The sequence below is a fragment of the Chelon labrosus genome (assembly GCF_963514085.1).
Source record: "Chelon labrosus genome assembly, chromosome: 9".
NCBI classification, from domain to species: Eukaryota; Metazoa; Chordata; class Actinopteri; order Mugiliformes; family Mugilidae; genus Chelon; species Chelon labrosus.
Genome location: NC_140359.1, coordinates 8521341 through 8624555, shown reverse-complemented (window position 1 = coordinate 8624555; position 103215 = coordinate 8521341). Strand labels below are relative to the sequence as shown.

Genomic DNA, 103215 nt, shown 5'->3' with positions numbered 1-103215 from the left:
CAAAAGTCTTACACGCGACCAAGTACACCCACTGACATGGCACGACAGGGCAGATTGAATTTAGCTGTCTTTCAACTTAATACACAGGTGTGGCTGTGTGCCCTGCGGAGTGTGGGGGGGATTTATGGCTGGGAAGACTGTAGCTGTCATGTCCCTGCAGCACCACCACCACTGCTCAGCATCTCTGCCAAAGCGCAGTTTACTCAGCCAGCACTAGCCTTGCATCCCAATGAGATGCATGCAGGAAATGGCTAATGTTACAGCCTCTCATCATGTATCCTGGGATATGAGCTCAATTAACTCAACATAAGCACTGTCAATGGGGATCAAAACAGATACGGGCCTCACATTCAGCTGGGGCCATAATTACAGTTTATGCAACAAACCGGTAGCCAAAGAAAGCAGTATAGGATCAATGTGATTGATAGCTTTGATGTTGAATTTCTTTGTTTCACACCTCTCCTTTTTTCCGGTAATCCATCTTTTAGTGTCTGTATGTGCCGCCTGGGCCATTCAGGGTGATCTCAGGAGCCAGGACTAAAACCTGAGGATGCTCCATCAATTTTAGCTTGCTACACTGATTTACATCTCACCGGCAGGAGGCAATTCATGACTTGCGGATATCCTGCATTTTCCCTCTATTTTTCCACATGAGTTGAAATCTATCACGGCAGATCTAATCGAGAACTTCAAGAACGGCTATGGAGGGATCTCTTTTGATCTTGTTTAATCAGAAATAAATTAGAAGCTGAACCTAGCTAAGTACAGAGAAGATATGTTGCTGTTAGAGCTTGTATTGATGATATGAGTCCAGAGGAGCTCCAGCACCAAAAGCCCTTTGTAACTGGCAGGATTTCACTCACGAGTTATCTCTTGCGGCTACACACAAACACCTGGCAGGAGGGAAATCCATTAGAGAGTCTCTGTGATCAGCATCATTTTAAGCTGGGCTATGTAACACTTTTGTCCCTTTGAAACCAGATCCATTTTTAAATTCTTTGTGTATACATAGCGTGTCAATGACACATTTAGGAATGAATAATACATTTTCTGCTGCTGGATATTTTCTTACTTTTGTTGTAAGTGATCATTATAATAATCATTCATGCAACTTATTTGATGACATATAGTGAGAAACAGTACCTCTCCTGTAAAGTGTAACAAAGCTGTTACGTATATGGCATTTATTTTTTGTTATAAATGTCATTAGCCAAAATTAACATGTTAAATATTATATGTGTAGCTAGACTATTACATTTATTAATTTCAGGACATATGAATCTGTTTTTTCCCTCTATCCTTATTACATTTAGTCATTAAATTCATTTACAGCTAATCTCCTGTTACCCTGTTATGTTGACAAGAGTTGCACAATTAATTTAGAATTGCTTAGATATATAAAAAGGATTGTAAACGAGCAAATGTGGCTCACAGTTATTATTTTAATTGCCATTTCTTCAACACCATCTTAGGAATACAAATGTTGCCATGTACTGTGAAATAGAAATTAGCCTCCCTTAAAGAGACTGTTTAATAGTTGTTTTCTCATCTGTCTTGCTGGAGTCTTCAGATGCTGGTGCATGTTGTTTGCTTGTAAAGCCCAGGGGCATCGCGTGTACCGCAATGAACTGATTTATTAAATTGTTTGCCTCACAGCAGCCACAAATATCCCCCATATTACAGCGGAGCCGGAGACTGTTGACTGGTGCATCGGTGCCACAAAATGATGAATTACATCAAGAGCAGCCAAGTAAGATCCCGCGCACATACACACTCCTCTGACACAGGAAGCCAGACACTTTGATTCTTCACACCCGTACGTACGGAGCTAAAAGAGTTTCTTGTCAGTAGAAAGAGAAACGAATGATAAAAGGACAAAAGTGTTGTGTGAATGGTGCTTCTCGCTGGTGTCAGATGTGCTTATTATAAATCTTTTCACCACCTTTCTGTTCAAGATGTAAATTGATACCCTCCAGATGTCCGCCAAGACTTACTTCTGCATTTTCACACTTGAGCGCATATGAGATATATTGCTTTTGGTATTCCATTGTTTGGTTGCGGTATTATATGGTACATAGTGTAGAAAATGAGCAGCCCACTATAACAATAGCAAAACGCCATTGTCACATTAATGCATTAGTAGTAATAAAATAACTACAGAGCAATTTTTCATAATGATTACTTTTGAGTTTTACTGATTTACACTTTTTCTTGAGCTTTATTTTTGTTGCAGAATTTCTAATACAGTATTTATATTGCTGCATTGATGTTGTTACTAAGACTTTTCCAATGAATTGCTCATCTCTATTTAACAACACTATCAGTGACTGAAAGAAAAAAAAAAAAGAAGTGGCCTCATAGAAGTGAGCAGAAAAATCACGGTAGAGCCATATGTTGGTCTTCTGTAGTGAAAATGAAAACAGACACCTCATCTGTTTTACCTCACAGGTTTGTGTTCTGCTGTATGTAAAATACAGAATATACTGACACTGTCACAGTCTCCCCACTCCAGATTGCACAATAACTCTATGCAATGTACTGTTCACGACGCATTAATTATCTTAGTGTTACTTTAATTAGTATACAAAAAAACATACTGTTTCATATAAACAGGAAATGCTATGTTACTGTGTTGCTGATGCATGTCAATCTGCAACTTTAGAAGACCATCACAAATTTAAGTCCAAGGACTATTAATCGCCTGCAGTGGAGGTTGTGAGCTCCTGGTTACGACACCGGAGCACGTGAGAACACAGTTGCAAGGCAAGTGTTGGGATCTGCACACCACCGAGGTCAACACTTTGGCACGCTAATGAGCAGGGCGCTAAGCTCCCGCCTGGATTATTGCCACTTGTTTCTCACTGGTCTCCCCCTCAAGTCCAAATGTAAATTACAACTCGTTCAAAACTCGCCTGCATTCTCACCAGGACCCCTTCTTCTCATCACATCACCCCTGTTCTCCAGCAGCTGGCTCCCTGTCACATAATCCATAACATTGACACATCTCAAAACCCACCTTCCTACAAGCCTGTCACTCTCTCCAGATTTTTTATCCTTTTTAACCAAATCTTTTATCTTTTTATCTTATCTTTTCAGTGTCTTATACTTGCAGTTTTTTAATGCTTTTGATGTCTGTTATGTATTTTAAACCCTGTCTTACATTGTACGGTGCCCTTGGGTGTTTTGAAAGGTGCCTATAAATAAAATGTATTATTATTATTAATATTATTAAACACAACCTCATAGACAGCAGCGCTACCTTGTTTTTAGGATGTACACAAAACTGCTTTACCAGAATCAATATTTAGTTGTTATTTTTTCCAGCTGTGTGTGGGAGCTCCTCCACTGGTTTTGTTCATCTTACATGTGGGATATTAATGTCCATCCATAGGCTTTATTTAAAATCCATCTTGACTGCTTTTAGGGAAACTTAATGTAGTCAGTTTTTGTTTGTTTGTTTGTGTGTGTGCGTGTGTGTGTGTGTGAACACGCCATATTCAAAACCCGTTTAGATTTTGGGAACAGCTTGTGACTGAGTTTTGGCATCACTGCTGGGACCAATTCACAGTGATGAGAAATTAAGTTAAATGCTACATTAGTTAAGTTAAAACTGGGATTTGGGCTCTCATGGAGCATTAGCATGTGATATTTACTTACATTTCTCTGCATATGTTTTTATAGATACACACATATACACTATAATATACACACAATAATTAAATATCTGTGTGTTAATAATAAAGATAGTGTGCATGTCATGTTGTAGCAAATGAACTTGCGCCCACATGAAGACCTGTATTGTTAGCATGAGCAGCAGTAGGCTGAACAGGCGGAGGAACTGTGAATGTGCAGTCTATAAACTCCACAGGAATCAGCTTCAAAGATGTCGCTGCTTCTCAAGGATCACCACTGTGTCCATAACGAACCCACTAACTGAGAAAAGCTTTGATGTTTGTGTTCAGGTGTTTGTTAAAAACAATGCGCTCCTCTCACACTGGTTGTTATTCCATGTAAAGCAGTCAAAAAGTTTAATTTTGCACTAAACTTCAGAAATATTACGCACATTTTAATATTTACAAGATGTTGAATCATAAAAAGAAGCTAGTGAAGATTACAAGGATGGCATCCAGCACAGGAGCGTAATGAAATTTCACAGCTCTTAGGTGCATGTCTACACTTGTAAGAAAATGCGTTCTTCCGTGTCAGAAGAACAAGATCAAAACTGTCAGTTCTTCTTGAGTGCTGTTACATTGTAATATTTATTAAAAATGTTCCTACACAAGCAGCACCTGTCAGCTCCAGAGATCACCCACACAATCCCTGTGTTTGTCTGTCTGCTCTGAGTAACAGCTCATCAGCTACCGGGCTCCATGGACAACTAGTACACCTCAAACTGCACACAGATTCACCGCCTCCACTGCCACCCAGACCTATGCACATCCATCATAATTATACACAGCAGGAATTCAAATAGCTCTCCTTACTTCAGAGCAGAGGAACATTGCACCAAATTTCCTTCGCATTATGCAGCACAAACAAAACAAGGAATATAAAAATCTATTTTTGTTTGCTATGACATTAGAAATGTTTCAGTTAATTGAGCGGAAAGCTGAAAAAAAATCTATTGTGTTTTACACACCTTAGAAGCATCTCATTAAAAAGCTGCTGGATGTAAATTTTGGAATACCTGGAGGCTATATTGAGTTACTATGCAAGGCCATCTCCCCATGTTTCTATCATAATCTGTGCAGGATAAGTCTCTTTCTCTGTGACATTTTTCACTTTTTTCATCTAAAGAACGGCTTCAAGCCGTGCTTCCCTGAAATCAACGTATCCGCTTTCTCAATTGGATCTGAGACTGAGTTGACCTATGGATAGTATACACAAGTCTTCACTGCCGCCACTTCAGGCTTGGGTAGCCTCCCCCAGGGCGTATGTTATAAGGGTTAAAGGTAATGACAAAAGAAAGACAAAAGTAGAGATTGAGTAAATGAAGAAACAGCAGAAAATAGGATGTGCTCTCTGTGCAAGTCTGTTTTTGTTGAACAATTTAATTTCTTTCAGAATCCTTTTACCTAATTACATCCTTTTGCAGTATCATGTGGATTGGAAATGAACAAATGATTTGATTCAGAGGCTTCACAGACTGCCATTTCCAGTTGTTTAAGGACCCCTCAGGTTTATCGAGTTGGTTGTGTTTTGCACAGGGCCTTGAATATACAGCTCTGTTTAGTGCAGAGGATAACAGGATCAGTCTGGTGAAGACTAAATGCAGCTCTCTTAAATTCAATCAGCTTGGATTGTGCTGTTTATGTGCAGAGTTCAACCACTGTGATTACAGTTCTGTCTTCAGGTCCTAGGGTGACATATTTGGTCAGAGGGCATCACACAAACCACACAGTAATGAAAAAGATAGGATTATCTTTCTTGAAGATTGGATTATTCTTCCTCTAATTTACTGCTAATCCTTTTTAATATTCCTAATAGGACTGAAGTGTAGCGCATGATTCAAAATTCAATAATCATGAATGTATTTATTTCCATTTAGATCGGGTCATTTGTGCCTATGCTGCGGTAAGTCTATACAAAATAAAATGAAAATGCAGAATTGACGCCACCTTAGGGACTGGGAAGATACAGAGAAGGAAGGAAAGATGAGAATCGTAAACGCAAATCACAAATCATAAAGTTTAACTCCTTGAAAGTGGAAGGTTGGATGGAACTCAGGGGAGATTAAGTGAGATTAAAAATGCTTAATACCTGGCAGCTCATCACTGGGCAGCTTTCCATGAAGCTGTGACATGAAAGGTGACTTTGACACAAAGAGAAGAGCATTGGATGACACTCATGTTAGAGCAGAGTTGTTGTTTTTTTTTGTTTTTTCACAACTTCTGCGTAACACTATGCAATAAGATGCAAATGTTGTGTCCATTAAGCAGTTTTTGTGCCTAAACATGGATCCTAAAATCTATGTTAACATATTATTCGGATTATGCAAAGTGTTTCTGATTTTAAAGAACACTGCATGGCCAATGCATTATGTTATTCTTTTAAGCTGCTATTATAAGCACAGTTGGAGTTTTCACACTAAAAATGTCATCCTTTATTTTTAGTTCTTTTATAAACGGTCATTGAAGCCTATAATACCAGCTATACTTTAAAGATGTCACTGATCTCTGTGGGTTGCACGGGTACCACCACACAGGCTGTAAATGCCGTCTCTACGTCTTGAGGTTTCATTGACTTGCGCGCAGTCAGACCATGTTCAATTTCCCCCCAACAGTAATGTTCCTCTGAATTAAATGGGTTTGTGAAATTGCGAATATAGGAGACCATTTTGGAGAGATAAAATTATTTTGGTACAGTGAGTGCAAAGTGTATATCCTCTCCTAAGTGATTTCAGGGGTACAAAAATCAATAGCTCTCTAGTTGCATTTCTGCCAAGTTGATGGAGGTGGTTGAGTACAGGTGCAAAGATAGATCAAGTTGGAAATCAATCAAATCCGAAACATTCCATTTGAAAGGCGAGAAATGTAGGGCACTGAGGTGAGCAGGAGTCAATTTTGGAACTCTAAAGGTTCAGTCATGTTGGAAAGGCACACGCCACCTTGTGCAGCAGGATAAGAAGTGTTACAGGTTAAATTACTTACCCGTTGTGTTACCCAGAGCAAGAAAACTAAATAAACTCTTTTCTATCTATGCTTCTTGAAATAAATAGGACATTCATTTTTAAGACAATAATGCATTTGGGGTAGGTGTTACAGTGCTTAAACAGTATATAAATTATTCTCTTCCCCATCTAAACTGTCTGACTTTTTTCAGCCTTGTCTGAGAAGACAGATGGTTTTTCTCTTGTTTTTTCCCCTTTGTTTTGATGTATCTCAGCCAAGAATAATGCCTTATACTGGTGATTTCCTTTATCAGTGGATGTGACCTTTTGGTGTGTTGAGAAAAACACCAGTACTTACCTGTGAAATGTCATAATACTATCCTCAAAGTCTTTGCAATTGTGTTTCGGAGAAAAAAACAAACAGGAAAAAAACAACACAAGTACTGGCAAGCACAGAACTTAACTTTAACTGTTGTTAAAATACTGGAATTAAAGCACGAAGATGGCATTCAGATGTATGTTTTAATAACAAAGATTAGTAAAAAAAAAAAAATAGACTCTTTTAGCCAGAGATTGCAGCTACATACAAGTTTTATATTATAAGTTATGAAGAACAATTTGCCATTCACTGATATAAACTAAACCATGAACAAATACGTGAATAAGTGCTGATTAAATGTATTTCAATCTGTTTAAAGGAAATTATTTTACACTATAGGGCCAGTCACGTGTAGACATAACCTATGGCATAAATACAGTACATAAGACATAAGACATGTTTATTTATCCCACGTATGGTAAATTACCTTGTCACCGTAGCGCGGAATTTGGCAAAAATATATACAAAAAACAATAACGACTTTGACAGGAGAATTACCCAAAACACAAAACAAATTTGAAAAATATATAGGGAAAAATAGAAATATAAAGACATTCTCTATATACAGTGTGGTGGTGGAATATACTTTACAAATAAATAATTGCTAAAACTTTAAAAACTATAAGATGGTGAGGTAGTGGTTCGTGCAAAATAAGGCAGTGCAAAAAGCAGATTTATTTGTGCAAAAATGACTGTTAAAAGCCAAAAACTAAGCCAAGTCTAACATGTGGGTTATTGTTGACTCAGGCTGGTGTTGTGCAGCCTGATTGCAGTTGGGATGAAGGACATGCGGTAGCGTTCCTTCTTGCAGTGTGGATGCAGCAGTCTGCTGCTGAAGGAGCTGCTTAGGTCTCCTACAGTCTGATGCAGTGGGTGAGGGGGGTTGTCCATGATTGATGTCAGCTTGGCCAACAGCCTCCTCTCACCCACCTCCTTGATGGAGTTCAGAGAGCAGTCCAGGACAGAGCCAGCCCGTCTGACCAGCTTGTTGAGTCTCTTCCTGTCCCTCTCTGAGCTCTCAGTGTCCTGCACAACCCGAAGGAACTCAGTCGTCTCAGCAGGTGGAGACTACTTTGGCCCTTCTTGTACAGGGTGTTTGTGTTGTGTGTCCAGTCCAGTTTATTGTTGAGGTGAACACCCAGGTACTTGTATTTCTCCACAACCTCCATGTCCAAGCCCTGGATGTGAGAAGTGGTTTCCTGCTGAAGTCGATCACTACCTCCTTTGTCTTGTTGGCATTGATGTGCAGGTGGTTCAGAGCACACCAGTCTACAAAGTTGGTGATGACCTCCTGGTACTCCAGATCGTTTCCCTGAAATACACACCCGACAATGGCTGTATCGTCAGAGAATTTCTGGAGGTGGCAGCTGTCACTGTTCTGTCTGAAGTCCGATGTGTACAAGGTGAAAAGAAAGGGAGAGAGCACAGTACCCTGCGGCGTCCCTGTGCTGCAGACTACCACATCAGACACACAGTCGCGAAGCCTCACATACTGCGGCCTTTTGGAGAGGTAGTCGGTGGTCCATGCAGCCAGGCTACTGTCAACTCCAGCTCTTTCCAGCTTCCCCTTGAGCAGTGATGGTTGAATTGTGTTGAACGCACTGGAAAAGTCATGACTCTCACAGTGCTACTGGTGTTCTCTAGGTGAGAAAGACATCTGTGCAGAAGGTAGATGACAACGTCTTCCACACCTATGCCTGCTCGATAGGCAAACTGCAGTGGGTCCATCTTGTTGTGTACCAGATGACGGAGGTGGCCCAGGATGATCCTCTCCGTGGTCTTCATCAGGTGAGAAGTTAAGACTACTGGCCTGATTCAGCTCACCGGGAAGCACAATCTTGGGAACCGGAACCACACAAGATGTTTTCCACGGGAGCAGAGCTCTCTCCAGACTGATGCTCAAGCTGAAGATGTGCAGAAAAATCCCACAGAGTTGATCTGCACAGGCCTTGAGAAATCTGGAGCTGATGCCATCAGGGCCAGTAGCCTTCCTTGTTTTTATCCTCCTTCGTTTCCTCTCATGACATTACATACAGAAATGTTTAAGTTCCTCTTGGGAATTCTTTAAACAGACTTAACAAAATAAACGATTTATAAAAATGAAATGGTTGTTGGTGTCCGGTGTGGAATGTTTCCTCATCGGTTGTTTTTCAGACCAGAGCTCAACAAAGACTTAGCAGAATCTAATGGATGGCTATTACGGCAACGGTGCTTTCCAGTGCATTTTCTTATTTACAAGATGCTTTAAGTCAGTGCAAGCAGCCTTTTACAAATAGTACAGCTGCATTTTCCAATTGCAATCACACGACAAGCCACTTAAGTTCAATCATTTTCAACATTCTCTACACGAATAAATGGCAAAATACGAGAAAGATCATTCTCAATTAGTTTCACACTGAATTATCGATAGATTCATTGAAAAATAACCGATAAATGAATTGACTGACAGAAGTATCGTCAGACACCACCACTTAGCTCGTGAGGTCAGAGAAATTAAGCAGGTATGTACATGACAAGTATGAATAGCTGTTTGTGAGAGCAGCCATAATTGAGTGGATAGGAACCATTACCTGTCCATCCCAGGTGAGATTATCAAGTCAATGGTCTTGAACTAATGACCAGAACATTTAGCCCAGACCTCTGCGAGCTGCTCAGTTCCTGAGCGGCTCAGAGAGTATCTGTCTGAGGTGCAGCAACAATGAGCCTTTTTTATAGATTCGGGTTGGAAACTTATGAACAAATTAATTGGATTTATAACAGCAGCGGGAAGTGAAAAGTTAGTTTCTACTCAAAAGAATAATGACTTAAATATTGCTGGGGAGAGACTCTCCCCAAGGATCCTCGCATGTGCTAATTGATAGAAATGTTTCCGCTTCATAAGCTATGCATTTTGGAGAAATTGAATCTCTACAGAAAGAAAGATGTTTCCTTCACCAGAATAATCCACTCTGCAAAACACCTTAGAATCATAACCGTTATGATTTACAGCTTAAGTTGTTTCCAGACTGCTAGCAGCTGTTCCCAGCAAAAACACTCCAAAAACCAAGTATACACTACCTGTCCTGCACTAAACAACAAAAAGACAAAGTCAGCAAAACAGCTGATGAACGTATGAAGGATTAGCTATGTGCTCAGGAGACAGATATTGACCTTAGGGGTTAGTGGAGATCAAAATAGAGGTGAAAATAAAGTGATCTGAGGGGTGACCTGAAGCATAATTTCACATGAAGGCCTCAAACCTACTAGATTGGAAGTGGACAGCTGAGGGCCAACACATTAGTCACGTTTATGAGGTGAAAATATGTCCGTGCTGTGGTTTTCAGCCTACAGCACTTCACTTTAGTGATTATTTATATAGTCAGTGGCTGTAACTGATAATGAAATAATCAATTAGATTCATAAATGTATGTCTGTAGTCCTGTCTAAATACTAAAAGAACACTGCACAACTTTATAAGCAACGTAAACTAGAAAGTTACAGAGGGTGCTGCATTAGCTAAAAAGCAGGAGGTAAAACTTGTAGAATGACTTAATGCTTTTAAGCACATTTCACCAGCACACAGAACACGACTTAGCTACTAATGGCCTGTTAGTCAAACTAGAGACAGAAATATCTTTGACACCCTTATAAGAATTTTATTTAATATCATAGTGCGCGTGTGAGCAGATCCGTCTCTATAAAGGCGTCATCCGAGATTCCCGGTTGGACTCCTATGTGCAATTAGATGGACGATGAGAATGATATATAAGAGCAGCTTTTGTATCTGCTAAGGCTTTAATAGCTCCACATCTGCTCATCTCAAAATAACAGCTAACCATAATCTCACACCTGCTGTTTGCTTTCGCTCAACTGCACCAACACACAAACGTGCGCACACGGACATTCGCACACACACCCAAATTGTCAGTGTGAATCCAGACGTTTCAGACCAAACATCTGGAACTAATGCTCAAAGAGGGTTTCTCAGATTTTTTTATTTTTTTTATTGAATTATTCTTCTTCCAAGAAGGACTCTATTTGGTAGATGCTTAAAAGAGGGGGAGAGTCAGCTCGGCATCTGCAGTGCATCACCCTGGAGCAGCAGTACATGAAGTGTAGCTGTCCTGTTTTTGAGGGCTAAAATTAATATTGTGTTTCCAAGGCAATCCTGTTAGCACTGTCTAATCCGACTCAGATTGGCAGACATGAAGACTGGTCTCTGAAGCAGTCTGAGGATTACCCATCTTGAGTCTTATAGCTTAAGACACCATATTTGCTGGTTGCTATGTCCTGGCCAGGGTGAAGGATTTCACATCGGAGAGGAGAAAACATGTCAATCTGCACGAAAAAGAAAAACAACTGTGGTCTGTGACATTCTCATACTAAAATTCTTGTAGCTCTCACCACACACATTAGGAGCTGATATGATGAAAGAATGAAGAATAGCAGCGACTGAGAGCTCAGTGCAGTGCGAGCAGCATGTGCCATCCAATTGTAGTCAACACTCTAGGGGCCCGCAGTCTCACATGGCGTCTGAAGGCTGTCAGTATTTGATATTTACCAGTATGTTTACATCTGTTCCTCTTGTCTGTGTGGGTATTAGAAGTTTTTCTGTGTAGCAGCTTGAGTTCCACTTTTCATTTAACCAGCTTTGCCAACATGTCTTTCTGTCTAGCTTTGTGTTGTCCCTTCCACTGCCCAGAGGGGGAACAGTAAGTCTTTCAGACAATAGTCGATATCATGTCCGAGGCTTAGGTTGATACAAAATGGAAAAAAAGAAAAAACAACTTCGAGCACTGCTGAACATTGCAACTTTAAGGTAAGTCGTTATAGGTGAAAAGCAGCTGACAAATTATTTCCCCTTATCCATTTACACGGCATTCATCAGAAAGTAGAACACATTAAAGCTAATTGAGCATTTTTGCCATTTGGGCTGTATTAATTGAAAAGCCATCACTGCCAGCCATGCACCAAATGACCACATTAACTGTCAGCATTACGTGCTACGTCTTTCTAGATGAAGTAGTGCTCGGGGAGCTCTCAGTGGGCTCTTAGGAACACCAGACAGGAGAGAGGAGCCTCGCTAAGCTTTTGTGTGGGTGGCCAGGTCTAAAGTCAAAGAACAAACTGTCGCCTCTTTGCGTCACTGCTTCTAATCAACGATGGATGGATTTTCCACGTCACCCCAGGATTTGAAATAACTCAAACTTTCATGGAGTGTTGTTTACTCAAATGGCAAAAAAAAAAAAAAAAAAGTCCCTCAGTCTATTTAGAGACGAGCACTTACAAGCTGTTTTCCTCTATTTGCACCTCATTTCTGTTTGCAGCGCATCTATCATGTCATAGCTTCCACCTGCAAGATATTTTCACCCTCATTGTTCCTCGGGTCTCAGCCTGTTTGAGTTTCTGAGCTTGTGTCTTAGAACAGGTAGCCTGGGGAATAAAATGCAGATCCCTGTCTCCTTTGGTACTCTGTGCACTCAGTCATGCACAGCTCTGTGTAGTATGTTGCTTATAAGATGACAGCAGTGCTTAATTTTAACATAAAGGTATAAACCAGATCCCTGCAGACGCTCTTTGACTTGTGTATTTGCTCAAGGTTTATTTGGCATTATGCTATTTAGTGTGCACTGGAGGCAAAAATAGCTGAAACATTATATTAAACAAATCAAGATGAATAAGACCCCAGACAAGATTTTACTGACAAAGACTGAAGTGCAAGTAAGGCTTTGAGAATTAAATGCAATTATTAATATCAGCCATAGGTGGTTAGCCCTGATGCCTCACAGCGAGAAGGTCCCGGGTTCGAATCCATGGGCCGACTGGGCCTTTCTGTGTGGAGTTTGCATATTCTCCCTGTGTCTGCGTGGGTTCTCTCTGGGTACTCCGGCTTCCTCCCACCATCCAAAGACACGCTCATTAGGTTAATTGGTGATTCTAAATTGGCTGTAGGTGTGTGTGTGCGTGTGAGTGGTTGTCTGTCCCTCTATGTTGGCCCTGCGATAGACTGGCGACCTGTTCAGGGTGTACCCCGCCTCTCGCCCAATGACAGCAGGGATAGGCTCCAGCAGACCGCCGTGACCCTTAACAGGAATAAGTGAAATACAGGGGAATCAGGGCACACACATCATCTCCCTTTTTATACTGACAACAATGTACTTAATTAAAATACAGTGTTTGAAAAGGTTAAATACACTGCCTGGCCAAAAAAAAGTCGCCAACAAAAAGAAATAGTCACACTCTAATATTTCGCCTTTAGCTTTGATTACAGCACACGTTCACTGTGGCATTGTTTGGATAAGCTTCTGCAGTGTCACTAGATTTATTTCCATCCAAGGTCGCATTCATTTTACACTAAAATCTTGTACTGATGATGGGAGAGTTTGACCACTGACCAAAGCCTTCTCCAGCATATCCCAAAGATTCTCAATGGGGTTAAGGTCTGGACTCTGTGGTGGCCAATCCATGTGTGAAAATGATGTCTCATGCTCCCTGAACCACTCTTTCACAATTTAAGCCTGATGAATCCTGGCATTGTCATCTTGGAATATGCCCGTGCCATCAGGGAAGAAAAAAATCCATTGATGGAATAACCTGGTCATTTAGTATATTCAGGTAGTCAGCTGACCTCATTCTTTGACCACATAATGTTGCTGAACCTAGACCTGAGCAACTGCAGCAACCCCAGATCATAGCACTGCCCCCACAGGCTTGTACAGTAGACACTAGGCATGATGGGTGCATCACTTCATCTGCCTCTCTTCTTACCCTGATGCCCCCATCACTCTGGAACAGGGTAAATCTGGACTCATCAGACCACATGACCTTCTTCCATTGCTCCAGAGTCCAATCTTTATGCTCCCTAGCAAATTGAAGTCTTTTTTTCTAGTTAGCCTCACTGATTAGTGGTTTTCTTAAGGCTTCACAGCTGTTCAGTCCCAATCCCTTGAGTTCCCTTCACATTGTACGTGTGGAAATGCTCTTACTTTCACTATTAAACATAGCCCTGAGTTCTACTGTTGTTTTTCTTCGATTTGATTTCACAAAATGTACCTATTTGCTTAGTTAAATCCAGGTGGTGACTTTTTTTTTGGCCAGGCAGTGTACATTAGTCTAATATTCATATTGCCTCATGTGGTTCCCCATGTGTATGTGTCCCAGGTGTAACACAAAGTTTGACTTCACTCTACCTCAAGGACTCTCCCGAAGCTCCCTAATGTCTCCAGGGAACCCTTCATCTGAATGTGCCTTGGGGACTGGAGTTGGTGCCTCTGATTACACTTTCTCTGCTCAACCTAATTTCCATGTTGGCTGGTGATGGTGAAGGGAAACAGGTAGAGAGACAGACGGTGCTAATATGGTAAATCAAGGAGCAGGGTTGGCAGTGCACTGTTCAGTGGTGATGCCTTTTTTGGTCTTTTTCTTGTGAGAGGAGAACTGGGTGCACATGGGAACAGGTGAGGATTTGGAAGAATTCATTATCATGGATTACCGGTGGGTGAGTGTGAGGTTGGACAAAATCATGCAGAATTCTTTCAGCCAATTTAAAAGAAGGGAGGGATTTTTTTTTTTTTTTTTTTTCAGTTTAATAATGGGATAGAGAGGAAGATCTCTCACAAGGAAACATGGTTGAAGTTAGGATGTTTCTGTTATGATGTCTCACCTGGGAAAATGTGTTTCTTTTCATCACTGCAAAGCAAAAAATATGAAGTGCTGTGAAGCCACAAATTTTCAGAGTTTTCATTTATCAGCTGACCAGTGTGAAGAACGTTTCTTCTGTTCTGGTCTCCCTGGCCTTATTATTGTCCATTAACAGCAAGCAATTTTTTACAGGAGTATCTCAAAAATACACCAATTATAAGCATATTTAGGCACTATTTAACAAATATATTGTAGAGTATTTAGCTGCTAGAATGCGTGTGTGAAGTGGCTTCTCAACTTCAGACATAAATGTTTTCTGTGCAAATAACTGAAACCAACAGCTGATTATCTCTTACCCTGGAAGTAAACATCACATGCATACTAATATGTTAACCTACACGACATATTACGTACTTTAATGCCAGATAAAGCTCAAGAATAAAAACACACACAGATGCCTTCGCTGGCTAATAGACCTGCTCAAGCCTTCAGAAACACAGAGGTCCACAGACAATTTTCCACCAGCCAGATTGTAATCCCATTATATCAAGCACTCTGCTCAGACAAATGAAATCATCTGCTGCAACTGGAGAGAGGCCAAGTTTACATAAATAAATTAAGAAACAGATTCACTTCCACCCCCTTCAGTGATTGCACCTGGATTCCCTAAACTGAAAAACGGCCTAATTTACCTGATAAGGGCCTCTAAATAAATTGCAGCCGAATGTTATTTGATTGAGAGAGGTCATCATGTTTTTGTTCCTTTAAACATCATACTGGTCATTGTACGCTGACTTAAATGTGCAGACGCAAGTTTAAATGTGTAATTTGTGAGCTGCGATTACTCCCAGCTGCCTAAGTTTTTAGATCTAAGACCTTTGCTGCAACATTAGTTTCACATATAGACAGACCTAGTCCTTCACTGTTTAAACCTGGGATACCACTGGGATACCTGTACACCTGCAGCTGCTCAAAATATGCATAAAATACATCCACTTAATTCAGCTATCTCACCTGATCATTGCATGTTGTACATAACTACTTGGTATTAGCTAAATTTAATAGATATATTTTTCAAATTAACACCTACATGAATGGGATCAAAATAGTTATTTAAATGGTCACCGGGACAAACTTGGAGTTCAGTGAAACAAAGGTCAACAGAACTGGAGCGGAGTTACAAAAGACACAAGGAGTCTGTAAAAGATGGTTGGCGAAGACTGGAGCCAGAGCTGCACATCCAGCAGAGAAGAAAAGGCAGGCAAATCAGGAACTGCACTTACGAGCTAGACAAAAGGTTAGTGGCTGGTGATGAGTGTGAGAGTTGAAAGTTCTTAAGTGGTGTTCCACACTTGACTGGATGATGAGAAGCAGGTGAGTTAGCAGCCCAGCCCCAGCGGACGCCTAGCAGCAGCTCCAATACACACACCTGAGGCAGAAAGGAGACACAGACAGACAGACAGCAATGCAGACCCCCAGAAGGCGACAAGACGCTGTCTGTGACACAATATGCTTATAGTAAAAGATTAATGGTCATAGTTTGTTAATTAATGGTTAAAGTAGAAATTAAGATTAAGAATAGATAAATGTTGCAACACATGGATAAAACTAACAGATAGCTAAAAGTAACATATTAAAAAAAAAAATTGTAACTGTAGATCCGTTTTATTGGCCTAGTACATATACACGTACAAGAAATGAATACTGTGCTCAAGAGCACTACAGCCATGCATGTAGAAGGGACATGTCCTTGGCTGAATATGTTGTTAAAAAGATCCCACTCTGAATGTTCCCAAGGGACACTGACGGTTAAACTACATAGAAAATGCATAGTAACAGTATTTTAATGTAATCAATAGTAATAACTAGCATCACTTCGACATAACATGCTGTGTCAATGAAGGTGTTTTTGGCAAGCTTGAGAACCACTGAAATAATTTAAAATATATACATATTGATAGCAAGGTGTTAATATACGCACACACACTTGTCAAAGGGGGAGTGCATACCAATGTCTAAAGAGTTAATGAGCTTGAGCTTCAAGGTAGCTGGCTGTTTCAACAAGGAGCAGCAGGAGCGGAGACTCTTTAAGAGTAGATGTATGGATGGATGGATGGATGGATGGATGTCGCTGTTTGATCACTCGCTATGGAGGTGTGCTGCTCCAAGGTCGCTGTGTTATTGCATCTCGCCTAATTATGTAAAGTCAAAAGCAAAGTCTTTTCACATCTGAATTCATTAGGCTCAGCAAGGACCCTTCCCGCTGCTACACTTGCAAAAGCTACACTATATAAAAAAAAAATAAAAATCTGGGACTTCATTACAACTCCAGTCCCTGCAGCGTGGCTGAGCTGTGTTCATAGACCAATCGTCGGTGAACGTCTCTGAATGGCAGGGTATCTGCATAGCTTTTAATCTGAAGTTACACAAAACCAAAGCGCCAAATTATCACTTGATCACTATCATCATTTTTATTTGTTCCTATCAATGCACACCTTTGCGTTTAGTTAATAAACTCAGATGGGTGGGTGTAAATTTAATACAAAATCCCCAAAAAAGGAAGAGTATTGCTGTAAACATTTCATTATCCCGAAATTAGATGATGAATTGAAAACAAGAATCAAAATGATGGCTTCACTGACACTGAGAGAATTCCCATTAGTGGCCAAGAAAATGAAAGATCTTTCATCAAAGGCTGGGATGACAGCACTGTATCGTTTACTCCTTTCAGCTGGATGGCTATTTTTTTCTGCACAAACCTCAGATTAATGCTTATCTGTAATTCTGCAGTTAAATACTTGAGTTTTCTCCTTCTATTTAATGTGATTATTTAGAGCCCCTGTGGAGAACAATTCTCAACAATGAAGAGGAAACACACACCTCCCTTTATAGTCACTTACTCCACAGAGAGAGATAGGTTTCCTGATTTGCAAAGTGGATTTCATCATGAGAGTAAACACTTTTGTAACTGAAGCACTTGTTTTCTTTCTTTGTCCTGCAACACGCATCTATATCAAATGTGAAGTAATGGTCCCAAGTGTATTACATTTTAATGGTGTTATTACAGCGTACGAGTACAATTAGTTCATCAGCAGAAAGAGGAGATCATTTTCCAGCGGCTCAGCTCCATTTAATGGCAGTCCCAGGAATGCTGGCGCAGCAAAATGAGAGCGTGCACCAGAGGACTGCAACAGTGGATGACATTTAGAACCATAAACGGCTACATATAAGTTGTGTCTGTGTAGGCAAACTACCTGAAAGCCCCCGTAAAAACTGGAGCGAGAATATGCTTCAATAATCTGCGTTTAGACAAAGATTATCAAAATGCACTGCTTCTTTAGTTATCAAATAAACTTTGGTAATATATCACACCAAATCACTTTTTAATTTAATATATATTTAAGCATAGTTATAATTACAGCAAGGATTTCTGGGGACAGTCTTAATTCGGACCCTGCTGCTTCATTACGTCCTGCGTTACACAAAAACACAGTGAGTTGGCTGAGATCAGATGATGTATAGCTACAGCAGCACCCATTCCATGACAATCAATTATTCTTTGACACTTTCATGGTTGTCGGGCCACCTGTAATGATATCTGATGGGTCAACTTGAAATTGGACAGGTGAGACGGTATGTCATTTTGACGTAAGAACAATGGAAACAGCGTGAACATTGATAGCTAGAAAATAATGATTTAGGGGTATTTTTCACCAGTGTTTTTTTTTGTGTGTGTCTGTGTGGAGGTCATTCTTTGCTGGTAAAAATGCATTTGTACAGTACAATCAATGGAAGTGGCAGTGTGTTTAACAGAAAGTCTTATGATTTATGAAATATGAATGTAAAAAGAATTTTCCAATGTGACTCTTACTAACAAAATAGTTTCGATCACGAAATGATTGATTCACAAGCCCCGACCTTATTCTTAAAAGTAAGGCTGTTGTTTTTTTTAGATTACAGAATATAATTCAAAATGAAGGGCAGAAAAACATAAAACAGATACTGCCTACATACTTACAATTGTAAAAAACAAAAAAACACAGGATCAATGTAAAATGATTACTGTATGTAAATGTATGTTTTTACAGTGTACGCTTTGTCTCTAAGGGGATCTTTCTGAAACATATATATTTTAAATCACCGCTGGTAACTCTTCCAGTAGTTTTGTTGGCTAAATGCATAGCGTAGTAGGAGAGACTTTTGCATGTGTTATTAATGTGAATGTCGGTTCAGTATGAAATAAAGACTCCAGCTGTGAGAAGCTTGACAAAGCCTTGGTTGCTTTGAAAACAGTCGTGCACGCTCCCAAAAGAGAGTGCCATCAGTGCCTGATCTGCCATGGATGTATCACAAGACTCCCTGATGTTTATTTTCCCCTACTGCTTTTAAAACTGCAAGACAGGAGATACTAATCAGACTCAAAGTTCTTTTATTACCGCGAAGAATCATGTCGCCTTCGCTGCTACTGCCTTGTTCTTGTCGCTCCTTAAAAATGATAAACGATTTTGCAATGTATTAAATATATTACCTTGAGTGTTTTATGACGAGGAGAGCACAGACCTGCGTGGGAGCTCAGATAAAGGTGTCCTTGATGTATCTCAAGCAAGGAAAATTCACACTGGATTAAAACAGAGTAGACTACTGCAAATGGTGTTTTCTTTTGATGACTTTCCTGGAGCATCTCTTATAGCTCAGTCTCGGTAAATTCAACAGACACTTTAAAGCTAGAGCTTTTCCATATAAATTAATGTACATCCAAGGTCTTGCCACATTTGTTCACACTAAGCTGATTAAACCAACAAGAACAACCTGGTAAATTTCTCAGAATTTCACAGTTTTAAATCTGTTTTCTGCGGTGACAATTCCATGCTGGCGTGCCAGTATTAATGCTTTTTACAGAGCTGAAGAAGGAAGCAGCCGTATTAACAGAGTAGGCTGCTGCAATGAGTGTGACGGAGCTGCTCAGAGTTATACTGATGTACCTAAGGCTCTATGAACTGCAGTCAAGGAAGATAGAGGAAGGTAAAGACAGTGGTGGACAGCGAGGACAAATAAAAATGATTAGTGGTTTGGCTTTCAACTATACGTCGACAGTGTTTGATTAATTGCAAATGAACACCCCCGCACCAAACTCATCAGAACTCAACAGTAAGTCCAAGGCGCAGGTCTCTCAGGTGCAGAAGGGCTCGCGTTGGCAAAAGGCTGGTACCTGCAGCCATAGCAGGATTTTACATTGTGAGCCGCTGATGAACCATGTCTTTTATTTGTGTTGTGTTCATGAATGTTACGTTGCACCTCATGTGTCTCTGTTTGTCATTTCCAGGTGGGGACCTTTAGAGGTTGTGCCTGTCATATCGGTGCACCGCCATATAACCATGTTACTGACATGCACAGTCAATGTACAGTAGGGGGAAAATAATTTCCTCTCGGGGTCATAAAGGCTCTTTATATAGTACTTGATGGATTTTGACATTTGTTAGTTTTTCACTTGTTGATGTTGGTGTTTGATACTGTGAATTGAATATGCATGATCTTGAATAAACCTTTTTTATTAACGCGTTTTAAGTTTCCTTATTTTGACTAAAAAGTAGACTTAAAGCCGAAGTGTTAATACTTTACAAGAACTGTCATTATGCTGTGAAGGAGCTGACATAACATTGTCATTTTAAACAAAGTACCTTAGAAAAGACATTTGTTTTTCTTTCTATGAGCTGCCTTTAATTAAATCCAATTACCTGCTGGTGTACTGCAGCATACAGCTAATCAATTCTGAATAACACCTTCTTAACAAATACTTTTATAGTTTGAATTTTCCAGTGATTGAAGCTCATGAAAAGTTACTTTCTCTCAGCTTCTACCAGTTACAGGAACCTATATGCTGTAAACTCTGCGTTTTGGCCAAATTTGGGTTATTACATAAGAGATTGTTTTTCTGCTTTCTTCTCACAGGTGTGAAGTGGGTGATGCTCAGTTGGGAAAAAGTGATGTTGCTTCCGTTTGTCAACTGTCAATCAAATCTGAACAAACCCCAGCCATCCACATGGTCCTGATGAGTATTTAAGGGTGTGCGACTGTTTCTCATTTAGCTACGATATGACAGACTTTGGAAAAGAATTATCAGCGACTAGACAGTATAACCTCTGCAAATACTGCCACAGTTTCATCGTTTTGTCTTGTATTGCATTAGGTTTTTTGTTAATATTTGATGTATTATAAATGACCTGTGAACGTAAAATAAGTGACTCAGATATTTAATAATAGATAATAAATAATGGCAGTTTTTGATCTTAGTGCATCCAGAAAGCCTTCACAGCGCTTCATTTTTTCCACATTTTGATATGTTACAGCCTTATTCCAAAATGGAAATTTTTGTGAATTTATTAAAAATAAAAAAGCTAAGAAATCACATGTACATAAGTATTCACAGCCTTTGCTCAATACTTTGTTGATGCACCTTTGCCAGCAATTACAGCTTCAATTCTTTTTGAATATGATGCCACAAGCTTGGCACACCTATCTTTGGGCAGTTTTACCCATTCCTCTTTGCAGTACCTCTCAAGCTCCTTCAGGTTGGATGGGAAGAATCGGTGCACAGCCATTTTCAGATCTCTCCAGAGATGTTCAATTGGATTGAAGTCTGGGCTCTGGCAGGGCAACTCAAGGACATTCACAGAGTTGTCCTGAAGCCACTCCTTTGATATCTTGGCTGTGTGCTTAGGGTCGTTGTCCTGTCGAAAGATGAACCGTCGAGAATTTTGTTTCTCTTGGTTTGAGAGTCCTTCAGGTGCCTTTTGGCAAACTCCAGGCGGGCTGCCATACACCTTTTACTAAGAAGTGGCTTCTGTCTGGCCACTCTACCATACGCCTGATTGGTGGATTGTTGCAGAGATGGTTGTCCTTCTGGAAGGTTCTCCTCTCTCCACAGAGGAAAGCTGGAGCTCTGACAGAGTGACCATTGGGTTCTTGGTCACCTCCCTGACTAGGGCCCTTCTCCCCTGATCGCTCAATTTAGATAGCCGGCCAGCTCTAGGAAGAGTCCTGGTGGTTCCAAATTTCTTCCTTTTACAGATTATGGAGGCCACAGTGCTCATTGGGACCTTTAAAGCAGCAGAAATCTTTCTGTACCCTTCCCAAGACAATTCCATTGACTTCATGCTTGGTTTGTGCTCTGACATGCACTGTCAACTGTGGGACCTCATATAGACAGGTGTGTGCTTTTCCAAAACATGTCCAATCAACTGAATTTACTCCACTTAAGCTGTAGAAACATCTCAAGGATGGTCAGTGGAAACAAGATGCATCGGAGCTCAATTTTGAGCTTCATGGCAAAGGCTGTGAATACCAATGTACATGATTTCTTAGTTGTTGTTTTTTTAATAAATCTGCAAAAATCTAAAAAAAAAATCAAAAAAAAAATCACATTGTCATTAAGAGGTGTGTGTATAATTTTGGGGAAAAAGTAATTTAATCCATTTTGGGATAAGGATGTTACATAACGTGAGTGTGAAGCTCTGTGAATACTTTCTGGATGCACTGTATGTCTTGGTTTTATTCATTCGCAACTTGTTTTCTTGTGTTATTGATTACTTCTGTTCAATGAATATTTCATTAATTGTCACAAATTACTTGAGATATTCTGTTCTTTTTTCTTTTGCGAATAAAATGAATATGATTAATATATTTGTATGCTGCCATATGTGAAAAGATTTGTTTGTTTGTTTCCCCTTATGTTGGGTTACTGTTTAAGTACCATTTTTGCACTAAAAAAACACTCAGTGGAATAAAATTATTATATTTAAAAACATCCTCTTTGCACTTTGTAGCAAACTACATAGTTCCTTCAAGGAAATTGTGAGAAAATTTCAGGAAGTTTAAAGCTTCAGAAAACTGCAGTACTCAACCCAAATCATTTCATTTTAAAGACCATCCAGTGCTGTCCCTGTAAAAATGCAATTGTTCCAGCATAAAGTAAGAGTGATGAATATGGTTTAGGGATATCTGCTTAAAATCAAAAACGAAACTATTTGGAAGCCCAAAACTTTTTATAGTATATTTCTTTTAGGCTTTTTTGGTTTATGGGTCTGTCACGACAGCGGCAACTGTTGCAAGATATTTTTGTGATATAAAAGCATCCATTCACACCCACACACCCACAAACACTCACAGATACACAAACAAGCACAAACAAAACTGGCTCAACAAACCAAACACGTTTGCCCGGAGAAGGAAATCCACGTATACACACAAACAACTGACAAGTTTCTCTTCATGGATACCTGACGTGAGGAAACATGGCCAAATGCACTGTCACAAGCTTCACTGCTGTTTGAATTTTCAGCACTGCGGACAGTACTTCAGCATCATGGCCATAGGAAGTCAAGGAAGTGTTCAAGGTCCATTCAAAGAGATTGAATTCCTGCCAAGAGGCTGAGGTGGGCGGTTATTGCATATATGGAAAGGTGGGTGTCACTTGCAGTCCAGTGAGTTGTGTGTCCTCTCACTAAAGGTCAATAAGCTTCTGGTCATTTTCAGTTTCTTCCCAAATCCATTAAGCCTCCACATTCTCTCAAGGTTTGTTGCATTTTCTTTATTTTTTGACTATAAAAACATGGTTTAAACTAGCCAATGTGTAAAACTGGGCCAAGAAACTAAGAAATGTACCAGTGATTTGAACTTATCTACCTCGCGTATGCAATAAGTCGGAGTTATAAAATGAAATATTCACTCTGGAGTTCGTAGAATATATTTTTATTCATTCTCCTCAATGTGTTATTAATGTACAAGTCAAACACCCTCAAGGAGCCACAGAGGGCATGACCATATCTCAGATGAAATAAGGGAGAGGGAGAAAGTTGCAATAAAACCGAAGTAAATCCCTTTGATAGCATTTGGCAGACGGTTGCTTGATATACCTCAGGCTGGATATTAAAAATCTCAGATGGGCTGTCCAACTGACAACTTAATCCATTTAGAGACACTGAGTAAGCAGCAGGAAGCTGAGTCAGGGTCAGTGTACACAGAGGTCTGTCATTTCTCACACGAGGCACAATATGTTTTTCCCCGGTAATCTATCCACACACAAAAACAGTAGAGAGGCAAGTGAAAAATGGGTTTCATTTTGATATGATAATGATTAAAAGGTGTAACAACATGCAAGCCTATTCAGAAGCGATCATTACATGTGTACTTGAAAAGAAGGAACTCAAGAGTCTATGGTCTGCCATAAAACAAAAAGACTGTGAGAACATCAGTAACTTGATATGTGACTGTGTTATACATAATCCTTGAATTGTGAAGGGTAGACAAAATGACCTTTTGAAAATGGAGCAGTTCAATATGTTAATTAAGGCCATGTTACAAGGTGGCGTAAGACTGGCTGGGGGCACAGCAGTCTCAGTGACTTTATTTGCAGCTTCCTCCATCTTTCAGTGGATGCTAAAATGGAATACAGTGCAGTGTCTGTATTTTAGATGGGATAAAAAAAAACTAGAACCAAACTTATCTGATGAGGGAAATGGAAGACAGTTATGCAAATATGCTCATAATAGCTTCTTCAATAGCGCTTACTTTAAAATGCAATGTGCAGCACTGTTAGAGTGTAAATAGTTTAATATTAACCGGAACTTAATTGATAACATTAGCTAGATAATAGCAACATCGACCTCACGTCTCACACAAACTACGTCCATTAGCACCCTTTCATGTGTACACCATGTTAATAGTGTTCACAAGAAAGTCAATTCGAACGGCCCCCTCTGGTGGAATTTACAATCCCACAACTTCTGATAGGTCAGACTCCCCGAGTTGTCATGTGTTTGTGGACGTTTAGAGAAATAGAGACGATAGATTTAGTTGTATAAATGCTTCTATGTAATTTTTAAAACGTGTACAAGGATATTCTCAACAGCCACATCCTTCCATTCCCACAGTACGTTACCTGGTCGTTTGCATGCTAACCTGTTTGCCTCTCTGGCCTGTAGACGCCAACAGTTGCTTAGCAGCAGTTTTCTCACAACTTACAGCTGATGTTACTACCGCAATCCCAAGAATTTGTGCTGTCTTCAAATAGAACTTTTGAGTTTGTGGTTACTCATAAGGTATGAGAACGCTGTTTAGCTAGCTAACGACATGGTAACTTAATGTTGGAAATGCCAAGACATAGTGAAAGGATGAGGCCGTTGGGATTATCAGCCTTTTCCTTAGGCATGTTGTAAAATTCTGAAGAAATATGACTAAATTACAATATAGTAACTTAACATTTACTTTCGGCCATTTCAGCAAATAAGTCACAACTCGTGAACTCTGACCTCTCTGAAAACTTCCAGTTAATTAATTAGCAAGAGTTTGAAAATTGGTTGGTGGTACCTCCCCTTCGCTACTCATCTGTGATGGCAACCACTGAAGGTGAGAAGTGTCCATCGTTTCAAGTGCACCTTTTTGACCTTTACAGTACACCATTGAAAATTTGACATAAACTGCAACTGTAAATAGCGAAATGTGTCTTTATGCCATAGTTTGTTGTTGTGTGAAGTGCCTGGAATACAATTTCAGAAGCAATATTATGAGCCCAGATCAAGGAAACTGATGGGAGGAGTGTACTGCTCCAGTTAACTGCTCTAATTGTATTGTTCCTTTAGTATGACCCATTCAAACAGTCATAGATAGATAGATAGATAGATAGATAGATGGATAGATATGGATCAAAGCCATTCTAAGTCAAACTCTTTCATTATGCATTGCTCTTGAAGTTATTGTAATGAGTTTCTCTGGTCCATGAGAAACAAGACACGACGCAAGTTTGTTTGTGCTTTCCCTGAATATAAAATCTGAGAAACAGTGCAATCATACAGTTGGTAATGTTAGCTGACGATGACTCATGTATTGACAGGCGCCTTTACAGCCAATTTATTTAAGCCTTCCAAAAAGATGAGCTCTGGCAGGTGTTATTGTCTGTCTACTGACTTCTCCTCAACAGGAACGTGACACAGTCACCAGGTGGATAAAGGAGGGCGCACTCAACATACCATCTCTTGTCCTTCTCAGACCAGCTAATGATGAGATGAAATTTTGAACCAACCTATATGGACAGATAGTTCAATAGTGCCATCCTCTGGATAGTGTGGGCTTCATTTTGTTTCTTAGGTTTTCACATTCTGAGCATCCTCTCCCATTTTATTTTTATCATACAGACTATTCACTGTGCTAGCCTACCCAATAACCATGATTATTTCCCCAAAACTAAAACTAGTAACATATCTATGATGCAAAATTCATATTTATGCTGTAGGAGTGAAAACAACTTGTGATACTTGTTTTTGCCTTTATGAATTACAAAGTGTAAATGTTTAAGGTATAAAAAATAAATACATATATTTTAAGTATGAGCAACAGCTTGATACTTAATACTAAATATGCAACAGAGACCATAATTATCAGTAGCATATGTGGCTGTGGAAAATGTACGTGTATGAATGTGTTGAGACCTTACAGTGTTAGCTATAAAAATATAATGTTTTTATTTTGTTTTTAGCTCAAACTGCAGGGCATCCCATAATTTCACACGAGATGTTTAAAAATGGTTGGACACTTTTGGATTTACAAATAACTTTGGGACCGTAACAATATCAATATATTTAATTATTTTTTACCAGACAATGATAACAAAACTTTTATTCTATTTAATTCTAAAACTAGAAAGTGTGTCAGTAACTTCTCCTGCACAGCTCTGGGACCAAGGGCATGCTCCACTGTCACCAGGGCTGTCATAGCCATCTGTCAAATGAAACATCAGAAATATGTGGTGTACAGCATTTTCCATGCATATTACAGCTACTTGTTTAAACTATCACAAAACCCAGAAAGGTTTTTTTTTTTTTTTTTTTTTAATATAGGCTGCTATGCTTTGAAAATAATATTGTACAGGGCAATAATTTGACATCACATTCAGTCTTAATTATTAATTAAATAATTTTCTCTTACCATATCTTCTCTATGTGCTATTTTATAACAAATCAAGAATGGAAAATATTACATGAACCCGTAAATATTCAGATTTGATTTGCAACATTAAACCAGTAGGCTTAATTTTCTTACAGGAGTCCTCTGATAGTGAGAGAGTTATCCTGGGCTACTTCTAACCAGCAAACTATGAATGAATGTACAGCATTTTCCATAAATGTATAAACAGTTATCAAGAGTTATTCATTTTTAAACCTAATATTATATCGCATTGTTTTGAAAGTGTAAAGCAGAAGCTTGATAAAATCGGTACTTGCCTTTTTGGAACACATTTAACTCTTGCTTACACTGAACTCCAGTGACCATTATGTGTAACTACATATTGGTTTTAAATCAACGCACGGACGTAAAGATGCGTTTACACAGTGTGGTCCCTAATTAAATAGTAGCACTAACCTGGGGACCAAGAACTGATAAATATAACGATACTGGTAAAAACAAAATAAAATACACATTTCAAAATAAACAGAGGCGTACTTAGGCATGCGGCCACTGGAGGGCAGTACAATATGTAGCCTATGCTCCATAGACTGTAGCTCGTAGCGGTCATTAACTCCACTTCCGGTGGTGACCTTCAAAATAAAGGTGTACTTACTGTATCGACAGGAATAAGTGCTCAAATCTAACCCCTTTTACAAACTGCCCTACAATGTCGACTCGTGAAAGCAAACAGAAGCCCATTCCCCGCGATAATAACTATTATTTTCCATCATTTGCTGCTGTTGTTCCGGTTTCGCTTAAATAACGGTTAATACCGGGTAAACGCGTGCACTGTCTCTTTATGACGTATTTTTAAGGTGACAGAAGGAGGGCGGTTTGAAAGCAAAGAAACAATTCGTGTCAACATGTATAAATTCAGCCAAATTAGCTGATTAGACCGACGTTCCCGCACACAGTCAGTAAAATACCTCATCTGCTCGTTAGCCGATGCTAAACGCTAATCTCTTATCGCCTTCTTCAAAGGATTTAGCTAACGTTAAATGCAAGTTGTTAAGCTAGCATGCTAGCTAGGTAGCTAGCCTCTTGTCCATCTGTCTTTAACTTTTCTCAGTGTGCCGCAACATCTGTGTAAACCCCCTAAAGATGGCGAGTGTGCATGAAAGTTTGTATTTCAACCCTATGATGACGAACGGAGTGGTCCATGCTAACGTGTTTGGTATCAAAGACTGGGTGACTCCGTATAAAATATCAGTCCTGGCGCTGCTGTATGAGATGACCGCTTCCAAGATCACACTGCCAGAAAGAAGGCGACTTAATAAGCTGATCCTGCCCCTGCAGCAGGTATGGTTTTGTCATTAAAGTTACATCTATATCGTTGAAGCAGGGAGCATTGTTTACCTTGTTTCATTCTGGTTCATCAGGGTCCAGACCTGACGCTTGGCCAGTTCCTCAAGACTGTGGAGGACTGTTGTCCTCAGACCGCGTATGCTGTCAAACTCAGGTGTGCTGCCTCCGTTTGAATAACATCGACTGCATTTAACTGCTTAGTAGAGTACATTCAGCTTGTTGTCATGATGTGAAGCAACACTGGTGCATTCACAATCTCCATAAATTCGGGAAATTGCAACACTTAATTGCATTGCAGACTTGCAGGAAAAAGCTGCTCCTTACGGTCAAAATGTTGACAGTGCAATATCACAGTCATGTTAAAGTCGAGATATTCGCAGCTGATGAAATGTGGAGACATGTAGTGGATGAGGCCGTTTTTTTTTTTTCTTCAAAGGTTGCACGAAATGGCAGATGGGGAGCTGAAAGACATGGAGTTCTTCTTTTTCACTCTTCCCACTCCATTCACTGCTTTTGATTCGGAAGCTTATAAAACCAGTGTTGTGGGTGAGTAGTTCATCTCTGATGGCTGTTATTAATGGAAGTCCTGAGATGTCTGCTTAAGTCCCATTAATAAGAAGGTTTCCATTAAGCTGTATCCCCTCCTTTTTAGGTCTTTTCATGAGACATATGCTTCTGGCCTACAACAAGCTGTCTTTCAGTCAAGTCTACAAGCTGTACAAGTCACTGCGCCACTACTATCACAGTCACTATGCCAAGCCTACGGATGGGCACGTGAGTTTGCCGGCGCTGGTTGCAGACGACTCGGACATGGACCTCACCAGCACTGAGGACACTGTAGGGGACAGAGTAGACAAAGAGGAGCTGGACATCCCGCTGCATGAGTCAGAACTACGGTTAGTAATGCTGTTCTTGGATGAACTCCTCCACCGATCTTACCCTTTTACTTTGTGAAATGTCTAAACCATAACCTTCACATGTTGGTAACAGGGAGAATTTTTATTTATTGAAAGCTGGGCACTTTTTCAAGGGCAGATTCTCATGAGTGTATTTTTCTGCTATGCTTTCTGACAGAAGTGACAATACTCCAAGCAAAGGTCCCCTGTCACAAAAACAAGCAGAGTACTTTCTTGCGAGACAGGTGAGTGTTGACCAAAATAAAATGAAATAGTTCAAATCTGGGCCATCGACCGCTCTTTTTCCTGTTTGTTTCTCTCTCTCTCTTCTGGCCGTCCTGGCTTCCCCTCCATTAGCTAGAGATTGAGGTTTAAAAACATATATTAAGGCCTGATATGATTTTAAGATGTTTTAGGTCAACTTTTATTGGGAAACTTTAACTTAACAAGTTGCTGCCTCTTCTGCTCCATTTCAGCACGAAATGAAGAAGAGATACTTGTGCACACACAGTAAAGACTCTGAATGAAACAAGTGCACATAAATGAACCAAATAACATAAATAAAAAATATACATTATATATTTTTTTATGTTTTCTTCCCCTTTTGTTTCTTGAAGGGGCTTTTGGTCCCATTTGGGAACGGTCCAATGTAGTGGTATGGGACACACTGCAGTAGACCAAAACAATCCACCACCCATGTACTGTATCAAACCTAGATGTTATGTTGTAACCCTTAGGGGCTCTTACAGTTGTTGAAAAAATCATGTCTGTGCAGGCCTACCTTCTGAAGAATGATGAGAACAAAGCGCTAAAGCCTGCGGCACTGCAGGAAGAGCTCAACAACATGCTGAAGTTCAACCCAGATTTTGCTGAAGCGGTGAGATCCAGCTGCCTAACTCTTCCTTCCTTCAGAAGGTGGATACATCCTTTAACAGCTCTGTGTTTTTTTTTTTTTTCTTTTCCCTCAGCATTACCTGAACTACTTGAACAGCATGAGAGTCCAGGACATCTTCCTCTCGGCTCACAGCCTCTTACATTATTTTGACCGCCTCATCTTGTCCGGCAATGAGGGAAAGAGCAACGGTGATGAGGGCTATGGCCGAAGTCTCCGCTACGCTGCTCTTAATTTGGCGAGCCTGCACTGTCGCTTCGGTCACTAGTGAGTAAAACAGTTGGTGGAGTCCGAGATGGATAAGTTCTTAAGAGAAGTACACTGCCTGGCCAAAAAAAAAGAAGAAGGTCACATTCTAATATTTTGCTTTTAGTTTTGATTACAGCGCACATTTGCTGGGGCATTGCTTCAATAAGCTTCTGCAATGTCACAAGATTTATTTCCATCCAGTGTTGCATTCATTTTTGACCAAGATCTTGTATTGATGATGGGAGAGTCTGACCACTGTGCAAAGCCTTCTCCAGCACATCCCAAATATTCTCAATGGGGTTAAGGTCTGGACTCTGTGGTGGCCAATCCATGTGTGAAAATGATGTCTCATGCTCCCTGAACCACTCTTACACAGTTTGAGCCCCATGAATCCTGGTATTGTCCTCTTGGAATATGCCCGTGCCATCAGGGAAGAAAAAAATCCATTGATGGAATAACCTGGTCATTCAGTATATTCAGGTAGTCAGCTGACCTCATTCTTTGGCCACATAATGTTGCTGAACCTAGACCTGAGCAACTGCAGCAACCCCAGATCATAGCACTGCCCCCACAGGCTTGTACAGTAGACACTAGGCATGATGGGTGCATCACTTCATCTGCCTCTCTTCTTACCCTGATGCCCCCATCACTCTGGAACAGGGTAAATCTGGACTCATCAGACCACATGACCTTCTTCCATTGCTCCAGAGTCCAATCTTTATGCTCCCTAGCAAACTGAAGCCTTTTTTTCTAGTTAGCCTCACTGATTAGTGGTTTTCTTAAGGCTACACAGCTGTTCAGTCCCAATCCCTTGAGTTCCCTTCACATTGTACGTGTGGAAATGCTCTTACTTTCACCATTAAACATAGTCCTGAGTTCTACTGTTGTTTTTCTTCAAATTGATTTCACCAAATGTTTAAGTGATCGCCGACCATGATCAGTCAGGATTTTTTTCTGACCAAATTTCTTCCTTGAAGACGATGGTTCCCCACTATCCTTCCAGTTTCTAATAATGAGTTGGACAGTTCTTAACCGAATTTTAGTAGTTTCTTCAATCTCCTTAGATGTTTTATCTGCTTGATGCGTGCCAATGATTTGACCCTTCTCAAACAGACTAACATCTTTTTAACGACCACAGGATGTGTCTTTAGACATGGTTGTTTTAGAAATGAGAAGCTACTCATTGCATCAGTTAGAGTTAAATAACTTGTTGCCAGCTGAAAGATAATCACCCATGCAGTAATTATCCAAAAGGAGGCTCGTAACTATTTGCTGAGTTAAATTCAGGTGGTGACTGTTTTTTTTTGGCCAGGCTGTGTATGTGCTACTGACACGAATGTTTTCCTTTTATTTGTTTGCAGTCATCAGGCAGATCTGGCTCTACAGGAAGCAATCCGGATAGCCCAGGAGTCCAATGACCATGTGTGCTTGCAGCACTGCCTGGTAAATCAAACAACACTTAACTTTACTTCAGCGATGGTGCCTTATTTACATATACATTTATGTCTGAATGTGACACGAGTCTTTTTGCATCAGAGCTGGCTCTATACACTGGAACAGATGAAGGGATCTGACAGCACAGTGTTAACGGAGGACTCTGTGAAAATGGCTGCCCACTTCTGCCTGCCAGTGAGTGCACCGTGAGGTCTTAAATGCTTAATATTAAACTGACCCCCCTATTATTTTAAGTTTCCACAACAGTGTAGACTGCTATACGCAAATAAAAACATCTTTTTCAGATTAACAATACACAAGACTCCCTACATTATATTCATGGGAATTAGAATCCATATTGTTGGATTTAAAAATAATAACTGTAATATTAATTAATGAAGCAGACTGACTTTTTGAATAATTTTTGTTGAAACAGTCCACAGTGGACATTTGTTTCAGCTCCTACAAGTAAAGGAGAAAGCTTTGAGGAGTTTTGAACATTGAAACACTTGTGGAAACTGATCCAAAGTTGATGTTAAATTTTGGAACCTGTTTCTTATGTAAATATTTTATTTGTACATCTGTTACTCCCGAGATGTTAAAAGACACAAAGGATTGTTACTGAATGACTTGTTTCACATTAATGGAAACCAGTCACATTGCTTTGCTAATCCTGACCTTTGTTCATTATTTGATCTGTGACATTTGTTGTTCACCACGCTGACTGATCCTCTCCACTTTAGTACCTGGCCTCTCTGGGCATTCAGTCTTTGGTCCAGCAGGGGGCGACACAGGGTAAGATGGCGCACAAACTGATGGATGCTCTGAAGGACACAGACATCCTGCACTGGAAGCACAGTCTGTCAGAGCTGATCGAGATCAGCCTGGCTCAGACTACGTCCATATGGAGGATGTACGGAAAGAGGTCAGGCTCCTCACCTTGCCACCCCAACACACAGTTGTCAGTTCTGTTCACTGTTGACTGCATACTAGCACACAAGCTTCTTCCCATTCACATTAACTCTAATCTGACAAACGGCTGAAATCTTGAATGCTTTTATGCATGGGTTAAGATTTGGGACAGCTAAATGTCTTCACAAGTTAGACTTTTAAAAGTATTATATAAAACGGGATAGTTTTCTGTAAGTTATTAATGCGGTTTCCTGCGTCTTGAGCAGCACCATGGCACTGCAGCAGGCCCAGCTGCTTCTCAACATGAGTAGTCTGGAGCCAGTCAACTTTGGGGTCCAGCAGAACAACACAGAGGCCTTCGCCGTGGCTCTCTGCCACCTAGCTGAATTACACGCTGAGCAGGTAACACATCTGATATGATCTTGTCTGCCTGCTTTCTGTCCCGCTGTTTCATATCTATTAGGCAGTCACTGGGAAGGTTTATTACCTCGTGAAGGTTGCTTTCCAACTCTTGGATGGACTTTAACACTTCACTCTCATTGCTTCTGTTTCAGGGCCTGTACAGTGCAGTTTCAGAGATCGTTCAGCATCTGAAAGAACAGTTTCCTCCTCACACACAGCATGCCAAGGTGCATTCTCTCAACACACTGTTAGGACAATGCACAAAGGCAGAGAGGGTTCACTAACTGGATAAAACTGGTCGCAGTACCTTTTTGATTTTTTTAATCCAAAATTTCATTGTCATGGAACCTACATACAATAGATTTATATTCCAGGGTCTAATTTCTGCTTTAGGATTATGTTTTCTTAGTGCAGGGGGAAAGGTACAAAAAAGTGTCTCTGCTTCCTCGTCTGTTTTGTTTGGTTTTGAGTCATCAGTTCAAAGGGATTTAATGTACTTTTCTTTTGTAAGATGTCTAGTTTTTCATCTAGTATAGATATATTCACATTCATTTTGTGAATTAATGGTAGATGACCACAACATATCCCATACATTTCATTTTCAGCCAAAAGATAAGATGACAAGAGTTTAAGTGGAAGATTCTTTTACCCACAATATACCACTCCCTCGTTCACTTACATGTCAGAAACAAAGATAAAGTGTGTCAGTTTCAAAAGACAACAAGCCCAGGCTTGTCCTGTACATTGGTTGACTTACACTAGATCTCTTGTTGTAGATAACAGTTGACAGAAGACAGAAAGTGTGATGACACCTTCTAAATTACCAACACAGAGAGCATGTCCTGTGGTTTAACTTGAATTTTACATGGAGTTTTAACTTAAATGTAACAGACTTTAATTTATCTTGAGCAAATATGATGTTATATATTGAAAGCAAATGTGCAAATTATGCCACTCATTTTTCTTTTTTTCCAATTCAGCTCTGGATGCTGTGTGATCTGAAAATTCAGTTTGAGAGGCATATGAATGAGGGGAAATATCACTTGGCAGAGCCTCTAGTCACAGCTATTTCTGCCTTAAACAAGACAGAGGGTCTTTACAGGTAACATCATGGCACAGATTCTCAGTGATACACTTAATGGCTTCCTTATGCATGTATAATCCATGCTGTTTTCTGGCAGAAAAGCTCAGGTTCTGAAGGCTCTCAACCGCAGCACTGAAGCATACAGCGTCTTACAGCGGCTACAGGTTCACTGTGAGAAGACTAAATGTACAGAGATGGTCATCAGGTACGATGCTTATGTTGTTCGCATCTTCTAATAGCCTGCAGTGTAGAGAGGATTTGCTCAAACATATGTCATCCTTTAAAGTACCAAGTTAAATTTTTCATGATGATGATTTTTCAGGGATCAGAGTATCTTGTCAACATCACTGCCTTTTAATGTCTCCATACAGAGTGATGCTGTCCACTGCTCAGCTCCACTGGGAGGCGTCTGGTTTCTCCACAGCTCTTCCTCTCCTCCTGCAGGCCCTGGCTCTGGCTAGACAGCACCACCTACAGTCCCTGGCCTCAGAAACCATCCTTCACCTGGCCTTCACTCAGGTCAGCTACAACAGCAAAACAGACTCTCATTCAGACACTATTGCACTTCACATCTATGCAAAACAAAGCTGTCTTACTTTGCAATTTCACTGGTGTTCATGCAAAATAAAAGCAGCACATGCATGCACGTGTGGCTTATTCATTGTCTTTGTGGCCCTTCCTCCCTGCAGCTGATGTTGGGGGTTCCTGAGCAGGCTCTGAATGTCCTGCATGAAGCCATGGAGCCTGTTCTAGCTCACGGAGCAGTCATGGACAAGGGCCGTGCCATGCTACTGGCAGCTCGCTGTCAGATGGCGATGGCTGGATTCAGGCCAAATGGACAAGGTCAAGCAGGTGAAACTTTCTCCCCCACACCTTCTTTTATCATTTGGTATAGCCTCTAGTCACAGCAATTGCAGTATTTATAGTGTCATGCGGATGTTCATTTACATTTATACACTGCTGCTTATTGTGTTTCCCGGTAGATTTGCGTTTGGTGGTTTTGGCTGTTGACACGCTAAACGAGGCTGCAGCCTATTTCTTCAAACTAAACTGTAAAGAGCGGCTCCGGGACATCCACTACCTGCAGGCTCAGCTCCACCACTCTTTGGGACAGACGTTGCAGTGCAACAAAAGTGCCATGCTCTTCCGGCTGCTGGACCAGGAGCTGCAGTCTCCAGCACCACAAGTCTCAATGCGACTTTAACGCCTCCAAGTTCGCATTTAGGCTGCTGGAATGTGTACAACATCTCTTCTAACGTCTGATTCTCTACAGCTCACCTGTAGACGATGGCGAGGCCCTCTGCTGCTTTTGTCAGCAATAAAACATTTATTTCATACATAGTTTGAACTTGGAAGCAGTGGAACCGTTTGCATGCAGCACCGGGAAAATGATTGATTGGAACAATCTCAATAGTAATGAATAAAGATGAGTTTCCAGTAGGTTAAGAACAATAATGAAATGTCTCTTCACTTGTGGTCATGTGCAGATTTGACTGATGGCCCCTAATATAATGTGTGTTAACAGTCTCCACCACAGGAACAGCCCAGGTTTATATGACAGACGTACATGCCAGGCAACGGTGTGGGTAAAAATGTCGAAAGTTTATCAGGGGCTGTCACAGCCGTGCAGGTTTGCCCACCTCTTTTTGATGAATGAGGGTAATATCACAGTTAGCTACAAGATGAATGTGTTTCAGTGGCCTGGATGATTCATATTTTGCTGTTAGAATACTGATGAAGCTGGAATCCAGAGGAGAAAGCCGTGATCACATTTCTAATGTAATAGCCCAGCGATGGCACTACACGGATACCGTGTCTCTACTCCACTTATGTCTGACACGAGTTGTGCGTGCTCTTTAGGGTGATAACGTTTCATTTCTGTGTTCTGTCTGGGCTGTAAGCCTCTACAAACTGCGCTTCTTTCAAGAAAAGGAACCACTTGTTTCATACCTGCTGCAGGAATATCTCAGCGGTACAGTTTTGTTACGGTCTCAGCTGTACATACTGTTACTGCTACTAAATATTTTGGTTACTCTCCTCTCGTCAGGGCCTGTTACCAGGAAACAAAACTCATTTATCATTTCTTGTTGAATCATATAAAGTGAAATTTGGCTTCGTGCTCTTTAGTGAATAAACAGATTACAGTGATGGAATGTAAAACCAGCTTTCTATGTAAATATCACACAGTCATACACTACCCTTGCTCTTACAAGCGTGGCCTTTTTACTGTTGCTGTTCGTGCGGTTGCTTCAGGCCTGGGGCGATTAGGTACCTGTATTTACATGATTATCATGATAACAGCTAACATTGGATATATATATATGTGTCACTTCACCACAGCAGCAAAGGGAGTTTTGTGTCAGTGCTGAGGAGATTTCAGTGTGCGACGTTCATTTTGTGTGATCAGCCACTGTTAATGTTGCATGCATTATTTCCTGCGGTGAGATTCATTTCTAAGTTCATAAATGGCCTAGACACCTAACAGAAAGCTTCCTCTTTGAATTTGACGCTTCCAGTTACGGGGCACTTAATGCAGCAGAGTGATTTCCATCAGATGCCATCCACGGGAAATGAAAACTGTTAAACCTTATCAGATGACAAATGCAGCTAAAAGCTTTTTTAACTCAGAAATGTTATGGTTGACAAAAGACTGATATTTTTGGAGACTGAAGTTTTTATCCAAAGTAAATGAAATCTTCAAATGTTTGTGCTGATACTTCTGTTGCTCATTAACTTCAATAGCACAAGAGCGGAGACATTTACTGAATGCTTGTTGAAATTCACTCACCGGTCAAAACAGGGTCAGAGTCCACAATAGGTTTTGTTTATTTCCTCTGACCATTTGTTCAACTTCTTCTGTTAAGTGCTGAAACGATTAGTTGGTTAAATGGTTTTGCCTGTTGACAAAATTAAGTCAGTCAGGCAAAATGTCCAAAGCTACACTGTGCCTGCTGCTTTTTTTTTTCAGACATAGCTCTTCGGACAGGCATGTCTCATCAGAATGGATTAGTCTGCAAACAATGTATCCTACTGACAGCAGTGATGCGATTATTATTCTGTTGTGTCACCGTGAGGTTAACACAGATATTGGCTGGATTACTGTAAAATCTGCCTCAAAAGCCTGTTTTGCCTTCAATTTAATAATCTCCAAGGTCCTCTAGCATCATCATCATCATCATCAGGCCATGGTGCTTTTGCTTGTAACCAAAGAACTTGCAGCACTTATTGCCTTCCCATCTGCCTCAGCAAACATTATCATACTACATAAACATTATACCAGTCAGACATCACCGGGACATTGTGAAATAGCAGTTATGCTTGCATTTGGACAAGAAGTTAAACAAAACAAGCAATTTGTACATATCACCTTGGGAACTTTTTTATGGGCTTTTTAATGTTGTAGACTAAGTGACTGCTAAAAATATCAGTAACTTATATTGATAACTTACATATAACTATGTTAAAGCGATTCTCAGCTGTACCACCACTGAAGCTTTCTGTCCTTCTGACATTGCATGTGCCCTGGATAAGTTTACTGAGAAACAAAAATCTGACCACAAACTTAAAGAAAAAGTTATTCCAGTACAGAAACAGCACAGTTTCTATGGTAAAATAAAACATCTTTGTTCAAAATGTTTAATAACAAGCATGGCAACAAACATGGCATAAGAACAATGCATGTTTAGAAAAATATATCTGCAAATGTATTTTTCAGAATACACTATACATTCACTTAACCCCTACTCGATATTAAACATTTACAATTCAGGAGTGAGAGTTTTACGGTAGAAAACAACACGGTGAGCCCCCTCTAAGTCATTCAGGATCGACTCACGTCAGGAGAAAGATGTAGGTAGACATTTTGGTAAACTAGGCAAACAACCTGAGATCCGTATTTTGTAAGTGGTACGCCTGCTTGCAGGTCCAGTCGTATACTGGTGGTTTTTCACCATTTTGACATGAAAACAAACCCTTCTTTATTCACAATAGCTGTTCTTTACAAAAGAGAAGAAAGTACTACATGGACAACCTACCATTCAGATTCTTACTTTGTGAAGAAACCTAAAAACATTTCATGATATGACATTATCATTTGCTCGATTATGCCTTTGGTTGTTTTTATTAATATACTGGATGCTGTGTCATATATGAACCGATTTTAATGTTGAAAGCAGTTACATTTTGGGCCCATGGTTTCTGCTCCAGTCCTTCCTGACCGTTAGAGTCAAAGTAGATACAACCTCTTATTTTAATTCAAAGCAGAAAAATAATGCCAACAAAGAAGAAATAATTCAGTTTCAGTAGAAGAGGTATTGAAACAGTCAATTTGTTTGAGTAAAAGGAATTCATCTCAAAGAAGGAATGCTGGCTGTGTCTCCGCAGCTTAAACTTGAGTCTTCAGTGCACAGACACCTTTTTAATCAGTGGAGACACCTTTATCTGGCTGAGTGTCTTTGAGGAAACCATCTTCACGGAGAGGAGCAGAGAAGAACCTGAAGGGACGCTCAGTATCCCGCTGGATACCCTCCTTTCCTTGGATCAGACTCTGCACAGAGGCGCTCTCCCTGCCGCACCACGGCCTGGACCACAGAGTCTGGAGTCCTCAGCAGCTGTGTTACGTGGTTCTTCTGGGCCAGACCCTCCAGGACACTCTGGTATTGCATAATTACACAAACATATGTGCAGGAACTGAGGGTGTTACTGGTTTTTAATAGAAGTCAATAACATTGTTTCCTACCTTTCCAGCAGCCTGTGCATTTTTAAAAGTCAACTTGCATGAATCTGAAACGTTATAGCTAAATAGACATTCTTCTGTTTTACTGATGATTGACCCATATGACTTTGGTGGCACCTTACAGAGAATATTTTATTTTTTGTCACAAAATCAGTTACACACATTTATGCTCCCGAGGTTCCTCTGTAATAACTTTGAGCGTGATGTGCAGATTTAACCTCTCCAACGCTCTGCTTATTGACTAATTTGCTGACAAAATGACAGCCTCAGTTGCCCTTTGTGTATGATTCTAATTAGCAAACATCAGCATGCCAACATTTGAATACAGCAAGGAAAAAATGAGAAACATCATAACAGCTTAGTATACCCCTGTTAGGCTTTAACATTTAAATCAAACAGCAGCAAAGTAAAAATAGCCCCATAGAGGTATTAGCAACACAAAAAGCTGAGTCGCAAGATCTTTTCTAGATGCTGTTTCTCACTCTACAGCACGTCTCTGTGTGTCACCCACCTTTTCAAAGCCCTGCTCGACCACTGTCATATTTGGGTTGAGCTGATTGTGAACCCTCGGCTCCGTTACAGCTTTCTTTAGGTCATAGTTGAAGAACAACGAGTTCAGGATGACCTGTTTTTAGCAAGAAAATGCAACATGTCAAGTTTCACACACTTGAGTATGTGGATCTACAGGATGCCGATGCATGTGACTCTATCAGACTTACTAAGGCGGTGGCTGTGGTGATTTTTGTGCCACCAGATGCTCCCACAACCATTTTCACTCTGTTTTCTTTGTCAAAGATGATAGTAGGACACATGGAAGACAGCGGTCTCTTGCCTGCAGCAGATAAACACAATGTGGCTGAGATAAATGTTTACTTTCTAACTTGTGGTTTAATGGTGTTTGCAGCACTTTAACCACAAAAAGAGACATATTTGTTTGACACATATTTAAAATATCCGTCAACAAACCAAAGAACTCAAGGGGAATTAAAGCTTTCAGAGTTTCTGACAATGACAAATGCAGTAATAAATGGCATCCCTTTGGAGAAAGAGAAAAACAACATATTTGTTTAACCTAATATCCATCAATGAGGACATGTGTTAAAAAATCCTAAACAGTGTATCTTAGTGATAGGAATGTGACGGTTCATTTCAGCCACACCTGGCTGGATGAAGTTATTGGGCGATGGAGGGATTCCAAACCCATTGGTCATGTGTGGAGAGCTGAAGTCGTCCATTTCATCATTAAAAATGATCCCAGTGGACCGTGACATGACTTTAGACCCAAAGCTGTGGAAATAAAAAAGGCTTTTATATTGTGTATGCTTTATTCTGTAGGAGACATTTCTAAGTTAGATATTCAGAAGGTAAAATAAAACTGTACACTCAAGACCAAAGGTCAGGAGTCTTACTAGAGATTAATGGTGCTGGTGGCCGCCACTGCGCTCCCATCCTCAGCTATGACTGACAGGTGAGCTGTCCCGTGGTTGTCTGGGACAAAATAGTCAGGCTCGTAGTAGCTGTCTGGGTGCGTGGTGTCATCTGTAATTTTACTCCTTATGCCATCAGCAAAATAGTCTGAGGTCATGTTTTGGATTAGCTGAGGAGAGACAAACAAGTCAGCGGAAAAGGAAAAACACAGCCAACCAATCTTTAAACAGGCAGATTTCTTTGTTTATTGGGGGCTGATTCCTTGTCCTTGTGTAAAGCATGTGCTGCCTATCTACACCTAGTATGTGTAGCAGGAGACATTTGTGGTCATGTGGTCTGAAGGGTAATATGGGAAATATAATAAGCGCTTACATCGGTGATATTGAGATAGCGCGGGTCCCCCAGTCTGCTCCTCTTGGCATAAGCAAAACGAAACGCCTCGACGATACGGTGGTATGTCAGAGTCTTTTTCTCTGCTGTAGAGACACTTGTGTCTGTGAAGTTGTAGCCTGCAAAATATCCACGGGAAAAACATGTCTGGAGTAAATGAATATTCTCACTTCATTGGCTTAATCAAGGCTTTTCTGTCATTGCTCAAACCGTCAGTGGCAGGTAATTAAACTAAAGTCAAAGAACAACATGAACCAGTCCTGCAGAAATTAATCTATTGGCACAGATTCCTCCAGATTCATATATGAACACATTCATTGTTATTGTTTACGTTAAATTAATGATGGCTCTTTTTGTTTTAAGCATAACTTGAACAGATGGTTTGTTGATGGTGAATTAAATTTGGCAAGCAGAACTGAGCAGCAGCTCTGTTTTCTGCTTCCAAAACAGGCGGAGAAATATTCCTGGGACGACCTGGGGAAACCTGACATCCTTTCTTCTGCATGGCTGCACAAGCACTCAGCCAGGCTGCTCACCATCCACTATATTCAGTATGAGTGCCAGAACAGGGCCGCTGGAGGGGGCGTCTGGGACATGCATGGTGTATTCCCCGACGTTCAGCCTCAGAGGGTTCTCATTCAGCACAGGCTGGTATTCCAACAAATCATCCAGGGTGATAATGCCACCTGGAACGAGCACAGAAGCGTCAAGGTGAATGTAAAATGAGGAATAATAACACATGACTCTGAGCCGCTTATTGTGGTGTTTCTAGCAAGTCTAGCGGCTTGTACTGTGCGGCTTGATTCTGAGTGTATTAATCCTTGAATGAATACATGAAGACGTCAGTAGACAAGATAACAGCACAGCACCTGCAGCTTGGATGTCCTCAACAATGCGTTGTGCCATTGTCCCATTATAAAACACGTCGGGCCCCTCCTCTGCTATTCTTTGGTATGTGTCGGCCAGCTTTGGAAATCTAACAATGTCATTTTCTTTCAGGATGTTTTTTTGAGAGTCACAGAACACCTCACTGAAAGAAGAAAAGAAAAAGAAAAACAACTGTTCAGTACGTAAAGTCATTATGAGTAGAAAGTGAACCTGTCTAACATAGCACACCCCTAGAATTAAAAACTTTTCAGAATAGCCAGTTGGCTATGTTGTGAATTTATTTTATAAACTAAACATCAAATTTGGCCCAAATAAAAAATTTCCCAGACAGAATTATGAAAGACTCTTTCCCAAAAACCCAAAAACAACCAATATAATCATTTGTACTTTCTTTTAACCGGTGGGGTTCTTCTGTTTGTAAAACTTTCATCAGTCTTAGACAATTTATTTTGTGTGCATGACAGCCGCTCACTGTGTTTGGGCCCGATGGAGGGAGCAGATGGATCAAGAGGAAGATTACAAAAAACTGTCCAAGGTCCAATTCTTACAAGATATTGATGGAGGCCATAGCCAGGAGAGGTTTTGTTTAGGCTTAGCTTAGTATAAAAACTGGAAACAGCTAAACTGATCTCGTTTGTTAATGTTGTTTGTTAAATCTGTATACAATCCAAATGCTGTGGTTTTACAGGTATTACAAAAGGTGATGAAAGACTTTCTGTAATCTTGTAGGTAAGACTGTAGACAGACAGACGAAGCTGGTCATTTATCTGACTCTGGGCACAAAGTGTACAGTGCTCATCAAGAGACTAGGACTAGGACAGACAGCTAACAGCTTTCCACTGTTTCCAGTCTTCAAACTAAACTAAATAGATTCTTTAGTCTCTCTCATCTCCTGGCTGTAGTTTACTTTAACTTTACAGAGCATGTTCTTTGACAAATTGTTATATTCCATTCAGGTTTTAAAATGAGAATCAGCCTCACCACATGTTGGCGTCTCCTTGTATTGAATCTTTGCTCTTGAAGATGGCATGAGCCAAAGCTTTTCCGATAGGGAAACCATCACGAGCCAAGGCAATGCTGGGCTCAAACAGCTCCTTCCATGGCAGCCTGCCATGTCTTTTGTGTGCCATCTCATAACCACGGATTTCCCCTGGAATGGCTATGGACAATCCACCTGTCATGTAGAAACAGCAGTACAACCACTTTGAATTTCACAAGCTCCTTCTTTCCATCCCTTGTCTGAGTGGAGTCGGCATACCAAGAGACACCGTGAGAGATCTATAGACACATTGTGCTGCACTTCAGGATGAAGTATTTCATTTTTATGCAACCTGAAGCGGTTGCAAGGAAAAATATAGACAGATTGTTGGATGACATTAAATCTGAAAATCAGCTGGATGGAGAGGCTGAGGCCGAGAAAATCTATCCACTCTAAATCCCTCCCCAGAGTCATGTAGCTGAAACAGAACACAATAAAGTCAGATCTGCATTAAGTGAATCTGTGCCTGGAAGATATTCTAACAGCACACAGCTATTTGTTACCTGTACGAGAAAGCTTGGTGTTGTTGCCAAACATGTCTTCGGTGGCATTCATGGGCGCTGTCTCCCTCGCATCGATGGTCTCCACCCTCCCTGTTGAGCAGAAAATGAGGATTGATTGATCAGTTTTATCTCAGTTAGCTGGGTTGAGTATTTCTAATGAATGATGCACTCTCACCTGTAGAAGCATTATAGATGACAAAGAAGAGCCCTCCTCCGATACCCATGCTGTGAGCGTTCAAAAGGCCGACACATAGCAAGGCAGCGATGGAAGCGTCCACGGCTGAGCCATTTTTCTTCAGAATGTCCCTGAAAAGACATGGATACACTTAATACACCAGTGAGCACACTTGCGAGTCAAAATGTGCACTGTATGTCTTCTCACCTCCCTACTTCTGAACACTTTCCAGCATCTGCAGCCACAGCGGCCTTCGAGTAGAAGTGGTCTGTAGGGGGAGGTGTGTTTTTCTTCCCCAAGCCCATGAACACCCCCAGGAACAGGCTCACGGCAGCCACCAGAAGGACCACCAGACCAGCAATCAGGGACTTCCCAACCATTTTCCTGCCCGGGAGAATCAACAGGATCCTTCAGCTCACAAACGAGAGTCTTCTCCTTTAAACATCTCAAAATGGAACCCAGACCTTTACAAAGATAACAATGTGAAAGAAGACCAGAACACGTTTTTTATGTTTTACGTTCACTCACCTGTGGCGTATGGTTTTTCACAGCTTATTGGACAAAACAGAAGACAAAATAAATGCTGGCCCTTCAACTAACTCTGACTCTGCCGAGTGTCAGCAGCAATGACAAGGTGCTTGCTTTGAGCTTAAATCACCGCTGGTGTGTGTTGTGACATCTTTGGTTTTCAGGTGCAGCTTAGCTCATGTGTCACACTGTGATGCTGATGAGCAGCTTTCTGGATAATTGGCAGGCACTGCATTTGCACATGTTTTTGAAAGCTACAGGAAGAAAATGGGGAAAGTGACAAGGAGGAAGACAGGGATTGGAATGCAAAGGTCTTGACTTTACATGATGTATGTTTATATTCTTGGGAACATTTGCATTGACGAAATAAGGCTTGAAATCCTGACAGAAAACTGCACATGCAACTCTTCTCAAAACCTGAATTTGTTGTGGTTCAGTCCATCATTTTTCTTTTGAAACTATCTTCAAGTGATGGATGTCTTCCTTCCCCTATCGGAGGAAAACCTTTAAGTTTGCCTTTCAATAACCTTCCATTTCATTCTGATATCAATCTGCCAAGCTTGCCAAAGTGAAGGTGAGAATGATCTGTTTACAGATGCGAGCAGAATTCAGCCCGGACACGGAGCTCTGTGTGACTGGCTCAGCCAGCAGCTTTGTCATGCTCAGTCACAGTCACAGTCTATTTGGCTTATTCTGCAGGCATCCTCACACAGATTGAGATGCCTGAGCCTACACCCAGGATCACAGGTCCAAGATGGCAGCATCGGTGACCGTAGCTTCTCAATTGCAAAGGCCTTCTGTGATACCAGTGTGCAGTACTGTTGCTTGGCCACACTGATAAAGCACTGCCAAAAGACCCTGTGGTCTGCTGCTACTGCTGCTGCTGCTATGGTTGTATCTAAATCTAATCACTGTCATCCTGTTCTGGATCTCCCAGGTCCAGAGGCACCCCAAGGAAGGAGGTTTATTCAGTGGACAGAGCTGATTTATGGCGGAAGAGGACAATGACGTCACTTTGTGTTGCAGACGGCAAAAGCCTTTCTTTAATTCTGATGCTCATGTCACTGTCACTAGATGGTGGTGCTTTTATGAAATATCAGCTGGAGCTTGTTCATATTTTTATCCCTCAGCTAGAGGCGTATAGGTTTCATTTTGACTTTGCTAGAAGGGATACACTCACAATACCACTTTACCCTCCAGCTGTTTTTGCACAATAAAATGGGAATGACTTGTCCATGTCCGTATGCACAACAGCAAATCAAATCACACGCTGCTGTTGTTTCTCAGCGACAGGTGATACGCAGCCTGCAGAAACACTAGCAGCAGAGAGAGGGCCACAAGGAGGGGATGTCACGTGTTTTTATGGGTGGCTGCAGTCCTTTTAATAATAGAGGCTTCCTAGACAGACTCTGTTACGTGTGCTGCAATTATAAATTGGCAACTCAGCTTTTGCTTTCTTAGCAATGATGGATGGGTGTTTTTTTAGATTCCCTTAACTGTGTGGTTGGTTGGAGGGCAAAAGAAAAAACTGATAGATGCATATCTTACTTTACAGAGGTCACCAAACGTTTTTTTTTTTTTTCTTGTAACACCTTAAAATTAAGGTGGTTGTATGTGCTACTGATCAGATCAAAATTAGTCTGATTTTTTTTTCTTTATTTGTTAGTAGACAGCTTAGATGTGCAATAAAAGCCAAAAGCAAGGGCTCATCTTTACCCTTACACCAACAGGCCACCCAAACTGTATTGGTGTTTCACTGCATCCTGTTGTCCAGGTGCTCTGATTTGTCTTCAGTCTTGACAATGCAGATTTTTTTTTTCCCCCATTGTCATGCCAATATCTTACTATTATACAGAACAATATAACAGGATACAGATTAGTGTCTCTTATACCGAGATGTTTTTATTTTTGTGTGGGTCAAATTCCAAAAAGGCTGCAACTTTCTTCGTCCATTAGTTTCATTAGTCTTAATCTGCCTCCGAAATGCTCCTGTTGTTCAAACCATAACTAGACTGTTCAGTCAAATCATGATAACCTGGATGGCACCATAAGGCTGTAACCACAGAAGATGTTTTACTCACACACAAATAGTGCCCCTTATGATATGTAAACCGGACATCACCTGTAAAAGCTGCCCCTGAGACACCTCAGCACATTAATGGCTCTCTCACCATTGCCATGGTTCAAATGTATTCTTTATGCCATACACACAAAAAAATCTCTCACATATTTCAAAATCTAACAACAGGATCACAACAAGAGCAGGAAAGATGCATAACTGGCACATGGTGCAGAAATTAATGGTGGTGTTTTGTAAGAACCCTAAATCTCCAACAAATCAGTGGCATGGAGATGAAACGCTCAATTGAAGGCACCAGTAGATCATAATCACAACCTCTAGGAACATTTGCGGAAGGGTCAGTCCAGGGAGGAAGTGCAGCCAAGGGAAATGATTATTAGAGAGCGGATCAACTTTTGTGCTCCACTAAACAAGGGTAAGCCTGAATCATACCAGAAAATAGGGTCAAATCAGGATCAACGTCCTTAAAGCCACAATGATGGGACAACAAATAGAGTGAGTGTGGAGGGAAGGGTGAAATAACTAAGAGCTGTCTATTATGTGGCTGGATGCCTGAGCCTCCTTGACTGACCCCTGCGGGTCCCTGGAACGAGAAACTGATCCATATGACATAAAGGTGCACTGGGACATGGATGTTTGTCAAAGAATGACAGTGATTTAGTGGCTTTGTGGCAGATGCAAACAGGATTTGACAGCTCATGGAATATCTGACTGCAGGATTGCCAAAAGAGAAGTTCACATTTATACAGGGCCATTGGCTAAGCACATACTTGGCCAGCTGGAGACAAAAACCAAAGTTTTAGCTATTTTGGAGTGATATCTAAAAGCTCCCTTAGGGGCATCCCCCTAAACACTCAGAAACAAACTGAAACTTGGAGATTCAGAGGGCTTTTTCAAGTTATGCATGTTTCCTCAGATAGACTAGCTATTAAATATAACACTGATATCACTTATTATTATTCTCCCTTGTAGCTGCACATAGGAGCCTGGGAGGAGAGACGCGCAGCAGGCAGCAGATGCTGCGATTGGTCAGACGCTCCACGTTGCACAAACCTAAACAGGAGCGTAAAGCAGAGACGCCCGGAGGATGAAGCAGCCGGAGCATCCTCATCATCCGAGCCAGGCACACGTAGCCGAGGGTGGACGAAAAAACAAAAGCAAAATAGCAGTGCGTGACGGGTGCAAGAGAGAATACTGATGAATTAGACTGTTCATTGTTATTGTGTATTTCTGCATCGCATCCCTAGTCTGCAGACAGCCAGGCAGCAACGCAGCGCCAGACAACACGGCGCTGTTTTCTTCCTTCCACTGAGGAGCATCTGCTGGCTGGAAAACTAGTACTCATCATGGGGTTGTCTTTTTGGTAATATTGACCGAGCAGCAACGCAACACGCCGCCTGCATCTGCAGAAAAACAACACCATGGGTTCCAGACTGAGCAGGCAGAGCAGCCTGGACAACGAGAATTTCTCCAAAAAGCGACGCAAGCTTCTAGACAGCAGTGGAGAGAGCGACAGGGGCAGCCGGGGCGGCGGGGACTTTCTCTTTGCACTGATGCTGAAATCAGACAAACTGCCTGGGATGCTGCGGAGGACTAACCACAGCCCGTACATGAGGCGAGTGGCGTGGATCAAAGAGATACAGAAGCTGCTCCGTGACCGCAGAATTGAGCAAGCAACCGACGTGCTCAAATTACTGAGGAAGGTAAGGAGAAACTGCACAGAGCACGATCAAGTGCTTGCATACAGTGTGCGCCTGCTTTGTTGCTGATGCCTCCATACACATTTCCTCCTCTCACCAACAGATGGAGAACAAGCAGGGACTGTTCATGTGTGTGAATTCAGTTTGATGTGTTGCGTGCATGTTTAAAAATGATCAAGTGCCACAGGTGCCTCAGTCTTCCCCTGCAGGCTCTGCACTGTCCCCTGTCTTCCTCCAACCTTTGACCCCGTCCCAGCTCATCCCTCCCTTTCCCCTTAAGGTGACATGTGTGGCCTCACTTCTTCAATCACATCCTCGTGGAGCATTTGTTTTTATGGAAAGTAGGCCACTCGCAGAGCTGTGTACCTGTGACACACTGTTTCAGTGGCAGACACGGCATGTGACTCACCCCAGTGTTCTCTCTCACTGTGGGTAAACGTGCACCGCCATGACAGACGTAAAACAATTACCTGCAAATGAGGAAACGGTCAAACTACGTACTACGTGTGTCATTGCATTATGTCTCTGGATTGGATCTGCATATTTCCACAAACCTTGCACAAAAAAACACAGCCCCTTCACTTCTACATCTGTCCTTGTTTCCTCCTCTACAGCCAGTATCTCACCTCCTCTTTGGCTGTTCTAATGCTCCCATTACAAAGACCTGCCCGCTCCATCTCTCCCCACTGTTAATGTCTCTCTGTCTCTCTCTCTGTGTAATGGCCTGTGCTCTGGCAGCAACAATATAAGCCCTGGAGTCCTGTGTTCCCCAACACAAAATATTCTCCAAAAGCTTTTATAACGCCCACTTCAATGTGTTGAGACATTTCCTATCTTCCTTGACTGATGAAATTCCTTAAACCGATATCCGATAATCTAATTAATCACATCTTAAATTGTAATTGTCACGCAGGCCCGAAACATTGTTGTTTTCATCTTATTCTTTATCCTCAAAATAAAGTAATTGTTGAAACTGACACAGTCACTTAGCATTTGTTGCAATGAACTGGAGGCAATTTTTGCTCTCCCAGCATAATAGCTACTAGAAAGTATTGTAGTCGTGACCTAGAATATGCTGCACTCCACTACACTGAGTAAATTGTGTTAGCTCTTAATCAGAGGTTTGCTTTCAAAGCCTCTTCTCACCTGCTGTGGCATATGCAGCTTTAAAACACATGTGAAAGACTATGTAGGTGCATCGGAGATGTGACAGTATCCCTGGTGATCTAATTTGTTTTCTTGCCCTCCGGGACCTCCTCTGTCTTTTAGCTGTCAAGCAATCCGATGTTAATTACTCTGAAGCCTTGACACAGGAGAGAGTGGAACCTCCTTAATCAAGCCAAGGAGATAAACTGGCCAGGCTAGGCTCCATGACAGCCACATCACAGGGGACACGGGCTCACTTCCTTTAAATGAGCTCTACTTTTATTAAATGAGCCTCTCTTTATCTTTACTTGCAGCATTGCAAGCAGGCAGATGTCTGAGAGATTGCTCTCAGAATTTAAAAGGACTTTGTGACAAAGTTAATTGGTGTGTAACTGCGAGCTCTGCTCCAGATATGAAAAAGATCTGAAGCTTTGCCGCAGACGTGGGAAGTATTCAAGGCTTTGTGTCACGCTCACACATGACAGTTGATCGTGTCTAAACACAGACGGGAGATATTTTTATACCTTGTTTCTCAGAAGGGCAGAGCCCCCCCCCTCGCTCGAGGTTCAGTCTGCGTTTACCGTTGCCCTTGTTAAAAGGGGAGCCAACCTCCCACTCAAACTGTCTATTACAATCAATGCTGATTGTGTTCGAGAAAAAAAATGCGGATGCGTCCTTTGTGTGTGTGTGCGTGTGTGTGTCTGTGTGCCCAGGTGCGCACAATGTATGCAGTGTCTCCGAAGCTTTCTTCTCTCATTAAAGTTGCATGCTGCACAAATGCTCACCACAGTAGTTCTCATTTGTATCTTGAGCCCGGACATGTTGATGAAGGCAAGTAGTACAGTTCAGTACACACGACTGCTGACTGCTGCTCGTCTCTTAACACTCAAAAGCTCATCTAGCTCGCCTGACGTCTCTTTTTTAGTTGGGTTGATTTGTTTTACGGCAGATGTGTTCGGAATTGTCATATCCGTGAGTAAGCTGCGATGACGGCTGTCAGTTTTGACCTCTTTGCAGCTGTATATATGTGAAAAGAACAGCCAAATATTATGAGATGAAAAAACACCGTAAGAAATAATACATTATTTTAGTTTTTCCAGGAGAGGTTTGAAAGGTCAAGGATAGTAAAGCATGTATAGAGTTTACATCAGAACAGATGAAATCAGTCCTGTGACATGTTGGAATATGGACTGTGGCTCGGTGCCATGTAGGCATTATTATTTCTACCAAAACAGAGCTCTCAGTGACTTCCCCTGGATCTGGCTTCCCCACTGTGGATGAAAACGCTTCTGTTTCTTTTAATGAATATTTAAAATAAAATGTCTAACGTCACAATGCCCCTAATACAGCAGGGAACTTTTCTCTCTGTAATGCTTTTTGGTCTACAGCCACACTGTTACTGTCTATTCCTAATACTTTTAGTGTTTTGCAACTCCATCTTGCTGTGTTTATGATTCCTCTTATCCTGTCGTCTTTGCTAGGATCTGGGTTTGGAAGGCACCTCACTCAACGACATCTTGTACAAAAACGCTGCCTTCCTCAATCTAGTGGACCCGATCTCACATGAATTGCTGCTCAGCCTGGCTCGGGAGATGCAGTGTCCTAAGAAGGTCAGTTACATGTGATGTTTTTCCTCTTTAAGGAAGCGTCTACAAAAATCAGACTTGATGTTAGCATTCTGCATGAGGAAGCCTTCTCCTGAAAACATTTCCCTTTTGATTTCCGTTGGTGTAGTAATCAGTGCATAAGTTCAACAGAAGTCTAATCTCGGTATGTTATGAGCTTACATTTCTACGGACGGATGATTGAAACAAATACAGACGCCTTATGTTTAGAAAAAGGAACATTATTCCGTTTGAATCCTGGACAACGGCTTGATGCAGTTTGTTGAATTTTCATACCTGGACGCTCAATGCAATTGTTAATATCGACAAGCGATAAACATCAAATAGGTTAAATGCTGTATATGCTTGTATGTAATGCTTATATGAATTCATAATTCTGTCTAATCTTCTAACTGTGAATACTGACTTATTTTGATGAAAACAGCCACCAGCAGCTACAATATGGCTAATGAACTACAATTACTAGTGTTTTTCAGTGTTTATTGTTTTCATGTGTTGAATCTGGCCTCTCTCCTGTTCTTCCTGTGTTTCTCCTGCTGCTGCGTGTTACACTTGATTACATTTTGTTGCTCCAGCACGGCACAGCTAAATTGGGTTTTGTTCAGGAGTAGCTCAAGGCTTCAGTAATAATATTTTTTTTCCTGTTCAGGTGAATGATGTTACTGCTGAAACGTTTTTTGAAAGTGGATGGAACTTTGCAGGATTTAAAACCTAGTAATAAAAGCAATATACTAAGATGCTTTCTCTTCCACACACAAGCAGGAAAAATCTCATATTGAAAGGTGCTGCTTCACCACTGTCAGTCCCTTTGTTCTCTGTGCCATTAGCAGCTCTCTTTCTGCTCTCTTCTGCAGGATGCAGACACCATAAAGTCTTCTGACAAGATTTGCCGACAGCTAATCTATCACCTGACCCCGCACTCAAAGTGGTTGAGGCAGAGCATGTCCAGACGGAAATCCCAGGCCTGGTAAGCCCTTCTGTCCAGACATTCAGTCTGTAATAAATCTACAGCTTCACAAAACAGAGAACAGAGATTAGAGATTTACATTTTTTGTTCAGCTGACTTTGAAATAGGACAGAGCTTGCCACCGGCTGACCTGACAGGAATTTCCTGGTAACTAGGGATGTCTAGGTTATTGGAAAATCTGCATCAGGGCCTGTCCAGGCATTTTTAAAACAACTGATTTGGACCTGAATCGGTCCTTCCGATCTTTTGTAGTTATTTGTAGACTGCCATAAACACATCACACAACACAATGCTGCATTTAAAAAAGAGAAAGGTTTCCTGGAGACAGCGTCAAGTGAAAAATATTACAGAGACGGTTACAGAGTTAAACCAGCTCATTTCTGTAGTACAGAACACAGGTTTTCTGGGGCCAAGGTAAGAGCTACCCTCTCCTCTATACATTACCTTTGACTGACCTATTTATTGTAATTTAATACAGTCACACAGTGAATTCGTGATCTAGGAGGATATGTAAGAGAAGAAAAGCCTTTATGAATCTCCAGGGGAGGAAATTTTGTATATTTAAGATTGGATCAGACTCAGATTGGTCAATACTGAATGTTAAAAGATCGGTATCAAACCAGGAGGCAAACTAACTTGACTGGAACATCCCTACTGGTAACCACAGTTGTCAGTCTTATGTCCTCATAGGTAATGTGCATTGCTTCCGGTGTTTCACCCTTAATAGATGACAACTAATATTTCCATCTGTTTGCTTAAGAAAAGCTGGGAGGGTTATGCAAAAATGTAACTGTACTCACTTTGATGAAAGAGTGGATCGCTTTTGATGTGCAAATGACGAATAGAGAATTAGACTGTGTACAGATAGGGTTTTTATGTGCCTAGTTGTTGCTTGGTAATCTCATTCATGAAAAGAAAGAGGCTATCATAGTTCTTTCTCTTGTAATTGCTTATTCTACAGCTGGCTAGCCACTGCAAATAATGCATTCATATTCCAGAAATGACAATGATCTTAGGATTGAGAGGGAGACCATGCAAGCACAGAGATCATGCAGTTTCGTTATGAATCCGTCACAGGTATCAACACGCAGACTCGAAGGAAAAACTAAGGCATATTCACAGGGATCTGGAGGATCAGGCGCTTCACTGAGCTGTACAATTAGGGCTTTGTTGTGCTTGTGGATGTTTAGTTTAGTTAGATTTAACTGACACAGACAACATCTCTGAACAATTTCAGACATATGATCTTTAAATTCCTATTGCTTAAGTTTTTTTTTTTAAATTTGTCATGTTGCTGGCTTCATAAAGCTACAGAGAGACAGTCTGACAGTCTGACTGGCTGAGACAGCAACAGCAACATTAATCATTAAAACAAAAATCCACACTAAAACAGAATATTAATACAGTCTGTACTGGGAGCCCTGACAGCTACGCCTGCTGTTGTGTTCACGAACAAATTCCTGTCAGAGCCTGAAAGAGACGAGACAGGGCCAGTCTGCTGCCAACTGTGAATACAAGATTCACCTCACAAACTCAATTTATGGAGATATTGTTTTCTGGTATCAGCTTTATAAAAACAGTCAAATAATATTTTAAATTCTGACACAAATGCTGCCGGACTGGGTAGCTACTTGTTCTGTGGTCTGGTAGGGACCACATGCTTATTTTCATGTGTTAAAGAAACAGAACAACATCTTGGAAACTTCTCTTATCTCAAGTCAAATGACTGACCCCATGCATCATGTCTGCGTGGTCAATGTGAATATATTAATCTGCAGCCGACAGACAGTTTAGCTTAGCATTAGGGCTGAGAAAAGACAGTTTACCTGTCTCTGTCTGAAGGTGACCAAGTCTGTCCACCTGCAGCTCTCAAGCTTAGTTAATAACATGTTATGGCTCATTGAACCAATGTAAATAAAGTTTTAGGTGTGCTGAGAAGCTACAGACAGTTTCCAGGAAAACATTTGATGTTTAAATTGTAATAACAACTTGGAAAGTCTAACCGTCTTGGCCTTTGACTTGCTTAATTGTTGACATTATCTATGCAGAAGTAGGGCAGACGTAAGGAACCGTAACGCTTGGAAAATGTTACAATTTTTTCACTTGCAAGCTGAATGGCCGTCTCTCACAAACACCTAATGTCATACTTTTGAGCATATACAGACATTTTTTTTTTACTGTCCGCTTACATACAGTCTATACTTGGCACATTGTTTATAGCGTTAATTCACCAAAGGGAGAAAAATTACTTTCCAGTTGGACACATGAGACCACCAGAGGAGCATGTTAGACTACTATCCACTCTTTATGTTATGTTAATCATCTCATGGCTGTAGCTGCATAATAGCACTTAGACATGTGAGCAGAGTTTATTGTCAAATAAGGATTTAATTGCCACATAGACAGGAAAGGCATGTTTTAATTATCATTTAGGGTGGATTTCACCTCCCTTTATCCTCCGTCTTTGTTCATCCGTGCAACAATCCCACCTCTGTGAATTTTCTCTCCACTTGGAGGAAACAGCTCAGTCCATTTTAATTCCACTGTTGTGCACACCGGTCGCTCTAAATACCCTTCGCAGTTTTCTGACTGAAAGGCCACACTGAATTAATATCTGGATCTCACTAATCCTGTTAAGCTAACTACCTAGTTTATTCGGCTTTGGCTACAAATATATGGTAATCTTTTCTCTCTTTTTTTTTCTACGTGTTTCATGAAAGAGCTTGAAACAGCTTGATGGAAGCAGTGACCCAGAAATGCTGCTGAGGCGTTCTCACCTTAAGGGGAATTTCATTGAGCATAAAAACTGCCAACACTTTTGTGACCTTTTTTGTGTTCAGTGTTAACCGTTCTGTTCCGTCAACCTCATTTGACGTCATACTCATATTGACCTCAAATAAAACAACCAAAAGTAATATTTAGTGGCCACTCAGCTTTCGCTTGATCTATTTCCAATAATTTCATCTGTCCTCAAATTCCCTAGCATGTATTATATTGTGCATTGTAGCGTACCATGCACGTTGAAGCTTCCTCAGGGGCCCATCAGTCACTTTTTACTTTCAGCTTCAAGTTGTACGCCAGGAAAATACAGAATAAGATGCAATTGTCACCGAGAGAGGCAACAGTGTTTGGATCAGCTCCAGGTTGGGTTTTTGACCAAAACATCCAACACATAAAAAGTTATCATTGTGACGCTTATGTGTAGGAACTGCCTTTATTGTGAAGTGAGGTTGAATTTTCTGCAGCTTGAAGGACAATGCAGTGGTGACTGTGTGTGTGTGTGTGCAGCCGTGCACACTCCTCTATTTGCTCTTATGAACAGAATGCAACAGAAAATAAATTGAAAGTATGTGTCATGCAAGGAAGCAGATGTGATCTGACTGCTCATCTCACGCAGATGGACTTCACCCATCAGAGGACTGAAATAAACTATAGAGCAAAGTTTGAACATAAATGACTCTGCAAAAAAATGGTGTGAGCGATGCCACAATAGCCCAGGGGAGCGCTAAGGAGAAATTGAACGCCTGGAAAATGGGATTTATATGACGGCTCTTTTTAACCACCAACATTACGCATTATCAGATACATTTGAACAGATTCAAAATGTACTACTTCTTATTTTTTTAAACATATTTTCAGCACATCTCAGTCCGCATCATCTGAATTCTAACACTGTCATTATATCAAATCACTTGAGGCTGATGAGCCATGTGGAGACAAGAGGTGCTCTCTGCCTCTTGTGTTTAAGTGAGAACACTTAATAAACGGGTTCATTATAAAATCTAAATTTAATTACTTAATTACGAAATGGGTGTTTATGGGTTTACTTGATTGTGATGTAGTTTGGTAAGCACTGTAAAATATTGATGCCAGTTACGGTAGTGCTGGATTCAATTTATTAGGCCTTGTGCACAGAGGGATTGTTTTTTCTCTGCCTGGTTCTTTAAACTTCTATTCAGCAACAGATAACAAATGTGATTTGATTAATTATCGAGACATCTCTGCACTTTTTTTTTTTAAATATATTTCTCACCTATAAACTGTTATCAGTGTTATTGTGGATGGAAAAAACACAAACACCTTCACCAAGTTATTAGTGACACATTTTCCGGTATCAGATTAATAAGGAGGAAGGATGAATGAGGCTTCCAGGGAGGACACGTGAGACATCAGTTTTTTGTGCTTCCTCAAAACCTATTCACACCTGCAGGGGAGCCTCTGCCGTAGCCATTAGGACTTTTGTGCCTCTGGGGAAGATGAGGTTTCTGTCATATAAAAAGCTTGCAGGGCCATACAATGGAGAAAGGGAGGACTGTGGCTCACAAGACTTTGACAGCGGTACAGCAGGCTTGACAAAAGACCTTTTTCTGATAGATTTTATTCTCAACAGAAGATTAAACTTATTTAGCCTTATTTTTTTCTATTAATACAAACCTCTCTGCTCATCAACCCATCACCTGCTGTGAAAAGGAGGCAGTGAAGGCTCCTGAGGGCACATCCATTTTCAACGTGACCAAAAAAAAACACTTCAAAGCATCATAAGTGACAGGTACTGCAGTGGATGTCACAGTAAGTCACGGGGCGCCCGAGGATGTTTTAATTCACTCTGACACAGAATCAGCGTTACAGGCCACTTCTGTAACAGCTCAAGTTAAACACACCGTGGCCTCCTGAGGCGGTGAGCGGGACAGAGATGGGCACCGGTAAATGGGACTGACTGGAAACAAAGGGGCAAGACAAGTGTGTACTGCACGTAACGCAGTAGCTAATGCTACTGAAAGGGCTCACTTATGTTCAGATTCAGCATCAAGTCCTGAGTGTATTACTGAAAGGGTTTTAAAGGTGTTCAGCAGCTTGGGCAACAAAACAGAAAAATATCCTGCACAGAATAATCTGTACTTAAGCAGTGAATAAAGCTTCATATAATGACAAACCTGATTAATCACCTCAGTATACATGGAAAAGCCCTGCAGATAAAACTAGAACACAGACTTTCACCTGTACTTCTTTATACTTTAACTCCACTCCATCTCTCTACAGCTCTCTCTATTTATTTATCTGCATTTATTTGATCACTTTTAGAGAAAGATTTTACACAATGGTTGATATAACGAGTACACAGTGTTAGAACTGGTTAAACCAGTGGTGTTCAAACCTGGTGTGTAATTAGGGTCACGTTTCAGATTAGCAGCTCCACCAAGTAGTGGTATTTGGCTCTCAGTCTCTCACATGGCTTTATTTCAATAAAATTTAATGAAAAGGTACATAAATTGAAGACACATTTGTTGTTTGTGTTTGTTTTTTTGTTTTTCTTCTATCCTGTCCCAGCAATCATTTCATGACTCCTCAAACTGATCTGCGCTCCCTGTTTATAAAACTATATATGAAGCAGTTTAAACCAGGTCCACCTCCTGCAGCTACAGCAGCAACATGCTGCGATCACACTGATGCATCAAAATTAACAATATAATGATCTCATATATAATACCATCAGCCACAGGGACCAAACCAGTACTCTTGAGAACATGTTCCATCTCTTCCCCTTGCAGAAACTGATCACAAACATGTGCCTGTACTTTTATCTTTAACTGGATGTCTGCTCATTTCATGCCACGTTAATGAATGAAATGCTAATTTAATATTTAAGTGATGCTTTAGTGTCCACATGAATTCATCTTTAATTAATGGCAGGAATTCATTGTACATTTTGCATTAATGTACTACTTTTGTACCCTTACCACAAGGAGTTACAGGTAGTCACTGTGCTGCACTTACAAATAAGTGCAGACATATACAAAAAAACACCTCATCATATTTGACTGATATCATCAAAATCTGTCATCATCAACAGGCATCTCTTTTTTTCTTGCCAAGGATCTTCTGTTAAATTTTCATCTCCTAAAATGCATCATAGTTTTATATTTTAAATGATGAGCTGCTCAGCTCAGACTGTGCTATAAGGAGCTCGCATGCTCCTGGCCCTCCGAGCTTTAAGCTCAAGCTGCTGGTTCATTGGGATGTTTTGGCTCTTCTGTTAACACTAGTAAATCCCCACATGCTGGAGTCTCTGTGTCAGCCTTCCGCTCCAAGCTGGACCAGTCACCCCTCATTTATACAACACAGGAAGCACAACATAACACCATGGCCTTGTTCCCAAGTCATAGTTAGAGGGCTCATTCAAAGATTCTGTCACCATCCAGCTATAACCTCCTTAAATTAAAGTGTCATCTGGGTAATCCCACTCTCTTTCTCTTCATGTTTCCAAACAGTCTCAAGACCACTCTACAGAAAAAGCTGTCCAGTGAATCTGTCGACTTGTCCGGTATCCCTCTGTCCAGCCGTGATGTCCGTCAAGTTGCTTACTACCTCCAAAACAACAGAGACACTGTGGTGGCTGTGGACATCAGCTTCACTGAACTCCAAGACGAGAACCTGAAGCTCCTGCTGCCTCTTCTGGCCTCGCTGCCCAAACTCAGCACCCTGGCTCTCAATGGTAACCGGCTCACCCTGGCTATACTCAAAGACCTCACAGAGATGCTCAAAGACCCCAAGATGTTCTCCAGCCTGGCCTGGATCGACCTTGGCAATAACGTGGACATTTTTACTATGCCTCAGCCGCTGCTAGTCGCATTGCGTCGTCGTTGTAGCCTAAAGAGCAGCCTGCCCACCATTTATGAGTACACAGAGGGTCAGCCCTACTGCTACCACCTGGAGACCTCTATCGAGGAGCCCAGCCACTACGAGGAGGAAGAGGAGGAGGAAGAGGAGGTGGAGGATGACGAGGATGATGTGGCAAACAAATTTGAGCTGGAGCCGTGGGGCTTAGGGGAGAAGCAGCTCTCAAAGGACTTCACCCTTCACTACTGTGAAAGGTGATGGGTCTTCTCTCTCTGAGGCTCTTTTAGCTGTGGTTGAAATGATGTCCCACAGCACTCCGTTACTTCCTTCGCCTTCTTGCCCTCACACCACGAGCCCAGTCACCCTTCGAGGCATGAGGGAGACCACTGCCCACATTGTGAACTTCTTGTCCTGACACGGCTAGCAAGCTATTCCTAACCATCTCTGAGTTAACCCACACAAGATAGTGACAATGAAGTGACGGCCACGACGGCGGACTTACTGTGTTGGTGGATGGTGCTCTTGGGAACAAGGTGCGGTTTCATTGGAGGGGGGCTGGAAGAGTTAATGAACCAGTGCTCGCTCTCTTTCTTCCTCTCTCTCTCTCTCTCTCTCTCTCTCTGTCTCTCTCTCTCTCTGTGTGATAGTGGCAGCTGAGGAGCCAATCTCAAGGAGATTTAGATCAGTCAGTCGGATGGAGGAACAGCATCCCGGCGGTAGCTGAAGTGGACCTCGAGTTAGTTTGGAAACGGTGGGTCCCAGTGGGTTCTCTACCAGGACTGAGACTATCTCTGGCAGGCAGGGCCTAGCTCCACATTGTGTGTTCTCTGTTAATCTCTCAACAAAAGCTATGACACAAGTTCAACAGACTATACAGCCGACGACCCATCACGTGACGCCGGCAAAACTGCTAGGTCGACTTTTTGCGTTTTCCCCCCCTTTCCAAATGTCCACTTGTGAATACCCACGCAGCTCTTGTGTAGATGTAAATGAGGACACAAAACATGGCTCTGTTGTGTTTCCACGGGCTATTTTTGTGCACTTTGGTGAACAAAGCAATCTTAGAAGACAACAGGTAGGACTTAACAATGGGTAGCTGTCACTGATTGTTTTTGTACTTGCCTAAATGCTGATATTCACCTCTTTGTAATTATTGAGCTGTTGTAGTCATCACCACAGTGTTTCAGTGCATTTATGACACTACAGCCAACTGCTAATATGGGCCACTGAGTCAGAGCAGCACCCAAACTGCCCTTCCTACTGCCGTTCGTCTCTACAGATATGTTGTCATTGCCATTTATTGATGGTGTACCTCAGTGGCCCTGTGTTTGTTATGAGAAACAGCCATGACTGTTATCTGTGGGTTATAATCCAGCTACAGTAGCACATGATATTTAAATTAGACTGAGCAAACACAACAATGCACTTTAAGGCACTATTCTTTTGATATTTTGGTTTCACCATAAAATATACTCTCTATTTATAACTACATATATTTGCAAATCAGAAGCTGAACGTATACAGTACCTCTTTAGGTTGTAGTGATGACCAAATGGCTCATGATTGTTAGAAGGGATCATTAAAAACACCATATATATAATAAATGTTTAATGTGTGTTATATGTGTTTGTAACAGTACAGTGTCTAATTGCTGTTGTAATTATTTGTGTCATTGTTTTGGCGTTTTGTCTGTTGTCTGACTCAGTAATTCTAATAATGAGTCCAGTGACTATGAAACTGAGCCCTCCCGCTGTAAGCATGAGCAGTAAACAAAAAGGGGACACGGCTGATGGGATTACGCAATAACACAGAAAATAGTACAGTGAATGTAATTTACAGTGAAAGCGGGCACCATTTATGTCAAATTGGTTTGTAGTTTATGTCACATGTGTCAATGTCAAACTTTTCCTTGCTGTAACCTGTGTGTATTTGTCTCATTCCAAACACTGCCAATTAAAGAGTCGATTCAAACCGAGAGGTGATGTCTGCTTTTTTTATTCTTTATTTTTTTTTCTCTACAATTTCAAAGAAGTGCACTGATCGGCTGCAAAAGCAAGGTCAACCTGCAGCTGCCCTCAGAAACAAACAGAAGATTTATTTATGCAGATTAGTCGGACCAATAAAAGAAATCAGCTCGGGTCATGCTGTGTGGGATTGTTGGAGTGTTTTGCCCGTTTCTGAGCCAGAGGATCATCTGTGTCCCTGTGTGCTGCCTGAGCTGCCACCGTTTGCCAGGGAAAGGCAGGGTGGTCATCGCATGAGGCCCTACCCATGATCCTCTCCTGGCAACCTTTTGTTCCTGCTGCCAGACATGGTAATGTGGCATTTACAACAGGTGGCTCCTATAAGGTCAGGGCACAGTGTGACTGTCACACCCCCTGAGGTCCAACTACCATGTGACAGGGCAACTCGGCCCACCCTAAAAATCACCAGGAGCTTATCATCTGACCTTTTCCTTTCAGGATTGATTTATTTTCCCTGTATCATGAGTAAAATAACCATTTCCTCTGTGCTGATTGTGTGCTACAGGCCTTTCAGCAGACACAAACTTTCACTGAGGAATCTGCTCTCCTGTTTGTACAAGTCACCGTTTGATCATCTGATTATCTTGCTCCAGCTGCTGCATGCTCTGGCACAAGAATAAAAAATAATTTATGTAAAACAGCACCCAGAAGTCATGCAGAGTGTTCAGAATACATTATGGCACAGCAGTGGATTTACAGAGTAGATTTTAATAGCAGTGACCTCAAGTTAGAGGGACTGACTGACCAGCTCAGGGCCACTTTGGGGCATCCAAAAAAACAAACAAATTTTTCCTTTTATTATTGTTTTAGCTACATCTTTAATGAATGACCTCTTCATGCACATCTAACTCATATAGTACAATTTAAAGGGGGCAGCACAGTGGTGTAGTGGTTAGTACTGTTGCCTCACAGCAAGAAACGGGCCTCTCTAAGAAAATGTTTCTTTTAATGCATTTTGTGTGGTGCTTTAACACAGTGATCACTACTTTATACAAAGCATGTAAAAAAATGATATATTTTATTTCAGTATTACACAAAAATGTTACATTCAACTGTTTCAACACTGCTGAAACAGCTCATATAAGAAAAGTGGAAAAACAATAACTTCGTAACTTCGCTGAGTGTAAATTCCAGGTAATGCCTGAAAATGTAATGCCACAACTGACTCATGTAAAAAATAAAACAAAATAAAATGTTGTAGAAATGGCATAAGAGATTAAAACAGACTAATAAACAATGGGAAGATAAGAGACACAAGTGGAGCAGATGCCGTCACGTGTAGCAGGGAAATTGCCGATACACACCAGGAAGCAAGGGATGTAATAATAAAGTTCAGTTTAATGAAGAATTACTATGAAGGTAGCAATAGGTGCTAAAGGGTAATCCAAAAAGAAGCTCAGAAAACAAGAAAAACAAGGGAACACAGGTATGGAACCACAAGGAGCTGAACAGAAACACCAGGAAACGCAAAGGTACATTAAGAGAAAAGGCAAAAAAAGCCTGGGACAAAGACAGGACAATAAACTGTTCAAAACTGGAACAGAAAAGGGTCCAAAGTCCATACTATGATGGATACAGTCACAGATAAACAATGTTGTTTCTTCTTGTCAGCAGAATCCATCAGGTCATTATTACAGTCAGTTCAAAGACCATGTACTTCACTGCTACGCGTTACGACAGGTGTTCAGCTGAAGAAGCCCGTTATTCAGTGTCTTGTTCAGTGACTTTCCAGCAGGACAGACACCATCTGCTGCAGGTATTAGCTCGTGGTTTTAAGGCTGCATGAAGGTCTCTGCTATCATGTATCATTGGGCCATCTTGTATAACCAGCATCACTGATCGTTGATGTCTCAGTAACCAGCTGCTTCACCCAGTTTCCTGGCATCGGACACTGCACAGATACATCCGTCCTCCTTCTCCACGGCGTTAACCACGTTGTAGAAAAATCGTGCTTCTTCTTGATTGTGTCCCAGAGCTTTAAGAGCCTCGATCACATCCTGGGCAACAGCAAAGAGAGGTGACTCAGATATAACAAGAGCAGTTTGATGTGTTATTTTATCAGGTTATCAAAGCTAACACACAAAACGCATTACCTTATCAAACTTGGGTTCAAACTTAACTGCATTTTGAGAATCAACAAAAACAACTGGAGTAGCAATCGCCTCTTTAAGGTTCTTCCCAAACCATAAGTGGTTCATGAGTGTCTGAAAGAGGAATAGAAAATTACATTGCAATCAAATTGGAAAGTAATGATTACTTAATGTATTATGGACATGGTGAAGACACTCATGAAGACAGCACTTGCTATGACAACAGTGGGGGTATTAGTCCGCAGCAATTTATCTTAATGGCACTTAGTGTGATTGCCATGGAAGCGTACCGAGGACATCCCAGTTGTGATCATACTGCCACCACTCGATCCAATCACCAGAGTCTTTGACGGTGACTTCAACACAGCAGGGGCCATAGAGGAGGGAGGCTGTTCCCCTGGGAACGCAACAAAAGACTTGACTGACAGAACAGACAGCTAACATTTAGACTCATCAATGTGAGAATACAAGAAGGAAATTATTATAAAGGCAATCAGTAGAAGTGCCTTTGAATGACGTGAAGAAGGACATTTATTCAAGCCTGACATGTGCCCTTACTTTTTTGGTGCCTTCACATTAAAATCCATCCAGTCCTTGAACACAGTCACTGAGCATATTTCTTTCATAAGTATTTATGGCCTATTTTACAACAAAGAAATATACCCAGGATTAAACTCTAACTGCTGAACTTTTTTTGCACATGATGTTTTCTGAAGATTTAGTCTCCGTATTAATTTTTGAAAAGACAGTATGAACAGGCTATTTGGTCATAAACCTTATTTATCACTGTGTACATGGATAACCTTGCAAGTCTTCCAGGAATGACAGGAATGTGTAGATACTGTTTGCATTGTGTGCACAGACTGTGCACATCATAAAAATTTGAATAGATGTAAATAACCCTGTTTAAATGAGGAACCATGGACTACTCTTTCAAATCTTTCAAATGTTTCGATTCTTATCCATCATGCTATGCTGACAGCAAGGCCTCTGATCAGTCCCAGAGTCATTCTGCAGCTACAAGAAGAACAAGAGTCCTGATCTCACCTTCAGTTTGGGATCCCACTGCCAAGTTTAACAAGAGGCTCGGAAAAGTACTTTGAAAAGTTGCAAGTCTGTTGGTTGATTCTTAATACATTATTTTCCTCACCATTGTATAATTGTTAATAAGTGAAAGAGGAAAACCCTCATGCTGATATAATTACCAGGAAAGATGGTATCTGCTTTCCCACAGAAGTCAGACAGCTCGTTGTTGAGAATGACTCCAGTACTTGGAGAGTAGACCCTGGATCCAAATCTGTAAAGAAAATATATCAGATTAAATAGTTGTAGACACTGTACAAGGTACATACTCCTTGCAGCTGAGAAATAAGACATGGAGCCTAAGACTAGGAGACTTGTGGAGGGAGCGATTTCCTTTCAGAGCCCTTCTACAAAAACACTTGTTCCTTAATCTCTTAAACCTTTTTAATCCTTTACTTTCAAACCAACATGAATATGTGATGTCAGGTTTCTAAAAAATGAAGCAGAACTCTCCAGGTACTTACATGTGGTTGATGGTGCTGGTGACAGACACAGCAGAGCCGTCTTCAGCCAGCACAGACACATGAGTGGTGCCCATGCTGTCCAGATACGGGGTGATGTTGTAATACTGGGGATCATGAGTCTTGCTGCTGCTGATCAAGCTCCGTATGTGGTTGGCAAAGCCGTCTTCTGTGAATTTCTTTGCCATCTGTGAAGAGAACAGAGCATTTAAGAACATTGCACACAGAGATTACTGGAAAATATTAAACGAGAACTAAATTGGAAGGGGATTTGGAGCCCATATTCAACCCTGTCTGACCCTGTGACAGTTCTTTTTTAGAATATTCAGACCTATATGAAAATAGAGAAATGATCAGTTGGATAGTGGCAGTCAGGATTCATGATTCATGACAATTATACTGCATTTGTGTATAAGTTTACCTTTACCTGTACAAATTACTCTGCAGGCACTTATTCTTCAAACAAAACATATGATGAACAAATAAAATATCACACATTTTCATGGATAAACTACAAAATACATAGAGCAGTTGAAATTATCTCCACTGGCTACAGCTAGTCTGCAAAATAATTTGTATTCCTTACTTCAGATACATTTACTGATAAAACTTCTATCTCCCGAAAGCAGGATACTTGCAGCAGAGTCCTCTATACAATGGAACTGCCACCTTTACTTCAGGGAGACATTTAAATGCACCATCCACCACGGGTCATAAGACACTGGAGCAATCTGTGATACATACTGTTCCTGACGTGAAGCGTGGATCCCGGATGTGTTTCTTTAATCCGTTGGCAAATTTAAAAGCTTCAACATAACGATGGTAAAGCAATGTTTTTTGTTCACCAGTCACAGATGCTGAATTCAAGTGATATCCTGTAAATTAGAAAAAAATAAATAATTGTTTATTTATTTAATAAATAACTCTTTTGTTCACTCACTGTTTACTGCTTCCAAAGATTGGTCAGGATTCTTTCATGAAACACAAACAATCACACACCATCTTTATTTAGGTCAACATTTGTATCCTACAATCTGTACAAGCATTACTTTGAATGACTCTGTTAAATGCATGCCACAAAAAAAAGCTTCATTTTGTGATTTCACAAGTGCAGCTGAGCAGCAGCTCTGCAGTATGTGTCCAGCATGAACCTTTCATGATGTTGAGGATGAGGCTGAGGATGATCCCTCCTGCAGGCGGTGGGGGTATGTGCATCTGGTACTCTCCCAAAGGAACAACCCACGCATCAGTCACTGTAGCGTTATACGCAGCCAAGTCCTGCAGCGTGAGCGTTCCCCCTGAGGAAAAACATTAGAACAAATGGTTCAACTAATCAAAACTGAACAAAATGCATCTCAAGCAGACATAATGAAGACTTTTAATGGATTCAGGCAGCTCACATTGGACACTGTGAGTGATCACTGCAGTGCTATACAGACCCGATTGATTTGTTCTTTTGTAATTGGATCACTGTGCAAGGCAGACATAGAAAAGGGCTGGAAAATAGAGCATGATGAAAGCCGCCTGACAATACCTGCCTCCTGTATGTCCCGGATTAAATCCTCTGCTATTCTTCCAGAGTAAAAGGCTTTTGCACCTTGATTTGCAATCATCTCCAAAGTGTCGGCCAGTTTCTCAAACTTCACTGTATCACCAGTCTTAAGCAAGTTCCCGTTCTTATCTGAATACAAATTCCTAAAAGAGAAACACAATAAGAAAAGGGTGATATATTCCTCTTTTTTTTTCTCCTCATGTTTTCAGTCATCATGTGGGCGTCTTTCGTACCGTAGTGACTGGGTCTCATTGTTATCAATGACCTTGAGGTATCGACCCTGGACTTGAGGGATGGGGAACCCTTCTCTGGCTAGCTGTATGGTCGGCTGGAAGAGTGTGGCCCACGGCAACTTCCCATAAAGCTTGTGTGCCTGTTCATATCCATGAATTTCCCCTGGCACTCCAATCCATTGGCTACCTGGATAGATGGATGAATGGAAAGTCAGCGCTGAAATATGACACATTCATTTACTCACGTTTAAGTTATTCGATATAACCTCTTTACCTTAGGACCTGAAGACCTTATGTCATGATTTAGTGCTTTATAAATGACGATATGTGGTATGCAGTGTATGATTGTGCAGTGTGCCTGTGGAATATGTGCTGGTTGATTGTACAGTATGCGTGCTGCTTTTCTTGTTGACTGTGTCTCTTGTCCCTTGTTTGAATAAGCTACTACAATGCGCCTTTTTAAATTGCCCCTTGGGGACAAATAAAGTGCTTTGAATTGAATTGAATTGAATTGAATTATAAAAACGGAACTGGATTCTGCTCCAGAATATTTCCGAGAGAAACATTGTAGCACTTAATTGTTTATCAGACAGCTATAATCATTATAGTTAAGTGACATCAAGAGTTTGCATTAAAACCATAATTTTTAATCCCCTATTTTTTTTAGATTTGCTCTTTACATTTTCATTTGACTAATGCTGTACACTAAACAGCAGGCTTACAACATTATGGCGATATCAATCATGCAGTCCTTTCCTTTCTACCTAAACAGTCTTAGATTGATGCTCATCCTCCTCCACTGTCTGTGTGGTCTTGGCTCAGAGCTCAGGTTGTGGCCTGCTCTCGTGTCAGGGCTAATGGGGCCCAAGTATGTAATCAAACCCTGCTGCTCTTGTCATGACAAACCGGACAAACATAAACCACAGAAATGTCTGTCTCTGTGAGGTGAAGACTATGACCTAGTAGGCCAATGACTGACAACAGACAAAGCAAGAAAAACAAGAAAGGCTCCTTATACCCTACCAGGAATAAGGAAATAATTCTGAAAAATCAGATATGCCAAAGCAGTAGCAGACTACCTGACATGAGCTGGAAAGTCTTGGGGCATGACTTCATCAGGTCAGGTTTCACTTTAGCTGGGACGGTCTCTCTAGAGTTGATGATTTTCACATTACCTTTGAAAAGATTAGATGCTGTCAGTTAAGATTTACTTCCCTCTCGTTCCGCATTAGATTTGTGCTGAATGAAGGCGCCTGTTACCATTGCTGTCCATCACTGTGAATATAGACCCTCCTCCAATCCCCATACTCTGCGGGTTCATGATGGAGGTGCACAGCAGCGCGGCAATGGCGCCATCTACAGCTGAGCCTCCCTTTTGAAGGATGTCCCTGAAAGACAGCGCTCTTATCACCTTTCCTCCACAGTTTAATCACGTACTCTCCAAACATGATGTTGAAAATGTTTTGCACAGACTATGTAACACAACTTCCTCATCATACACTTCCTCCATACATGCTCAAATGTGGAGAAACAACTATTTAAGCGTACCCAAGTTTAGAATCAGGGCTCAAAGATGCTACAGTGGTAAAGCTTGCTCTTGAAATTAGACAATGATGTGCGTCTTTTAAAAGTACTGTTACTTATATTAGGGCCACTCACCGTCCAATCTCTGAACATGCCTTAGAGTCTGCGGCCACTGCGGCTCTTGAAAAAGTCTCCTCTGGGCACTTGCGCCTCACAAGAACAGCAATAATCACAATTGCAGCAACCAAACAGAGCAGAATCAGCGCGCAAAAAGTCACCACCTTTGCCTTTGACCTCGCCATTCTTGTTTCTTCTCAGGTTATCTCCACTTTGTTATTACGGTTTGGCTGAACTTGACTGCTGGTCCCATCAGAGGAGACCTGAAGCGCGACGCCTAGCTCCACCTCCGCAAAAAAAGGAGGGGAAAAGTTTGTAATCCAGCAGTCCTGTCCTGCCTCTGTGGCTCTCCCAGCAGATAGGCTACACTCGCAACAGCCATGAGTTTAACATGCAAATGTAAACACGAAGGTGAACACAACCTTTACCACTTTGGAGTAGCTATATCATTCCAAACCAAACCAAAAACTCTTGCCACTTTCTACAAACTTTTCTAATCTTCTGAGTAACCTTTCTGGATGAACTGGTTTATGGAAATGTTCCACCTGTGGACAAATCAAATGCACGCAGTTTACTAACAAATAGCTCATATTTGTGTGCTCAGTGATTAATGACGCACAAGTTGTCTATTTTACTTTGGTCATTATTAGGTTTGGCTTAAAACAAAAGTTTGTTCCATATTCGGTGTCAGTCTCTCCGGTGAGGATACTTGTTTGTTTTTTGTTTTGTTTTGTTTTGTTTTTTGGTATAACCATAGGCTACTGGTGTTGAACAAGTATAAAATAGGTTATGCTCCACACAGATGAGCCGGCCGGCGCCTGTCAGACTATTTATCATCAGGAAACTACAACTGTGAGTTTGTTATGTTGTTGTACGTAAACCACGCTCCAAGTCAAGCCAAGTTACGGGGCTGTGGGATCCAATGTCAAGTCTTGGCAATGCATGTTGGGAAATGCTGTCTGCAGTTCTGTCAAACGCCAGTCGATGGGCGAGCCACGAGACAGGCGGAAGAGCTTTCAATTCAGTCAAGTCAAGTAACAAGATTACTAGAGCAAAACCGGATATAGGCCACTATGACCTTCAAAGTAAAATAAAGTTGGACCTCGTAACCCTCGTAATAGCCTACTAAATAATTATAAAAATAACTGCAGTCTTTTTTCTCTCCTGAACTTCTTGCAACATTGTTGTGAGATTTGTGATGTTTCGTTCTGGGACGTCTCTGTTATTCAGAAAGCAACTTTAACAATTAACTGGAACTGGTATCAAATCCTTGGTGATGCAAAAGTCACCAAGCATAAACATGTGTATTACAACTAGCTTACTGGCACAACTGCTAAAGGAGATAACTCAACCAATTTCAAACACAAATGTTAGTGAAGGGAACGCCTAACGGATTACGGGAGGTGTAGCATTTAAGCTTGAGTTGTGCTACAGTCGAGAAAATCAGGACTTTTCAGCTTTTATTTTGGCTATCTATAAATTATTTTATTTTATTATTTTTTTTTAAATCTATCACTTGCATGTTCCTGCAGTCAAATAAACAAGACAGACCAAATTGCAGCTCGCTCTCCTGCTTAGCTTATTGACATTTATTGTATTAAGATGTTAACTTATAGCTGGAAACTGATGGATCAATGCCTTGCGATGAGAGACGTTTGGATTCATGGCAAACCCAGTTGTGGTTTCAATCGTTTCCCACTCCTCTCCCTCTTCCCACGGAGACATTTATTTTGTTTTGAAAAGTGCAGCCGGAAATGTCATTGCATGGTCCTTTGTTTGCCGCTGGGTGTCTTCCCTGGTGGAGCTTCAGTATTTACACCAATATTATCAGAACACTATTCGCCGCTTCTGTCCAGCACAGACATCCAGACAGCGAGTCCACTCGTCGGTAGAACAGCTTTTAATTTGTTCCTCTGTCACAAGATGGGTGCCGGTTCCAGCTGGGACTTCTTTTGTTCATTTTGGAGCTGTTTCCTATGATGTTGACGAGTGATATCCGTCCACCGTGTGCACTGCAGTGGTGCGCAGCTTCGCCTGGAGAAACACCTGTGCGCCTCTCCTCTCCAGTTGCCACCACAGCCATGACTGTTGTGTAGGTATGGATGCAAACCTGTGCACAAATCAGCGCACCAAACATCCACGCAGCTATAGAGAGGAAACACGAGCTCTGTTCCTGGGATCCGCTTGTTTACCGAGCCTTATTGAACGCTACTGCTCGTCAGTATTTTGGCCGTCAGTTTGTGTGGCAGCTCGGCCCTGGTGGCAGCAGCTCTAGTGGTCAGATTACATGGGGACGGTGCAGTATTTGAAGGTTCGAGGCAGGGTGTGTGTTTTACATGGCTGCTTGACTGGGTTTAATGGCCAGTCTGTCTTGAAAGCAGCGGGGGTGTGTGGGGGGGATGTGGAGGCGTCTTGATGCTGTCAGGCGGGGTGTAAGGGAGGATCTAATGGAGCAGGATTACCCGACCATTTTTGGTGAGGGCGCATCGTGGAGTTCTGATCACAGTTGACGCATTGCACTCCTCGCGTTTTGGCTGCTGATCCATTATCATTATATAATCATACTCATGTAATCCAGACTGTTTTTATACTTAGACAGCATACAAGTACACTGAATACAGCTCTCCCCTTCCTCCCTACCTCCCTCCCTCCCTCCCCCCGAGGTTCCATTTATGCAGCTCCTGCTGAGCAACCTATGAATGCCAATTATAAATGTGGGCTGGTTTCAGCACTGTTTACGTTTATATAATTCAGTGCTCAGTGCGCTCGCGTTTGTGCGTGGTGCGCAAAAATACAAAAGAGATATTTGTGTTACATGCCATGCAGCAATGTGCCCATGACTCATGGTTTTATACAGTGCAGTACAGGGGTGTGTGTGGAAAGCTGAATTTCAAACTGTGTTCACATTGTGTGTGCGTGCGTGCGTGCGTGCGTGTTTGTGTACACACAGGGTGCAGTCATTTTGAACTCCACAGTGTGTGGGCGAGTTTAGCAGGTGTGTTATACATGTAGCGAATACAGGATGGGAATTTGCTGTCTAACTCGGAGAAAGAAAGATATGTTTCACACACACAAAGCAAAGTGTATGCAATACCTGCTTTAGAGGGACACATGAGCAGTAAATAGCAGCTCGAAGTGTTAATATTAATGGCAGCATCTTTATGATGTCAGTTACAGCATCCTTTTGTCTTCTTATCCTCCTTTTTCTCTCCTTCTGTCTTTGTTTTTCAGAGCACAGATAACCCTGAGGCTCGGTGTCTGTCTGCATTTGTCTGAAAGAACCAGAGAGGGAGCAGCACAAATACTGCACAGCCAGACATCATGCAAGGAGAAATCTTCCCCCGTCGCAGAGTGCTGAAATGTTAGGACTGAAGAGCAAGTGTGTCAGATCAAATCAGCAGACTGTTTACATTAGGGGGGGCAATAGGAGCTGCTTGATACTAGACTCCTTCACACCCCACGTGTGGTTTAAGGCCCCTTTCAGTCACAGTTGAGAAGAGGCGCATTAACTGATCCTTCATCTGCACTCTGTTGTCTGTCAGATCCAGTAATTCAGAAACAAGTCAAAATGGAGTGGTCACTAGAGAGTGTGAGGGAGATGGTGGCTGGAGGGATACAATCTATAAGGGAGTGTGAGGTCTGTGCTTTTGCTATAGGTATGTGTGTGCTGCTGCTCTTTATGTGGTATTGTTACAGGGTGGGCCGCGAGCATGGCTCCAGCCCTCTGCGTGGGAGGTATCTGGCTGGACCCGGCCGCATTGGAGGTGTGGTGGGGGGCTTCATGAGTTCAGACTGTCGTGGCAGGGGGAAAGGGAAGCATGGATCAATGTTGGAGGAGCAGAACGGCTTCGCTTTCTGCCAGTCATCAGAATGCTTCCGCTGTACCAGTGCCGGAGAGAGTCTGAACCAGAGGCTATATCACAGCCTGCAGGATTACGCCAAGCGTTACACCTGGTCAGGTATGGGCAGGGTGCACAAAGGAGTCCGTGACCAGGGCAGATACCTAAACAGCCGACCAACCATCCAACGACCAGAGGTCTTCTTCCTCCCTGACCTGCCGTCAGCCCCTTTCTTCTCCAGAGAAGTACAGAGACATGATGTGGAGCTGCTTGAGCAGAGCTTCCCTGCCCTTCTAGCTGAGTTTGAGAGCATATACCACCAACCTCCAGCTCGTAGCGGATCATCCCTCCCACCAGGGTGGAAAGCCAATAGCACACCTCGTGGGCAGTGGTGGACCTATTACCTGGTCAACCAAGGTACCCCTCTGGTTCTTAATGTCAGGAGATGTCCGAGGGCCTGGAGGGTGCTGGGCCAGCTGCGCACCTTCATCACCAACAACGTTTTCGGTAACGCCTGCTTCTCTGTGCTGACGCCTGGAGCTCTCATCACGGAGCATTACGGTCCAACAAATGTCAGGCTGCGCTGCCACCTGGGTAAGAGAGTTTAGTGAACCGAAACTGATGAGACTCAGTGTGTGTTTAACTCAACAAAACAGCAGATGATTTCCGTAATAGGCATATTTAACCAGAGAGGAAAGGCACCACAGTGAATCAGCTGCTGTAGCGTTTAGACTGACGCACTGAATTCTCTTGTGTCGTGGACTCACATGGCTTAAATGTAGTGTTTTCCGATAAAAGCTGTATTGTTTTCCCTGCACCTGAGCTTTGATTCTATTTCCATCTCTGCAAGCTGTCATAAATATGGTGTTTATTGTTGTGCAATTAAGATAATTTAAAATGGCAAACAAAACACTTTAAGAACATTTTGAATGCGATATGTCACCTGGGAGATTGGACATCAGCACAAAATGCTTTAAAATGCATGTTTGTTTTTTTTTTAAATATAAATAAAAACTTATAACTGAACTTATCATTTTTTCTACTGTAGGTCTCAGAGTGCCTCCTTCCTGTGAGCTTGTAGTTGGTGGGGAGCCACAGTGCTGGTCTGAGGGCAGCTGTCTGCTTTTTGACGACTCCTTCCTCCATAGGGCTTTCCATGAGGGTAAGAAGGGATTAAAACGGAATATTTTCTTGCACTGTGCCGTTTATTATTTATTCCTAGAGTGAGGATTGACCTAAAAGAGGTACAGTCTAAAGGTTTTAAATATGATTCTGATATGGGTTTCAGTTCAGGAACACGACAAAAAAGGGATGCTTGATTTTCCTGTCTCTTTGTTTGCCTGTGTGTAGGTGGTGCAGAGGATGGCCCCAGAGTGGTTTTCATGGTAGACCTGTGGCACCCCAACGTGGCTGCAGCAGAGAGACAAGCGTTGGACTACATTTTTACTCCAGGCCGTTTAGAGGACAAGGAAGGAAAATAGGTGTGAGTGAGAAACCATGTCCGAAGCAAGAGATAGGTGGCATTTATGGAGGGAAATATCTGTAGGATTGGGGAGCAACTTTTTTTCTGCCTCTAGACCGGCTCTCACGTTCACTGTGTACATATCCTTCGGCTCATACAGTATTGCTCATAACTCTCTTTAGCAGATGACCAAACATTGGGCCTCTTTTATCAGTTGTGTTTGCCTGTATATAGTTGAGTGAAATGCCGCCATACTTAAAACCACATACTTCTACACTTTACCTGCCCCTGGAGGGACATTTCAGCTTATTTGTCACTATTTTATATTCTCAATCACTGAATGTTTATTTGCATATGATGAATGATTGTGACCGAACAGCAAAAATGTTGCCCAGCATTCGATCCTCACCAAAAATAGATTAAACTACATCAGATTAGATAGATTTTATTGTCATTGCACAATACAAATCTGTCAGTGAATCTCAGTTAAATTAATGTTAACATATTTCCATTTTCCTGTATTTTCTGTATCTCTAAGACTTTATATAAGCTCATTTTAGTTTTCTTGCTCAAACAGTTCAACAGTATTCTGAAGAGAGCAACAAATTGCTCTAAAAATAACCACTGCGTTGCTGTTATTCTTCACAACGTATGAGCCTGTAGACCAACAAATTCTATTAGTTACAAATGAACTGAAGTGACTTCAGAAGCATTTATGGGCCCCAGCTCCTTCCGACAGAAAGGCACGCGACGACATGTAACACCTGCACACATTTCCACAAGGGCTAAGAAGTTTGCTAACACAATTTTTTATATTACTCAACATATTCTGTCACGCTTTGATCCAGGCCAAGACAGGAAGTTTGCACGCACTCTTTCACATATAGGACAAACCGTAGACTGTTTACATTTCTGTGAATGACTGGACAATCTCCTGCTGGCAGAATGTTGACATATTGTCAGTGGCTGTGATTCCCATTATGATTTAAATAAAACCAAAGCAGAATTAATGACCAAGTACAGGACTTGTTGCTTTAGCGCTTGACAGGCTACTGTGCAAGAAGCCAAAATTAACAATTGGTACAGACTGATTGAATAAACATTTCAGGATACCTCTTTAAATAAAATTTTGACTAAATTACCAGTTGTCATGCAGACACGTCAACACATATATTGCAGATAACATTTTGCTTATTACTACCAAGGCGAACATATGCATATGGTAACTGAGGTCCAATGTCGATCATGATGTGATTGTTTACAGACACGGCTAATCTCTCTGTCATGACTCCTGCCAGTGTGGTAGTTAATTGTGCTCCCCTTTGAAAATCAGTCCTGCTTTCACAAGACATGGTTAGATAAGCACACTTTTAGGTCCAATTGTGTGAGTCGGCCTGTGCTGTGACTGGAAATGTTTTTGGTAAATTTACTAAACTCTTGTAATTTGGTTGCATTTGATATCAGGTTTGTATTTCTGTAAATACGGTTGTGGAGAAAGTAAAGCTGAATGGTCTGAGATGTTTTGAAATGATTGTCTTCAAATGCTTTAACTATTGTGTTGTCTTGATTTTTAGCTAAAGTGATTGCATTTCATTCGGTTTCAAAAAGCCAACTATGACGTCATTTTTGATAGACTCAATTGGTATATTCTGTAAAATGTTTATGAAGTACTATCTCTGCTGTTCTGTGATGTTTTTTATTTTATTATAATTACTGTGATTTTGCCGCATCATATGGAATCCATTATTAAAGCCACAATCCTTACGTCTTCAATAGCACTCCATGGATATATGCACACAGTCTAAAAGGCAGTGAAAATGAATCTTCAGCAGCTTTACTGGTCTATGACAATTCAGTACCCATCTATTCAGTTCTAATGTTTACAAGTTGATCATTAACAAGTTGTTTACGACACTGGCACTCACATTGAGCTGTCCATAATTAGGTTGAAAATCAAGAGTGCTGTTAATCCACTTTAAAGTGTGAAAACTGTCATTCCCAAAGCATTTGCTTTAAACTATATAATGGGGCAACCATTTTGTTTACATATGGATTGAGGATATGTCCTTTAACACATTCTTGTCTGGATTTTGAACAGTATTTCTGTACATTTAATAAATGGTCGAGTATCTTATTTAATCACCTGGTGTCAGAAGTCTCACTTTTACGCAAACGGCACAGATCTGAGTCCTGAAAGAAGCTTTCCGGAAGAATAAAGCCTTCAGTGGAAATGCCACTGGTATTGATTGGAACTGCACTCGATAGGAAGCTAGAGGCCCAAAGACCTTTTCTTCCAGATGCAGTTTTATAGTGATGGCACTGGGAGGCGCAACAATGTTGTCATTGCTCTGTTTTCTCATTATAACAGCAGCTCTTTCCTGTCAGACCTGCGTAGCCTCTGCAGGATGTGAAGACAGAAGCACTAATATTCTGAGGCAAAATGTACTCTAGATTAAAAAAAGTGCTGCCGTCAATACTCTTGTTTTCCGGGGTTTATATAAGACACACTCACTGGTTAATATTTAGCCCTGTAGATCTGTCTCCTCAGTCATTTCCTTTATGAATCGGAATCTTTCACAGAAGAAAACTCGGGCGGTTTCTCTACATGCAAATTAATGTTTCCACACGAGGTCCTATAAAGGTTGAAGGGACAAGTTGATGTGTAGCTAGTGCTAGTAAAGCACAACTGAAAGAGCTTAGTGCTTTTGTAAGCTCAATGTTTTAATGACATAAAAATGTTGTGTCACAGTCCTTTATTATTAATGGACTGGAATTAAATTATTAAATAGGCTTTGCAGTTGGATTCTATTGTTACCAAACTGCTGTACTACTTTCTGCATGGACAGCAGAATAGTGGGAGGGAAGACCAGTTGAAATATTGCAAGGGTCAGGATTATTTGAGCAATATTTACTGATTCATTGATATCACGGATCACTTTCATTTTAATAAGAAATAGGTGCAGACATGTAATATGAGGTTTAGCCCAGTGACCTTCAGTGCTGTTCCCGGACAAAGCTGAACTTTATTTCACAGTATAATGCAACCAGAGACGCAACAGTTTTACGTAAGGTTATCATTATTTAATTATTCTTTAGGGATGCTGTGTCTATGGGCATTTCTTTTTCTGCTTATTATGCACCACCTCGCTTGTTCTGGGTGTCTTATTCATATTTGGGGTGTCCGTACGGCAAAGTTAGCAGTCGTTGCCGTCCACACCCACGTCATTAGCACGATACCAGAGACAAACATTCACATCACGCTGTCTGTGCGCGCCCCAGCCGCGCAACCGCGCAGTATTCAGGTGAAATGTAGCTCAACTCAGCGCAGACAGGCTCCGCTGGAGAATATGTATCGACAATGGGGAGAAAACGGCAAAGGATGTCGATGAGCAACCCACCGAGACAGACCAGACCAGATCCGCCGCAATGAGCGCCTCCTTTCCAAAATCTGATTCCACAACCTCCTTACTGAAATCATCCTCGGCGGCGAAGAGACCGACACACCTCCCTGAACACACAGCAGAAAGCCGGAGAAGTCAGCATCACCATCAGCACCAGCACCAGCATCAGCATCAGCATCACCACCGTCCCGTCGCACTCCAGAGCAGCAGCAAAGCCGAGGAGTCCTTTTGGTCGGCCGAGTGCGACGTCAGTGCCCGGAGACCCCTGTGCCATCCCTCCCTTGTCGGCAGCCAGGACAGTAACAATGCTGCCACTCGGGGCAAGTGCAAGTCACATGCGCCTCACAGCCAAGTTCCCGTGCCGCCGGAGCCAAACGGCGAGGCAGGCCGAAGTGTGAGAGAGCGCTGCAGGACGTCCAAGCCCACACACCGTCACCACCATCGAAGGAAGCACACCCGAGAGGACCGTCCACCGGCAGCTGGTCCACCTGAACCCGAGCATCCCCGGCGCTGTCACACGCACACACGCCCGGTCCCCAGCAGAGTGCCCTCTCTGTCGGACAGCAACGACGACAGGGCTCCTCTATGTCAACCGAGGAAGCACAAGGGGGCAAGTTTGGTCAACAGCAGCGGCCAGGAGGTCAGCAGTCCATCCCCGTCCTCTTGCTCCCTGGTCCCGCTGTCCAGCAGGTCCTCTCGTCGTTCTCGGAGGTCCAGTGCTGCTTCTTCTGCATCTGATATCAATTTACGCACCATTCTCAATTCACTCTTTGGCCAGGTAAGGCCCTGGAGCACATGGAATAAATATCAGTTTGTCCTGAATACAAATCACCCCAACTGATTAGCTGGGTAAAATGTATCTGATGTGTAAATGTACAGATGATTCCAGAAATTCCGTGACAGAGACATCCAAATATTAAGTGATGTTAATTAAACTTCCTCTGGGGGGTTGGGGGCTTACTGAGGAATGTAGTTTTAAACCATATCTCTAGTAGTTCTTTAATTTCACTGAGACTCCTCTGCTGAAGGTTGCCTGGTAAACATGCACACAGATACGAAGTGGTTAACTGTGGCTTCACTGACGTCCTGTCTACAATCAATATACCCTAGTATGCTCTGTGATGCTGTCCGCAAACACTGTCCTTACTGGACACACTACAGAGGGAAAAGCTTCTTCTACACATTCATTTCTTATGTAATTTTTAAATACAGTGCTACCTCCTACAGACTTTTTCAATCAGGCAGTCCTTTTCTTGTTTAAGTGGACGTGCTGGGGTAAATAAAATGTTCCAGCATCACAGTCTCTGATGTGCTAATGTGTATTCGGTCAAAGGCAGAGATATATTCATGCCCCTGCATTGTTCAGTCGGGAACACTGCAGGGATTGAGTTTTGTCTTTGAAGGAAATCGCGTTGATGTTCTTGCTGGTGATGGAAGCGTTATTTTGAGCCACAAGTCTATTTATACATCAGCTAAAAATGCTTGGATTTGTGTTAGTGCTGCATTTTACATAATTTAGGTTCTGTGAGCACAGAGTTACACTAAAAATCCTCACAAAGGCCACTGTTTTTGAAACTGATAATATGTTGTTTATTGATGGCATTTTTCTTATCTATTTCATAGAAGTCAGAGTTTATTTTATTCTGTGTATTCCAATCAGATCTGGTGAAATCCATACGACATGTTGCTGAGGAAGAGGAAGCTCTCAATCATGAAATAGGCTCAGAACATGAAGATCATCCTGTGTGGCTTCAAGAGAAGCATCTTCTAGTCCTCATAGTATAAAAGCCAATTCTACAAATAACCCGTGAGTCAGTCTGTGAGCAGTTCTGTGAAAACATTAGTGTGACCTGAAAAGGGTCTTTGATGAGACAGCTACTGGAGATGGAGAGGACTTCAAAATGAAATGCAGCACATGGTTCGAGAGATGCACACTGCCTTTGGCATTTTTATCTGAAAAATACATTCAAAGTAAACAGTCTTTTTTTCTGAAATGGCTGCAGGAACTGGTTTGACAGATAATGATCAGGGTTCTGGGGAATTGTTTCAAACCTTTTTTTAAGGAAACCATTATTTTGCCAGAGAAAACTCTCACTTTTTGTTGTCTTCCGTTTACATCGATATATATATACACAATTTTTTTAATACAGTGATAGAGCAAATGTATTCCTGCCTCTCACAGCCCTCATGTGTTTCTCTGTGGTGCCATTTGGACACTGTAGGTCAGAGTGACCTTGTCTGTGCCTGCAGAGGGCAGATGATGGTGTGTGTGATGTGGGGGCGTGAAGCAGGGAAAAACAAAGGCACGCATGAATTCAATTGCAATCTCAAGGTTGCATACTGACAAGTTAATCCACCACTTGAGTGCTGGAGTGCAGGTGAGGAGGACAGTTAGAATGGAAATAGGACATTACAGAATGTTCTTTTAAATTTGCCTGCTACAGATTTTCCTCGTGTAGAAAAAGCAAACACTTCAGAATATGCGTGCAATCCTGACGTACTTGTCAGGTGCACATTTGCTTACACTAATCTGTATTTGTCTGTAGGAAAGCTTGGAGCATTTGCCCCCATTTCTCTTGTTTATTATATTACGGTGCATGTGAACCTGTGTTAAATTGTCTGAGCTGTTTACAGAATAACTAACAGTTTGGTTTGTGTGACATTTGGATGAAATATCTCTTAGAGATCTCCTTTCCTTTAATAGGCATAATTCTGTTTCCGTCCTTGGCCTGTGTCTCTCTCTCATCTATTTTCTCACCCTCACTCTTTTTTCTCTCCCCCCTGTCCGCCCCGCTCTTACTCTCCCTCGCTATTACTGTTGCTACAATCATTTACTCTCGCAAGTGTAGTACAGTGAGGTTCTCAGTTTTTCATTCAGCTGTAGGCACTGGTTAGCATCCCGGTCTTCATGGGTCTTGCTGAAACCAGAGTTTTTTCTCCTGTCAAAGGCCAAACTGCAAACATAACGGAGAGGAAGTCCTCATGGTCCTTTTTAGTTCCTCTTTTCTCAGTTGGTATGGGAAACTGCTTAGAATGGCCTATGAGAACGGTAAGATTGTCTTCAGCGTGTTGCATTGTTGCACTGCTGCACTGCACCCTGCCTTTCTCAGTTTGTTTGACACTGGTTTGCATCAGTTGCTTTTGTTTGTTTTGCACAAAATCAGCTTTATCTGTACTGCATCTGTACTTTTTTGGCTCTTTAATGCCTTCACTGGATAGTCATCATTGGCAAGGACAAGTAATGGGGTGAGAGAGAGAGAGAGGAAGACATGCAGCAAAGGGGCTATGAAGGCTATAGACTCAGTTTATAGGGCACACGTTCAGTGTGGTGAACTATAGGGGAGGCATGATGCAGAACATTTTTAGCAATGTTTTGTTTAAAATATTCATGCACAAAACCAAACTGAACTCAGTTTAGGATAGAGACTTATTCTGTCACCGCACTGTTTGTCTAGAGAGTGTTTTGTTAATGTCATTTTAGATGAATAGTTGTAGACTTTGGCAGAGCTTTTGTGTGCAACAGGACTAAAAGTACTGAATGTCCTATAGAACAAATGTCTCTTGACAGCCTCAGAGCATGTGCCTTTGTGATTACAATTCATGTAGCCTGGGCTTCAGCTTGCCTTTTCTCTGCTTTCCGCTGAGTATGTTTACTGTTCCTGTGACAGTGTATAGGTGTGAGGTGCCAGTCGGTACAATGTGGCAAGTAAACTGTTATGAACGATGAATGGAAATCTGGCAACATGCTGTTTCACAGATGCATTTACCTTTCTGCCATGTTTTCAGCATTGTTTCTCTCACGTACACACTTGCATAACACACACAATTTACTATGCTCACATCTGTGCTAGTATGCTGAGCACAGATATGTCCTAGCATTTGATAGATCAGCTGTTTATAAAGAACAAAGAAAGTCTTGGATGACTTTGCTACATAGTCTCACAAATCCCTTCTCAACTTGTTTGTCTCGTCTCTCCTCTGGAAAGACGCTTCAGGATGCTGAGAGGAGACTCAGGGTGGTGATGTCCTGTGAGGAGATGGTCCCAACAGGGTATCTCCGACCTTATCAGGACTCCATTGTTTCCATGACACAAAACTGCGTTCTCGTGAGCAACATAATGGGACAAACCTGTGTCTTCTTGAGTAAAGGCGTGGCAGAGTGCAGGCAGGCTGTACGTAAGTCTGGACAAACACCCCTTTTATCTTCAGTATTCCTACTGGTGAAGCTAGGATCTCTGGTTTTACAAACAACTTCTATCAGTTGGTTGTAGAGACCCAGTTTTCCATCATTCGTTTGACTGGTACATTGCTGATTTGTAAAAACGCAACGAAACCAACAACAGTCTTTCTATTTGTTACAACAAATCTGTGGTCTCTCAACCTTCAGAGTTAAATAGGTCATTGATTTAACAGTTAAGGTATTGAAGATTCACATTTACATCATTTTGTCCAGTGAAGGCACATTTATTACAGGACAATACTGACATTTAGGGAAATACGACTGCTTGCTTTCTTGCAGAGAGTTCATTGAGATGCTCACATGTCGCCAAAACTTTACATTTTATAGCTTATTTGCTTAATCCATACAAACAACAAGTATAAAACAGTATGCTGTGGTTGTAGAGATGCTGATAATTGAATAATGTTACTTTCAGGTGGACTCAGGCTTCCTCTTTTCCACAGTATCCACTCTTCATGCTAAGCTAACCAGCTGCTGGTTGCCGCTACATATTTACCACACAAATACCAAAGTGGTATTGATATTCTCTTCTCTCAGCAAGGAAGTGAATAAGCCTTTTTCCAAAAATGTCAAACTATTTCTGTGACACATCTTCCTGTTATTCCGTTACCATCACATCTGCACAAGATTTTATACTTATACCACGGTAATGGAGGTGCACGGTGTGGACTGATCAGACCTGGGACATGTCACTGTAACCGGTAATGGCTGATGAGCTGACAGTGATGGATTAAGAGAGGAAGTGCTGATGGTACTGTGTATCCATTTGCGTTGGGCTGGCTGGTTTTTTGGGCTCATTTGCCTCCTGTGTTTTCCTCGTCAGCGGTTCCGGTCAGATAGTTCTTCAGGCCTGACGTCAGAGCTTAGTGTTGTGTTTAGACTTCTCACTACTCCTGCTGTTAACCCCTGAGGGCTCTGGGATATGTCTGCCTCTCTCCCTGCCCTTTAAAGGTTGTGTTCGTTGTAAGCAAGTGCTGAAAAAAACAGAAACAGACACATTCTTCTGTGAACTCCAGCGTTATGGTTCCCAGTTATGCCTGATAGGACTCAGCCCATTTATATTGGGAAGTTTTGTTATCGTGACGTGAGATTTTTTATTGTTAGAATTCCTTTAGTCGAGGTTCACAACACGGCAGAGGACTGATATGGAAAGGATTGCTGATTTAGATTTGGGCATCACTCGAGTCGCAGCTTTGACAGCGGTATGTTTGTATACAGGAGTGTTGACTGTTTTTCTAAATGTGTCATGATTTTGTTTTTTTTACTGGCCAAATTACTGAATGTTATTTCTTAACAGGACAGAGAGCTACGGCCAGAAGAAATGGATGGTAAGTTTTTCTCTCCTTAAACTTTGTTGTGTCTTTCTTTACTGAAGTTAACCAGTCAAAGTGATTTCAAATGATCAAACAACACAGGGAGTGAAAGAAAAAAGAGAAGAGAAAAATTAAATGAAAGTGTGAATTCACATGTGGTGCCAAAAGTTGTATCATAGAGACTTTGCAGGTCAATCACTAATAGGATTTCTCTTACTGTGTTTTTAACAGAGTTGCGAGATGCTTTCAAAGAGTTTGATAAAGACAAAGACGGTTTCATCAGCTGTAAAGATCTAGGAAACTGTATGAGGACCATGGGATACATGCCCACAGAAATGGAGCTAATAGAACTGAGCCAGCAGATAAACATGAATTGTAAGAACATGTCTCATTTATACTGCACGTCATAAATATAACAACATCCTGTATCCGTGCTGAGTTTTGAAATTCTGTGCTTAAATGTCTTTCTCTTAAGTGGGAGGACATGTTGATTTTGAAGATTTTGTAGAGTTGATGGGCCCAAAACTCCTTGCTGAAACTGCTGACATGATTGGAATAAAGGAGTTAAAAGATGCATTTAGGGAGGTAAGAGTGTCTGGATTCAAATTTGTACAAGTCGCTGTTATTTATTTCTCCTTTTTTTTTTTTCAATGTGACTCTGTTGTTTTTTGCTCTCAGTTTGACACAAATGGAGATGGTGCCATAAGTACATCTGAGCTTCGAGATGCCATGAGGAAGCTGTTGGGCCAACAAGTAAGATTTGAATGACAGAGAGAAGACAGAGAGTCTCTAAAATGTTTTTGAATGAATAACCACCGTGTGTGTGGTGCTCCTCTCACTTCTGCCAACCGTTTTGTTTTTTGTTCTTTCAGGTAGGTCTAAAGGAAGTAGAAGATATCCTGAGGGATGTGGACTTGAATGGTGATGGACTTGTTGACTTTGAAGGTAAAACAGCTCTCACAAACTACTGATTTAAAAGTAGAGTAGAATCTGGTACGGTTGCTGCATTTTGTCATCCTGCTCCTCTCCTTTCACAGAGTTCGTACGAATGATGTCTCGCTAGTATCATGAAAATGATCGGTCCTGAATGTGAAGCTATGTCCTTCTCTATAGTAGACCAAGTACAACAAAGGACATGCGAAGATCTTCTGAGCCATCTAAATCTGAATGACACTGGAATTAAAACTCCTTGAATGTTACGGAGCGAGGAGTCACCTCACACTCTCAATCAATAAGTGTTCTTCCTGAAAAGTCTCCAGTTCAACTGTGGCAGAATTTGCTGTAGCCTAGCTGATGATTGTCTAATTTATGTTTTTTGCACTTTAATTCTCACTAAATAACTTCCTGTGTGGATAGATTACAGGCGTCTTGTCTTATCTTCTACATGGTATAATTAAGTGTCTTGAAAAATTGTCGCCTTTGATGTACAACAACGTCAGAGTAAGAGACTGAATGTCTGTAGAAAAGATGTAAAAGATAGGTGCGCTGTGAAATATTTCACCATGTATTCACACAGTATGTGTTATACTATAAATTGTAAGTGGAACGACCTTTGTGTGACATTGGTGCTCCACCACGGAAGCCCATGTGGCAATATCACAACTGTATTGTAACTGTGTGACCATCTGTGATTGATCACTGTGTCAGTCCAGTCTGAGAACAAAGCATCACTGTCTAACATGCAACCAGGAAAATCACAGGCACTAATGAACAATGAACTCTGAAATGCCTTTCATGTATGTTATTCACTTGGGAGCTGAAATAGTATTGGCAATATGATACAGTCTGTCAAAGGTTTAATCCAGAAAACCAAAGTGTTTGCTGACTGTAGTCGGCTGCAGTTTGCAAGCAAAATGGAGCATCTCCGGACTTTTAGTCTTGTTCACAGATTTAAATTCCCAGAGTCTTTCATCTGTCTTTGGGAATGAGTAATGGCTGTTTTTAAAATCCATTTTTCCCTCTCTGAGATCATACATATGTGATCTGTATATACAGTGGACGTGATTATGTTGTACCTGTATTGTATGTCATTGTCATTATTACTGTAGTCGTGGTGACATTCCACACATCTGTGTTGTCAAAGAAATTTTTATGCATGCCAAAGAGACACATTTATTAAATTCAGTATGCACATTTGCAGTTTTGTCTAACAAAGTAAACAAAAATACTTAACTGTAGAAAATTAAAAGGTATTTGAGAACCTTTATTTTGGTAATGTTGCCAAGGAATATTAGGAAAATTGTTTGTTATCTAGACATCCAATGAAAACATACACTGACAACTAATTATTTCGGTGTGTTCCTTTTATCTGTTTGTCTATAGGGTCAAAATGTCATCATGAGTATATTAGTGTGGTACTGGGAGCTGTCTCTGGATGTCTTAAGGACAACCTCCTTAAAATATCCATTATTCATATGTGACAGTGGACACTGCAGACCGAGTATGTTTTAGCTGCAGGAACACTGCAGTATGCCACTTTGACTGCACAAGTCACCAAATGATAATAAGTAATTCAAGAGATCGAGAAGTTTTTTCAGCCCTATGCAGCAGATGCAGAACAAAGTCAAATGAAACAATGTACTTCCGGGACAGTGGCACTACATGAACCTACAAAAACAGGACAATCCAGAAGACACCTCTACATAAAGTGTGTTTACAACATATGGGGAAAATGCAAAAACACAAAGAAGACAAAATAGTTCAGTACAGTGTATGTAGGTAACTTGAAAGTATATGCTGTACCCTGTGTGACCTTTGACTAATTTAATTTTAAGTGAAGATTTGTTTTTCATCAAGCATGCTTGACATTAGTTACAGTGTAAAGAGAAAAAAAAAAGTTCATAAAAAGATTTTAGTTAAAATGATCACACTGACATTAATGCTGAAATGTTTAGTGCAGAACACATTTTCATCCAGAATGACATTGTGGACATTGCGGCAGACACAGAAGCACACGTAGCTGAACTATTACAAGCTGCTTCTTGCCCATTTGTCTTGTGGAGAAACTGAAACTGTTGCGTGCGCAGCAGCAAGCTGACAGCAACAAATGTTTGCACATACGCTTATGCAAAGTACTTTGTGGAAACATTACGACTTAGCAGGTCAACGGCACCAGCTGCAGCAAACAATATTGGGCTTAATTTTTATTACGGACCACTGTGAATACGCTGGCTGTATCAGCGTATGCTCGCCGACGCAGTGTTAGGTAAAAAGGCAATCATAAAACACCTGTCATCCGTAGTGCTGTTGCCATAGCAACTATCTTCATTCATCCCTTTCTGGTCAACTCTCGAAACGCTCCGAGTGTGCGCTGCGCTGGGCTCTTCTGATTGGACGAGGATTGGACCATACCATACCGGAAAAACGGGGGTGTCACATTTTCTTAAAGAACACGTGTTATAGTAGGCGTATGAGAAGTATTCCAGTCCCTTAAATAAAAGTGTCGAAACTACACTGTTTAAGATATCTTACCCTTGACTGCTAGTGTCGGTAGAATTGCAAGTTTTCTTGTCAATTGCTGTTATAACCAGCCTGCCCTCTTGTAGTGTTGGAGAGACTCAGTCAAATGAGACGATCTATGACAGCAACATTGGGCAAACAGCAACTGATTAACACAGGAAATTAACACTATAAATCTAATTTCTTTGGAATTTTGTCGGTGAGAATGGATTTCAGTAGATTTTTGCACTAGGTTCAAACTTATATTTACTTTCTAATTAAAAAATTCTAAAAACGTAATCATATTAAGTGGTATAGTATGGTGAATTGACGTACACTTGATGTGGAAATACCGGGGTAAACCAATCTGTGTGCCAAGAATGGAATATGAATGTAATTTGTTTACAGCCCTCAAAAGTCATACCATTAATATATTATTAAACGCATTCAAATTAGTTTTGTTTGATGTAAAAGAAACAAATGTGCAACTTGTCTATTACATGAAATATGTGTAATGATCCAGGAAACCTTACCGGAAAGACGTGATTCGACAGAGTAGCTGTCGCTCATGGGAAGCCTAAGGTTAGGTAGAGCTGTTCCGCCTCCTACAAACTGGCAGCCGCTGTAGCTAGGAAGCAGAGCAGATGTTAATTTGGATGCACACATTGAATGAAAGTCAATGTAGAAGGCTGTGGCCAACAGCTACTGAGAATATCTGCACACAGTAAAGTTATCTTTCAGTGTAGATGTTAAGCACCTGGTGAGATTTAATCGGCAAAGATACGCTCACACATTGGCGATAGATAGGTTGAAGATATTTGTGGAAGGAGACGGTAAGAGACATTTGCATTAACGTTAGCCCGGCTCTCATTGACCAAGAATTTCTGGTTAGACAGGTATGTTAGCTAGCTATCCGAGCTAACCAACCAACTCGCCGCGAATTTATCCTTAACCTTCATTGCTTGCCTCGCTGTTACAGAGGCGGTGTGTTATAATTTTGTAGACCTTCAACACTTGTTTTTAATTTCTCTGACATTTTTCGGATCTGCGTGCTGTAAGTAAATGCTACTGCCGGTGTTGGTACTGTTAGCATACTGGCTAACTTACAGATATCATGTTTCATGTCATCTAGACGAGCTGGCTAGCTTCTTACGCTAGCTAACCTTACGAGGGTTAATGTATTAACTTCGTACAACAAATGAGTTCATGCCACATGCAAGCAGATACCAATGTTGACCGTCTGTGGTGTCTGCTGTGTAGGACCAGGCGGTGCGAGGCAATGCAACGGGTCACGGCGCAGCTCCTCGCCGGGCTGGTCGCAGCGGTGCTGTCGCTGTTGTCCGAACAGTGTTGGGCGGACGGCGGGGGCCCCAGCCTCGCTGAACGGGTTATCTGGGCTGTAAATTCAGGGGGAGAAGCGCATGTGGACGTGCACGGTATTCACTTCAAAAAGGACCCGTTGGAAGGGAAAGTTGGAAAAGGTGAGTCGACGTTAAGAGCAGTTAAATGCTAACATGTGTGCGTGACTTGGCTGGGCTTCACCTGTAAAGGTGCTGCTGAGAGTGACATTGTGAAGGTAACTGGAGCAACAGACATTTACAGCAGAAAACCTCTGCATGGTCTGGCTTCCGCAAGTAACTAATAATGAGGAGTCAGCATAGAGGGCTACAGCCCCGCCCCTCTCAATGTGTAGCGGAAGCAGGTGATAATATGATCAAACTGACTGCAGAGAGTCATTCTTGGCTTCATTATTGAGGCAGGCATACTGTCCTTGCAAGTCGGCGAGAACACAGTGTGGTTAACTTGGTTTGTGGGACAGAAAAGCACTGTATTATACTGAATGCAGGAAAAGGTCACGGGTTGGGCAATATGGTGCTTTCCTTGACTTAAATCCTGCATTTTCTAGTATTGCTGCAATTAAGGAGGTCTTGTGAGCACATTGCACACAGAGCTTGATGTTATTCTCTCTTTGTAGCATCTGATTATGGTGTACGTCTGCCAATACTGCGCTCCAGTCCAGAAGACCAGATCCTGTACCAGACAGAGCGCTACAATGAAGACACTTTTGGATATGATATTCCCATTCGTGAGGAAGGAGACTATATACTAGTTATGAAGTATGCAGAGGTTTACTTTGCTCAGTCACAGCAAAAGGTATGGCAATTAATGAACCAGGTGTATTTTAATCATATTATATTGTACTTTATGTGTTTCATACAGTTTGAATGGAAGTTTCAACACATTACTTTCAGCTCATTTCCAAAAACTTAATATTGTGTAATTTTCACTTTCAAAACACATTTCCCCGTGTTTATACAGTACTGCATGAGTTGTCTACACAGTGCACTCTATCCATGTGAGTCTGTGTGTGTGTCTGAGCTGTTAATCATTGCTGAATATGTTTTCTAGGTGTTTGACGTCCGTCTAAATGGCCACGTAGTGGTGAAAGACCTGGATATTTTTGATCGAGTGGGTCACAGTACCGCTCATGATGAGATAGTGGCTTTCTCTATTAGACGGGGCAAGCTGAGCGTGCAAGGAGAAGTGTCCACGTTCAACGGCAAGCTCACTGTGGAGTTTGTAAAGGTGAGTGGTGCATTTGAATTAGCTGAGAAATTGCTGAGAAAGGACTTACATTGCTGAGTTTGCCTGACAGCGATGGCATTTTTTTCAAAGGTTGGATTTTATTACGTTCATTCTCATTTTATTTTAGTGTCAAGAGCTTAGATTAATGATACAGATACAGATAGATAGACAGGTTGGAAAATGACTCTTCGCCCCAGTAAGTGGAGTTCTGGCTGTGTCATTTATTGTTTTATGGACTAGTTGTGGTTAATTTAAAATGACAATTGGTTTCCATGTACGATAGACGGGGGTTGGGAATACAGCTAGTAGAGGAGTATCCAAGGGAGTATAGGCCTAAAAAATAAGTACTTTGGAAACTTTAAGAGACCGGATTTAAAGCAAAAATGTGACATTTTAAGAAACATGATTTCTCACTTTCTTGCTGAGAGATGTAGAGATTGATGACATTTTTCTTGTTTGTTTATTAAATATAAAGCTACCTCCCACAGTAACGACACTTATCTTAATTTGAAGAACAGTTAGCTGGGCTCTGTCCACCCTCCAGACTCACCTGTAAAGCTTAAACATTACATTAACATATTCAGTCTAGTTTATTTCATATATTAAAAAACAAATAGTAAACACAACCTCTTGTTTCTGTTTAATATGACGTCATTGATTTCAAACTTGTGGAAAATTGCCATCACAACCTGTCTAGAAAAGGCCACAAGGGACATGTAGCATATAGCACATGTAAAAATGAAAATACATTTGCATAATGAACTCCTGGTGTGAAAGTGTTGCACCCAGTTAGAGTGTGTGGGCTGTGCATATGACAAACAACAGTCTTAAATCTGGTTGGCCTTTTATCATATTTGTTTACCTGTCATGTTCTGTGGAGTTTACCTTTGTTCTCTCACTATACAACCTGTTAATCATTTGTTTGTTTTGTGCTGTTTACCCCATAATTCGAATTATGATTGATATGATCGTTGTTTACCAGGAATAAGGAAAATACATTATCATGAGCCAATTTCACAGTCTTGTCCGTATTAACATCAGCTTTCCAAAACTGTAACAATGAAACATCTAAATGTTTTCTGGGTTCCCTCTTGGCTATCATTAGCCTTCGACTCTCCTGACTGTCAGAGGGCTGCTGTCAGTGCCAGCACCTGACTTTGTAAGCAGAGGAAGGCTTATAGCGGTGTCACTGTTGACCCTGCAAGCTTTCCCACCATTTATCTCCCAAAATAGATTGCCTGCCCACTATATATCTTCGGCTCAATTGCTGTAGTATCTTCAAGCTTTCCTCTGGTCCTCCTTGTACTTTCTTTAGAGTTATTCGTACTCTGCCTTGACCATTTACTCTCTGATGAGTTTCTGATGGAATGATCAGAGGTATTTGAAGCTGTAGTACATTTAGTCTTAATTTTACTGTGGATTCATAGGTAATTGGTCCTAATTAAGATAGTCAAGAACTACACGGCTTTGTGCAACTGATACCTTCAGACGCATATCTCCAAATCTGTTAGTTAAATCTAATCCGCAATCAAAAGTTATTCTTTCATTGAGTTTTGTTTTGGGCCTTTTTTTTCTGCTTCTTCTCGCTCGAGATTTAGAGCCTTGACATTGTACCTGAGGATGTCTTTTACATTTAGTAAAGCACACAGTTGGATTATCTCGTGCGAATGCGCCACATATAACACAGATGTAATGGATACATTTCTAAATCACATGACATAATCCTGTGTGAACAGTGCTAAAATCTGTCTTTGTGAAATGGGTTCTGTGGTGTTGATGCCCCAATGAGTTGTGCTGTTTTGATTAGATGTATTGGTTTGGTAGCTTTAAAGTAACATAGAAAGCTCGTGGTTCCTCAACTTTATGGGTCGCCGTCGTCGCTAACTGGAACACTTGATAGAAATGAGCCATCTTTAATCTGTGCTTTCCCTCCTGCGGCAAGTCAAAATGTCTGTTCCCCTTCCATTGTCCAGTATCGCTTCCCACAACCCAGCATATATTGCATTTCCCTTTTTGTCCTCCTTGCTGTCAGTGCAGCAGTATGCGATTTATGATGCCCTGCCTCCATTGTGATATGCATGGCTTTTTATTGACTGATGGCAAAACTGTGAGTGTGGAGAAGCTTTTTAGCCAGATCAAAATCGAGTTGTCCGCTACAAAACTCTTCAAAATGCCTGCCGCAACTATTGTAATGCATTATACAGCGGCCTAAGGTAAAATGTAAGTATAAATATTTCCACAGAGTGACTTTGATTTAGAGTTATCTAATCTAATCTTAGCCCATATTGCATTATTATATCGCAGACATAAATTCTGCTTTTTAGTTCAAGAGCTACTCACCAATATTGTACATTTGGCTACAGGCCAGAGGAAACATTTTCTACGGACACTGTTGGTGTCCCTTCAAACCTTAAACAGTTCTAATAAATGGAAGCTGGTTGGTTGCTAGTAGGTTTGTGGAGCATGATTACTGTAGGCTAAATTTGTATGGTGGCATACTTCAATACGTTTCTACAGTGACCTCTTTCTTCATTTTTTTTTTCCTTTGTAGATCACTTGCCATCTTTGATATTTCTCTCAAAAAATAAGTGGGACATGCTCCATTCTTAAAATGGCAAAATGTTATTTGTACAGCGGAAATCTGCCTGCATTAATTCTTTCAACTTGTCATACAGTGTGATCAGTTTAAGACAAACAAAATAAGCTGGAAGGCATTTAACGTTTTTGTATCAGCTTGAGCATGGTGGGGCATATCAGGGGTGAGCTCCATTTTCTTTTGCTTATATTTGGCACGTTTGTTTGACTGATTTATTCTTTTTTTTTTTTTTTTCAGGGTTATTATGACAACCCAAAGGTCTGTGCTCTCTACGTAATGAAGGGGACATTAGAAGGTGAGTCTTGAGATGTCCATCATTCTGCAGGAAAACTAGGTGTAGTAAGTTGATTACAATGTCATGTTCTACGTAGATGCTGCCTTTATAGTAAATTAGTACTGGACATTATTGTAACTGTCAGGTTTTCTGTATTAGACTAGCCTCACCTATCCTCACTTACTCAACAGATGTACCAAAACTTCAGCCTCACCCTGGCTTGGAAAAGCATGACGATGATGACGACGATGACGACGAAACTGAAGCAGGAGAGGAAGGTGGGAAGAAAAAGGTCACAGCAGGTTCCAAGTACAGGGTCCAGTCAGGCCCCCGAACGCCAAACCCATACGCAGCTGACAACAGCAGCCTAATGTTTCCCATCCTTGTTGCGTTCGGGGTGTTCATCCCCACACTGTTCTGCCTCTGCCGGCTGTGAGCTAAAACTAGCCGTGGAGGAGATTTCAGGAGAATATGATGGACATGGGACTATGAAGAGAGAGTGGGGGAGAAAGGGGTAGGGCGGGGTCAAGGTGGCAACAGCAGCACAGGTAAAAGCATACACGCAGGATAGAGCTGAAGGCTTGGAGAAAATCAGGATGACGGAGGACAAAAAGGGACAATAACTCTTTGGAAAGCCACAGCAAGATGAAGCAAACACTGCTGTCGAGTTGTACCATTGTGGAAGGCAAAGCAGATGTAGGAAGTGTGTGCTGCGCGCTTCTTTGTGAATGTGTTTCGCATCCACCTCTGCTGACCTTTTTGAACAATGTTAGTCATTTCCACTCAGAGGCTGGGCAGGATTTACAGACGCCAGTCTTCATGGGTTGACACCACATTTCTGCAGCTAAGGGATGCTCAGGAGTGATTGATCTGGGCCCATTTTGTAAAATAAAAACATAGTTTTTCTACTGGGTGTAGCAAGGAAACACACTCTGTTTAACACTCCTGCTCAGCATCTGGTCACACATGTTACCTTCAAATTGGAAATGGTGCTTCTTTGAAATTGATTAAGTAAAATAGATGGTCAATAGAAATACAGTTGCCCCTTCGGAGACTTCTGTTTTTCTCAGTGTAGAAATTATTGTGTCTTTCCATTCAGATCTAGTTGGTCCTTTTGTTGACGTGCCATCATCTGCTTGCCATAAGATTATAAAACAAACCGGCTCTGTAGCTGATGGGCTTATTTGCTGTCTAAGTCATCCTGCCTTTACATAAATATAAGTAGGATTTCACAAATCTGTTGGTGGTGTGTGGTAATGCATAATAGACATCTTTGGCATTGTTCCACCAAATGCTGATTCAGAGCCATAGAAAGCCTCCTCTACGGTGAAAGCCGTGTTGGATGTTTTTTTTTTTGTTTGTTTTTTTTTTTTTAAATACCTTCAGTCGTTTTCTTTCAGTATGGGACACCACAGTTTTATTTAGCAAGAGGCAAAGTTTACGCTGTGAAACGCTTAAGTCAGGATCATTACGTTGCTGTTTTATGTGATCTTTGTCTTTTCCTCTCCATTCATTCATTCTGCATGCCTGCCTTTTTTGTTTCCCCAAAGAATGCCTTTCCTTGTTTTATTAGAAAATGGAAATATTTTTGGCCTGCTTAATTTGACAAGTGGCTTGCTAATTCAGTTCTCTCTACGCCTCTGAGGCCATACATCACACGGTTAATCTAAAATTGATGAGAAGAGTAATTCACGATATTTAGTAGAGGAGTTTTTCCCTCTTTCATCATTGCTCATTGAGGGAGGGTTGTAATTTCTGATTTAGAAAGACGAATGCTGCATTGACTGACGGTCCATAAACTTTACTCCTCCGTCAGATCTTAAACTGAGAGAACGGGCACCTCAGTGTTAATGTAAACTCATGAGAGTCGGTCCCAGTCAGTGCATCCTTCGTGTCGCTCCATGTGTGTACCACAAGTTTGTTCAGCTGCAGTGAGCGATGAGAAAGCACAACGTTAGCTTAAGTCGAAAATCAAATGTTTACCAGCGATTCTAAGTGCAGCAACATTTATTGAAATGTTCACATTGTCCCGTCATCCTTTTCCATTCTGTTGTCTTAACACATTTTAATGTGGACTGTACCATTTTGTTGATTCACTGTGACCTTTCAGCGCCATCACGCTACATCCTCTGGTCCTTGAATTTAATTAGCAAACCAGGGACAAAATGTAATCTTTGCACCTTTTTCTTTTTTTGTAATCTTTTTTTTCCTTCCTACATGGCCATTTTATCAGAGTCTGCTATGTCTGTGTTTTACTCTCAGCTTTTGGACTATGATTTAGCTTTCTATGATGACTAAAAAGCAGCTTTGTTCTCCAGTTCTGGTTGAGTTGTTTGAGCCCTCCAATTTATGTATCTAGTTACCTTCCTTAAGTGCTTAGCTCTACTCCAATGACAATTTTGTAGCTTTGCCTGTTTCACTAATGCGTCTTAAATCCTCAGCCCCCTACTCCTCCTTTCTCTCATCAGTAATGCTGTTGCCATAAGCAGTACTTGAAAAGCGATTAATAATTCAGGTGTGGTGGATCCTTCCTCACTCCTCGATTCTCCTTCCCATTTTAACTGACGGCGGGCAAGAAATTAGTGCCAGAAAATATCAAAACATATGTTGGCAGTTCTTTTTTTTTTTTGTTGTTTGTTTGTTACTTTCTTTTGTGACTTTTTCATGCTGTAAACTCAACTCATATTTAAGACATAAGCACCTTTTTTTTTTTACCCCTCTGAAAAGATGCAAAAAGTTCATTTTAGTTCAGCACCAAAGTCACCGTTTTCTGTTCCTCTGCAGGCCTACACAGTCGCGTGTGTATATAAGGTACAAGGTCACATTTTTTTTTATCGTGTGACAGCAGTTTTGTTCTCATCCGTTTTGTGTCGTAGCTGAGGTGTTTGTGAGGTTTTTACTTTTTCTTGTGAAGGAGACTTTTGTGGCCTTTCTTCTGGGGAGGAATGAGTGTTGGTACAGAGTATAAAAAGAAATTTAACAGGCAGCCAGAGGAACTGACTGTCAGAAAGTCGAATAAAAAAAAGAAATGTCTGAAAATATGGGATCTTCCATTCTATTATATATAATTTAAATCAGAGTGGGGTTGAGCTGGAGATATTTTATAAAACGCTTGGATCTGTTTGATTTTTTTCCTCAGGATCTGTTTTATTTGGAGTTTGTAAAACGTGATATTTTATTGGTGTGACATTTTGCACTGCCTCATGTATTTTAAAATGTCATTTTGTTGTATGTTTGTCTTTGTTGCCTTGAATTATTGAATACATTATTCTTTACCATAATTCGCCTTGAGGTTGCTCTTTTGTTGGCTTATATGAAAATGGCCTGTCTTTTTCTTTTCTTTTTTCTCCTCCCCTTTTTGTTAAACACTTGTTAATCAGGGCTTGATTTTCATTCCACACAAACGGCTCTTCCAGGCACGTCTGTTATTAGAATTAGTGTGTCCCGTGTCTGCTGTTAACCTCAACCTTTCTAGGAGCAAAGCCAGTCAAAACCAAATGGAAATGTTCGCAAGAAAAGTGTGTAAAAACTAACGTCCGCAATTTATCCCTGAAGAACTGGAGTGGGATGAAGATCAGCTCTATATGTTTTTTTTTCTTTGTTTGTTTTCCACATGAGAACCAAAGAATTGCCGTCATTCCATCGAAATTCTTTAACACCGTGTCCTTACATGATGCTAAACGGTTCTTTGTCTCATTGTTTTTATTTTTCACCTGGTAAACCATTGAATAAACCAGGGAAACAAACATGACTTGTCATCAGCTTTGTTGACACCACTATTCTCCTGCTCATTTGAATTGCTCTGTAATTCATGTACATTTGGTTTTCGGCTTGTTGCCTTTATTTTTCCACATTTCTTTTTTCCAAAGCGACTGAGCACGTGAGCTTAACTTAAACTGAGACAAATTTGAACAGCCAACTTTTCCATCATCCAAGCGGCAGACCACGAACCAAAAGGTCTGCCAGCGATCACACAGCGTGAATGTGTGAGACAGTGAGTGTGTGCTTAATAGGAGTCCCATGTTATACAAACACGTGTGTTGGATAAATGAATGCTCTTCTGGGGACTCTAGGCAGCAGCAGGTGGACTGAGAAATGTATTTGAAACCCCTTATCTTCTGACTCAGATGTGGCATATATCTGCAGAATGGGGAAATGCTGATAAATGCTGTCTCTTTTTAATAAATGTGCTATTTTATCAGAATGTGTTGATGCTGTTATTTGACTCCAACACCACTGAGATAGTTTAGCACTTTTTGAGGAGATTTGGTAGTTAATGGAAGTCTTGTGCTGAATTGAATTTGTCTTATGACATGTATTTTGCTTGTAATTTCACAGAATCAAAAGAGAAGTATTTAGCAACTATGAGTGTTAAAATACCTCAAATATGTAACTCAAACAGCTATGTTTGGGCGTGATCACAGCACATGTACAAGCCCTTTGTTTGACCAGGTGTTGTTTTTCCTACTGTCTACCACCAACTGTGAAACGCTCTTTAAATAGAAGCACATTTCTTAAATTTGTATCTAAAAGGGGAACTCGGCTAAACAAAGTAGACTGAAACACCTCTAATAACTGAGGAGGGCACACATCTTTCTGATGAACCATTGTTGGATCTGAGTTTTAATAGCCAAAGAATAACACTATAAACTTACAGTATGTCATATTTACATATATACATATATATTTATATATAGTTTGCAGAACATTTATAAATTAATAGATTTGACATTGAAGTGCATCATTTACTTTTAAGTTTGAAAACTGTTTTTCAGTTAGGAAAGGGATTCAACAGACACAGTGTTCTCAGGACACAGTCGAGTCAAACTGTAACTTCAGCTGTAGTACAGAGCTATGAAAGGGGTGTGAGAGAGGTGAACGCCGCCAGCGCCGCAAGGCACCACCGATCCGGCCTGACTGCAGCTCAGAACCAAGCCCAGGTCCAGAGGAGGCAGCACGGTGGTGACCCCAGCCCCCCACACATAGCCGTGGGTGTCCTGCAGAGACCCTAAAGACGCTTCATCGCCTGGTGCATCCTCACTGGAGGAAAACACCACCCGTCGCATGTTTAGCAAGCTGGGGCCTCGTCTGGCACCACCCGCCACCTCTTGCACATTCTGGAATAGGAACAGCAGATCCACTCTCAGCTCCATGATGTCACCCCGTGACCCCAGACTGTACCTAAAGGAGTAAAGGGACAACTGAGTTACAACCAGAACTGAGCCTTTTACTGATACAAAATACAAAGAATATGTGAAAATTAAGTAAATCTCATACTGAGTCCATACCTTGTAGGAAGGTTGTGCTTTGCCACAGATGGAAGCATGGGGTGGATGTCCAGATGTTGCGGGTTGGAAAGTTGAAGGTGAAGCTCAGCTTTCATAACTGTCAGTGACAAAACGTCCCTGGTGAGGACAAACTCCACGTCTGCATCTGGTGAAGACGGGAAGAAAAAACCATTAGGACTCTGACAGAGTCACAGTGCAGCATTTCTTGTCACAGAGCAGCTCAGCGCTGATAAATCCCAGGGATCAGAGAAGGATCTCCACCACAGAGGTGATGTTTTCACTGCTAATGCCTTGTTAATCTGTCAGCAGGATATTGCAACAATTCTTGAAGGAGACATTAAGTCAGCTAAGGCTCATTTGTATGCAGATAACACAGTCCTCTATACAGCTGCATTAATCAAGCCATTAACATACCACAAACTGCTTTTCAGCTTTCACTGGAACCACAATTCAAAGAGCAGCTTATTGACAGTCAGTGTGCACAGTGTCAATATTTTCAACACCATGTAGGCTATGTTTAATTCGTGGCTCAAAATGAACTTTGATGATAAGGTTAGTTTTATCTTTTCATGTTACAACATGTTACCAACCATACAGGTTGCTATTGTTTGGTATATGCTGATGCAAAATCTAATGGGCAGATTCAATAAATAAATTCAACATAGATGTGAACAAAAGCAACAAGTTGATTAATTCATCACCACTTTTAGAGGTTTGTGCTGTTGGAACGCTGTTAATGGTTGGTATTCATGGACCTAGGGCTCACTTGTAGAGACTATGAAATTGGGGGTCTATATGTTGTACTGAGTTAATTTAGAAGAAACTCGTGAATCTTTCTCCTTATTGAGCTCTGCAGCCAAGCAGGGCTATCTGAGCATCTCTTACGGTATATTCACAGCATAAGAAGTTCAACTTAGGCATGTGTTTTAGCTGGTTTTATGCTATCTTACCTCCTCTCAATCGACCTTGAATCCCTTTAACGCTCCTGCAGTTTACTCCTTCTTGACAGCAACGGTAAACCCGTCGGACAAAGCTGAATAGAGACTTGCCAGGGAAAACCAGACCCCGCGATGCTCCAAGAGAAAAGGGCCGAACACGGAGCTGCAGCACGGCTCCATTATCCACAGGAGCGCGTTGTGTGTTCTCCAGCCAGGGCGCCTCCAGCTCCGCGCACTTCTCTCGGTGCGTATCTGCGCGCCTCCATCGCCTCAACACATCCGTGCGTAAAGTTGGCTCAAATCCCAGCGTGTCCACTGCGCGACCAAAAACTCCAATGTCACCTGTCATCATCAAGATGAGAAACGAAGCAATCCAAATGCAATTTAAGGAGGCCATGGTGAAATCCTAGATCCCGGCCTTCACTGGTGGAATATCAGGCAGCTACTCTGCGATGCCAACTCTCCAACTTTACATCGACGAGTTTGGTATCCGTGCTATATAGCCCGCTTACAATGGGGACAACTTCCCACTTAGAATTTGAATTCTGACCATCCTCACAGTCCCTGCCCCTCTTTTTTTGTCCCTGCCCTTAACCACCCATTTTACCCCCACTGCTTTCTTTTAATGCGCCTGCATAATGAGGCGCCCCAAAGAGCGCCTACCCCTTCCATTCAAATTCAGCTGGTACTTAGCTAATGACTCTAATCACTCCATATTTGGGTCATCAAGAAAGATCTTATTTACAACACATATAGTACAGAAACATTCGGACACAAAAAAATAACATTTTACAAGCATGTGCTTGGCTTTTCAAACAGCTTAGTGTGCTCGGTCATTTTAAAACAAGGCGTTAACAATGGAAGCCAGATTACAGGGTCACATGCAGGCCGATGGCTCTGGGTCACCCAGCCCCTGTGGTTTTAAACAACAATTTACCAAAGTAGCTCACAACAGTGAACAGTGAACATTGGATCTTGTCTTCATTTTATTTCCACCAGAATTAAAACGCAGTATATCAAAGTGAATCTCATCTCAGCAAATGTTGAATACACTCAGAAACAAATGGCACAAGACAAAAAAAAAAAAAAGAAACAGATCTAATAGTTAAATAACAATTGTTAACAAACAGATGAGTTGAAACATTATCTAAAGGGGTAGTTAATTAACCAACACAGTTGAAGCAAAGCATCATTTTAAACAAAAACAATAGAGATTTATTATCTTTAGTCTGAATTTCTAAAAATGCAAACAAGGTAATGGAATGTGCCAATAAAGTGAAAAGCTTGCAAACTTGTGTGCTGTGTGTAAACACGAGCTAAATATGTCAAAAACAATAGTTATCGATACAAAAGCTGACATTTTTTTAGCATAGAAATAAAATCGAGCTCTAACTAACACAAATGAACCTCTGACTGAAACTCATATTAAACGTAACCTACGAAACCTCACATTCAATGACCATTTCTCTCCATCGAAGCAAATGTATATTTATGATACAAAATTAAAAACCATTTGAGAGCCATAAATGCATACACACAGTCTCTTGTCGGAGCAAGTAGACCCCAAGAGCTGCAAAACAGATAAAGCTTTTGATCATAATCTAAAATGTCCTGATTCAAAATTTGTTTTTAGGTTTACTTACAGGACAGTTCATTAGATTATTAACGGCAACTTCTCTAGAACATTGAGAGCAGGCGTCATGATGCTGTTCCCGTCATAGAAGGTTAACCCCGTGTTTCAGCAGTCTGTGTCGGGCCTTGCTGGGCAGAGAGAAAGCGCTGTCCTGGTGGTTAGGGATGCCTGAGTTCCTCAGCGATCCCCCGTGCTGCTGAAAGTAAGTCTCTTGGGCCACACTGCGGGTTCCATACACAGCTGAACCGGCACTCCTGCGGTGAGATGTCACACGCATTTACATTTCAAGCTTGTAGAATAATGACATGCAACAGAGAACAGCGATAACATAATAAAGAGGCCAACAACAAACAATGGAAAGAGTTTCGTTGCCGGAAAATGTGAGTTGTTTGAGTGGGATCTGTGCAAGTTGGGGGAATTTAGGATTAGTTGTATATGATGATAGACATGATAACCTGACAAATCCATGCCCCACCCCCAACTTCTACTTGAGAGCAACAAGAAATCCCCCAACCACCACCACGTCACTGCCATGCTGACCTGATAATAGCCTCCTGCAGAGTTTCAGTGTTACAGAAATGGGAGTGAAGAAGTGATGTGGCCCTGACAAAAGGATGCTCCGGGGCTCCCCCTGGTCGGCCAGACAGGTTGGCTGCAGAGACAAACAATAACAGCGGCACATTAACCTGGACAGGCATGCCGACTGCACAAAGGAATGCTGATCACAGTCTTACTAATTAGCAGTTAGCTCATGCAAAGACAAATATAAACTACCAAACCCCCCACCTAGATCCCCAAGTAGAGATGCCAGGGCTACTCACTCTAGCAGAAAAGTGGAGAATGGGAAGCTGGAGAAGACAGATGTTTTAGAAATAACAGTGATGAAAAAAGATGCAGAGAAAAAGACAAGAATGGGAAGCACCACAGAGAGAATACAACAGGATAAGGAGAGTATTATGGAGGCCCTACTTGTCAGTGTGCTCTGAATACAGTCAAAATGGGCAAAGATGTAGGGTCCTGGAGCACCTGGGGCCCCTGGAGGGATGCTCCTTAGATGGGCCTCCAGTCCATTGAGTGAAGCCAGACTGCTGTGATACTGGATACAAACAAACAAACAAAAAAAATCCCACAAGTTTGACACACCTAATATTAGCATTACAAATGCAAAACGGTGCAATTCTAATTCTACTGCAGTCGCAGAAAAACTGAAAAAGTGGATATTTTTTCCTCACCACTTCCTCCATAGAAGCCGTGTCACTGAGGAAATGAGGCTCCACCAGCAGAGCCAACACCAAGCCCTTAACCCGGTGCATGTACAGCGTCATGGGGATCAGTGGATTCTCCTCCAAGTCGTTAAACGCACTGGAAAGGGAAGGGGGATCTCTCATCTTTTCCTTGTGCCCCTGAGCCCTTCCACAACAGACTCGTCTGTCTCCAGCCTTCACCTTATCATCTTGTGACTGTTCATTCCTGGGCTCGGCCTGTCTGAACTTAAACGCTGTCTCACAAGCTGCATCTCCATCTCCTCCACCTCCGTTTAGATAAGAGTTTTCTTCAGACACTGAACTGTCTCCTGTGTGTATCTGGCTCTCTCCACACTCACTGCTGTGAAAACTGTGATAATATGACTTCTCCGGCGCTTCCTCCTCGGCTTCTTGAGAGTGTTTTCCATTTGAGAAAGAAGGCTTGAATGACTGTGGTGAGGGGTTGAGTGAATTGGGAGTACTCTGAGATGGAGCTGGGCTAAACACAAAGGTATCTGATTCTGACAATTGAGGGCTGAAGGACAGTTTCTGAGGAGACTGGGAGGAACTTGAATCAGAACGCTCTGACTCGGAAGAGGGTGTGTCAGATAAAGTTCTTGACAGGCGAGTCTTCTTTGGGGGAGCTTTTTTTTGGGGAGTAGAATGGGAACTAGAAGGACAACTGTTTGAAAAAGTGAGAATAATTAAGAAGCCTGTGTAAGTCAAAATATAAATACCTTCTGAAAATGAAATAACCAAACATCAGGAAGGGAGGACAGTACCTGAATTCTTTGTCGACAGGCGCAGACTGTAGGTACTGGAGTTCAGACACGGTCAGGAACACGGCTGTGGAGCTGACTGCACTGCCAAATGGGCTGGAGGTGCTCTGTCCATTGAGCCTCTGGGCCTAAATCAAAAATTAAACACTGGCTTGTCTTTTTTGTGTTAAAGTAGTTCTATGTTTTATGGATTTTCCTGCCAAGAGTTGGACAAGAAGATCAGTACCACTCTCATGCTGTAAGGTGAACATATAGCATAAAGACTAGAAACCAGGGGAAACCACTTGACTATATAAAAATGGACATCACCCATAGGACTCGTGAAGCGAGGGTTTGAAGCTGAGTGTAAAGCTCCAGCCCTCGACATCTTTGCAGTGCCTGACTCTACCCCAACTCCCAGCGCATTCAGAAATGAGCAAAGAAGAGGAACGCAAGTGGAGCGGAGGCAGGCGGTTGATGCCTAGGCTGAAAGCAAGCAGCCTGAGACAGCATCCGCCTGTCAATCAAAGCAGCCACTCATCACTTTAAGAGGAGGTACACTGATTAGGCATAACATTATGACCACCTTCCTAATATTGAGTGTCAGCTAAGCAGCTACTGATTCTCACCTCCTATTTCATGCACAGACATGACAGCGATACTAATCCTGCGCGTGTCTGTGTTATATTCAGAACTACTACACGAACGCTGATTGTCTGAAGACACTTGGAAAGATCTAAGAAAATATTTGTCCTACCTTGGTATACGTTTCACTCTCATGAACCATGACCTTCATTGTGAGCTCTGGAGGCATCTGTGTGCTCACAACTCTTTGGAGACGAGACAAAATAAAGTTAGATTTTAGAGCCTGTCGTTTAAAAAAATAATAAATTACCATCACACTTGATACCAGCTCACCTTCCTCTGAAGAGAATACAGCCTGCGAGCACTAGAGGGCAGCGTTGGCAGGCCTGGAGAATGAGGGCAGCTTTGAGCAGGAGGAGTGGGTCAACCTAAGAATCAGAAGTGTTCAAGTTTCAAGTAAAATGCTTAAAGGTGATAAAGGTGCATTTGTTAGTCTTGTGAATATTAGAATATTATATTTTTATGTTATTCCATTAATTGTATTATGAAAGGCTTTGCATGTTACATCTTGTGTTTTGCAAAAGCTACACAAAGTGCACAACAGTATCACAGTCTTTACACTTTTTGTACACTTGTTCTTACATAGGCTTTCTGTGCATACAATAAATATGTAAAAATGTGCCTCTGTGTGTTTGTCAAGGAAAACAGAGCAGAATTTCAACAACACCACAGGGCATTGTGACATAGTCATATCCTGTTTGAAAACGACTACAGTACATGCAGCAGCAGAAGTAGCTGAAAAGCCACTGCAGGTTAAAAGCAGAACTCTGACAGCAGCTCGTACGTACGTTGGTTGAATCAATGGTCCTCAAGCAGCTGAAGATGTGATACAGCTCTGAGGAGCCTGACTGCAGGTGTGAGAGATACCTCGCCCATCGCGCTGCCAGAGCTTCCTGACTGTTCATCTTCAGCGTAAAGCGAAGTCCAGATTAGAGAAAGCAGAGACAAGCTATGAAAAATTGGCCTCAGTTATTATCATACAGATATAAAATCAACATAGTATGAAATTAAATTAAAAACAGTTGATACTAAATATTTATTGTATTCCACCTTTATTGAAATTCTTAATTTTAGATTTCGTTACCTGGGCTTGTATCTGTCTGTGTCTTTGTTACTGATCTCCCTCAAAACTGAGACTTTCAGGCCACATGGGACAAACCAGACTTCCAAAATACAAGACTACTCTAGAATTATTACTGTATTAGACATCTGTTTACTGTAGAAAACTGTGGGCAGCACCTGATAGCTCTGGAGGACAGAGCCGTTGTAGAAACAAAAGAGGTTTATGAGCTGATCCAGGAGCTCACAGACGCTGACAGTAGGGACTTCCACTGAGCAACCCAGAGCCTGGCAGGAAACAGAAATATTCACATTAAGAAAGGAAGAAACACGAAAGCATAAGTCGGAAATACCTGGAGAACTTGCTGCTGGACCACCTGCGAGCTCACTCACCCAGAAGAAGTCATCCTTCATGCGAATGGCAAACTTGTTGCAGCGCAGCCTGAGCACGCGTACAGGAGAGGAGGAAAGCTCGGAGACGCAGCGGCTCACACCGACGAGCTGGCCGCAGAGCAGCTCCTGCTTATCTAAAGGAGTCTGACACAGATAAGTGCAGTGATAATCGACTTCAGTTACGGCACTGCAAACTGTAAAAGTATGTCCACACAAGCCAAACTTTGTAACTCGCAGCTGTTTGAGAGAGTCAGACCTCTTCAGGGTAGAAGTAGCAGATTCCCTCTCTTGTAGGGTCACCCTCTCCTCTGACCTTGGAGCCATCATAGAGGAAGAAATAACTACACCTGCAAAATGAAAACACAACTGAGTGTCTACATTGTTTAAAAGGGAATGAAAAGCAAGCACAGTTGTTGGCATGGGGTTTAGATAGGAGAGTCAAGACTAACACTATGGCTGTGGTTCCAGTGTGTTGTAGTTGTGGAGGTCTGAAGCCATCAAGCTATGCATGATAGTCCCTTTACTCTAAAGATATTTGTGTTTCACTAACAATGTGTTTTATCTCAACATAAGGGCTGCAGGATTTGACAGAGGCTAAAAAGAGTCGAGTCAATACATCAGCTTGTTTCTGTAGCTGCTAGAAGATTTCAGCAGCTTTTCAGCAAACTTTCAGTTAATCTTACCTTCTTGAGTCTGGCGGCATAAGCTCAGCCATCAGTTATCTTGCATCCATGTACTACTTCCACTCCAGCAGCCCGAAGATGTATTCTGACAAAAGGCAGAACTGAATATTTTAAGCGCTAACCCGACTCGGATCTTACTATTCTTCCGCGCAAATCGCTACGAAACAGGTGACACGTATCGCAACAGAGTTTTGAAGCCACTGTTTATGTTCTTCTCGCCATTACGATGAATCACTCCCACAGAGATCGCTAGTGGTAGCTAGTGCCACTTGAGGAATGCAGGTCAGTCACACGCAGTGGAAGTCATGTGAAAGCATGGCAGGCGAACTGGGACAAACTTGTGAGTTATAAAGAAACTTTTTTGTTGTTGTTGTTTACTGCCACGAAGAGTTCAGGCTTGCGTTACGAAACAAATAAATACAAAATAAGATTAAAAATCGTGTCGGTAAACTCTATAACATAGTCAAAAAAAAAATCCAAGTAACTGTCATACTTTAAGTTAGGTAAAGAGGGTCAGTGATGAGGTTTCGCATTTCTGGGTTACCGTGAACGCAGCATTTTGTAGTTACTTCTGTAATTAACTTCTGGGCGTCTGATTCTGTTTTATAATATCGATGCTTTCACAGTTGAAAAGTTGTGGAAATATATATTATGGAAACAACCAACTCGAAGTATACTCTAGATAAACTCACATGCCAATTTATTAAGTACATAAGTGCAAAACAAATGCAACAGT

At 41.4% G+C, this 103215-nt stretch overlaps 8 protein-coding genes across 12 annotated transcripts; 5 read left to right on the top strand and 3 right to left on the bottom strand.

Annotated features, from left to right (window-relative positions):
* The first annotated feature begins 27132 nt into the window (after window positions 1–27132).
* On the top strand, window positions 27133–37142 carry anapc5 (anaphase promoting complex subunit 5). The gene is made up of 17 exons (XM_084551855.1): window positions 27133–27908; window positions 27989–28068; window positions 28351–28460; window positions 28567–28810; window positions 28989–29055; window positions 29586–29687; window positions 29779–29969; window positions 31313–31394; window positions 31488–31580; window positions 32129–32310; window positions 32564–32699; window positions 32852–32926; window positions 33680–33801; window positions 33881–33988; window positions 34155–34302; window positions 34473–34635; window positions 34767–37142. The coding sequence occupies exons 1-17, from the start codon at window positions 27711–27713 to the stop codon at window positions 34985–34987; spliced, it is 2322 nt and encodes a 773-aa protein (XP_084407981.1). The 5' UTR covers window positions 27133–27710; the 3' UTR covers window positions 34988–37142.
* Window positions 37143–38222: 1080 nt separating this feature from the next.
* Window positions 38223–43410, bottom strand: ggt1a (gamma-glutamyltransferase 1a). The gene is made up of 12 exons (XM_084550634.1): window positions 43149–43410; window positions 42942–43072; window positions 42767–42856; window positions 42206–42398; window positions 41206–41366; window positions 40873–41022; window positions 40319–40455; window positions 39928–40115; window positions 39678–39805; window positions 39238–39350; window positions 39030–39143; window positions 38223–38435 (listed from the first exon to the last, which is right to left on the bottom strand). The coding sequence occupies exons 1-12, from the start codon at window positions 43319–43321 to the stop codon at window positions 38289–38291; spliced, it is 1725 nt and encodes a 574-aa protein (XP_084406760.1). The 5' UTR covers window positions 43322–43410; the 3' UTR covers window positions 38223–38288.
* Window positions 43411–46506: 3096 nt separating this feature from the next.
* On the top strand, window positions 46507–57863 carry lrrc75ba (leucine rich repeat containing 75Ba; the record flags this gene model as incomplete). Its single annotated transcript, XM_084550674.1, has 4 exons — window positions 46507–47252; window positions 49877–50005; window positions 50875–50987; window positions 57257–57863. Exons 1-4 carry the CDS (start codon window positions 46971–46973, stop codon window positions 57861–57863), a joined length of 1131 nt encoding a protein of 376 aa, XP_084406800.1. The 5' UTR covers window positions 46507–46970.
* A 2101-nt stretch (window positions 57864–59964) lies between these two features.
* ggt5a (gamma-glutamyltransferase 5a) lies at window positions 59965–67716 on the bottom strand. The gene is made up of 12 exons (XM_084552023.1): window positions 66708–67716; window positions 66309–66436; window positions 66128–66223; window positions 65049–65235; window positions 64798–64958; window positions 64415–64561; window positions 64008–64138; window positions 63267–63451; window positions 62925–63016; window positions 62010–62116; window positions 61723–61833; window positions 59965–61626 (listed from the first exon to the last, which is right to left on the bottom strand). Exons 1-12 carry the CDS (start codon window positions 66872–66874, stop codon window positions 61480–61482), a joined length of 1659 nt encoding a protein of 552 aa, XP_084408149.1. The 5' UTR covers window positions 66875–67716; the 3' UTR covers window positions 59965–61479.
* A 652-nt stretch (window positions 67717–68368) lies between these two features.
* On the top strand, window positions 68369–74836 carry asphd2 (aspartate beta-hydroxylase domain containing 2). Of its 2 annotated transcripts, none has more exons than XM_084551854.1 (4): window positions 68369–68781; window positions 69921–71122; window positions 71577–71690; window positions 71879–74836. In XM_084551854.1, the coding sequence occupies exons 2-4, from the start codon at window positions 70258–70260 to the stop codon at window positions 72007–72009; spliced, it is 1110 nt and encodes a 369-aa protein (XP_084407980.1). In that variant the 5' UTR covers window positions 68369–68781; window positions 69921–70257; the 3' UTR covers window positions 72010–74836. The 2 variants fall into 2 exon arrangements, with proteins under 2 accessions (XP_084407980.1, XP_084407979.1); XM_084551853.1 differs by having other exon boundaries at window positions 68369–68785.
* Window positions 74837–75416: 580 nt separating this feature from the next.
* Window positions 75417–82072, top strand: cabp1a (calcium binding protein 1a; the record flags this gene model as incomplete). The annotated part of the gene is made up of 7 exons (XM_084551481.1): window positions 75417–76169; window positions 80929–80959; window positions 81176–81319; window positions 81420–81529; window positions 81623–81697; window positions 81817–81889; window positions 81982–82072. 7 exons carry the CDS (start codon window positions 75417–75419, stop codon window positions 82005–82007), a joined length of 1212 nt encoding a protein of 403 aa, XP_084407607.1. The 3' UTR covers window positions 82008–82072.
* Window positions 82073–84687: 2615 nt separating this feature from the next.
* Window positions 84688–94042, top strand: mlec (malectin). Of its 2 annotated transcripts, XM_084551483.1 has the most exons (6): window positions 84688–85215; window positions 85643–85863; window positions 86358–86536; window positions 86792–86968; window positions 89802–89859; window positions 90030–94042. In XM_084551483.1, the coding sequence occupies exons 2-6, from the start codon at window positions 85662–85664 to the stop codon at window positions 90272–90274; spliced, it is 861 nt and encodes a 286-aa protein (XP_084407609.1). In that variant the 5' UTR covers window positions 84688–85215; window positions 85643–85661; the 3' UTR covers window positions 90275–94042. The 2 variants fall into 2 exon arrangements, with proteins under 2 accessions (XP_084407609.1, XP_084407608.1); XM_084551482.1 differs by lacking the exon at window positions 84688–85215 and having other exon boundaries at window positions 85542–85863.
* Window positions 94043–94337: 295 nt separating this feature from the next.
* Window positions 94338–102908, bottom strand: hps4 (HPS4 biogenesis of lysosomal organelles complex 3 subunit 2). Of its 3 annotated transcripts, none has more exons than XR_014699225.1 (12): window positions 102480–102908; window positions 102053–102143; window positions 101584–101940; window positions 101133–101249; window positions 100618–100712; window positions 100457–100529; window positions 99724–99848; window positions 98930–99623; window positions 98667–98793; window positions 98238–98349; window positions 95127–97951; window positions 94338–95019 (listed from the first exon to the last, which is right to left on the bottom strand). XR_014699225.1 is itself a non-coding variant. In XM_084551103.1 (12 exons), the coding sequence occupies exons 1-12, from the start codon at window positions 102509–102511 to the stop codon at window positions 97780–97782; spliced, it is 1890 nt and encodes a 629-aa protein (XP_084407229.1). In that variant the 5' UTR covers window positions 102512–102906; the 3' UTR covers window positions 94338–97779. The 3 variants fall into 3 exon arrangements, 2 of the variants coding, with proteins under 2 accessions (XP_084407229.1, XP_084407228.1); XM_084551103.1 differs by having other exon boundaries at window positions 94338–97951; window positions 101584–101691; window positions 101797–101940; window positions 102480–102906; XM_084551102.1 differs by having other exon boundaries at window positions 94338–97951.
* Window positions 102909–103215: the final 307 nt, after the last annotated feature.

Bases quoted from the DNA above. Each gene is read 5' to 3' on its own strand.
- anapc5 (XM_084551855.1), top strand. From the start codon at position 27,711: ATGGCGAGTGTGCATGAAAGTTTGTATTTCAACCCTATGATGACGAAC. The intron at 29,970-31,312 runs GTGAGTAAAACA...ATTTGTTTGCAG, and splicing joins CACTGTCGCTTCGGTCACTA to TCATCAGGCAGATCTGGCTC. The intron at 31,395-31,487 runs GTAAATCAAACA...TTTTTGCATCAG, and splicing joins TGTGCTTGCAGCACTGCCTG to AGCTGGCTCTATACACTGGA.
- hps4 (XM_084551102.1), bottom strand. From the start codon at position 102,511: ATGGCTGAGCTTATGCCGCCAGACTCAAGAAG. The intron at 99,849-100,456 runs GTAGGACAAATA...TTTTTGATTTAG, and splicing joins AGAGTGAAACGTATACCAAG to GCCCAGAGGCTCAATGGACA. The intron at 98,350-98,666 runs GTAGGGCCTCCA...TTGTCTCTGCAG, and splicing joins TATTCAGAGCACACTGACAA to CCAACCTGTCTGGCCGACCA.
- asphd2 (XM_084551854.1), top strand. From the start codon at position 70,258: ATGGAGTGGTCACTAGAGAGTGTGAGGGAGATGGTGGCTGGAGGGATA. The intron at 71,123-71,576 runs GTAAGAGAGTTT...TTTCTACTGTAG, and splicing joins CAGGCTGCGCTGCCACCTGG to GTCTCAGAGTGCCTCCTTCC. The intron at 71,691-71,878 runs GTAAGAAGGGAT...GCCTGTGTGTAG, and splicing joins CCATAGGGCTTTCCATGAGG to GTGGTGCAGAGGATGGCCCC.
- ggt5a (XM_084552023.1), bottom strand. From the start codon at position 66,874: ATGGCGAGGTCAAAGGCAAAGGTGGTGACTTTTTGCGCGCTGATTCTG. The intron at 64,562-64,797 runs GTATTGTCAGGC...GTTTTTCCTCAG, and splicing joins CCGGGACATACAGGAGGCAG to GGGGAACGCTCACGCTGCAG. The intron at 61,834-62,009 runs GTACGCTTCCAT...TTCCTCTTTCAG, and splicing joins TCACAACTGGGATGTCCTCG to ACACTCATGAACCACTTATG.
- mlec (XM_084551482.1), top strand. From the start codon at position 85,581: ATGAGTTCATGCCACATGCAAGCAGATACCAATGTTGACCGTCTGTGG. The intron at 85,864-86,357 runs GTGAGTCGACGT...CTCTCTTTGTAG, and splicing joins GGAAGGGAAAGTTGGAAAAG to CATCTGATTATGGTGTACGT. The intron at 86,537-86,791 runs GTATGGCAATTA...TATGTTTTCTAG, and splicing joins TTGCTCAGTCACAGCAAAAG to GTGTTTGACGTCCGTCTAAA.
- ggt1a (XM_084550634.1), bottom strand. From the start codon at position 43,321: ATGGTTGGGAAGTCCCTGATTGCTGGTCTGGTGGTCCTTCTGGTGGCT. The intron at 43,073-43,148 runs GTGAGAAGACAT...ATGTCTTTTCAG, and splicing joins AAGTGTTCAGAAGTAGGGAG to GGACATTCTGAAGAAAAATG. The intron at 40,456-40,872 runs GTGAGCAGCCTG...GATATTTTGCAG, and splicing joins CATACTGAATATAGTGGATG to GCTACAACTTCACAGACACA.